The 144,179-nt window shown below is 42.8% G+C and overlaps 2 protein-coding genes across 3 annotated transcripts in view; one reads left to right on the forward strand and one right to left on the reverse strand.

The window, feature by feature from the left end:
• The first annotated feature begins 12,686 nt into the window (after positions 1–12,686).
• On the forward strand, positions 12,687–73,511 carry LOC143775650 (synaptotagmin-4-like). Its single transcript, XM_077264026.1, has 5 exons — positions 12,687–13,141; positions 47,162–48,024; positions 66,671–66,833; positions 66,934–67,100; positions 70,752–73,511. The coding sequence occupies exons 1-5, from the start codon at positions 12,973–12,975 to the stop codon at positions 70,899–70,901; spliced, it is 1,512 nt and encodes a 503-aa protein (XP_077120141.1). The 5' UTR covers positions 12,687–12,972; the 3' UTR covers positions 70,902–73,511.
• A 6,851-nt stretch (positions 73,512–80,362) lies between these two features.
• The window catches only part of LOC143773576 (uncharacterized), a 182,900-nt gene continuing 119,083 nt past the window's right edge, over positions 80,363–144,179 (reverse strand). Inside the window, exons 14-30 of one of the 2 annotated variants that reach the window (XM_077260980.1) lie at positions 143,054–143,138; positions 142,011–142,075; positions 137,410–137,473; positions 135,324–135,458; positions 134,738–134,787; positions 127,548–127,635; positions 126,974–127,015; positions 126,076–126,207; positions 124,240–124,313; positions 123,446–123,530; positions 110,503–110,671; positions 104,131–104,213; positions 101,459–101,557; positions 100,046–100,153; positions 88,596–88,739; positions 85,546–85,606; positions 80,363–81,499 (exon numbers count right to left, since the gene is read on the reverse strand). In XM_077260980.1, the coding sequence (XP_077117095.1) occupies positions 81,069–81,499; positions 85,546–85,606; positions 88,596–88,739; positions 100,046–100,153; positions 101,459–101,557; positions 104,131–104,213; positions 110,503–110,671; positions 123,446–123,530; positions 124,240–124,313; positions 126,076–126,207; positions 126,974–127,015; positions 127,548–127,635; positions 134,738–134,787; positions 135,324–135,458; positions 137,410–137,473; positions 142,011–142,075; positions 143,054–143,138 (1,915 nt within the window). In that variant the 3' untranslated portion in view covers positions 80,363–81,068. The remainder of the gene's footprint in view (positions 81,500–85,545; positions 85,607–88,595; positions 88,740–100,045; positions 100,154–101,458; positions 101,558–104,130; positions 104,214–110,502; positions 110,672–123,445; positions 123,531–124,239; positions 124,314–126,075; positions 126,208–126,973; positions 127,016–127,547; positions 127,636–134,737; positions 134,788–135,323; positions 135,459–137,409; positions 137,474–142,010; positions 142,076–143,053; positions 143,139–144,179) is intronic. The other variant, XM_077260981.1, reaches the window with a different exon arrangement.

Below are 144,179 nucleotides of genomic sequence, written 5' to 3' on the forward strand. Positions count from 1 at the left end.
GAAATGTGCGTCCAAGGCCTCTTCGGGACGGGCAAGGGCAAAAGCAACCCGCTAGCACGAGAATAACAAGGCTTAGCTCGAGCACAAGTCCCACAGGACTGCACAAATGACCGCACATCCCGTGACAAGGAAGGCCACCAAAAGGACCTAGCCACCAAATCTCGGGTACCAAAAATTCCCGGATGCCCTGCCAACACCGAGGAATGAACCTCGGAAATGACTTTGCTGGTCCATTTATCAGGAACAAACAGTCTGTCGGGTGGACACGAGTCAGGTCTACCAGCCTGAAATCTCTGGAACACACGTCGCAAATCCGGAGATATGGCCGACACGATCACTCCCTCTTTAAGAATACCAGCTGGCTCCGAGACTCCAGGAGAGTCAGGCACAAAGCTCCTAGAGAGAGCATCAGCCTTAACATTCTTCGAACCAGGCAGGTATGAGACCACAAAGTCAAAACGAGAGAAAAACAATGACCAACGAGCCTGTCTAGGATTCAGGCGCTTAGCAGACTCGAGATGCATCAGATTTTTGTGATCAGTCAAGACCACCACACGATGCTTAGCACCCTCAAGCCAATGACGCCACTCCTCAAATGCCCACTTCATGGCCAACAACTCCCGATTACCAACATCATAGTTCCACTCAGCAGGCGAAAACTTCCTAGAGAAAAAGGCACATGGTCTCATCACAGAACAACCAGAGCCTCTCTGCGACAAAACAGCCCCAGCACCGATCTCAGAAGCATCCACTTCAACCTGAAAGGGAAGTGAGACATCAGGCTGGCACAAAACAGGCGCCGAAGTAAACCGGTGCTTCAGCTCCTGGGAGGCCTCCACGGCTGCAGGAGCCCAATTAGCCACATCAGAACCTTTCTTGGTCATATCCGTCAAAGGTTTAACAACGCTAGAAAAATTAGCGATAAAGCGACGGTAGAAATTAGCGAACCCCAAGAACTTCTGAAGACTCTTAACAGACGTGGGCTGAGTCCAATCATGAATAGCTCGGACCTTGACTGGGTCCATCTCCACGGCAGAAGGGGAGAAAATAAAACCCAAAAAGGAAACCTTCTGCACTCCAAAGAGACACTTTGAGCCCTTCACAAACAAAGCGTTATCACGCAAAACCTGAAACACCATCCTGACCTGCTTCACATGAGAATCCCAATCATCCGAGAAAACCAGAATATCATCAAGATACACAATCAAAAATTTATCCAGATACTTCCGGAAGATATCATGCATAAAGGACTGAAACACTGAAGGGGCATTAGAGAGCCCAAAGGGCATCACCAAGTATTCAAAATGACCTTCGGGCGTATTGAATGCAGTTTTCCATTCATCCCCCTGCCTAATGCGCACAAGGTTGTACGCACCACGAAGATCTATCTTGGTGAACCACTTGGCGCCCTTAATCCGAGCAAACAAGTCTGACAATAGTGGCAACGGATACTGAAACTTAACAGTGATTTTATTCAGAAGCCGATAGTCTATACAAGGTCTCAAAGATCCGTCTTTCTTGGCCACAAAAAAGAATCCCGCACCGAGAGGGGAAGAGGATGGACGAATATGCCCCTTCTCCAAAGACTCCTTGACATAAGAACGCATCGCGGCATGCTCGGGTACAGACAAATTAAATAATCGTCCCTTAGGAAATTTACTGCCAGGAATCAAATCTATAGCGCAGTCACAGTCCCTATGAGGAGGAAGAGCACTGGACCTGGACTCACTGAATACATCCTGATAGTCACACAAATACTCAGGAACTTCTGAAGGAGTAGAAGTAGCAATAGACACCGGCGGAGAATCGCAATGAATTCCCTGACAACCCCAACTTGAGACAGACATAGCCTTCCAATCCAAAACAGGATTATGGGTCTGTAACCATGGCAGACCTAAAACGACCAAATCATTCATTTTATGCAGAACAAGAAAACGAATCACCTCCCGATGTTCAGGAGTCATGCACATGGTCACTTGTGTCCAATACTGCGGTTTATTTTCCGTCAGTGGCGTAGCATCAATTCCTCTGAGAGGAATCGGAACCTTTAAAGGCTCCAGGACAAAACCGCAGCGCTTGGCAAACGACAAGTCCATAAGACTCAGGGCAGCACCTGAATCCACAAATGCCATAACAGGGTAGGAAGACAATGAACAAATTAAAGTCACAGACAAAATAAATTTAGGCTGCAAATTACCAATGGTGACAGGACTGACAACCTTGGTTAGGCGTTTAGAGCATGCTGATATAACATGTGTAGAATCACCACAGTGAAAACACAGCCCATTCTGACGTCTATGATTTTGTCGTTCGGTTCTAGTCAGGATTCTATTGCATTGCATTGAGACAGGTGTCTGTTCAGACAACACCGCCAGAGGTTTAGCGGATTTGTGCTCCCGCAAACGCCGATCAATCTGAATAGCCAGCGCCATAGAATCATTCAGACTTGTAGGAATTGTAAAACCCACCATAACATTCTTAATGGCTTCAGAAAGGCCATTTCTGAAATTTGCGGCCAGAGCACATTCATTCCATCGAGTAAGCACGGACCATTTCCGAAATTTTTTGCAGTACACCTTAGCTTCATCCTGGCCCTGAGAGATGGCCAGTAGAGCTTTTTCTGCCTGAATTTCAAGATTAGGCTCCTCATAAAGCAATCCGAGCGCCAGAAAAAACGCATCAACATCCGCCAATGCAGGATCTCCTGGCGCTAACGAGAAAGCCCAATCCTGAGGGTCGCCACGCAAGAAGGAGATAATAATTTTAACTTGCTGAGCTGAATCTCCAGACGAACGAGGTTTCAAAGATAGAAACAATTTACAATTATTCCTAAAATTCCTAAATTTAAATCGATCTCCAGAGAACAGCTCAGGAATAGGTATCTTAGGCTCTGACATAGGACTGCTAACAACAAAATCCTGAATGCCCTGCACACGTGCAGCAAGCTGATCCACACTAGTAATCAAGGTCTGAACATTCATGTCTGCAGCAAAGCTTCAAGCCACTCAGAGATAAAGGGGAGGAAGAAAAAAAAAAAAAACTCAGAACTTCTTTTCTTTTAATCCCACTTCAGCAATGCATTAACTATTTTAGGCCTGGCATACTGTTATGATCCCAATGGCAGGGGACCTCAAAGATTGCAGCAAAGTCTACAAAACATAAATACCAGCTCATAGGGAAGTGGTAACTAGGCTGACCATATACCTGATCCTAGCGCAAACACTAACAGCAGCCGGGGAACGTGCCTACGTTGATCCTAGACGTCACGCGCCAGCCGGAGAACTAACTACCCCTATCAGGGAAAATAAGACCTCTCTTGCCTCCAGAGAAAATACCCCAAAGTAATACAAGCCCCCAACAAATAATAACGGTGAGGTAAGAAGAAAAGACAAACGTAAGAATGAACTAGATTTAGCAAAGAGAGGCCCACTGACTAATAGCAGAATATAGTAAGAAGACATATGGTCAGCAAAAAACCCTGCAAAATATCCACGCTGAATATCCAAGAACCCCCAAACCGACTGACGGTGTGGGGGGAGAATATCAGCCCCCCTAGAGCTTCCAGCAATAACAGGAATCACATATTGTACAAGCTGGACAAAAATATGAACAATGCAAATGATCAAGAGTACGAAAGCAGGACTTAGCTTATCTTGCAAAGAACCAGGACCTGAAGACAGGAGCAAACAGAAGTGAACTGATTACAATGATGCCAGGCACTGGACTGAGAATCCAGGAAGTTTAAATAGCAACACCCCAGGCCTAACGAAGCAGGTGAGCACCAACCTGGTAAAAGACAATCCAAGTGCCAAATCACTAGTGACCACAAGAGGGAGCCAAAAAGTATAGTTCACAACAGCTGTCGCCATCTTGGTGGAGACAATTTTTTTTTCCTAGCAAAATGGCGCCGTGTCATTAGCATCTATCGCGTTCCAAATTATGCGACTGTGCAGGCCCAGCTGGCGCCATTTTGAGGAAGAAATTGTTTTTTCTTAAGAAATTTATATGACTGAATAAAATGAAAGTATGGATATTATAGATCCAATCATTTTACAACGCAAGCGCCGCTGGCATGATAACATTTACAGCATGTAAAATAAAGGGCAGGTCACTAAGGGATTAGTGACCTGTCAGAAGCCATACAGATGAATATGTAAGCAAAGCACCATCCCCCCACAGGCCAACCCGGAGCACAAACATATCATTAACTGAAAATAAAGATTAAACAACAACTACAAGACAGATTTCATCAACCAAGGCATCATTGTAATCCGTATAATGGCGCCAACCTGACACTGTCTGTAGGTTACTGTGCACAATCCTGATGACAGGTTCCCTTTAAGGCAAATCGGCTTCAAGAAACGTCTTCAAAAAGACTTAATGAGCACATACCCTTACTATACACCAAAAGAATAATTGGCGTTTCCAAATAATCTGCTCAGAAGCAAATATTACACATTAGCCCTTTTTTTTTTTTTTTTTTTCACTTCACTATAAAGCTGCTGTGCACGTTTTAATCATTTCTGCTTCTTATCTCTGAAGGTTCTCATTAATGCTTCTCTGCCTCCCTATTCCATTGCTTTTACTCATTATCTTGTGTCTGCAGGATGCAGGTTTTGGCCATCTCAGAACTTTTCTCAGAATCCTTCATATTTGTAGAAAATCCCTATTATCACTTAAACATGCAACAACTGTGAACAGCATTTCTTCAGTCTACATTTAACCCCCTGAAGTTTATGACTGCAACACAGAGCTGCAGGGCTAAAACTACTGGATATGCAAAAGGTTATAGAATTTTCTCTTAAAGGGAACCTGTCACCCCCAAAATCGAAGGTGAGCTAAGCCCACCAGCATCAGGGGCTTATCTACAGCATTCTGTAATGCTGTAGATAAGCCCCCGATGTAACCTGAAAGATGAGAAAAAGAGGTTAGATTATACTCACCCAGGGGCGGTCCCGCTGCGGTCCGGTCCGAAGGGTGTCGCGGTCCGGTCTGGGGCCTCCTATCTTCTTACGATGACGTCCTCTTCTTGTCTTCACGCTGCGGCTCCAGCGCAGGTGTACTTTGTCTGCCTTGTTGAGGGCAGAGCAAAGTACTGCAGTGCGCAGGCGCCGGGAAAGGTCAGAGAGGCCCAGCACCCTGCACACTGCAGTACTTTGCTTTGCCCTCAACAGGGCAGACAAAGTACGCCGGAGCCGCAGCGTGAAGACAAGAAGAGGACGTCATCGTAAGAAGATGGGAGGCCCCGAACCGCGACGCCCATCGGACCCGGACCGCCCCCCCAAGTGAGTATAATCTAACCTCTTTTTCTCCTCTTTCAGGATACATCGGGGCTTATCTACAGCATTACAGAATGCTGTAGATAATCCCCTGATGCTGGTGGGCTTAGCTCACCTTCGATTTTGGGGGTGACGGGCTCCTTTTAAACGCCATATCCAAGTCCTGGTTTTATTTGTATATTTTCCCCGTACAATTGCATTGGTTGTGGAAAATACATAGGTAAAAAACACATGTGCGTTTTCCTAAACTGAATATACTCTACATGTTTGTGTCAATAAAGATTTGTCAAAGCCAAATACTAGGAAGTATTAAAAATGAAGCTTTATTTAAAACACTACATAGCAAAAAGAGCCAAAAATCAAAGTGTAAAAACGTGATGAAAAAGATGCAAGTAATCTAATTTAGCTAATAGGTGCAGAAATGCTTCAGAAAATCTGCAAGGTCAAAAATTCCACAAATACTCATTGTGAGAATGTAGCCAATGTTATTTTCCACAAGTAATGTATTTGAAAGTTGCCAAGTTAGGTAGGCTACAAACAGTCTGATATGTCGAGTTACATCCAGTTTTTAGGAACTATCACTTTATGTAGCTACCTCATGAACTAATAATTCACCAAAAAGTTAAAGCCTTTCTCGCATATATAATTCAAAAATTGTAATTTACTTAATAAAAAATATAGTGACAACAGTTGTGGCCAAGTAACAATTTCAGCTGTAGAGCAATTTAAGCTGTCTAAGGCTACTTTCACACTAGCGTTAACTGCAAACCGTCTCAAAACGTCTTTTTTGCCGAAAAAACGGATGCGTCAAAAAAGTGAAAAACGTGTGCAACGCATACAGCATTTCGACGGATCCGTCGCAAATCCGCTAAACGTTTCCGTCGAAAATACTGGATGCGTTGCATACGTTGCATACGTTTTTACCATCCGTTGCATCCGTTTTTCCGACGGATCCGTTTTTAAAATGGGAGGCTCCCAAATTTGATTGGCTACTGGAAAATATGGAAAACTATATAGTTACTGTTTTTACAGCCCATCTTTGTGGGTTTTAGTTTTGTGGCAGCGATGGAAGGTGTTCTTGTGAGGATTGCGAGTTTGGTATGACGTAATATTTGAGACGAATCGCCTGGATATCATAGTGATAGGATAGGATATGATAGGATAGGATAGGATCCTAGGATAGGATAGGATAGGATCCTATAGCATAGGATATCATAGCCCAGGCCAGGTTTATATAGATTTGGGGGTGTCTGGCCAATTGGCAACAAAATCCAGCTTCTGAGCATGCTCAGTGTAAAAAAACGTATTGCAGCGCTGCATTGCGTTGTACGACATGTCCCGACGCATCCGTCGCTCATAGGCTTCCATTGTAGCCAACGACGTATGCCGCAGGATGCGTCGCGACACGTTTTTTAGGCGGAGACAAAAAACGTTACAATCAACGTTTTTTGCCGACGACGTGTCGCCAAATTTCGATGCATCCGTCGTACGACGTACACGACGTATGCCAATCCGTCGCAATACGTCGCCAATACAAGTCTATGAGGAAAAAACGCATCCTGCAAACACTTTTGCAGGATGCGTTTTTTCTGAAAAAAGACGTTTTGAGACGGTTTGCAGTTAACGCTAGTGTGAAAGTAGCCTAAGGCTGAATTCAGGGGTTTGTGGAAAACTGTAAGGTTATGTGCACACGGCTGGTTTCTTTTTCAAGCAGATTTGCTCTGAAAACATACCTGATAAAGTGCTTAAAAATACTTAAAGACTGGTGTTGTTTATGCCAGTCTTGAGAGGGCATAATGGAGTCTGAGACCAATGAACTTTGGAGTGAGCCTCAACACCGTTCTTACTCCAGTCAGGGAATAAAGTAAGAATTCTGGGTTAAGGTACACTACAGCTAGTTATAAATTGGAAAGGTTATTGCATCATGCCACCCCAGCTCCACCCATTTTGGCACAGTTGGGTGAAACTTGCATGAAAAGGCAAAAAGTTGCAACATTTTTTGGGAACTACATGTTGCCCAAAAATTTTGTGACTTTTCATAGCAATTTACCAAAGAATTCTAGGGTAATCTATTTTATGTATTGGGCCATAATGTTAAAGGGAACCTGCAATGTCAAAAACTGCCATTAACCTGCATATATAGTTTTAATCTGCAGGTTAATAGCATTCTAAAGCTGTGCGGCTGCTGATACAGGGAGGAAATTAGCATTATTCCTCCTGGCAGCCTACGACTTTGTCATAAAATTGCGTCTGGCACAGTTTCAGTCACTACTCAGTACATAGTATGCGTCTGCTGTAACCACGTCCAGGCACTGACTGACAAACAGCTCTATAATCCATCAGTACAGAGCTGGCGATCAGTCAGTGCAACTCACAGCCGCTGCTCACTATGTACTGAGCAGTGACTGAAGCTGTGCCGGCCCACCCATATGACTGAAAGCCGGAGGCTGCTGGGATGAATAATGTTAATTTTATCCCAGTAGCTGGGCTCTCGGCAGGAAAAACTAAAAGATGTTGTGGACTCATATCCTTAGGGAACGGACTGCTATGTCTGTACCAGCCGCAGGTCTTCTGAACCCAACTGACCTGCCTCAAGAGGCTTTTGAGTTTGGTTTCAGTTTGAGCTATATTATACACATAGTATACTGCATCTGGGTGACCACCTCCACTAGGCGAACACGCCCGATAATTATGCGCAGCAGAGCACATGTTCCCTGTGATGGAACCATTTGTCCTGTCGGCGCACACACCCGAATCCCATTTTATGGGGGGTTTGAACGCAAGCCGCGATGAAGCCACTCATACTGTTATGATTACAGACATATTCTTATTTGTTAGACATATATGCATATGTGTATATGCAGTGGGGGAAATAAGTATTTGATCCCATGCTGATTTTGTAAGTTTGTTCACTGACAAAGTCATGAACAGTCTATAATTTTAAGAGTAGGTTAATTTTAATAGTGAGAGAGAGAATATAAAAAAAATCCAGAAAATCATTGTGTAAATTATATAAATGTTGCATTTTGCAGTGAGAAATAAGTATTTGATCCCTCTGGCAAACGAGACATAATACTTGGGGACAAAACCCTTGTTGGCAAGCACAGCAGTCAGAAGTTATTTATAGTTGATGATGAGATTTGCGCACATGTCGGGAGGAATTTTGGTCCACTCCTCTGTGCAGATCAGCTCTAAATCATTAAGATTTTGAGGCTGTTGCTTGGCAACTTGGAGCTTCAACTCCCTCCATAAGTTTTCTATGGGATTAAGGTCTGGAGACTGGCTAGGCCACTCCATGACCTTAATGTGCTTATTTTTGAGCCACTCCTTTGTTGCCTTGGCTGTATGTTTTGGGTCATTGTCTTGTTGGAAGACCCAGCCACCACCCATTTTTAATGTCCTGGCGGAGAGAAGGAGGTTGTCACTCAGGATTTTACGGTACTTGGCTTCATCCATTCTCCCACTGATGTGGTGAAGTAGTCCTGTGCCCTTAGCAGGGAAACACCCCAAAACATAATGTTTCCACCTCCATGCTTTACAGTGGGGGCGGTGTTCTTTGGGTTATAGGCAGCATATCTTTTCCTCCAAATATGGCGAGTTGAGTTAATGCCTAAGACTTAAATTTTTGTCTCATCTGACCACAGTACCTTCTCCCAATCACTCACAGAATTATCCAGGTGTTCAGACGGACCTGCACATGTGCCTTCTTGAGCAGGGGGACCTTGTGGGCACTGCAGGATTTTAAACCTTTACGGCGTAATGTGTTACCATTACCAATGGTTTTCTTGGTGACTGTGGTCCCAGCTGCCTTGAGATCATTAAGGCCTCTTTCACACTTCCGTTTTTTTGTCATCCGTCGTTTTGGTAAAAAATGAATCCTGCAAATGTGCCCACAGGATGCATTTTTTTGCCATAGACTTTTATTGACGGATTGCGACGGATGGCCACACGTCGCATCCGTCGTCCAACGGATGCGTAGTGTTTTTGCGGACCGTCGTGATGAAAAAAACATTCAAGGGAACCTTTTTTTCGTCAGTCAGATCCGCCATTTCTGACCGCACATGCGCAGCCGGAACTCCGCCCCCTCCTCCCCGGACTTCAGAATGGGCAGCGGATGCATCGGAAAACTGCATCCAATGCCCACATTGTGCACAATTTTGCACAACGTCCATCGGTACGTCAGGCCTACGGTTTGCGACGGCCCCGTACCGATGGAAATGTGAAAGAGGCCTAACAAGTTCCCCCATGTAGTTTTAGGCTGATCTCTCACCTTCCTCATGATCAAGGATACCCCAATAGGTGAGATTTAGCATGGTGTCCCAGATCGATGTCGATTGACAGTCATTTTATATTTCTTCCATTTTCTTACTATTGCACCAACAGTTGTCCTATTCTCACCCAGCGTCTTACGTATGGTTTTGTAGCCGATTCCAGCTTTGTGCAGGTCTATGATCTTGTCCCTGACATCCTTATAAAGCTCTCTGGTCATGCCCATGTTGTAGAGGTTAGAGTCTGACTGATTAGTTGAGTCTGTGGACAGAAGTCTCTTATAAAGGTGACTTATGTAAGACAGCTGTCTTTAATGCAGGTAACGAGATGATTAGGGTCGTCTAACTGGTCTGTAGGAGCCAGAACTCTTAATAGTTGGTAGGGGATCAAATACTTATTTCTCACTGCAAAATGCAAATAAATTTATATAATTTATACAATGTGATTTTCTGGATTTTTGATATTCTATCTCTCAATGTTAAAATTAACCTACCCTTAAAATTATAGACTGTTCATGTCTTAGTCAGTGGGCAAACTTACAAAACAAGCAAGGAATCAAATATATTGACATTCAATATACATTATATATATCTACTATATAATTGTCAAAGGGTCACTCAGTCCGTCTGTCTGTCTGTAAGGGATATTCATTGGTCGCGGCCTCTGTCTGTCATGGAATCCAAGTCGCTGATTGGTCTCACCAGCTGCCTGCCATGGCTGCCGCGACCAATCAGCGACGGCCACAGTCCGATTAGTCCCTCCCTACTCCCCTGCAGTCAGTGTCCGGCGTCCGCTCCATACTACCTGCAGTCACCGCTCACACAGGGTTAATGCCAGCGGTAACGGACCGCGTTATGCCGCGGGTAATTCACTCCGTTACCGCCGCTATTAACCCTGCGTGACCAAGTTTTTACTATTGATGCTGCTTATGCAGCATCAATAGTAAAAACATCTAATGTTAAAAATAATAAAAAAAATAAAAAATCATTATATACTCACCTTCCGCCGCCTTTCCCGCTCCTCGTGACGCTCTGGTAACCGGTCCATGCAAGCGGCAGGTTCCGGTGGCAAGGATGGTTTGCGAGAAGGACCTGCCATGACATCACGGTCATGTGACCGCGACCTCATCGCAGGTCCTGCGTGCCTGCGCGAGAAGGACCTGCCGTGACGTCACGGTCATGTGACCGTGACACGGTCACGTGACCGCAACGTCATCACAGATCCTGCGCGCCTGCGCGAGAGGAGGCGACAGGGCTACAAGGGGCCCTCAGAAGGTGAGTATATGTTTATTTTTTAACCTGTGACATACGTGGCTGGGCAATATACTACGTAGCTGGGCAATATACTATGTGACTGGCCAATATACTACGTGGCTGGGAAATATACTACGTGGCTCTGTGCTGTATACTACATCACTGTGCAATATACTACGTGGCTCTGTGCTGTATACTACGTCACTGGGCAATATACTACATGGCTGGGCAATATACTACATGGCTGGGCAATATACTACGTAACTGGGCAGTATACTACGTCGCTGGGCAATATACTACGTCACTGGGCAATATACTACGTGGGCTGGGCAATATACTACGTGGACATGCATATTCTAGAATACACGATACGTTAGAATCAGGCCACCATCTAGTGTGTGTGTATATGTATATATATATATATATATATATATATATATATATATATATATATATATATATATATATATATATATATATACACACACGCACACACACCCACAGCAGAACAGGAGTCCTCGGGTAGGCCCCTGTGAAGAAGTGCTAATGAGTAGTGTAGAAAAAACATATCACTCCGTCCTTCAGCATGTGGTGGATTTTAACCCATTACTTGCCAAATTAGCAATTTTCATTTTTTATTTTTTTTTAAATGACAGATTTTTAATGATTTGGGTCCTAATGAATCAGAAACACAATTTGCAAATTTTTTTCAAGTACGGATTTTTCAAAAAAGGGCGGCCCAATATTCAATTGAAAATGACAATGACATGATTTCCTATTTTGTAAACATTCATTTTACAAACCCAACACAACAGATTGGACCTAATTATAAAAATTATAAAATCTTAGTTGCTAGAAGATAAAGATTAGGCATCCCAAAAATAGGACATTGATAGATAATGGGTTAAGGGTCCTACCTACCCAGAAAATCAGACTTGGAAGAGGGGCATTCACATCTACCCAGGAATTCAGACTTCAGTCTTAGAGATGTATTCACACTAAACATGTTAGGACCCAGCAGTTTTGAGACCACATTGTTGTTGGGCATGCACGAATTAGCCAAATTATGTGCTAGGCGTCTCATTTTTTCATAGCATTCAGAAGCAGTATTGCTATTCATATTTCATATATTTCATATTGACACGCTTTAGCACTACAGAGTGCAACTTTTTTTGTTTAATGTTTAAAACAGTTCCCCAAATTATCCAAACCTACATACTGGTTATTTAAAAAAAAAAATTGGACTTAATTGTAAGCAAAAGAAGAAAACCAAAGTTATTCAGCTGAGATATAAATTGCCTTAAATGATAATAAAAGCAAGGTATAAAATATTAGCTATAACAGTAAAGTATATGAAAATGGGTTCTGTAACCTAGAAATCCTCTAAAGCTAAAACATGATGATTTGTCATGTTTTTGTTATTAGTAGACTTGAAGGATAAATGTACAAGGTTTTTTTTACAATTACATTAATAAAACCCCAGAATTTCATATTATTTATGTCCGTAAATGTACTTATTGGTGTAGAGTCTTGCAGGCTTGCATTATTTAGACTGGTGGCAGAAGATTTACTGTGTAGTGCCATCTGGTTGTAGATGGGTTAAAAGCAGCTGGATGTGCATGACTGCTTCCAAAAAAAAGAAATCATTTTGACAATGCTGAGAAGGGATAAAAGAAGGGAAATAACTGTTGTGATTAATGTTAGAGCTTTTTTTCTTTTACCGAAAATGAAAACCTGCAACACAGTGACCCTTTTCCACTCCATGTATGACCATAACTAAACACATTATCCGTCTTCTGAAAGGATTTTTTAATCATTCAGAACACTAGCAAAGGCGGACACTTATTCTGTTCCCTCCCTTCAATGCAGCTGGCACAACAGACAGTATCCTGCATCCCGAAAAAAGGGAGGAACTTAGCTCAGACCTTTACAGAAAGGCCTTGTGGTCAACTACAGTCAGCAAAGTGACACCTTATCTTCTCACCTGGAAGAAATGCTCTTCATGAGATGAGGTCACTTACTGCCAGGAATTCATCACACTTCAACTTGCCACAAGTCCCAGGATAGGGATGAAGGTCGGAATCCTTGGTTACTGAAGATGACCTTAGTCAATTGACTAAAAATGATTGTATTGGGCTCCCCTCAGAAGACCACATCAGATGAAGTGAGGAATGATGGATACTGAGCCCTGGATAGCAGATTTGGCTGATGAACAGACCTCTCCAGGGGCGGTGTGTCATTCGGTTATCTTCTTCTGCTCCAAAGGAATGATTGAGGGTGTGGTCGTGTTCCTCTTTCTTTGGCTACTGATTCAGGTCCTCCTCAATAAACATCAAGAAGGTGCAGATATTATTTTACCTTTTATATTCCCTTTTGTTTCTCAAACCTTCAATTACTATTCCTTATGTGTTTATTATGTATTGTTTGCAGAGTCTCTCATTTCTCCATAAAAAAAAACTACTGTAACCAGCTCATATTATACTAACACAAAATCTGCATATCACTACAGTTACAGGTTAATTGAAGTGTAAGAGTTTTTACACTTGCGCTCTAACTTTAAAGAAATATTCACTTGAAGATTATATATATATATATATATATATATATATATATATATATATATACACACTTTTTTCTATTAGTGATGTATTTTCCATGTATTAATGCTTTTATAGTATTTTTTTTTTGCTTCTTAGTCTTATTGGGATAGGACTATGATACATTCACACAGTGGGGTAAAATGTGTCAGAATTTACAGAGCATATATTGTCTTCGAAATACTGAATTACACGGTCAGTGGTTGTTTTACTGCCTATTTAAGTTAATTTTCTGGAAGTGAAGTTATACGGTATGTCTACTTCAAAGTATAACCTGTAGACTTTTTCAAAGAGAACGTTATCAACCACATTCATTCAGTATCACTCAATGGTGGTCGACAGTCCAGTTAGCTGTTTATTTGCGTGTAGAGAAAGCTGTTATGAACTTCAAGAGTACAGAGGTGTATACCCTAATGAATACACTCAAGAGGCATTATCCCCCTGAAAATGCAGGCTTTTGTCTTTTTTTTTTTTTTTTTTGGCCATCTGACAAACCCTCCTTAACTTCTCCAATGGAAAAGTGACTTTCCAAAGTGAGGTGTTTTCCAAATGAAGGAGGTTGATGGACAGATTGGGTCACATACTCCTCCATTAGCAGCCATTTTGAGAATCGTAGAGCTGTTTAGACTGTTTGGAAATCTGAAAGATGGATGCTACTTCGCATGCGCTGCCATTTTGCTGTAGTTACATTTTTTTCTCCAATGACCACAATATGAACTGCGCAAGCGCAATATTTAACAGAAGGTTCACTGACCTGTAATTTAAGCCCATAAGTATGAATGAGAACAGAGCACCACATAAAGCTGTCCCCACAGGCCGCCCCGGAGCACGAGAATCTCATTAACTAAAAACTGCAAATAAAGATTAAACAACCACAAGATGGATTTCATAAACCAAGGTATCATTTTAATCAGTATAATGGTGCCGACCTGACACTGTCTGTAGATTACTGAGCACAATCCTGATCATAGGCTCGCTTTAAGGAGAAAAAAGAACCATAATAAAAGAATTGCCATCTTTAGATCATATCCTCTTAAAAAATGCAATCAAAAGAGATCAAAATGTCTTAATATATACCCTAAATTTGTATCATCATGTTATTAGGATATTTTTGTCACAAAAGTGAGCACTGTAAAAATAAACAAAAAAAAAGCAATAGTGGAATTGCATCAATTTCACCATTTCCCTGCACTTGGATTTTTTTTTTTTTTTTACAATATATTATATAGTAAAATTGAAAACTATAACTTCACTAGCAATAAAACAAGGTCTCATAAAGATATGTTGAAGGAAAAATTATGTCTCTTAGAAGGGTAGAAAAAAAAACAGGAGCGTAAAAATGGAAAATGGCCTTGGGAGAGAGTTTTTTTTTTTTTTTTAAATTGCCATTGCAGTATTGTATTTTCCAGTGTCAACTTTGTATAGATTTTTTCATACAGACTGCTTAAAAATGGTTTAACAAAAAGGGTCAGTGTTGGACTTAACTACCAATAAAATTCCAGTGCTCCTTTTTCTAAGACCCCTTGGGAAATTGAATCAGTAATCTGATTTTACATAACTCCTCCATTATTATTTTACACTTGTAAATCTCTTGTATTTTGTCTTAAAAAAAAAAACAAAAAACGGAGCACGTATATTCCACATCAGATCAGGAACACAACTTATGTCTGTTCACAGTCTGCATTGGTAATGACGTTTATTATGGGCCGCATGTAATTTTAAATAATATATTGCATACATTGTTAAAATTGCTGATCGATTTGTAAAGTAGAAAAACTAATTACTGTTATGTCTGTTACAAACCCCACAGTAACTTTTGGTCAGGCTGTAAATGGCATTGGAGCAGTGTGCCTGTAGGCCTGAGACATGCAGGTTAAAGTGATTATGAAATGTAATTATTAATTTTTAATCTGAATAATAAATACAGTAATTGACAAAGGAAGAGATAGAATCAGTAAATAGGACACAATGGGGAATGAAAGCATTTTCAATGATGTTAGATTGAAGCATAAAGCCACCGGTAGCCCGTTATGGCTGTTGGGCTAATGTTGGTTCAGCCAATTGTTCGGCTGGTGTGTTGGTCATCTCTTCCATACAAAAGAGCGCTCTGACTGCTGGCCACTCCAGTATTCTCTATGAGAGAATCGGTGGCTTATGTCAGGGAGAAAAAATGGATCAGCATTCCGAAATCAGACATGATGGATCCTTATCCCCTTCACCACCCAGCCTGTTTTCACCTTCATGACCAGGCCAATGTTTTCAATTCTGATCAGTGTCACTTTGAGGCAATAACTCTAAAACGCTTCAACATATCCTAGAAATTGTGAGTTTGTCAACATATCCCAGTGATTCTGTTTGTTTTTTGTGACATGGTGAAATTTATATTTGTGGTAAATTTAGGTCCATATGATTTGAGTTTATTTATGGAAACATCAAAAATCTGACACATTTTTGCAATTTACAAATTTTACATTTTTATGCCCTTAAACCAGATAGGTATACCTCAAAAAATAGATAATAAATAACATTTCCCACATGTCTACTTCAATTCAGCATCATTTTTGAACCTTTATTTTTTTTCTTCTGAAGTTAGAAGAGTTAAGTTAATCAGAACTTTCTAATTTTACCAACAAAATTCACAAAACCAATTTTGTTTTAGGGACCACATTCCTTTTGAAATGACTTTGCGGGCCCTATGTGACAGAAAATACTAAAAAATGACACGATTTTAAAAACAACACCCCTCGAAGTGCTCAAAGCCACATTCATGAAGTTTATTAACTCTATAGGGCCTTCACCAGAATTAAAGCAATGTGGAAGGAAAAAATTAAAATTTTACTTTTTCTCACCAAAATATTGATTTAGCCCCAAATTTTGCATTTTTGCAAGGAAAAATACACATATGATTTGTTGTGCACATATGATTTGCTCCGCCGGTAAGCCCACCTCACAGCCGTGACATATCAGCTGTTTTCAACAGTTGACTTGTGCCCGCAATAGGCGTGGGTGGAATCGTGATCCGCCCACGCCTATTACCCAGTTAAATGCTGCTTTCAAACTCTGACAGTGGCATTTAATGCACGCTTCCCGCCATCGGGCCGGAAATACACACACCACTGACCCCTGTCATGTGGTCGGGGGTCAGCGGTGGGTCGGCATGACAACCAGAGGTCTCCATGAGACTTCTATGGTTGTTGATGCCAGATTGCTATGAGCGCCACCCTGTGGACGGCGCTCATGGCAATGCTGTAATTCTACTAATTGGGGTCTGTTACAAACCCCCAAATATAACAGAAATCATGGAAAGTCTACTTCTAAAGCAGATAGATGAAGCTGCAACCCATAATGAGGTCCTGGTTATGGGGGACTTTAACTACCCGGATATTAACTGGGAAACAGAAACCTGTGAAACCCATAAAGGCAACAGGTTTCTGCTAATAACCAAGAAAAATTATCTTTCACAATTGGTGCAGAATCCAACCAGAGGAGCAGCACTTTTAGACCTAATACTATCTAATAGACCTGACAGAATAACAAATCTGCAGGTGGTCGGGCATCTAGGAAATAGCGACCACAATATTGTACAGTTTCACCTGTCTTTCACTAGGGGGACTTGTCAGGGAGTTGCAAAAACACTGAACTTTAGGAAGGCAAAGTTTGACCAGCTTAGAGATGCCCTTAATCTGGTAGACTGGGACAATATCCTCAGAAATAAGAATACAGATAATAAATGGAAAATGTTTAAGAACATCCTAAATAGGCACTGTAAGCGGTTTATACCTTGTGGGAATAAAAGGACTAGAAAGGAAAAACCCAATGTGGCTAAACAAAGAAGTAAGACAGGCAATTAACAGTAAAAAGAAAGCATTTGCACTACTAAAGCAGGATGGCACCATTGAAGCTCTAAAAAACTATAGGGAGAAAAATACTTTATCTAAAAAACTAATTAAAACTGCCAAAAAGCAAACAGAGAAGCACATTGCTAAGGAGAGTAAAACTAATCCCAAACTGTTCTTCAACTATATCAATAGTAAAAGAATAAAAACTGAAAATGTAGGCCCCTTAAAAAATAGTGAGGAAAGAATGGTTGTAGATGACGAGGAAAAGGCTAACATATTAAACACCTGCTTCTCCACGGTATTCATGGTGGAAAATGAAATGCTAGGTGAAATCCCAAGAAACAATGAAAACCCTATATTAAGGGTCACCAATCTAACCCAAGAAGAGGTGCGAAACCGGCTAAATAAGATTAAAATAGATAAATCTCCGGGTCCGGATGGCATACACCCACGAGTACTAAGAGAACTAAGTAATGTAATAGATAAACCATTATTTCTTATTTTTAGGGACTCTATAGCGACGGGGTCTGTTCCGCAGGACTGGCGCATAGCAAATGTGGTGCCAATATTCAAAAAGGGCTCTAAAAGTGAACCTGGAAATTATAGGCCAGTAAGTCTAACCTCTACTGTTGGTAAAATATTTGAAGGGTTTCTGAAGGATGTTATTCTGGATTATCTCAATGAGAATAACTGTTTAACTCCATATCAGCATGGGTTTATGAGAAATCGCTCATGTCAAACCAATCTAATCAGTTTTTATGAAGAGGTAAGCTATAGGCTAGACCACGGTGAGTCATTGGACGTGGTATATCTCGATTTTTCCAAAGCGTTTGATACCGTGCCGCACAAGAGGTTGGTACACAAAATGAGAATGCTTGGTCTGGGGGAAAATGTGTGTAAATGGGTTAGTAACTGGCTTAGTGATAGAAAGCAGAGGGTGGTTATAAATGGTATAGTCTCTAACTGGGTCACTGTGACCAGTGGGGTACCGCAGGGGTCGGTATTGGGACCTGTTCTCTTCAACATATTCATTAATGATCTGGTAGAAGGTTTACACAGTAAAATATTGATATTTGCAGATGATACAAAACTATGTAAAGCAGTTAATACAAGAGAAGATAGTATTCTGCTACAGATGGATCTGGATAAGTTGGAAACTTGGGCTGAAAGGTGGCAGATGAGGTTTAACAATGATAAATGTAAGGTTATACACATGGGAAGAAGGAATCAATATCACCATTACACACTGAACGGGAAACCACTGGGTAAATCTGACAGGGAGAAGGACTTGGGGATCCTAGTTAATGATAAACTTACCTGGAGCAGCCAGTGCCAGGCAGCAGCTGCCAAGGCAAACAGGATCATGGGGTGCATTAAAAGAGGTCTGGATACACATGATGAGAGCATTATACTGCCTCTGTACAAATCCCTAGTTAGACCGCACATGGAGTACTGTGTCCAGTTTTGGGCACCGGTGCTCAGGAAGGATATAATGGAACTAGAGAGAGTACAAAGGAGGGCAACAAAGTTAATAAAGGGGATGGGAGAACTACAATACCCAGATAGATTAGCGAAATTAGGATTATTTAGTCTAGAAAAAAGACGACTGAGGGGCGATCTAATAACCATGTATAAGTATATAAGGGGACAATACAAATATCTCGCTGAGGATCTGTTTATACCAAGGAAGGTGACGGGCACAAGGGGGCATTCTTTGCGTCTGGAGGAGAGAAGGTTTTTCCACCAACATAGAAGAGGATTCTTTACTGTTAGGGCAGTGAGAATCTGGAATTCCTTGCCTGAGGAGGTGGTGATGGCGAACTCAGTCGAGGGGTTCAAGAGAGGCCTGGATGTCTTCCTGGAGCAGAACAATATTGTATCATACAATTATTAGGTTCTGTAGAAGGATGTAGATCTGGGGATTTATTATGATGGAATATAGGAATATAGGCTGAACTGGATGGACAAATGTCTTTTTTCGGCCTTACTAACTATGTTACTATGTTACTATGTTACTACATAGGGGAGATCTGAGCATCGCCTCTATGTAGCAGAAGCAATCGAATTGTGCCAGCTTCTAGCCTCCCATGGAGGCTATTGAAGCATGGCAAAAGTAAAAAAAAAATAAAATAAATAAATGTTTCAAAAATATGAAAAAAATAAAAAAAAACTTAAGTTCAAATCACCCCTTTTCTACCCATTCAAAATAAAACAATAAAAATAAAATGAAACCTACACATATTTGGTACTGCCGGGTTCAGAATCGCCCAATCTATCAATAAAAAAAGGATTAAGCTGATCGCTAAACAGCGTAGCGAGAAAAAAATCGAAACACCAGAATTAGTTTTTTTGGGTCGTCACGACATTGCATTAAAATGCAATAACGGGCGATCAAAACAACGTATCTGCACAAAAGTGGTATCATTAAAAACATCAGCCCAGTGCGCAAAAAATAAGCTCTCACCCAACTGCAGATCACGAAAAATGGTGATGCTACGGGTATTGGAAAATGGCGCAGGTTTTTTGTTAGCAAACTTTGGAATTGTTTTCACCACTTAGATAAAAAAAAACCTAGACATGTTTGGTGTCTATGAACTCGAAATGACTTGGAGAATAATAATGGCAGGTCAGTTTTAGCATTTATGATATAGAAAATGTTCAGCACAGCCTAAAAGAGGTGCATAGATATAGGTTCCCAAACCTTAATGCGTGGAATAGTTACAACTAGCACACTCCAATGTGATGCAAAAAAGGGGGTATTTAATATACACACAGTAACCACAAACGTTTCGGTCTGCAATGGACCTTCATCAGTGTGCTAAATGTAGCATGAATGGTATATATAGTGGAACCCCGATAGGAATTAACTGATTCGCATCAAAATGTAAGTTTTACTGGAAAAATTGCACTGAAAACAGTTTTGGATGGTAGGTCAGTCCGGCTAGCGGGAGAGGAAGAGACACGAGAGTCACTTGCGGTGGATGCACCTGTGCATTTGCTATTTTGTTTGGGTCTGCTGCACCCTGCTTGTGCATTTGTATTGAGGCCCATTCAGACAGGTAAGCATTTCTGCCTGTTTTTGGTGTATTTTCCCTTTTTTGGTGTTTTTCATGTTCGAGTAGGACTGGCAAAACGTAAGGACCCTTGGCGCGGGTTGCCGGCTTGCATATTATGGCCAGAATATAAACTAATACCTTACATATATTTATATGTTTTGTTTTGCACGTATATTTTTTGCAGGGTGCAGTTGGGCCCAAATGGTTCTGTACACTGTGGCCTCTGTTCACACAGGATGCATTTTAGCACTGGGCAGCCCGCCATAGGGCATCATTAATAGGCTGGAGCCAGATGCTTTGCATTCCTTGTGTGAACATGCCTCATACAGAGTATGTATCTCAGTGCATTGGTGTACCACACGGCCAAACCCTGATTGAAGGCTGGCTGTTTCATTAGGCACCTGTGCATTTGCTATTTTGTTTGGGTCCGCTGCACCCTGCTTGTGCATTTGTATTGAGGCCCATTCAGACAGGTAAGCATCTCTGCCTGTTTTTGGTGTATTTTCTTGAATTTTTCCTTTTTTGGTGTTTTCCACTATATATACCATTTATGCTACATTTAGCACACTGATGAAGGTCCATTGCAGACCGAAACGTTTGTGGTTACTGTATGTATATTAAATACCCCCTTTTTTGTATCACATTGGAGTGTGCTAGTTGTAACTATTCCAGTTTTAGCATTTAGTGAACCTAGCAAAACTAGCAAAAAAGCCAAACCAAAAACAAGTGTTGGATTGCACTTTTTTTTGCAATTTCACTGCACTTGGAATTTGTTTCTGTTTTTTGAGTACATGACATGCTAAAACCAATGATGTTGTTCAAAAGTACAACTCTTCCCGCAAAAAATAAGCCCTCATATAACCATATTGACGGAAAAATGAAAAAGTTATGGCTCTGGAAAGAAGGGGAGCGAAAAATGAAAACGCTAAACCGAAAAAAGCTAAGGTCATGAAGGGGTTAACCATCAGACAATTCACAGAATTGTATAAGATTGGACTAAGTCGATGGAAAATTACCATTTTCTCCACTGAAGTGATGCTATAACCCAAAGTTTTTAATTTTCAAAAGGGATAATATGAATAAATGAACCATACAATTTGTTACACAATTTCTCCTGAGTATGCCAATACCCCATATGTGGTCGAAAACTACTTTTGAGGCACAGTGAAAAGCTCAGAAGGGAAGGAGCACCATATTGGTGTTAAGATTTTGCTGGAATGGTTTGAGGGTGCCATGTCACATTGGCAGAGCCCCTGAGGTGCCAGAACAACAGAACCCCCTCATAAGTGACCCCATTTTACAAGCTGCACCTCTCAATGAATACATCCAGGGGTTCAGTGAGCATATTGACTAAAATGTTGTTTTAGCACCAAGTTTTTCTTCTTATAAGGGCAAATAGGAAAAAATTAACTTTACAGTTTGTTGTGAACTTTATCCTAAGTTCACCAATTCCCTACATGTAATCAGGAACAACTTTTGAGACACAGTGGAAAGCTCAGAATCGAAGGAGCGCCATATAGTGGTGCAGATTTGGCTGTAATGACTTGAGGGTGTGGTGACCCAGTAGAAGAGCCCCTGATGTGTCAAAACAGCAGAATCTCCATTTACAGTGGGTACGGAAAGTATTCAGACCCCTTTAAATTTTTCACTCTTTGTTTCATTGCAGCCATTTGGTAAATTCAAAAAAGTTTATTTTTCACATTAATGTACACTCTGCACCCCATCTTGACTGAAAAAAAGACAGAAATGTAGAAATTTTTGCAAATTTATTCAAAAAGAAAAACTGAAATACCACATGGTCATAAGTATTCAGACCCTTTGCTCAGTATTGAGTAGAAGCACCTTTTTAGCTAGTACAGCCATGAGTCTTGGGAATGATGCAACAAGTTTTTCTCACCTGGATTTAGGGATCCTCTGCCATTCTTCCTTGCAGAATGTCAGTTTTACCATGTTCGCAATATGGTAAAACTGACCTGACAACATGATTTTCAAGGTCATTACGAGTACACAGATACCAAACTTACAACTCTGGCAAAAATTAAGAGACCACTGCAAAATGTTCAGTTTGTCTGATTTTTCTCTTTATAGGTATATTTTTGAGTAAAATGTAAATTGTTCATTTATTCTATAAACTTCTGACAACATGTCTCCGAGTTTACAAGCAATAAATTTTGTATTTTTTTCTGAAAAGGAGAAATGGTAAAAAGTAAAAAACCCCAGTGCTTTCAGACCTCAAATAATGCAAAGAAAACAAGTTCATAATCATTTAGAAACAACAATACTAATGTTTTAACTCCGGAAGACTTCAGAAATCAATATTTTGTGGAATAACCATGATTTTTAATCACAGCTTCCATGCATGTTGGCATGCTTTCCACCAGTCTTTCACACTGCTTCTGGAGCAAAAATTTAAGCAGTTCTTATTTGTTTGATGGCTCATGACTATCAATCATCCTCTTGATTACATTCCAGAGGTTTTTAATGGGGTTCAGGTCTGGAGATTTGGGCTGCCCAGGACAGGGTTTTGATGTGGTGGTCTCTTGATTTTTGCCAGAGCTGTATATAGGTTCTTTTTATAAGCCGACCCGAGTATAAGCCGATAAACCTAATTTTGCACGGAAAACTGGTAAGCTTATTGACTCGAGTATAAGCCGGGTAAGCATTGTCCCCTCATCCCTGTCCTGCTCTGTGTGGCTCCCCCGTCCCCTCATTGCATGCGTGGCTACCCTGTTCCCCTCGTATGTGTGGCTCCCCCATCCTCCCCATCGTATGGGTGGCTCCCCTGTCCTCCCCCCATCATATGTGTGGCTCCCCATCATATGCGTGGCTCCCCCGTCGTATGCGTGGGTCTCCCGGTCCCCTCGTTGTATGCGTGGCTCCCCCATCATATGTGTGGCTCCCCCGTTATACTCACCCTCCTCGCTCCATTGCTGAACGTCCCTGCATCTCCGTTGTCCCGGCACAACAGCTCATTACCTTAATGAGTGGTACCACGTGACTGCTGAGCACATTTCGGAAGAGCTGCCGGTGCCGAGACAACGAAGATGCAGGGACGTTCAATGACGGAGTGAGGAGGGTGAGTATGATGTCACAGCTGCCGGCTCCTGACGCTGCTCCTTCGCTCCCCTCTCCCTCCCCTGCTGACTTTCGGAGACAATGACTTATCTAGAAGCCGAGGGGGGCATTTTCAGCACAAAAAAATGTGCTGAAAATCTCGGCTTATACACGAGTATATACGGTAAGTGGTGAAATAAAATTCTTAAATTTGCATGAAAAAAAACGTTTTCTTGCATGTTGCAATATTCCAAAACCTGTAGTGTTTCCATTTTTCGGGATCTGCGGCTGTTTCAGGGCTTATTTTTTGCATCTTGATCTGACATTTTTATTGTTACCATTTTGGGGTACATACGATATTTTGAACCACTCTTATTGCATTTTATTTCAATGTTGTAGCAATCCAAAAAATTCTAGCATTTTTGTTTTTTTTTCTCCTTACCCCATTTACCGATCAGATTAAATTATTTTAGATTTTGATTGGGCATTTCTGAACACAGCAATACCAAATATGTGTATTTTTTATTTTTAATTGGACAAAAGGGGTGATTTTATTATTTTTTTTTTTTTAATACTTAAAACTTTTTTTTTTTTACTTTTTACTCTGTTCAATAGTCCCTTTAGGAGACTTGAATCTGTGATCTTCCGATTTCACTGCTTGTCCTTCTCAGCCCTTGTCCACATGTACAGTATGTCTCTTGACAAATAAGGTTTTAATACTAGAGGTTAGGACCGTCCCGAATAGGGTCACCATGATGTGGTGGGATAGCTTTCTTTTACATTTTTTTTTAATCAAAATTGTTAACTTAGCACCCAATATAATTTTCATGCACTATTGCTGTTTATTTACTACAGGGCTTTTGCCTGCTATGTTTTTATTTTGGGTTTAGTAGCTAGTGTGAACGTGCGCCTACAAGCTATATGCACACCACCGATGGATGGGACTTGTGACCCGCTTCCGACCAGCGACTGTTAAATCTCACAGTCAGTGATTGACAGTGGCATTTAACTGATTAAAAGCTGCAGGTGGATCTCCAATCCACCCATCGCTGTTAGAGACACTTGATAGCTGATTAGTAGTGATGAGCAAATATACTCGTTACTCGAGATCTCTCGAGTATGCTCTGGGGACCTCCAAGTATTTTTTAGTGCTCGGAGATTTAGTTTTTCTTGCCGCAGCTGAATGTTTTACATCTGTTAGCCAGCATAAGTACATGTAGTGGTTGCCTGGTTGCTAGGGAATCCCCACATGTACTTATGCTGGCTAACAGATGTAAATCATTCAGCTGCAGCAAGAAAAACTAAATCTCTGAGCACTAAGAATACTCGGAGGACACCAGAGCATGCTTAGGAAATCTCGAGTAACGAGTATATTCGCTCATCACTAGTGATTAGATTAGCCATTAAGTACGTGAAAAGATGTGGCTCAGCGCCAAGGCTTGATTTCAGCCATGCTTCCAGTATACCGAGCTGCACTGTAATCACACCCCGGCACTGTCCAGGTGACTCGGAGAGAGTCATTACAACATAATTCAAACATTTTCTCTGTGTAGCTGAATTTCAAATACCGTAATCTGGTAACAAGGGGGTTTTAGAGCTATTCGCCTACAGATTAACTCTATATCTGCAGGTAAATGGCATTTGTGGCGATGTCAGATTCCTTTTAAGCTCCTTATTCCCCAAGAACTTGTATTGTATTGTAAGCGAATACTGATGCAAATACTGATGTAATTATAGTTTGCCATTTGACCCTCTAGTTAGATTTCATTAAGAAGCATTTCATTAAGAAACTAACATAAAATAAAAAAACAAGTTATGCATTGTTATTTATTTTTAAAACTTTTCACTTTATTAGATTTATTTTTTAACCCCCTTCTGACCTCGGACGGGATAGTACGACCGAGGTCAGATCCCCCTCTTTGATGCAGGGCTCCGGTGGTGAGCCCGCATCAAAGCCGGGACATGTCAGCTGTTTTGAACAGCTGACATGTGCCGGCAATAGCGGTGGGTGAAATCGCGATTCACCCGCCGCTATTAACTAGTTAAATGTCGCTGTCAAACACAGATAGCGGCATTTAACCGGCGCTTCCGGCTGGGCGGCCGGAAATGAGCGCATCGCCGACCCCCGTCACATGATCGGGGGTCGGCAATGCTTCTCTATAGTAACCATAGAGGTCCTTGAGACCTCTATGGTTACTGATCGCCGGTAGCTGTGAGCGCCACCCTGTGGTCGGCGCTCACAGCACACCTGCATTTCTGCTGCATAGCAGCGATCTGATGATCGCTGCTATGTAGCAGTGCCGATCGCGTTGTGCCAGCTTCTAGCCTCCCATGGAGGCTATTGAAGCATGGCAAAAGTTAAAAAAAAAAATGTGAAAAAATAAAAATAAAAATAAAAGTTTAAATCACCCCCCTTTCGCCCCATTCAAAATAAATCAACAAACAAAAAAATCAAACATACACATATTTGGTATAGCCGCGTTCAGAATCGCCCGATCTATCAATAAAAAAAAGGATTAACCTGTTCGCTAAACGGCATAGCGAGAAAAAAAAATTGAAACTCCAGAATTACGTTTTTTTGGTCGCTGCGACAATGCATTAAAATGCAATAACGGGCGATCAAAATAACGTATCTGCACCGAAATGGTATAATTAAAAACGACAGCTCGGCGCGCAAAAAATAAGCCCTCACCCGACCCTGGATCATGAAAAATGGAGATGCTACGGGTATCGGAAAATGGCGCAATTTTTTATCTTTTTTTTTAGCAAAGTTTGGAATTTTTTTTCACCACTTAGATAAAAAATAACCTAGACATGTTAGGTGTCTATGAACTCGTACTGACCTGGAAAATCATAATGGCAGGTCAGTTTTAGCATTTAGTGTACCTAGCAAAAAAGCCAAGCAAAAAACAAGTGTGGGACTGCACTTTTTTTGCAATTTCACCGCACTTGGAATTTTTTTTCCCATTTTCTAGTACACGACATGCTAAACCAATGATGTCGTTCAAAAGTACAACTTGTTTTGCAAAAAATAAGCCCTCATATGGCCATATTGACGAAAAAATAAAAAAGTTATGGCTCTGGGAAGGAGGGGAGCGAAAAACGAACACTTTAAAACGGAAAATCCCAAGGTCATGAAGGGGTTAATCTAATTTATCTATTTTATTACCCTATAACCTAACCCTAAAGTCCTAAACCTAACCCTAATCCCTAGCACTATTCTTAGTTCCAGTCCTAGCCCTAACTCTATTCCTAACCTAGCCCAGGTTAGGGTTAGAAAATGTTTATAAAAACTTAAATTCTTTTATAGGTCAGTGTTTTTGTTTAACAGGGGTTACATTTTTCAATCCAGAACAGCCTCCCAGAAAAGTGAGAGGAGAGGAGGGAAGCTAGGGTAGAGCATAGTGCAATCTTTCTCATCGCAGTCACTGCCTATGAAGAGCAGAGCAGTCAAGACAAGATTGTCATTGGCTGCTGCACTCTGCATAGGCAGCTACCAAGATGGCATAGCTCTCAATATGATGTAGTAAGCTTTGTTATCAAGGCCACTACTTATGGCAAACTCATTTCATCTGCTGCAAAGTATGTCCTATGTGGAACGGTTAAAGGATCTGGGAATATTTAGCTTGCAAAAAAGATTAGATATTAGAAAAAACTTTTTGACAGTGAGGGGTGATCAATGAGTGGAACAGGCAGCCACGAGAGGTGGTGAGTTCTCCTTCAGTGGAAGTCTTCAAACAGAGGCTGGACAGACATCTGTCTGAGATGGTTTAGTGAATCCTGCATTGATCAGGGGGTTGGACACAATGACCCTTTAGGTCTCTTCCAATTCTAAAATCCTATGATTCTATGAGACAGCCAAAAAAAATTTGTATGTTTTTATGCGAGTATGAAAAAGATGAACACTGGCAGGACGGACCCCAGACAGTGTCCAAAGTGACTGTCAGAATCCTGTTTTTCGGGGGCAGTTACCGGCGCAGGTCCTACCGGATTGCACTGTGTGGGCCTAGCCTTAATTGTGTGAACGTTTGTAATCCATGTTTTGCAGTAGTATGGCAGAACCATGATGTCTATGATTCTCGGGCAGAGCTTCTATTGGAGCTTTGCATTTGTTAATTCTAATTTCATACAGGTAGAATATTAGCTGGTGCAGGGTTAGGCAGTGTATTACAGAATCATGCCACAGGAATCTGTAAAAAGTGCATCAGGCCAAAGAGTAACAGAATTGTTAGACATATTTACCAGCTCCACCTGTCTTTATAGCTTACCATACAAACTTGACAATAATCTCAGAATTTACTAGGGCATCACTAATCCCCAGAAAATGCTATGGAGCTTTTTTTTGATACTCCCTTCTAGCAAACATGCTAATAGTCCAAATCTTTTCTTCATCAAAGACGTACAGATGTGGCATTCACATTCATGATGCAGAATTTTAAAATTACTTCTGTAAGCTAGTCATATTTTGAGAATTTATAAACTCAGTCTATGGTATAATTTTCCTAAATTTAATTTAACTACTCCACAAGTTAAAGTTGTTATTCCTAAGATGGTATAAGAAAAAGAAAAGCCTATACTGACCCGTGGTACCAATGCTGTTCCTCAGTACTCTATTGGCAGGATCTTCTGAACATCAAGGAGGGGGTTTCAACTGACTACTGCTGCTGAAAAGAGGCCTCTCTTCGGCTGCAGCCCTCACATTTCATCCCAATAGGAATCATTTCTCCTTGCAGAGATCGACATGCTAAGCATGCAGAGATGAGGAGACTTAAAGCCACAATGCTCCTCTGGGTAATATGCTAATTATGCATATTGTCTCTTCAGGGAGGAGGAGAGCTAGAACTCTAGTGCCACCTATTGGAAGGAAGCAATCCTACAAGTCAATGTTGACCCTTTAATGAGCCTTGTCACATGACTTAGGATAATAGCCAAAACAGAATCTCAATTTGCAGACACTGTGTTTCGGGGTACTGCCCCTCGTCAGTGCAAAGCGGAGATCTGGTTTGGCTGTGTGAGAGGTGTCAGACCATTATCCAAGAAGTATAATTTCTCCTTGCAGAGATCGACATGCTAAGCATGCCGAAATGAGGAGACTTAAAGCCACAATGCTCCTCTGGGTAATATGCTAATTATGCAAATTGTCTCTTCAGAGTGGAAGAGAGCTAGAACTCTAGTGCCACCTATTGAAAGATAACGGTCTAACGCCTCTCACACAGCCAAACCAGATCTCTGCTTTGAACTGACGAGGGGCAGTACCCCGAAACAGTGTCTGCAAATTGAGATTCTGGTTTGGCTATTATCCTAAGTCATGTGACAAGGCTCATTAAAGGGTCAACATTGACTTATAGGATTGCTACCTTCCAATAGGTGGCACTAGAGTTCTAGCTCTCTTCCTCTCTGAAGAGACAATTTGCATCCCAATAGGAAGAAATGTAAAAGCTGCAGCCACTCAGTGGTTAATTGACTGCGTTGGTCATGTGACCCCGACTGTGCCAGATGTTAATGCCAGGAGACCAGCATGGGAGACATTCATCCCAATAGGAAGAAATATAAAAGCTGCAGCCACTCAGTGGTTAATTGACTGCGTTGGTCACATGACCACGACTGTGCCAGATGTTAATGCAAGGAGACCAGCATGGGAGACATTACAGAGTGTTGAGGAGCAGCACCAGTCAGAAGGATTAAAAATTGTCGCAACTCACATAATATATCAATACCAGAGAGGAGTAGGAAAAAAAGAAACCTACAGAGTGTATGCACCCAATAAAAAATAAACTTTATTAACGAAGACAAAGTATGAAAATATATAAATCAAAGGCTGCTAAGCTCACATGCAGAGGAACACTAGTATATGCAGGTGGTAGTTAGGAATACATGTTAGGTATAAGATAAATGTAGCACGATCCCCTAGATATACTGTAATAAAGTTGGAAATAACGTTCCAAAACATATACCAAACAGAAGAGGAGCTAAAGTAAAAGAATATCACTTACATGTTAATCACACCAGTTGCCTGCAGAGTTCCCACCACCTCAACGTACGTTTCGTTATGTCTTCATCCTCCTGAAGCTGCAATCTTCTGATCACTTGTGCTACACACAGCTGTGTAGAAAAAACACCACAGAAAAACAGGCAAAGGTGCTTAAGCACACAGCTGTGTAGCAGAAATGCTCATCTGCTATGAATGCCGGCCACTGGGTGGCGCTCATAGAGTAGGAATGACGGCCACATGGGTCTCCTACAGACCGTGGGTTTTCATGCCAACCCATCAGTGCCCCACCAATCATGTGACAGAGGCACCGATGGCGATTCCACCTGCAGTTGTTAGAGGCACATGACAGCTGATTTCATCACCTGTCATGTGCCGGAAAACATGCAGGTTCAAAGCCGGAGCTCGCATCAAACTGGGGGAGGCGACCTATGACATACTTATATGTCATAGGTCGTAAAGGGGTTAATATTGGTACCAGTGACATCAGTGTTTGGTCTGTCTGTCTGTTTTTACCATCAGTGTGTCTTCAGTGATAAATTACAAAGCTCCTATCCTTTGCAATGTTAAATATGGATGGTACATGTATTGTACACGGCAGGGCTGCCACTAGGAATTTCGGGGGGCCCATACTGGCAAAATTTTCGGGGCCTCCCTGAGACTCCACCCAGGCTCCACCCCAGCCCCTCCTCCACCCCTTGAACTGTCCACAGCCCCACTGCTCTCTCTTGGAAAAACTCCACTTCTCTGCAATCACACATTAACAGTTCCCATCACCAGATCACACATATAGCCAGCAGCTTTTGTTTTGGCCAAAATATTTTTAAGCCACCATGACAAGTAGACTCTTTTGGCCGAGTTCTACTCTACTCTATCCTATTAATCATTTGCTAAAATATTACCACCACACTGTGGCCAAATAATAGCACATACAAGGAACAAATACCACCACACCATGACCAGACCACATATTACCACCACATAGTGACCAAATAACAGCACATACAAGGAACAAATACCGCCACACCATGGCTGGACAACATATTACCACCACATAGTGACTGAATACTACAATACTGATCATTAATAATAAAAAAACAATACTATTCTAAATGTTTAGTTGTCTAAGGGTCTGTTTGTCTGTAACCGAAATCCCGCGTCGCTGATTGGTCGCGCCTAGCCGGCCTCGACCAGTCAGCGTTCATAAATAAACTACATACATATACTAGAATGAGAATTAACATGAAGGACAGTCTGTGAGGGAGAGAATAACATGGAGAACAGTCTGTGAGGGAGAGAATAACACGAAGGACAGTGTGTGAGGGAGAGAATAACATGGAGGACAGTCTGTGAGGGAGAGAATAACATGGAGGACAGTCTGTGAGGGAGAGAATAACATGAAGGACAGTGTGTGAGGGAGATAATAACATGGAGGACAGTCTGAGGGAGAGAATAACATGGAGGACAGTCTGTGAGGGAGAGAATAACATGGAGGACAGTCTGTGGGGGAGAGAATAACATGGAGGACAGTCTGTGAGGGAGAGAATAACATGGAGAACAGTCTGTGAGGGAGAGAATAACATGGAGGACAGTGTGTGAGGGAGAAGATAACATGGAGAACAGTCTGTGAGGGAGAGAACTGTTGTGAATTCTGCTCTTGGGCTCCCTCCGGTAGTTGTAAGTGGTAGCGCTGCTGTCTCTGAATCACAGCATTTATCAGGTGTTTTCACTTTTTGCAATTTGGACAGGGCTATTTAGTCTTGCTTCACCCTTTAGTCAGTGCCAGTTGTCCATTGTTCCTGGAGGATTCACATCCTTTCCTGGTCTCTCCTGCTTGCTGTTCCTTTCATCAAAGATAAGTTCTGGCTTTGCTTTTGCAGTCCACATGCTGTGGGCTTAATAGTTCAGTTCATTTCTACATTTTGTTTTGTCCAGCTTGGTCTGTGCAAGGATTTGTTCAGCCATGCTGGTATCTCTGGAGATGCAGATATACCCTCCATATCCTTAGTTGGATGTGGAGATTTTGTACTTTCTGTGGTGGATATTTTCTAGTGTTTTTAATACTGACCGCATAGCACTCTGTTCTATCCTTTCTATCTAGCTAGTACGGCCTCCTTTGCTAAATCCTGATTTCAGTCTGCGTGTGTTATTTCCCTCTCCTCTCACAGTCAATATTTGTGGGGGCTGTCTATCCTTTGGGGATTTTCTCTGAGGCAAGATAGTTTTCCCTTTTCTGTCTCTAGGGGTATTTAGACCTCCGGCTGTGATGAGGTGTCTAGGGAGTGTTAGGAACATCCCACAGCTGCTTCTAGTTGCGGTGTTAAGTTCAGGGTTTGCGGTCAGTACAGGTACCACCTTCTCCAGAGTGTTCCTCATGCTGCTCCTAGGCCACCAGTTCATAACAGAGAACAACATGGAGGACAGTGTGTAAGGGAGAGAATACAAATTTTCCCCGTTTTTAAGTTTATCATATGGTAAAATAAATGGTGTCTTTGAAAACTATAAGTCATCCTGTAGAAAACAAGCTGTCATACAGCGATAGATGACTAAGGCTACTTTCACACTAGCGTCGTACGACGCATGTCGCAATGCGACGTACCGACGCATACTGTGAAAAAAAAACACAGCGGGCGCAGCGGATGCAGTTTTACAACGCATCCGCTGCCCCATTGTGATGTTCGGGGAGGCGCGGGGCGGAGTTTCGGCCGCGCAAAAAAGTTACATGTAACGTTTTTTGTGCCGATGGTCTGCCACAACACGACGCTTCCACCGCACGACTGATGCAACGTGTGGCAATCCATCGCAATGCGTCGCTAATGCAAGTGTATGCCGAAAAAACGCATCCTACAGGCAATTTTGCAGGATGTGTTTTTTCTCCAAAAGGATGCATTGCGACGTGCGTCGTACGACGCTAGTGTGAAAGCACCCTAATAAAGTTTTGACTTAAAATAAAGACAGGAGAAAAACAATGGCAGTGTGTCCAATGGGTTAAAACATAAATGTAAGCACCAATGTTTATATGAATACTAGATGGTGGCCAGATTCTAACACATCGGGTATCTACTATATAATCGTCTAATTCTGTCTGTAACGGAAATCCCGCGTCGCTGATTGGTCTTGCCAGCTGCCCACGACCAATCAGCGACAGGCGCAGTCGGGCCACGAATTGGCACGGGATTTGAACCACGCTTCGCTGATTGGTCGCGGCTGTTCCGGCGCGACCAATCAGTGACAGGTGCAGTCCGTCCACGAATTGGCATGGGATTTGAACCACGCTTCACTGAATGGTCGCGCCCGGCCGGCCGTGACAAATCAGCGATATTGGCGCAGTCCGGCCGCGAATTGGCCCGGGATTTGAACCATGCTTCGCTGATTGGTTGCGGCCGGCCGGGCACGACCAATCAGCGACAGGCGCAGTCCATCCACGAATTGGCATGGGATTTGAACCACGCTTCACTGATTGGTTGCGCCTGGCCGACCACGAACAATCAGCGATATTGGCGCAGTCCGGCCGCGAATTGGCACGGGATTTGAACCACGCTTCGCTGATTGGTCGCGGCTAGCCACGAACAATCAGCGATATTGGCGCGGGATTTAAACACCGCTTTGCTGATTGGTCGCTCCCGGCTGGCCGCGACCAATCAGCAATATTGGCTCGGGATTTAAACCCCGCTGCGCTGATTGGTCGCACTCGGCTGGACGTGACCAATCAGCGATATTGGTGCGAGATTTAAACCCCGCTGCGCTGATTGGTCGCACTCGGCCGGACGCGACCAATCAGCGATATTGGCTCGGGATTTAAACATCATTTCGCTGATTGGTCGCGCCCGGCCGGCCACGACCAATCAGTGATATTGGTGCGGGATTTAAACAATGGCAGTGTGTCCAATGGGTTAAAACATAAATGTAAGCACCAATGTTTATATGAATACTAGATGGTGGCCCGATTCTAACGCATTGGGTATCTACTATATAATCATCTAATCATCTAATTCTGTCTCTTTGTCTGTAACGATAATCCCGCGTCGCTGATTGGTCTCGCCAGGTGCCCGTGACCAATTGGCGACAGGCACAGTCCAGCCGCGAATTGGCACGGGATTTGAACCATGCTTTGCTGATTGGTCGCGCCCAGCCGGCCGCGACCAATCAGTGATATTGGTGCGGGATTTAAACACTTCACTAATAATGTATATATTTTACCCGGAAAATCCTGTATATTCATTGCATTATTCTTAAATCTTCATAAATAAACTACATACATATTCTAGAATACCCGATACGTTAGAATCGGGCAACCATCTAGTATCACCATAAGTGCCAATATACACAGGAGATCTGTACTTAGCATGCAGTGTCTGTGTACAGGTAATACAGTAATTACCGGTGACATTACATACAGGAGCTCTGTATATAGTGTACAGGTAATACCATGATCAACAGTGACATTATACAAACGAGCGCTGTATATATTTGTACAGGTTATACAGTGATCAATGACATTATGCACAGGAGCTCTGTATATAGTGTCAGTGTAAAGTTAATACAGTGATCACTAGTGACATTGCACACAGGACCGCTATATATAGTATACAGTGTCATTTTACAGGTAACACACTGACTCATCAGTGACATTTCTAGGTGAAGTCCTTAATAATAGTTATCTAGAGCACCGCTTGCAGAACATATTACTTAATATTTCTCAACTTCTACACTACACCAGATGAAGAAAAAAAAGGCGACATAGTGTCGCTCTGAACAGTAACAGGACCGCCCCCCCCCCCATTAAAAACAATATCCTCAAAAAATCAAATAAATACGTGACTGCTGTAAAAATATCCCTCAATTAGCTCCTATGGTAATAATATCCCCAATCCTGGCCCCGTGTTTCTCATTCCTGGCTCAAGCCATATGTTCTCCAATCCTGGACCCATATATTCTCTCATCCTGCCCTCATCAGTATTCATTCTGCCCCATGTGATGTCCCGTGATCCTGCCCCATCTGCCCCGTGATCCTTTTCCATCTTTCCCATGATCCTGCCCCATCTGTCTCCATCCTGCCCCATGATACTGCCCCATCTGTCTCCATCCTGCCCCATGATCCTGCCCCATCTGTCTCCATCCTGCCCCATGATCCTGCCCCATCTGTCTCCATCTTGCCCCATGATCCTGCCCCAACTGTCTCCATCCTGCCTCATGATCCTGCCCCATCTGTCTCCATCCTGCCTCATGATCCTACTCCATCTGTCTCCATCCTGCCAAGTGATCCTGCCCAGTGATCCTGCCCATCTGTCTCCATCCTGCCCCATGATCCTGCCCCCTGTCTCCATCCTGCCCCCTGTGTCTCCATCCTGCCCCCTGTGTCTCCATCCTGCCTGTCTCCATTCTTGACCTCCTTTGTCTCCACTCTTGCCCCCTGTGTCTCCACTCTTGCCCCCTGTGTCTCCACTCTTGCCCCCTGTGTCTCCATTCTTGCCCCCTGTGTCTCCATTCTTGCCCCGTCTTTCCATTCTTGCCCCCTGTCTCTATTCTTCCTCCTGTGTCTCCCATTCTCCCCGTGTCTCCATTCTTGCCCCCTGTGTCTCTATTCTTCCCCCTGTGTATCCCATCCTGCCCCCTGTGTCTCCCATTCTTCCCCATGTGTCTCCCATTCTTCCCCCTGCGTCTCCATTCTTCCCCGTGTCTCCCATCCTGCCCCTTGTGTCTCCATTCCTGTCCCCTTTGTCTCCATTCTTCCCAGTGTGTCTCCATTCTTCCTCCTGTGTCTCCATTCTTCCCCATGTCTCCCATCATGCCCCGTGTCTCCATTCTTTCCCCTTGTCTCCATTCTTGCCCCGTGTCTCCATTCTTGCCCCCTGTGTCTCCATTCTTGCCCCGTGTCTCCATTCTTGCCCCGTGTCTCCATTCTTTCCTGTGTCTCCATTCTTCCCTGTGTCTCCATTCTTCCCTGTGTCTCCATTCTTGCCCCCTGTGTCTCCCATTCTTCCCCATGTGTCTCCCATTCTTCCCCCTGCGTCTCCTTTCTTCCCCATGTCTCCCATCCTGCCCCCTGTGTCTCCATTCTTTCCCCCTTTGTCTCCATTCTTTCCCCCTGTGTCTCCATTCTTGCCCCCTGTGTCTCCATTCTTGCCCCGTGTCTCCATTCTTCCCCTTGTGTCTCCATTCTTCCCCCTGTGTCTCCCATCCTGCCATCGTGTCTCCCATCCTGCCATCGTGTCTCCCATCCTGCCCCCATGTCTCTCATCCTGCCCCCCTGCCACTTAAAAAAAAAAAAAAAAAAAAAACTTTCTCCTTACCTGGCCGCGCTCCTGCAGCGAAGTTCCGTCCATGCAGTTCCAGCACGCATTCGCCGGCGAATGACAATGACGTCATACGCTGGCGACATGCGCGCTGACGTCAGCTGCCAGCCTCCGATTGGCATGGGCCCGCACGACAATAGTTTAACTGAACCTGCATCTCAGATGCAGGTTCAGTTTCTGCATCGGCAGAATCCTGCCGCTGGGGCCCGATGACCAGAAGAGACGGGCCCGAGGCGGGCCCCCTCTGGTCATCAGGCCACATACGCCAGTCAGGGCAGTAATCTGCCATCTGTGTACTGTACATGTTTTTCATGGACCATAGACTTGTATTGTCACTTTTTATTTGTGATATCTAAGAAAAATGAACATGTCTCCGTGAGTTTTGCAGATTTATGGCTCCCTCCATCTGTCTGAACATGGCTCTTGTATGAGCACTGCAGTACAGTGACCTACTGCCAGACACAGAAGGGGACATAAACAATGGTCTCCCTATAGCAGGTCAGTGGGGAGAAAGTCTGTCCTCTTTCCTACTTCTAGTGAGGCTGGTAATGTTAACCTCTGTTGATTTATGTGATTATTGTTATTCTGTAATGTCTTTTATTGTCTGCTCTAAAATGCAAAGTGCTGCTGAATATGTTGGTGCGATAGAAATGAAATTATTATTTATTATTACTGCACTGCTGGCAAGACCGTGATCTTGACGTCTCCCACATTCTCCTCCCATGTGAGCAGTGAGAGGTATGAGAGAGGCATGTCTTTATGGATTTCAACCTCCAATCTTCTTTAGAAATTCACTTTGGCACCTCTTTAAGGAATCAAGTTTTCCACTAAGTCTTCACAATGAAAACGCGCTCCTCCAAACTGTATCTGTACATTGTTAACAAACAAAGAAGGAATTCGGCAGGAGTGAGATGCAAGCACCACATATAAATGACTGATGCGTGTAGCAAGTCTATCCAGTAGTGGAGATGACCGGGGGGAGGGGGGGTCAGCAAGTTGGCGAGACCACTCAGATCGAGGATATTTCTTGTTACAGCAATTTTTAATGGTAAAGTAACAAGTGAATCACCCTGTACCATGATCATTGCCTTTCTATGTTAATTTTCTTCCACTCTGTATTTGCTTTTTAGATTCTGTTTTCTTATCAACAAACCTGGAGATTAAAGTGTTATTTTTTCCATGACCAAACTTTGCTGTTACTATTGATTCATAAACTTTGTACAGAGGCCATTGCAGCATGTACATTATTATATACTGTAAATAACATACCATAGCTTATTGTGGTAGTGTTCCAGGATGTCCTACAGGGTAATGTTTGTATATTGGGGAAATGTACTGTTTGTGCCTATCTTTATAAAGTAAATTCTGCAAGGTCATCGTACCATAGACTGGATTTTCCATATTATTTTTCCTAAGAAAGTCATTGTTCACATTTTTTAATTCTATTTACCGTATACAGTGGAGCTTGAAAGCTTGTAAACCCTTCAGAGTTTCCCACATTCCTGTATAAATTTGACTTAAGGCTTCTATCACATTCTTATATTATTCATATACTACAAAAAAAAAAAAAAAAAACATTACCTTCCAACACAATAAAGCAAGTGAGAGCAGGTGTTTTGCAGTATACTATTGAAGGTTTTGACTGCCTCATTTTCTGACTGCGCCAAAATTTTGGTGGGATCTTGTTTAAATTGACATTTATAAATTGCTGTTTTTGCTCATTTTCTGACTGCGCATTCCTCCCATTAACCTAAGGCTGTTTTAATTAGTGTTGGATCCTACCTGCTCTTTAAATTTGTAAGCTTGTAGCCTGGGAGAGGTATGACATTAGGTTAGGTCCCATCAAAGAAAGATACGCCTTTTGCGGCTGCTGAGCTCTCATTAATTGGTCAATTTATTGCTAAGTACCTTCATTTTTAGAAATATATTCTATATGGCAGTAATGCAGTTCAAATTTGATATACTGTATATACTCGAGTATAAGCCGACCCGAGTGTGAAGAGCGGAACAAAAATGGTTACCTCAATGAACCAAAAAGAATTTGTGATCAATATTGACCTGTCCATTCAAGGACATTTTAGCTATAGTGTGAAATCCTATTTTTTGTTTGTGAAACTGCCACTTAGGCAAAACTGTACTGTTTTGTTTGTTGTGAAACTATCACATAGCCGAAACTGTTTTTTTTTTTTTGTCTTCTCTTTTCTCTCTTTGTTTAAACAAGCAAAACTTGTATAACCACTGAAACTACCTGTACAACTATATAAAGAGGGGATAGCACCTTGAAGGCAGGCGTGCCTCAGAGGCTTCCCAGTGATATACTATACGAGACGTGTCTTGTGTATTATTTCTGGTGATTCCCCACTTCCAAAGGCTGCTCCGACTGAGTGTGGTCCCGACATTTCCTGGCGCCTGAACAGGGACCCGAGGTCTGTGTACTCCTTCAAGAACACCGGCAGAATACGAACGAAAAGAGAATCTGGGATAATGGACGGCAGATGAATAAAAACCTGGCCAGGTAAGAGACACTGTTAGATCTCTTATATCTGCCCTGCACTGTCCGTAAGATTTTCTGTGTCGTGTCCTTTAGCGGGTAGTTCTAGTAGAGGAGGATACCTATAGCTCGGGTTCTTGAACTACTTAGGAATTGACCACCTCACGGAGTACGGCATTGAATGAGAGTGAATGTGAATAGAAGGTGTGTGGAAGTTGGGAATAGCCCTATAAGCCGCCCAGGATGTTGAAACAGAAGAAGTGACTGTCCCACTGGGCAACGTGGTTGCGTCCTTTCGGGGAGACCTCTGCGCCTATGTTCAATCTCTGATCCTGTCTTTGACGAAAACCTGGTGACGGATAAGTGTATGATAGTATGAGCCCAGGACAGATAAATTAGCCTGGGACAAGATATGTTGTATTTTGATCCTCTGTCTGGTTGCATTTGTGTTGTTTGCTATAGGTGTAGGAATCAGGATTTTCTTACATCAACACGGTACGCAGAAGCCGTTAAACATCCTAGCTACTTAGGAAGAAGGTAACGAGGTATTCTCATACCCAAACGCCACCTAGGGCAAGAAAAGAAAAAAGCTCAGGATAAGAAAATGGGGAATAAGCAAACAAAGTCGGAACCAGAAGAATTAGATATCTATACTATCATAAAGGAGAGAAGTGGTGAAGATGCCACTAAGGGGCTGAGAAAGATTTTTAGTAAGTTTGGAGTTACTAAGGCAGAAGCCTTTAGTAGAAAAAAATGGGAAGGAATTCAGGAAAAAAAAAAAGGCATAATCAGAGACAAGAAATGGATAGATCAGATCCAAGCGTTGATTGATGTCTCTAGGGTAGCAGAAAAAGAGGGATGGACATATAATCAACAGAATAAAAAGTGGTGTATTAGACCCGCAGGCTATGGAGAAAAACAAAATGTGGAATATAAGAACACCCCACCCCCATACCTTAACCCACATGCCCCATCTTTTCTCCAAACACCACCTCAAAGTTTAGCCGGACCAGGAGGATGGGTATGTCCGCACTGTGGACAACAAAATCCAGACTGGAGAAATGATTGCCTAGCCTGTGGTACACCTAGACATGGCGCTGTACTTGCCCCTGTTAGGGTAGTACCAAGACCCTTTAGGGAACCTGGTGCTGACGGAGTAATGGGAACTAGATATCACCAAACTCGACAATATTTCCCTTGGTCCCCCGCTGAAGGCATGTCTCTCTTGCATAACGCACCAGATCCCACCCAGTGTCCAGTTAGATTTGCACAATATATACAGCAAATTATGCAGACTCACGCTGGAGTTTGGGCAGATGGAGAAGAATTATGTAGAATGAAAATGACTCCTGGACTCTTCCAGGAGCTATTAGCAAATCTACAGGTACATAGGCCCCAGGCAGGAGATGGTGCCTTACAAACGATAGAATCAGGTACGCAATTTGTAGATCACTTAATGGTTTTCATGAGGGAAAAACAGAGGCAGAGAGGAACAACGGGAGTGGTGGCTCAGAAATCTGGACAATCAGTAGACGAATATTATCTAAGTGTAGAAAATAATTTCAGAGATGAAGGCATGGATCTAACCGCTCCAGGAATGATGAGGTTAGTTACAAAAACCTTTATAGATGGATTGTCTCCAAAAGTGAAGGAAAAGCTTAAGGCCGCAACCCCTGATTGGAGAACCTTGAAAGACCCACACCTGGCTAGACAGAAAGCTGTAGGGATAGAAATGGACTTAAGAGAAAATTCTAAGCCAGTAAGAATTGCACAGGCTAATACTGGCTCTGCTAATCAAAAGTTTACTTGTCATTACTGTAAGAAGCCAGGACATTTCCAAAGGGAATGTAGGAAGAGAAAAGCAGATATAGATTCAGGAACCTTTGTACCCAAAAATAGGATAAATAACCCAGCGCCTGATCAAACAGACAGCTCTGAATGACTGAAGGTTATGCAGGTCTCTCTTCCTTCTAGAAGACCAATAATACAAGTTGAGGTTGAGGGTAAAAATGTACCTTTTCTGATAGATACGGGAGCAACATCCTCCATTTTAAATCAAGACTTTTTACCATATCCTGACAATATATCCTCAAAGGTAACATATGCAGAAGGGTATGATGGTAAAATTCAGGCGTTGCCCTTTACAAAACCTTTAAATGTGAGCTTTGGCCCTAAAACCTTTGTATCCAAATTTTTATTTGCTAAAGGTGCACCTACCTGCTTGCTGGGTACTGATGTCTTAAGTAAAATGCACGCAAACATCCATTTTAGAGAAAATGGCACAGTTATGCTGACCATCCCTGAAGATGCAGAAACTCTGGAACAATATGTTAGAATACAGGCAATGGAGGATTTTCCCGAAATTTACACTCAACAAGCAAAAATTGACTTGTCTCGGGTTCCTGACAGCCTATGGGCAAAAGGAGACACTGATGTAGGATTCTTATCAGTAGCTCCTATACTGTTAGAAACTGCCCCGGGAACCATTTTACCTCAGCTTAGGCAATACCCCATCAGCGCCCAGCAAGAACTGGCGATTTCTCAACAATTTCAGGATTATGTGTTACAAGGTGTTTTGGTAGAAATCAGGTCACCCGCCAATACACCCTTATATCCTGTTAAAAAGAAAGTTTCCTCCAAAGAAACTATGGTGAAATATCGCATGGTGCACGACCTACGGGAAATCAATAAGGTTTTGGCACCGGTCACCCCTGTGGTACCGAATCCTCATACCTTACTGTCTCAAATTCCCAGCACTGCTGCATATTTTACGGTAATTGACTTATCAAACGCATTTTTTTCTGTGCCACTACATAAGAACTGTTGGCATTTGTTTGCCTTTACATTCAAGGGTAAACAATTAGCATGGACAAGATTGCCACAAGGTATGGTACACTCACCAACTTTGTACTCTGAAGCAATGCAGACCGTGCTGAAAAATTTCACCCCAGAACCAGGAGTAGTCATTCTACAGTATGTAGATGACTTACTTATTTGTTGCCCTGATGAGCAGACGGCAGTTACCTCAACTGTTAATTTCTTAATTTTCCTAGCGCAAGAAGGCTGTAAAGTAAATAGACAGAAACTCCAGGCTTGTCAACAAACAGTCGTGTTCTTAGGTCACTGCATATCACAGGGCATCAGACACCTCACACCTCAACGTACGGAAGCCATACGTAACATGCTTGAACCCAGGAATCACAAACAGCTGCGTGCTTTCCTGGGTATTGTTTCACACTGTAGACAGTGGATCATACATGCAAGTCAACTCATGCAGTCTTTATATGACTGTATTGCCAACACGCCATATTCACTCAGTGAAGAGGCTAAACAGTCATTTTCCTCTTTGAAAACAGCACTGGTATCAGCTCCGGCTTTGGGACTCCCAGACTACACTAAACCTTTTCAATTGATGGCAGCTGAGATATCCTCACATGCTACAGGGGTGCTCACACAAAAACATGGAAACAAACAGAGACCTGTGGCATACATATCAGCTCATCTGGACCCTGTAGCTAGAGCCGCACCTTCTTGTGTAAGAGTAGTAGCCGCAATTTCACTGTTATTAGATAAAGCTTCTGAGATTGTTCTTGATCACCCACTTCTAGTTCAGACCACTCATGATGTACATGGCATTCTTAACCAGGTCCAACCTAAACATATTTCAATGGCCAGACACCTCCGTCTCCAATGTTCCCTACTACTGCCGCCCAACATTTCCTTTGCCAGGGTTCAGACTCTTAATCTCGCGTCTTTGCTCCCTTTAGAGTCTGAGGGGGGTACCATACCTGAGGAAACTGCACTCTCCAACTCCTTTGACCCATCAGTCAATGCATGATTGTGTACAATTAATGGAACAAGAGACTCAGGGCTTACGTAATGTACGTGGCAAGCCACTCTGTAATGCTACATTTGAACTTTTCATAGATGGCAGTAGATATGCAGATATGAATGGACAATTTCATACAGGTTATGCGGTAGTAACTCAGCATGAAGTGCTGAAAGCAGAACCTCTCCCTGCTAATCAGTCTGCACAAGAAGCAGAACTTACGGCATTAGTTGAAGCTCTAAAAATAGCCAAAGATCAGACAGCAAACATATACACTGATTCTAGATATGCACATGGCATTATTTTCGATTTTGGCGTAATATGGAGAGCCAGAGGTTATATGACTGCTTCAGGCCAACCTGTTAAACATGCCTCCCTCATTAGACAGATTCTGGAGGCAGCACAAGAAACTAAAGAAATAGCGGTGATAAAGGTAGCTGCACATGTGAGACTCGACACCGAGGAAGCCAGGGGTAACGATAAAGCCGACAAAGCAGCAAAACAGGCAGCACGTAAACCCTTACATCATGCCCACACACTAGATAGCTCTGAAGATGATGAGGAGAGATTGAAGGAAGCTCAGAAACAGGTAGACGACAAAGAACGAGGGCAGTGGCAGAAAAAAGGGGCAGAAGATCAGCAAGGATTATGGAAAAAAGGAACTTTGTTATGTTTACCCAGAGCCTGGTACCCCGCAGTGGCGAGTGACCTCCACCTACCTACGCATGTATTGGCAAACGGTATGACGCTCAAGGTAAAAGAAAGGTGGTTGGCTCCAGGCTTTGGTAATTTCGCTCGGAACATGTGTGCTGCATGCGCTATATGCCTGGCACACAATCCAGGTCAGACCATTAAAACCCCGGCTACTTTCATAATTTCGAACAAACAAGTGAATATGCAAGCCGTGCCCAAGCACACACTGTATAAAAGAGCTGCAGATAACTCACCACGTCCCTCGGGGAGGCCACATATAGTACAAATGGGAATTCCCAACAAAATTGCTAGTACCATTTTTATTTATCCTATGTTAACACAGATGTGGGATAAATTAGTTAGAGCCACGGATTATCTAGATGACCAGATTTGGGATATATTGGACATATTAAATACTAGTATAGCTGTACAGAATCAGCTTATAATAGTCACTAACCAACATACCCTGGTATTGGATTACCTAACTGCCTCACAAGGGGGTATGTGTCAAATCATCGGACCCACCTGCTGTCATTATATAGACCCGAATAGTACTATGAGTATGAGATTTAAATTAGAAGACGTACAACGACTCAGGGATCAGTATGACAAAGACAATGACCAAAATAAGGATAGCTGGTGGTCAGATACCTTTTCTTTTCTTAACCCGGCCAATTGGTTCAGGGGGATCGGTGGGTGGGTTACCGGGATTATGCAAAGCCTAATACATACAGTTATAGTTATTGTAATTATATATGTATTATTCAAGGTTGTACTCAAGGGTATCTCGGTATGCACAAATAAATTTTGTGTAATGGATGCGAGAATATAAAGTTTTTTTTTGTAATATCACAAAAAGAATGACTAAAATAATCGTCTATATGACAAGGTTTTGAATGGAATATGTCAAAGGGGGGATTGTGAAGAGCGGAACAAAAATGGTTACCTCAATGAACCAAAAAGAATTTGTGATCAATATTGACCTGTCCATTCAAGGACATTTTAGCTATAGTGTGAAATCCTATTTTTTGTTTGTGAAACTGCCACTTAGGCGAAACTGTACTGTTTTGTTTGTTGTGAAACTATCACATAGCCGAAACTGTTTTTTTTTTTTGTCTTATCTTTTCTCTCTTTGTTTAAACAAGCAAAACTTGTATAACCACTGAAACTACCTGTACAACTATATAAAGAGGGGATAGCACCTTGAAGGCAGGCGTGCCTCAGAGGCTTCCCAGTGATATACTATACGAGACGTGTCTTGTGTATTATTTCTGGTGATTCCCCACTTCCAAAGGCTGCTCCGACTGAGTGTGGTCCCGACACGAGTATAAGCCAAGACCCCTAATTTTGCCACAAAAAAACTGGGAAAACTTATTGACTCGAGTATAAGCCTAGGGTGGGAAATGCAGCAGCTACTGGTAAATTTCAAAAATAAAAATAGATACCAATAAAAGTCAAATTGATTGAGACATCAGTAGGTTGTGTTTTTGAATATCCATATTGAATCAGGAGCCCCATATAATGACCATACAGTTCATGATGGGCCCCATAAGATGCTCCATACAAAATACACCCCATATAATGCTCCATTAAGTTCATGATGGGCCCCATAAGATGCTCCATATTAAAATATGCCCCATATAATGCTACACAAAAGGTTAATAATGGCCCCTTAAGATGCTCCATAGAATATTATGCCCCATATAATGCTGCACAAAGGTTGATGGCCCCATAAGATGCTCCATAGATTATGCCCCATATGCTGCTGCACAAAGGTTGATGGCCCCATAAGATGCTCCATAGATTATGCCCCATATGCTGCTGCTGCGATGAAAAAATAAAGAAGACATACTCGCCTCTCATCGCTCAGGCCCCCGGCACTTGCGATATTCACCTGTCCTCGTTCCACCACCATGCGCCGCTCCGTCTTCCGGCTCTCTGACTGTTCAGGCAGAGGGCGCACACTAAACACGTCATCGCACCTTCTGACCTGAACGTCACAGCCAGTGCACGCGGAAGACAGAGCCTGGCGGTGGAACAGGGACAGGTGAATATCGAAATGCTCACCCTCCCCCATTATACTCACCCTCCTGGCGCGTTCCCGGCTTCTCCGTCGCTCCACCCCTATGGGAGTGGAGTCACGTCCATATTCATTACTTTAATGAGCGGTACCACGTGAATGCTGAACATAGGAAGAGCTGTCGGTGCCCGGAGACCATCACATCGGAGAAGCAGGGACCGCGCCGGGAGCAGGTGAGTATGATGTGACAGCCGCTGCTCCCCTGCTGATCCCTTCTGAATGACTCGAGTATAAGCCGAGAGGGGCACTTTCAGCCTAAAAAAATGGGCTGAAAATCTCGGCTTATACTTGAGTATATACAGTATTCAACATTTGCATACAACTTAGCACTTAGTGTGCTGCTATAGTCTTTTGTTTGTATATTATGAAGTCATAACAGCTTGCACCTGTTCAGACTTACATTATTCTGTTTGGAGGTGCTGGTAAGTTTTTAAAACAGCTGAAGTTATAGCATTTTAGGCTTCTACCGTGATGAACCACAGAAGGTCAGGGTGTTGTGTCTGCAATATGGTCATCAAAATATTACCCGTATTTTGCCAATCTAAAAGTGCCCTAAGATTGATTGGACAGAACTCACAATCCCACATAATTATTGGTATGATTGGTCCAGGAATTTGTCCATGATCATTGCAGGAACCAAGCTGTTCTTGAAAGCTGTAGTGTAAAATTAAGGCAATATACAGTGGGTACGGAAAGTATTCAGACCCCTTTACATTTATCACTCTTTGTTTAATTGCAGCCGTTTGGTAAATTGAAAAAAAAGTTCATTTTTTTCTCATTAATGTACACTCTGCACCCCATCTTGACTGAAAAAAAAAACAGAAATGTAGACATTTTTGCAAATTTATTAAAAAAGAAAAACTGAAATATCACATGGTCATAAGTATTCAGACCCTTTGCTCAGTATTGAGTAGAAGCACCCTTTTGAGCTAGTACAGCCATGAGTCTTATTGGGAATGATTCAACAAGTTTTTCACACCTGGATTTGGGGATCCTTTGTCATTCTTCCTTACAGATCCTCTCCAGTTCTGTCAGGTTGGATGGTGAACGTTGGTGGACAGCCATTTTCTGGTCTCTTCAGAGATGCTCAATTGGGTTTAGGTCAGGGTTCTGGCTGGGCTAGTCAAGAATAGTCAGAGTTGTTCTGAAGCCACTCCTTTGTTATTTTAGCTGTGTGATTAGGGTGATTGTCTTGTTGGAAGTTGAACGTTCGTCCAAGTCTGAGGTCCAGAGCACTCTGGAAGAGGTTTTCATCCAGGATATCTCGGTACTTGGCCGCATTCATATTTCCTTCAGTGACAATCAGTCATCCTGTCCCTGAAGCTGAAAAACACCCCATATCATGATGCTGCCACCACCATGTTTCACTGTTGGGATTGCATTGGGCGGGTGATGAGTAGTGCCTGGTTTTCCCCACACATACCGCTTAGAATTATCACCAAAAAGGTCTATCTTTGTCTCATCAGACCAGAGAATCTTATTTTTCATAGTCTGGGAGTCCTTCATGTGTTTTTTTTTTTTTTAGCAAACTCTATGCTGGCTTTCATATGTCTTGCACTGAGTAGAGGCTTCCATCAGAGGCTCTGCCATAAATGCTCGACTGGTGGAGGGCTGCAGTGATAGCTGACTTTGTGGAACTTTCTCCCATCTCCCTACTACATCTCTGGAGCTCAGCCACAGTGATCTTGGGGTTGTTCTTTACCTCACTCACCAAGGCTCTTCTCCCATGATTGCTCAGTTTGGCTGGACAGCCAGGTCTAGGAAGACTTCTGGTGGTCCCAAACTTCTTACTTTTAAGGATTATGGAGGCCATTGTGCTCTTAGAAACCTTGAGTACTGCAAAAATTATTTTGTAACTCTGGCCAGATCTGTGCCTTGCCACAATTCTGTCTCTGAGCTCTTTGGCCTGTTCCTTTGACCTCATGACTCTCATTTGGTCTGACATGTGCTGTGAGTTTTTATATAGACAGGTGGGTGCCTTTCCAAATCAAGTCATATCAGTTTAATTAAACACAGCTGGACTCCAATGAAGGCGTAGAACCATCTCAAGGAGGATCACAAGGAAATGGACAGTATGTGACTTAAATATGAGTGTCTGAGCAAAGGGTCTGACTACTTATGACCATGTGATATTTCAGTTTTTCTTTTTTAATACATTTGCAAAAATGTCTACATTTCTGTTTTTTTCAGTCAAGATGGGTTGCAGAGTACACATTAATGAGAAAAAAATGAACTTTTTTGAATTTACCAAATGGCTGCAATGAAACAAAGAGTGAAAAATGTAAAGGGGTCTGAATACTTTCCGTACCCACTGTACTAGGAGTATACAAATCTGTATATGTGTATAAGTGCATAACATATAGGAAAGGTAAGAAAAATCATAAGAAAAAACTGTTGCTGTATTTTATTATACAACCCTTTAATTCTTCTGCTCAGTCCACTTACAGGTGCTGCTCGGAGCTGGTCTGGCACTTCTATGCTTCTGCCTGCTGCTTGGCTGCGCAATATGTTGGCACAAGAGCCGAAAGCAACCACCTTCAACCAACATTGATAGTGGAGACAAAGGCTGTACACAGCAGTGTACCAGGGACTTGGAGTTATCGGACAGTCTTTCAGAGCCTATTAATGCTGCCATGCATCCACAGTATCAAGCTTTGGATACCAGTCCTAAAGGTGGAGGCAGAGGAATATCACCGTCTCAACAGGGTCTGAACTTTATGTCTGAGAGGAACCGTCATGTTAGAGCATCTCTGCCCAGCCTCTACCACCTATCATCAAAGACTAAGCGTGCTTTGACACGTAGGAGCACAGTTATGGGTTTCGGTTCATTGGATGGTGATCATGCCCGACTGGTAAGAGTGCCACAGTCTTCCACTGAACCCAATGGATTGTCTTCCATCAGCGAAAAGTCTCAACCCCTTGTGCATTTTACTTTATGTTACTCATTGGCAGATGAAGCATTAACTGTTTCAGTGACTGGTTTTTCCAATCTGCCAAAACGGTTGTATCAAAAAAGAGACTCATTTGTCAAGGCCTATCTGCTACCTGGATTTATGGAACCACACTCTGGGCAGAAAGAGGATTCAGATGGCATACAGAAATTCACTTTTCTTGGATATAAACCAGAGGATCTGAGTGACAAAACGCTGAGGCTGGCAGTGTATGCCCGTGACAGAAGTTCAATGAGGGAAGGCTTCATTGCAGAAGTGCTTTTTTCCTGTGCCAGCTTGGACTGTTACTCTGAGGCCACACCAGCCTTTACAAAAGAATTGTCGATTAACAAAGCAAAGCTGAAGAAGGTCAGTGTACCTGTTATTGTACACATTTTGTAACACTGTGTGCATTAAAAAGGCGGTTATCATCTCTAACAAGTATGTCGTACATAAATTATATTGGCAGCAAGTGAATGTGTTTAGTTTCTACATGCAGAGGCGTATCTGGGAGGGTAGCCGGGGCATGTGCCCCGGGTGCAGCCAGCAGGGGGCACAGTCGGCGGTCCGCAGTGTCTCCCCAGGTGGCAGCATTCTGCCGCCCCCGGACAGAGAGTCGGCTGTTCTCTGTGCCAACTGTCAAGCTGACAGCCGGCACAGATTAGCTACAGCGCGCCGGCTCTGTCCATCTTCCTGCCCGCGCTTCCTCTCACACAGACAGCAGCGCCGCAGGATGACATCATCATTCAGTGGCGGCTGTGCCAGAGAGAGTAAGTCGATGGAGGTGCTGTGGCAGAGCAGTGAGTGAGTGTGTGTAGCGCTGCGGGGGAATGTGCAAAGAGGTGAATGGTGCTGTGTGTGCAGGGGGAGCAGAGGGCAATGATGGGGCTGATGGGGAGAAGGCAATGATGGGGGGGATGGAAAGGACAATGACGGGGATGGTGGGGGAGGAGGAATGATGGATGTGGTGGAAAGGACAATAATGGGGTGGTGGGGAGGAGGAAATGATGGAGGTGGTGGAATGGGCAATGATGGGGTGGAGGGAGAAGGCAAAGGTGGAGGTGGTGGAATGGGCAATGATGGTGGTGGGGGAGAATGCAAAGATGGTGGTGGGGGAGGAGGAAATGATGAAGGTGGCGGAAAGGGCAAGGAAGGTGGTGGAAGGGACGATGATGGTGGAGGGGGGAGAAAATGATGGAGTTGGTGGAATGGGCAAGGATGGTGGAGCTGAAGACACCGAAGATTAAGTACACTGGGGAAGGGGGACAATTTAGGTGGGGATAGGGGGATTTATTATGTGTGGGGAGAATTTGAGTGGGGATGGGGTGATTTATTATGTGTGGGGAGAATTTGAGTGGAGATAGGGGGATTTATTATGTGTGGGGACAATTTGAGTGGGGATAGGGGGATTTATTATGTGTGGGAAGAATTTGAGTGGAGATAGGGGGATTTATTATGTGTGTGGAGAATTTGAGTGGGGATGGGGGGATTTATTGTGTGGGGGGAGAATTGGAGTGGGGATGGGGGATTTAATGTGTGTGGGGAAATTTGTAGTGGGGATGGGGGATTTAATGTGGGGGAGATTTGAGGACACAAAATGAAGAGCAAAGGGGGAGATGGGGCATATATGAGGAAACCGTACAGGGGAATGGGGGCATGTATGAGGAAACAGTACGGGGGAATGGGGGGCATGTATGAGGAAACAGTATGGGGGAATGAGGGGCATGTACGAGGAAACAGTATGGGGGAATGAGGGCATGTATGAGGAAACAGTACTGGGGAATGGGGGCATGTACGAGGAAACAGTATGGGGTAATGAGGTCATGTATGGGGGATGGGTGCAGACAGTATGGGGAGCGAACAGGGGAATGTATGTGGACACAGTATGAGTAGTGATGTAAAAAATGTATGTGTACAGAGTACGGGGAGTGAGGGTGATGGGATGTGTGCAGACACAGTATGGGGAGTCAGGTGAGCAGGCAGTATAGAAAGTGAGGGGGTAAATATATGAGGAGACAGAATGGTGAACAGGAGGGATGTGAGAGCTGACAGTATGAGGAGGGAGGGGAATAGTATGAGGAGACAGTATAGAGGGAGAAAAGTGAGTGGGCACAGATTAGAATCTGAGTAGTGGGGGCATAGCATGGAGGGACAGTGTAAGGGCACAGCCAGGAGGGGGAGTGTGATGAGAGTATAGTATAAATACTGGGCCCTATAGGGAGGACACCGTATGAGAGGACAGTGTGAAGAGGAGGCCAGTATGGAAAGGAGAGGTCAGTGTAAAGAGCATGTACCATAAGATTGACAGTGTGGGGGTCATATTTTGTGAAGACAATATAGTGAGGGGCAATTTTTTATTCAGGACCATTATAATTAGATTTTCTGCAAAAGAGCAGAGAAGATGGAAGTCTGCAGAGACGAGCTGTGGATGACAAAACTCATCATGGGGTCTGGACAAGATGAAGAAAAGGAGAAAGACTCCAGAGACGACGTCATCTATAAGGTACATGGATGTAAATGTTATTTGTGATACTAACTAATTCTCATGTTATATATGTCATTATTTGTTAGGAGCATTAAAGGGGATGTCCAGGTTTGTAATGAGTCTGCAGTCATTCTTTGTGACTGCAGACTTCTGAGTTCTCGCAGTGCACACTGCACGCTGTCAGGATTCTCTCGTGCTGGCGATTTACATACATGCGGTCATGTGCTGCCTAGACATCTGTGGCCTCACTCAATGAAAATGAACTGAGCGAGGCCGGGCACGTCTAGTCGGAATGTGGTCAGAAGTATACAAATCACATGCTTATGCTGACATGACTGTCCACCAGCAAGGGAGAATCCTAAAAGTGTGCAGTGCATTAGTTGTGAGAATTCAGAAGCCTGCGATGTCAGGATTCAGCTCTGCAGGTTCCAGTAGTCATCACATGGACACTTCACTCATATTTTTGATATTTTCACACTTATGGCCCTGTGACAACGAGCTTCTCTTCCGGCTTCTCTCAGTTTTTCACTGAACATTGAAAGCATTAGGGAGAGCGGCTCGTGGGTACATGACTTAGGGTACTGTCTCACAGTGCAATTTTGATCGCTACGACGGCACGATTCGTGACGTCGCAGCGTCGTATGATTATCGCTCCAGCGTCGTAGACTGCGGTCACACTGTGCAATCACGGCGCTGGAGCGATGCCGAAGGAAGTCCCCGGGTAACCAGGGTAAACATCGGGTTACTAAGCGCAGGGCCGCGCTTAGTAACCCGATGTTTACCCTGGTTACCAGCGTAAACGTAAAAAAAACAAACACTACATACTTACATTCCGGTGTCTGTCCTCCGGCGTTCTGCTTCTCTCCACTGTGTAAGCGCCATAGCCGGAAAGCACAGCGGTGACGTCACCGCGTCACCGCTGTGCTCGCTTTCCGGCTGGCAGGCGCTCACAGTGCAGAGAAGCTGAGACGCTGGAGGACAGACACCGGAATGTAAGTATGTACTGTTTGGTTTTTTTTACGTTTACGCTGGTAACCAGGGTAAACATCGGGTTACTAAGCGCGGCCCTGTGCTTAGTTACCCGATGTTTACCCTGGTTATAAGCGAACACATCGCTGGATCGCTGTCACACACAACGATCCAGCGATGTCAGCGGGTGATCAAGCGACGAAAGAAAGTTCCATACGATCTGCTACGACGTACGATTCTCAGCAGGGTCCCTGATCGCTGCTGCGTGTCAGACACTGCGATATCGTAACGATATCGCTAGAACGTCACGAATCGTACCGTCGTAGCGATCAAAATTGCACTGTGAGACAGTACCCTTAGTGTGCAAATTGCATATGTCCTTGGGAAGGGGGGGGAGCAAACTGAATTCTTACCCCGGCTGCCAGAAAACCTAGATACACCTCTGTCTACATGGGAGAGAGATTGGACCCACATCTTTAAGACATTATGGCATCTGTGCATGTTTGAGATGGAAATATCACTATAAATGCAGTTTTTGGACAAATGATTACCCACTAATAATCCAAATGTTCTTTAATCCTAATTGTGTTATTTGGTCAATAGAAGTTGTGAGATGTATAAGTGTAGCGCCCCCACTGCCGCAGGGCCGAGGGGTACCCGGTACCGGGCCTCTGAGTCTCTGCTCTGGGGTTGTCACGGTGGCTAGACCCGGTCCGTGACCCTGCTGAGGGGCGCCCAATGAAAGGTGTGGGTGGTGATGATGTTATGATGTGGTGCAGGCCACAGTAAATAACGAGGACATCAAGTTGCAGTCTCTTTACCTCTTTACTGAAGGCTTCAGGACCCTCAGTCCGGAATACAGTTAACCGGGCTGCACAAGTCCGGCCGGTCCGATGGCACCTCCAGAGTTCCCTTTGCAGGTGGAAATCTGTGCCTACCTTCTAGCGCTTGTGTGTTGTGGTCCTCCCCTGCTGTGCTTACGGGATAGTCCCCACAACTGTTGTGTCTGTTTCTGAAGTTCCCTCACAACTCGAATATGATGTATTGCTTCGTCCCCAAGATCATATGGATAGGACGCACCCGTATGACGGGTAGGCTCGGAGCTCTTCTGGGACCCTAGTGTCGCCCCTCTCCAGTTGTTGCCCCCCTATGTCTTCTTAGGTGAATTGAGTGAGACAGCCCACCTATAACTGACTGTCCTGCCGTAGGTTTGAAGTTAGGCCTGGAGCTCTATACTTCCTCGGCGTTCTGGCCACCGGCTGCGCGCCTCAGTAGGATGTTGCCTCGTCTTACAGCACGACTCCTACTGGTGTTTCTCCTTGTTGCGTTTCTCACTCAGCACAATAAACCTCGCTTCTTGTCCTTTCTTAGGGCACCGCCGCTATCTCGTGCAGGCGCGGTCCCGTAACGTTCTCTCTGTTCGCTAGGCCTCTGTCAGGATCCCACCCCTGACAGTGACCCCTCTGAGTCTCTCCCCGCAACACCCTCTGCCACAGGATGTTGCCTGTTCGATTCCCAGTCAGCTTCTCTCTAACTTCCTGTCTAACCCCCAGTTTTACCAGACTGTGAGGAGTGGCCTAATACATAGCACCCTTAGCTCCCCCTGGAGGCCAGACTGTGAAGTGTATTGGTGTCTGTGATACCTGGTCAGGTGAACCCCTTCAGTGCCATCAGACGTACCATAGCCCCCCTTAGCGGCGGAGCATCAGTACTGCAACGACCAGGACTCTGGGGTGCTGCATAAGCATTGTATCATACTTTCTTGTGCTGCCCAACTCGAGATTGCCAGTCAGAGTAAATTTCTCCACTGGAAAGACAATTAATCCATTTGCCAGAAACAGGGCCACTTTTGACTTGAACAATAATGAGCAGACTTTTTTTATGATCTCTTACAATTCCATAAAGGGGTTATCTGGCATTAGGCTATACTGAGCTCTGTGAGGATTCTTTGGGGTCAACGTTGGGATGCAGGCAGTCGTGTGACTGCAAGTGTGCGATTTGCATACTCTCAGCCACATCTAATTGGCACGTCGCAAATCATACACTTGCGGCAAGTGCTCGCTGCTCCCGTCACCGGAGAATCCTCATAATGTGCAGTGCACACAATGTGAGGATTCACAAGTCTGCAGTCACAATAGAGTGTTGCCACTCACCCATTCAAGTCTATAGGTGCGTGGAAAACATCAGAAAGCACTCGGATGATATCCTAGTGCAATCTGATTTCCGCAGACTTACTGAATGGAGAAGATGGAGAAATTTTGTACTCCATTTTCTCCTCATAGTGTTCTCCGATTCTCTCCTCCCTGAGAATCAGATCACACTAAGTTGACACTCGGATCAGACTCTGATTAGAGTTTGATCAGTGTCATTTGCATAACTGGACAACAAAATTTTTTGAAAGTTTTGCTTCCTTGTAAATTTGTGGTGATTATGATAAAACCCATTTGAGCTAAGCAGAAATATAATTTCGGATAGTCTGTATCACATAGAAATTTTGAGTTACATGAGATTAAGTTTTACTGATTATGAACCATTTAAATGTTACCTGCGGCATTAGTTCAACTGAATTAAGTGTTTTGCTTCTCATTTTCTTTTGTACTCAACGTCCGGTGCATCCCATACCAGTGTACAGAAATAGTCAGCTAGCATTGATTGATTTCAATGGCCTTGATAAAGCTTTTTCTATGGTGGCAATATCTTGGTGAAACCGTTCGCCATGTTCTTCACTGACTGCACCAAGATTTTCAGGGAAGAATTCCAAATGTGAATGCACAAAATGAATTTTCAATGGTATTTTGTACTCCATCGCTTTGTAAGCTTCAAGAAGGTTGTCAACCAATTTGATGTAGTTTGGTTCTTGATAGTTTCCAAGGAAATTGTAGGAACATCCTTGAATGATTTCCAAGCAATTTTCTCAGGCCCCACCAGTAACTTTTTGAAGTAGTTTTCATTCATGATGATAAGTCAGATTTGTGGACTAACAAAAATGCCTCCCTTAATCTTGACATTGGTTATTCTTGGGAACATTTTCCTCAAATAACGAAAAATTTCTGCTTCCTTGTTCACTGCTTTCACAAAAATTTTCATCTGCCCGAGTTTTATGTGAAGTAAAAGCAGAAATATTATTGCTGGGTCCACAAGTGCTTTACGTGCGACATTTTGCTGCCTAGGTGTCATCTGGTTATAGATTGGCCACTGCCTTCTACTGTAATGTGACTGCTTAGCACAGCTGTCCCATTCACAAATGAAACAGCAGAATTTGGTATATCTGAGTTGCAATCCTAGCAGCAATTCCACTACTTTTAAATCTTCACTGATGTTCAAGTTGTAGTCGCTATACTTCATGTGTTTCAACAACAGTTCCATGTTCTCATATGTTTCTTTCATGTGTGCCGCATAGCCAACAGGTATAGAAGGATCAACATTACCACTGTTTAAAAAGCCAGCATTGAGGCTTAACACTGATGAGTAGTGATGGGCGAACCCCTAATGATCGGGATCGACAGGTTCGCCCGAGTTTTTTTTGTAAAGTTCGAGCTCGGAGCCGGGGTTGATGCGAACTTGCGCCTGAACCCCGAGCTTGAACTTACAGATATGGGATGGGGTAGGGGGGGGGCTGTAAAACAAAGAATAAAATTAATAAACATTATAGTCATACTTACCTGTCCGGCTGTCTCCCGGAAGCATCTACTTCCAGGGCTGTTCATTAACTTCCGGGTTATTCACGAACACTGCTCGGCGCTCCGCAATTTTCGTCTGGCGTCGGCAGTGAATACCGCCGGAAGTTAATGAGCGTCTCCGGAAGCAGATGCGGCCGGGAGGACGTGTTGCTGGACAGGTAAGTATAATTATAATGTTTATTATTAATTTTATTGTTTTATAGGCCCTGGACCTGAACTGGACCCGAACTGTAACACGGGTTTCCCATGGAAACCCATGTTCAGGACCTTGTAACTGAACACTGTGTTCGGTACGGGTCCAGAACTTTACAGTTCGGGCTTGCCGATCCCTACTGATGAGTCAATAAATAGACCCCACTGTTACAGTTCAAGCTCACATCCCATCAACGTCGGTGCAGAAGCACAGGTTGTCAACTTGATCAAAAACTGTGTTAAGACATCTTGGCCGCTTCGAAAGACAGAAACTTTTGTAGCAGGTGACAGCAAATACCATCCTTGAAGTCTTGAAGCCAGTAACTCTGCATTCGCTTTTGACAAACGTAAGTCCCAGACCAAGTAATTCAGTTCTGGCTGTGTTATAAGATGAGGCTCACCAAACATACATGGCTCAAAGTCTGAATCAGCATCGTTCCCCATCTCTGACCCATGGACTGCAGCATCTTTATCGGCTGCCTCCTCTAGGCTCCATTTCTCTGGTAGCTTTGGTACAGGAAGAGTGTCATCATGTGGCACTGATCGCATAACTAAAGGCAGATTGGGATATTCAATGGATATCTTATTCTTAGAGAGAAACCAGAGATATTGGTTAGAGAGAAGTAGTAGTCGGTCACATGATCCTTCTGTTCCTGCCAGATCATTGGGGCAGCAAATGGCATTGACTTGCCAGAACCTCTCAGCCAACCTCTAACATCAACAGCACATATTGCACAACAGATGTGAGGAGCCCAGGATTTGTCTTGATCACCAATCTTGCAAAGTACATCTCATAGGCTTTCATGATGAGAGCTGTCATGATGCGTCTTTGATGCTTAAAGGGCCACTGTCACCCCCCTCCAGCCGTTATAAACTAAAAGAGCCACCTTGTGCAGCAGTAATGCTGCATTCTAACAAGGTGGCTCTTTTAGTTTTAGGTTCAAGTATACCCCAAAAAACGCGATTTGATACTTAGCCATAATTGGTGTCTCTAGCCACGTAGGCTGCTCCTCCCTCCCCAGCTCGAAACGCTCCTCTGCCGTCACTCACATCTTCTTGGTCTTTCTGCGCCGCCCCCTCAGCGCTGTTTACGTTTTCAAACCGGCTCCTGCGCTGTGTAGTACTGTTCTGTGCAGACGCAGTAAGCTCTGGCCGTCTGCCGTCCAAGCCAGGCTTTCACACTGCGCCTGCGTGGGCAGTGCGGCCCCCACCTTTGGAATCCCCGCCCCGCACTGTGTTATGCATTATGCACAGTGCGGGGCTGGTATTCCTGGGCATGCGCACAGCATGTTGCATCCTGTCAGCCCGGTCCCCCGCCTTACTGCTTCTGGATACAATATACAGATCGTGCCTCCTCCTCCTCTAGCAATCGCCGGGCAAGAAGCAACTTTGGAAACTTGCCTGCTAGGTGGTGTGTGTTGTGTCTAGGTGTGTTATTTATGGGTCTTGATCTGATAATAAATTGGGGGTGATCTTTACCCACCTAGCAGGCAAGTTTCCAAAGTTGCTTCTTGCCCGGCGATTGCTAGAGGAGGAGGAGGCACGATCTGTATATTGTATCCAGAAGCAGTAAGGCGGGGGACCGGGCTGACAGGATGCAACACGCTGTGTGCATGCCCAGGAATACCAGCCCCGCACTGTGCATAATGCATAACACAGTGCGGGGCGGGGATTCCAAAGGTGGGGGCCGCACTGCCCACGCAGGCGCAGTGTGAAAGCCTGGCTTGGACGGCAGACGGCCAGAGCTTACTGCGTCTGCACAGAACAGTACTACACAGCGCAGGAGCCAGTTTGAAAACGTAAACAGCGCTGAGGGGGCGGCGCAGAAAGACCAAGAAGATGTGAGTGACGGCAGAGGAGCTGGCCAAGCTGGGGAGTGAGGACCCGCCTACCTGGCTAGAGACAGGAATTGTGGCTAAGTATAAAACGCTTTATTTGGGGTATACTTGAACCTAAAACTAAAAGAGCCACCTTGTTAGAATGCAGCATTACTGCTGCACAAGGTGGCTCTTTTAGTTTATAACGGCTGGAGGGGGGTGACAGTGGCCCTTTAAGCATGAACTTTCCACAAACGTAACAGAAGGTATTGTGACTGTTCTGACACTGATGAAATATTTAGCTATATCACATAGTACTGAAATAGTTTATAGCTGCTTAGATTTGAAATAATTTGTGTGCCTAGTCTGTAACAATTCCACTGAAGGTTTGCAACGTCAATGAAATGCAGGGAATTCATGCCTTTGCTTGCCTATAAATTACATAACAGCACATATATTGTGGACAATGCTGAAAATATGAAAAAGAAAATCGCTCAAACAGAAGATTTCAGAAAAACAGGAAAATTTAAAGGTGATTTTTTGTGATCAGTAGCTCAAATTACATAAGATACACCCAAAAGTGTACAGGAAGCACAATTTTCATTGTCCAGTAAATCGGTCAGATTCTTTTGGATGAAAGCATCTACAGCCATCTGACCATAGCTTGCAGGTAATCATACAAAGATTGTTACTGATTAGGACTGCCCATCGGACTCCAAAACCAGAATGGGCAGAGGTTTAACCCCTTAGTGATGAAGACAATTCTGACCATAATGATTGAGAAAATATCTGCAATTTGATGACTATGTAGAAAAATTAGCAATTTTTAAACTTTGCTTATATCCTGAACCTTTTTTCAAGTATATTTATAAATCCTATTTTTATATGTCCCTATTCAATTTTGAAGTGACTCTGAGTGACCTATATATATATATATATATAGGAAAGCTTACAGAAGTGATACCAGTTTAAAAACTGCACCTCTTAAGTTATTTTAAATTGTCAGGAAATGTGTTAACTTTTCAAGTGCTACATAGACATTAAGGCAAAATGGAACAAAAAAATATAAAAAATTAGATTTTTTCCCCTCTAAAATATTGATTTAACCCCAATTTTTTCATTTTTACAAGAGGTAATTTGAGGAAATAGCATGCAAAATTTATTATGCTATTTCTCCCGAATGTGTATCATATCAGATATATAGATAAACACTACTATTTGGCACATGGCAGGGCTCAGAGGGGAAGGGGCGCTACTTGATATTTGAAGCACAAGTTTGGCTGGAATAGATTTTGGCTGTATATCGGAATTGACTGAGAGCGCTAGCCACAGGAAATTTTGATAGAGAAATTTTGAAAATAGTCAGTCGCAGAATAGTCTCTTTTCAGAAAAGAATTTGCCTTACGTTCCATGGAATCTTTCAACAAAGACACTTCATCTGATGGGAAGATGGACTTCTCTCATAAACGAGCTTCAGCAAGTCAATTATAGGCAGAGATTCCCATTCTGCTACCTCTTACGGGTCTAGTTTTTAGAATTCTTTAAACCTTGCCCTGTCTTAAACTAATGTTCTGTCCCGATAAAATAATAAAGCCTATACTCCCCTCCGGTGGCTGTGCAGTTCCAGCGGTGTTGGCACTCGCTCTCCCCGGTGCTTTGCTGCGGTGTTGTGACACGTGACACTGGCGTCCAATCAGCGCTGGCATCACTGTCACTGCCTTTGGACAAACTGAACATGAAGAGGAAGCCCGGGACCAGCTGCAGCCCAGGCTTCCTCTTCATGTTCAGGTTATCCAAAGGTGGAGACAGTGACGCCAGTGCTGATCGGGCACCGGGCATCACATGTCTTTCCACTGCATCACTGACATGGGACCGCGAGTGCTACCACTGCTGGAACAGAGCCGGCATGGGTGGTGAGTATAGGCTTTATTATTTTATCAGGGCTGAACATTTGGTTTAAGAAGGGGTTATCCGAGTAGTGGACAACCCCTTCAAGCCATTCTTTCTGCAGGCATTCTTTCAGAACTGGGTGGCCTAGAAAAGCTTTTTCTCTGTTTAAATGAAAGTAAAAGAGACGTTGCTTCTTGCTTTTGTTAGTAGCTTTTACAGATTGAACTATACGTTTGACTTCTTTTAAGAGACTTGGTGTGCTATCACTGTGGAACAGATACAGACCATCTGTCACAGTATCTGAACTGGATGAAGATTCATCTTCAGAAGAAACAGCAGAGGTAGAACTTAATTCCACCTATGCTTGAGTATGTCCATGAGACCTTTTATGCTTCCAAGCGGTTCCCTTAAATTCTTGAAATGTTTCTGAGAGTTGATGTTTAAACCACTGGCAGAAACTGGCTGTTTATGAGTGCAACAATTGTGGTGTATCTGAGGTTAGGAAACTGGCAGATTCATCTACTATATAATTGTCTAAGGGGTACTTCCGTCATTCTGTCTGTCTGTCACGGATATTCATTGGTCGCGGCCTCTGTCTGTCATGGAATCCAAGTCGCTGATTGGTCATGGCAAAACGCCCACGACCATTGCCACGACCAATCAGCGACGCGCACAGTCCTGAAGAAAATGGCCGCTCCTTACTCCCCGCACTCAGTGCCTGGCGCCCGCATACACCCCTCCGGTCACCGCTCACACAGGGTTAATGCCAGCGGTAACGGACCGCGTTATGCCGCGGGTAACGCACTCTGTTACCACCGCTATTAACCCTGTGTGACCAAGTTTTTACTATTGATGCAGCCTATGCAGCGTCAATAGTAAAAACATCTAATGTTAAAAATAATACAAAAAAAATAACAAATCATTATATACTCACCTTCCGCCGCCTTTCCCGCTCCTCGCAATGCTCCGGCCGGTCCATGCAAGCAGCACGTTCCGGTGGCAAGGATGGTTTGGGAGAAGGTACTACCATAACGTCACGGTCACGTGACCGCGACGTCATCACACCCTGGGACCGGAAGCTGCCGTCTGCACCCCACACAGGCGACAGAACTACAACGCGCCTGCGGAAGGTGAGTATATGTTTATTTTTTATTTTTTTAACCTGTGACATACGTGGCTGGGAAATTTACTACGTAGCTGGGCAATATACTAAGTGGCTCTGTGCTGTATACTACGTCACTTGGCAATATACTATGTCACTGGGCAATATACTATGTCACTGGGCAATATACTATGTCACTGGGCAATATACTACATGGCTGGGCAATATACTACGTCACTTGGCAATATACTACGTCACTGTGCAATATACTACGTCACTGGGCAATATACTACATGGCTCTGTGCTGTATACTACTGTTGTGAATTCTAGTTTTGGGCTCCCTCTAGTGGTCACAAGCGGTACTGTGTAGTGTTGTCTTTCTGCAGGTTGGCTGCATCAGCTGGTTCGTTATCCTTGGTTGGTTTCCTATTTAGCTCACCTGGAGACTCAGTTCCTTGCCTGCTATCAATGTATTCAGTGCTCTTCAGATTCCTTGTGTCTACCTTGCTCCCAGTCTCTCCAAGACAAGCTAAGTTTTTGTTTGATCATTTTTTGATTATCAGTGTTCATTATGTTTTTAGTCCAGCTTGCTAAAATGTGATTTTCTCGCTTGCTGGTTGCTCTAGGGGACTGAGTTTCTCCTCCCACACCGTTAGTTGGTGTGGGGGTTCTTGAAATCTCAGAGTGGATATTTTGTAAGGGTTTTTTACTGACCGCATAGATTCCCTTTTCTATTTTCTGCTATCTAGTATTAGTGGGCCTCATTTGCTGAATCTGCTTTCACCCCTGTGTATGTGCCTTCCTCTTACCTCACCGTTATTATCTGTTGGGGGCTTCTATATCTTTGGGGATTATTTCTCTGGAGGCAAGAGAGGTCTTTTCTTTCTCTCTAGGGGTAGTTAGTTCCTCAGGCTGGCTCGTGACGTCTAGGATTTTTAGGCACGTTCACCGGCTACTTCTAGTGTGTTTGGATAGGTTCAGATTTGCGGTCAGTCCAGTTTGCCACCTCCCTAGAGCTTGTCCTATGTTTGTTACTTAGCTGGAGTAATTTGTGATCCTCAACCACTAAGGATCATAACATACTACGTCGCTGGGCAATATACTACTTCGCTGGGCAATATACTCCGTGGCTGGGCAATATATTACGTTGCTGGGCAATATACTACGTGGCTGTGCAATATACTACGTGGCTGGGCAATATACTACGTGGACATACATATTCTAGAATACCCGATGCGTTAGAATCAGGCCACCATCTAGTCCTATATATGATCCTTATCTAAAGTCTGCTGTCAATATGAGCATTATCAATTTCTGGATTTTCTTGTTCTGTTCCTAAAACTGGACATCTAATACTTAAAGGGAAGGTGCCATCAAACATTTTTTTTACAGCAATTGTAAAAATGTAAAGAATTAATGTTTAAATCTTCTTAAAAAATATTATCATTTGTTTATAATTTAGTAAAATATGAAAAATAATTTGAAAAGTTTTGGAATTTCCACTTTTAAACACTAGGGGGAGCAGCTGCTGAAATTTCAGAAAAACCTAGTGTACAAATAGCTCACATTACAGCACTGCAGTAATTATGGGCGGAGTCTGCTGAGTGTGTGATGTCTCCTCTCCTCCCCTTCTGGGTGTTTGCTAAGGGATAAGAGAGGATGAGATTCAGGAACCCAGTGAGCAGCCATTTTGTTGGTGACTGCAGAGTAAGGCTGCGGTCACACTATCAGTATTTGGTCAGTATTTTACCTCAGTATTTGTAAGCCAAAACCAGGAGTGGAACAATTAGAGGAAAAGTATAATAGAAATATATGCACCACTTCTGTATTTATCACCCACTCCTGGTTTTGGCTTACAAATACTGAGGTAAAATACTGACCAAATACTGATAGTGTGACCGCAGCCTTATACTGACAAGTAGACAGTCACCGAGGATGGCATCTCTCAGAATCCTTGCTGCCTATGTGGTGGAGGGAGCAGGGTGACAGCAGCACAGAGTATTTCAGGAGAGCAGTGTGCTGGTGTATGGAGGGCACCATGTTCAGTGTGCGGAGCAGCCAGGGATTGTACATAGAGCGCTGTCTTTTATACACATGGATGGACCGTCTGCTCCACAGAAATCCAGGAAACATTTCTGCGGATTGATGACCTGTTCTGATCCAGACATTGCATGCAAAGACCCCATTCCCCTCCTCAGATCCTGTCCTGGCGACGTGTGAAAGTGAGACAACAGGCGCAGTCTGGGGTGACGCTGGAAAGGAAATGTAGCCATATAGTAACAATAAAAATGAGACCCCTCTCTTCAGCTGCCTCACCAGCCCTGACTGCACCTAACTGGAGGTCATGCTGCCCCCTCAATTACCCCAGACCCACGTGCAGGTGCTCAGCCAGAACCACCATAGAATGGGTCCGCTTTCTGAAGATAATACTGCCATAGTGTTCTCACATAATACCGCCATATAGATCACACAGAATACTATCAAATAGATCACACAATACTGTCATACAGTTCTCACATAATACCACCATATAGATCACACATAATACAGCCATATAATTCTCACCTAGTACTGCCACATAGATCACACATAATCCCACAATATAGTTCTCATATACCACCGTCATATAGTTTTTACATCATTCCACAACACTGATCAAACATAATACCACCATATAGATCACATATAATACCGTCACATAGATCACACAATACTTGGCGAGATAATGTGATATATATATATATATATATATATATATATATATATATATATATAATATCTCGGCATAATGTGTGGTCTTTATGGGAGTATTATGTGATAAATATATATAGCGGCATTATACGTGATCCATATGGTATTGTGCTGCTCTAGGGAGGTCAGAGACGTATGGTGGAAGGAGCAGGGTGACAGGAGCACAGAGTATTTCAGGAGAGCAGTGTACTGATCTATGGGAGGGAGGGTGTGCTCACACTCACACGCTCCCAACTGTATACTTAGCCTTTACTGGCTATTAAAATGGGGGACCCCCCCAAAAAAAAAGACGTGGGGCCCCCTATAATTAATAACCATCAAATACTATGCAGACAGCTGCGGGCTGACATTAATAGCCTAGGAAGGGGCCATGGATATTGTCCCCCCCAGGCTAAAAACATCAGCTCTCAGCCGCCTTTTACATGCACCTTTTCTGGCCCTTTGCCTTGCAATTTCCACTTGCCCTGTAGCGGTAGCAAGTGGGGTTCATATTTGTGGGGTTAATGTCACCTTCATATTGTCCGGTGACATCAAGCCCACGGCTTACTAATGGAGAGGCGTCTATAAGACACGTATCCATTACTAATCCTATAGTTGTATTCTAAATAAAGACTCGGCCAGAATAAAGTCCTTTATTAATCTTTTTTAAACCATACCGAATGCATAATCCTCGACTCCCTCATCTTCCACAACAAAAATAATAAACCACAATGGGGAAAGACACGCAGTGGGGAGAGGAGTGCATAGGAGAGGATTAGATACTGACTGCTGAGCCATGTATCTAATCCTGTCCTGTGTGATACCGACTGCTGAGCCGTGTATCTAATCCTATCCTGTGTGATACCGACTGCTGAGCCGTGTATCTAATCCTATCCGTTGTGATACCGACTGCTGAGCCGTGTATCTAATCCTATCCTGTGTGATACCGACTGCTGAGCCGTGTATCTAATCCTGTCCTGTGTGATACCAACTGCTGAGCCGTGTATCTAATCCTGTCCTGTGTGATACTGACTGCTGAGGACACAGTACACAGGACAGGATTAGCTACACAGGACTAGATTAGCTACACAGGACTAGATTAGCTACACAGGACTAGATTAGCTACACAGGACAGAGGTAGCAGTGGTAGGTGTATATAGAGGCAGGTAGCAGTGGTATATAGAGGCAGATAGTGGTATATAGAGGCAGGTAGCAGTGGTAGGTGGTATATAGCGGCAGGTAGCAGTGGTATACAGAGGCAGGTAACAGTGGTATAGAGGCAGGTGGCAGTGGTATACAGATGAAGGTAGCAGTGGTATACAGAGGCAGGTAGCCGTGGTATACAGAGGCAGGCAGCAGTGGTATACAGAGGCAGGCAGCAGTGGTATACAGAGGCAGGCAGCAGTGGTATACAGAGGCAGGCAGCAGTGGTATACAGAGGCAGGCAGCAGTGGTATATAGAGGCAGGTAGCAGTGGTATATAGAGGCAGGTAGCAGTGGTATATAGAGGCAGGTAGCAGTGGTATATAGAGGCAGGTAGCAGTGGTATATAGAGGCAGGTAGCAGGGGTATATAGAGGCAGGTAGCAGTGGGATATAGAGGCAGCTAGCAGTGGTATATAGAGGCAGCTAGCAGTGGTATATAGAGGCAGCTAGCAGTGGTATATAGAGGCAGGTAGCAGTAGTATATAGAGGCAGGTAGCAGTGGTAGGTGGTATATAGAGGCAGGTAGCAGTGGTATATAGAGGCAGGTAGCAGTGGTAGGTGGTATATAGAGGCAGGTAGCAGTGGTATACCTCGGCCCCTGCTTCCCAGCAGCAGCTTCTCCCTGGCAGCTCCTGCCATCGCACGCACTCGCACTGAGCTGTGTGTACGATGACAGAGGAAAATAAACAAAATGGCCGCGATCTCCTCTCACAGCTGTGACGTAGCAGCTCAGTGGGCGTGCCCAAGTCACAGCTGAGAAGCAGGAGGAGCGGCCTCAATGAAAGAGATGTGGTCGGAGTCCGACCGTTGGCTCCTATGCCCATGGCTGCCGTAAGTGAGGTGTGCAAGTGTCGTGCCCAGACACTTACACCCACACTAATGAAAATGGCGGCCTCCAGTGGTAAAAGTAAAAGTGAATAAATAAAAAAGTATGAAAGTAGTACATTTACTTTTGTATTACAAATAATTGATTATATAATCAATAATTATTAATACAAAAACTAAAATCACGGCACCCTCCCTTTAAAGAAAACTATAACTAATAGGTCCCTTTGAAAGGGGGAAACCCCAGATCACAAAAACTACTTTAAAGGGGTTGTCCACTACTAGGACAATCCCTTCTTGTTCCAAATGTTTGGCCCCGATAAAATTAAAAAACTGGATAGTGAGGAGACGGGGTTAGAACTTGTCAGCCCCCACTACAACAAAAGACAACACAGGAAGACAAATGAGGGAATTAGCTTGAGATGACATAAGAGAGCTCACAAGAGAGTAGGGAGCAGTGCTTGACATCATACTGAGTGGGTAGCTGTGGGGCCATATTACTGTGAGGGGTCTTGGGCCATCATACTGAGTGGGGGGCTGAGGACTATCATACTGAGCGATGGGCTGGCATTGGGGATAATCATACTGAGTGGGGGATGGCAGTGGGGCTATTATACTGTGTGGATATGGACTGTGGGGACATCATACCGAGTAAGGTGCTTTGTGGGCATCATACTGAGGGGCCATCATTTTATGTAAGGGGCAGGGGGACCGTGATACTGTGTTGCGTGGGGAGCTGTGATTTTTCATACTGAGGAAGGTGATCATACTGAGTGGGGGCTGAGGGAGCATCATACTGAGGGGTTGTGGGAGCAGCATATTGAGGGGCCATCATACTTATATGGTGGGGTGTGGGGGCAATACTAATGTTGGGGTAGCATACTGAGAGACAGCTCTGGGGGGCATCATACTGACTGCGGTAATAGCAATAAACTTGGCACTCAGATTTTTGTAAGCATGAAATAGATTTACTGGCAATCCATGTAACAAAATGTTTCAGTCATCTCAGACCTTCATCAGAATTGATTGTCGTCTGGAGAAAAGCTTGAAGCCTGCAATATCAGCACTGTGTTAGTATGAGATCTATGTCACTGTGGTATGGTGCCTGCAGAGACAAACATTATATTATATAGATTTCTAATAAATCTATTTCATGCTTACAAAAATCTGAGTGCCATATTTATTGCTATTACTGAATTACGGGTTGGAACCCTACGGTCAGCATGGTGGCTCAGTGGTTAGCACTGCAGCCTTGCAGCGCTGGAGTCTTGGGTCCCACCAAGGAGAACATCTGTAAAGAGTTTGCATGCTCTCCCCGTGTTTGCGTGGGTTTCCTCTGGGTTCTCCGGTTTCTTCCCACATTCCAAAGACATACTGAGAGGGAATTTAGATTGTGAGCCCCATTGGGGACAGCGATGATAATGTGTGCACACTGTAAAGTGCTGCAGAATATGTTAGCGCTATATAAAAATAAAGAAATTATTATTATTATTACTTGGGCACCTTATTTGCTCACCAGGAGTGCCATATACAGTATCTCTCCTATACATACTGACTGCGGGCCATCATACTGACTATTTTAACAGCATGTTTTTAAAGGCATTGAAATAAAATTAAGGGTTTTTTTACGGCCACTCAATAACCTGATTTTGGATGCCTGTTGCTGGAACTTTTCTGTTTGACAGGTATGATACTGTGTGTGTGAGTGGGATCAGTTTTGAGAGCATCCACACTCTAATGACTATGAATGGGGTTTCTTGGGTAAGAACACTAAGGGCTTGCAATATGGGGCATACTTACTGTGTATGTGCCGCAATACATGACCACCTTCCTTTTTTATAAAAGTTGGCAGATATGATCCCACCTATTACGCCAAATATATATATTTTTTTTTTTTGGGGGGGGGGAGTGAGTAGCAATTCAATCTATTGCTGTGGGGCCAAATGAATTTTATGTACATCTCTGCAGTGATTTACAAATGCTATGAATAGTACATGATGTGATGTACCTTATGTATGGGAAGACCATAACAATTTCTTGAAAATTTTACAACTATTAACACTGATTTGAATGCAATGTGCTGTAAGTAGTAACTGTTTGTAACCTATTCATGTTGATAGAGTTTGAGCACTTTGGATGGGTTTACACCCCTTGCATCCAATTTCAAGTTACCTGGAGAAATATTGATACTCCTGCAACATCAAGTGTTAGCCAATCGTATCAAAGTGATGGTGCAAAAGGCAAAGAACCTGGGCAAACTAACTCGCATTCCTGGAGCCCCTGGTAAGATTCCACTTCTCGGTTATTTCACCAAATTGAAAATGAAGAATAAAAAAGGATATTATTGTGTATTTGTATATTTTTAACAAATCTCCACTTCTAGACCACTTTGTCAGCATTCGGTTGATTCAGAAAAGCCAAGTGATGGACATCAAAGAGACCCGGACAGCTTCAGGCTCCAGTCCAGTGTGGAATGCCCCTTTCCTATTTGATGCGCCTCTCGAATTTGTGCAGAGTCCACACCTTCAACTAGAATTTTTAGTCATGCAGGTGAGTTATTAGGATCCGGAACAGAAAATGTTGTGCTTTATTTATTCATTTTTATATTTCTACAAAAATATAACTTCTCCATACTTTACTTTCCATTGTGTTTAGGAATGGATAGATAGCATATTATTATCATCATTACTATTTTTTTAATGGTCAATTTCATTTGAATAACTTATCTTCCTTTGATGGAGCTAGTATAATAAATAGAAAAATTGTAAATCACTTTATATACAGATAATTTATTCTTATTTGTGTGCCTTAATGTGCAAGGCACTAAGTCTCCCTCCAGTGTAACTTTCTGGCCACTGCCTGTTGTTAGGTCTAATCCATCAGAATTGGCAAAATGAGAGATGCCAAAACATGAAAAAAAGCACTCATATGCAGCCAGTCCCCATCCACTTTTTCTGCTCTGACACTGTACATGGCTTACTGGTACAAATCCAATAATTTGGGGAGCTAATATTAGCTAAGGTTTTGGTCAGAAGCATTAAAAGGGTTTTCCACAAAATTTTTAACCAGAAGGATGTTATAGAATAAAAATAACCTATACCCACCTTTCAGAGGAGCACCACTCCTTTGTCACAGCTGTGTCCACCACCGAAGTGCCGTCATCAACGTCAAAGTGGAGGGTGAAGAGAGGCAACACATGACAGCTGTAGCCTTCTCATTTTGTCTGAGTCAAAATTCTTGATTCGGATGGAGTAAGAAAGCTCTGCAGCTTCTCAGCGCCAATTCTTGACTTGGACGTAATGAGAAGACTGAAACTGTGCCCACTGATTTACCACAGCCTGAACATGACACCCCATGCTGGATATCAATACTGACAGTCCAGCTGCAAGAATGGAAGACTGGCGCATTTCATGAAAGACAATACAGTTTTCTTTATTTTATTTACACCCTCTGGGCCAAATCATTTTTTGTGAGAATGTCATTAAATACCTCTTTTAACCTGTGACATACACACCATATTTGTTTTACTTGTATTAACAAAACAAATATATTATTGATGGATATTTAACAGCCTAAATGCACAATTTGCAGCAAAAAGCTGTTTATCACTGGCACCATATTTGTTATGAATTTTAGACACTTTTCTGATATTATGTACATCTAAGTGATATTAATGTCCAGGGACCAGAGTATTGGCTTGTCAAGCAGATCTTTAGCAATAAGTAATTTACTGCTTTACTGTGTTTTGTAGGATTAGTTACACATTTTCTGTGCCTTTCAGACAAGAAGGTGTGGTAATATTGACAGCCCCTTGTTGTCTGCCTTCCTAGACAAGTGGGTGTGGTAATATTGACAGCCCCTTGTGGTCATGTGATTGCTGATGTGCTGAGACTAATAGGCAAATGGGTGGCAAAGGCAAGGGGCTATCTTCAAGAAGGGGGCTAGTTTAGCTATGTAAACACAGAAAAGTGCCAGCCCTCTGTGATCTTGTGTCTGTGAGGCACTTAGGAGATGTACAGTATATGTGGGGAGACATCAGCAGCACAGGAAAACAGAAAGGTGCTGGGTCATAAAATGTAAAGTGATGCTGGTATGTTGGCGCTCTATAAATAAAATTATTCTTTTTGTAGCTTTTCTGTGAGTGATGTAAGTATAAGCAGGGTGTGGAGCTGTAAGTATTCAAAGTGATACTATTGCAATTTGTAATAGCTATGGGGCACCTGGGAAAACATTAGAATGGATATTGGAGAGTTTTTTTTCCTTGGATAAGTCTATTAAAGGGAACCCGTCAGCAGGATTGTGCACAGTAACCTACAGACAGTGTCAGGTCGGCGCTGTTATACTGATTACTATGATACCTTGGTTGATGAAATCCATCTTGTGGTTGTGTTTTAACATTTTTTTTTGGTTTTGAGTTGATGATATGCCCGTGCCCCTGGGCGGCCTGATTAGGTATTCATAATGCAGACTGCTGACAGGTCACTGATCCCTCACTGACCTGCCCCCTAGTTTACATAATGAATACCTGTACATACTGAAGAAACACAAACCCTTCTGCAGGTAGGTGCTGGCCATGGCACATGCGCTGCAGCATAATCTCATGTTTGCTGTCCTAATAATAACTGTGCTTTACGTTATTCAGATAGTACAAAAAAAAAAATCAATTTTAAAATGGCGCCTGCCACGCCTGCATAGTAGCAGCTATTGGTGTCTATAGAGGTGATCCGATAGCTGTTATTGCTATTTCCTCCTCCAAGGTGCCTGCGCAGTAGCAGCTCGGCTATCTCTGAGAGCTGCTACTGCGCAGGTGCGGGCGGTGCCATCTTGGAGGAGGAAATTTTATTTTTCTTCTCCAGCAAGTATGTACAGATATTCATTATGCAAAAAAGGGGGCGGGTCAGTGAGGGATCAGTGACCTGTCAGCAGTCTGTATTATGAGTAGCTAGTCCGAGCACCACATAAAGACCCCCCTTCCAGGCCGCCCTGAAGCACAGGCATATCATTAACTTAAAACTGAAAATAAGTCATCGGAAAGAATAAATGTAGGGTAGAGGCGCTTATGAGATGGATAGGGATAGCTGCGGGTATTGCTTATCGCCACACAAAGGAGAAAAAAGGGGGACTAAAAAAAGTAATATTTTAACAATATTTATATCTGCGCTAACCTTAAAGTACACTAGTCAATGTTCCCAATAGAAATTTACCTGTTTGATGTGAAATTTGTTAGAAGTTCTGCTTGTGGACGTATATAGCAGGTCATAGATTGATCATGGAAAGGGACTGGGAAGGGAAACAGTGAGAATTAGAAAATAAGGTCACAAATACTTAATAGCTCGTGTGTTTACCATATAAAAAGATTCGTGCGCTATAGAGGAAAACTACTGATCCATACGTCCTGGATCACTCATGTGAAAGTTAAAAGTTGACACCCTGCAAGTGTGTTGCTTAGAATGAAAGAGTGCGTGCTTTTCCACTTAGTAAACTAAGCTGCGGAGTCCTGTACCTGTGATGCAAACGCTAGTAAGAGAGAAGGAAAAACAATGTCCATTTATCCTTGGCGATAGTAATAAAAGCGGTTTTACTTAGCTGGATGGGTGCTTTCCTTTCTGTTTCTCAGGCGGCTTGTGCAGGCGCCGTCCCAGCCGGTGACGAGCGCCTACGCGGCCTGGATTCTGTGAATCTCGTGTAGTGCTTCGCAGGACCTGCAGTGATGTTCGGGTCACGTGGTCTCTGATCACGTGGTGCCCTCGACGGTAGTAAGGAGCGCTGTGGGAGCCAAAAACCAACGCGTTTCGGAAATGCTACGGTTTCCTTCCTCAGGGTTCAGCATTTCCGAAACGCGTTGGTTTTTGGCCCTTTCCATGATCAATCTATGACCTGCTATATACGTCCACAAGCAGAACTTCTAACAAATTTCACATCAAACAGGTAAATTTCTATTGGGAGCATTGACTAGTGTACTTTAAGGTTAGCGCAGGTATAAATATTGTTAAAATATTACTTTTTTTGAAAATAAGTCATATTTCATCAACCAAGGTATCATTTTAATGAGTGTAACAGGGCCAAACTGACAGAGTCTGTAGGTTACTGTGCACAATCCTGCTGACAGGTTCCCAGGTTCTACTATTTTAGCCTAGAGATATTGGCCTCTATAGATATCTTTACCTATAATAAATAGTGATTTCTGTGCTTACTTTCCAGGGCAGAATTTGCAATCGTGCTCGTATTCTTGGGCGTGTGGTAATTGGTGCTGGTACCTCAGAAGATGGCATCTCTCACTGGCAGGAGATGTGTAACAAAGCACCAGTGGAGTGTTCCCATTGGCACACACTACAGACAGATGTGTTTTAACATGTATTATGGCCACACTATGACATCTGGAATCAACTAACAGATCGATTTATGTGCAACGTTGTGAAGAAAGTGAAGTCGGTGAATTATATAGAAGTTTCAGTATATAAAACAACCACAAAAATCATGCTTTTATATATCTGGGCATGTTCCACCAAGAGGTTTTTTTAACCCCTTCAACAGAAGGTTGTGAGCTTTTGTCCACCACACCTTTCTGAAAATTGCAATTACAAGCGATCAAAATGTTGTATCTACCCAAAAAGTATAGATTAAAAACATCAGCTCTGCACAGAAAAAAAGCCCTGAGTTTATAAGAATAAAAAAAGGTAAAATTCCATAATGTTCATCTTAAAGCACCACTCCAGTGTTTCTTTGTTTTTTATGACAATCCTGGAGTGGTGCTACTCAACTAAGTTCCCTGCCCCGGTCTTATAGTAAGCAGCAATCATCTTCATCTGTTCTCAATACCGCTCCTGTCGGTATTCAGCCGTTTGTGCCCTGTGATTGCTCCAATGTTTTCTGGGTGAGCTGGAAGTCAATTCTCAATGTAAGTCTGAGTGCCAGTACAAGGTTCTCATAGATTAACACTGAGAGCTTGTGACCATTACCTTTGACTTCCGGGCAGTCGGAATTTGCAGTGACAAGATGGCGCCGCGGGACTGGAGTGGCACTGGGAAGAGCTAAAGATGGCAGCTGGAAAGTAGAATACTAGGCTCAGGGAACTTACATTACTAGCACCACTCCAGAGTTTCAATTAAAAAACAATGCTGGAGTGGTGCTTTAAAGGGAGTCTGTCTCCCCCAAATGGATTTTAAATGAGATATACCGTAATAGAGGGGACTTAGCCTTTATAAAAATCATACTAGTACTGCAGTTGTTACAGTGCCTGAGAAAATGAATTTTTTAATTTATATGCATATAATGTGGTTTCTGTGCACCCTTGGTGTGGCCAAGACTTCAGTACACCTTTACTCATTCTCATTTTGCACATTGGGGGCTTCCACCACTTCTGGTCGACAGCACTTGCTTACTAGAGCTAGTGCTGCCTAAAGCCAGATGGCATCTGTGTGGGTGAGCACTGACACTGCCAGTCCCCTACCATGTGCACACAGTGTTTGTTGACGTACACACAATAGCTGAGAACATTTTCCTTTCTGGCTCTTTTCTGCTGACGCCACTTGAGACACTTTTAGCTACATCAGTGTGCACCATCAACAAAGAGGAGAATACGCTTGGCGTCTTTGTGCGACCATGGCCTAGCACAAACTGTCTCAGAGCGCACAATCACACACAACTTAAGGCAATGTTTGCTTAAGAAAGCAATCACTGTCAATGACAAGCAGAGGCATCGCCCAACATGTAAAATGAGGGGACAGAACAGTGCACCGAAGTTCCCTCATTTGAATACAAATGAAAAGTTATTTTTTTCAGGTACTATACTAGTAATAGGTACAGTGCTAGTATGGTTCCTATAATGGCTAAGTCCACTATGTCATAGTATAGCTCCTTTAAAATGCATCTTGGGGATAACAGACTCCGTTTAATATACTTTTTTCTGATACCTAAAGAAAAACTGAGGATTTTGCTATGTTCATGTGGCTCAGATACATAATGAATTTCCAGGTTACATTTTACCAGCACTTTGGGTGAGATTTTACAAAATCTTCAGAGTAAACTGAGTGGTGCTGCAGATTACTGCCCAAGCCAATAAATTTATGTTGTGTTACTCCAGAAAAATCGACATTAGTGCAGATTTTACCACTATCAATTTTGTCATCTGGATTCTGCAGATTTTATACTGCCGCACATTTGCTTTGGAAATGTCACATGTGGACATAACTTGACACAGTCATAAAGTTAAATACATAATTCCAGCTGTCTGCAGGCTGAGCTCACTGAAAACATAGCTATTCTGCTCCTAAAGTCAATAGTATAAATCTAAGTACATAGTGCATCATATGCAGAAGACTGCTCTGCCCCTATTTTTAGGAAGCTTGAACAATCCAGGAGAGTAGTCAAGTGTACTCTAAGGGGTGCTGGACCTACATATCCTATAAATTACTTTACAGTACATATTGGGCACATATGTGTGATATCTATGAAAATATTGTAATTTAAATGTAATAATGTACTTATTTATTCAGATTGTATACAGAGTTGTCTGCATAAGATCGTGTAATTAACATTCATGAACTTGGCGATTCCAATATCTGCTTATTAGTTATTGTATGTCTTGTCATATAACCTTTGGAATGATAAAGTCAGAAGAATCATTAACAGTTCTATGAATAAATGTAACTAGAAAAATGCATGTAAAAAGCATTCACATATGGATTTTATGTCCATTTCACTGTGACCTGTCCATCACTCCCAATGCAAGGTGCTTCACAGACAATCTATTAAATGTGATATTTTACATTAAGCTTTTGTTTCCCTCTTTTTTGCTACACAACATAAACAATAAAGCAGTTAATTAATTTGGCTTCTAATTAATTAATACATCTTTATTTCCTATTTTTGTCATGAGTAATATATTTGCAGCCAATTGCTCATTTAATGCAAGATTGTTCAGAGTCCACCACCACAGGTTTTACGGATACTTTAGACCACGTTCACACCATGTACAATGTTCACATGACTATTAGTTGCCCAGGGATTCTCTATATGGTGTATATGGGTAGAGCGGTGCTATACAGTCGTGTGAAACAGTGTTTGCCCCTTTCTGATTTCCTATTCTTTTGCATGTTTGTCACACTTAAATGTTTCAGATCACCAAACAAATTTACTCGAGTATAAACCGACCCAAATATAAGCTGGGGCACTTACTTTTGCCACGGAAATCTGGGTAAGCTTATTCACTCGAGTATAAGCCAGGAATGCATTGTCCCCTCATCTCTGTCCTGCTATGCGTGGCTCCCCTGTCCCTGTCCTTATATGTAGGCCTCCCCATCCCTGTCCTGCTATGCATGGCTCCCCCTTCCCTGCCCTGGTATGAATGGCTCATATTCCCTGTCCCTGTCTGCATGCCTCTCCCGTTCCGTCCCTGTATGCATGCCTCTCCCGTTCCGTCCCTGAATGCATGCCTCCCCCGTTCCATCCCTGTATGCATGCCTCCCCGTTCCGTCCCTGAATGCATGCCTCCCCCGTTCCATCCCAGAATGCATGCCACCCCCGTTCCGTCCCTGAATGCATGCCTCCGTTCCGTCGCTAAATGCATGCCTCCCCATTCTGTCCTGTATGCATGCCTCCCCCATTCCGTCCCTGTATGCATGCCTCCCCCGTTCCATCCCTCTATGCATGCCTCCCCATTCCATCCCTGTATGCATGCCTCCCCGTTCCATCCCTATATGCATGCCCCTTTATCCCCTATCCCAGTGTGCATCTTTCCTATTGAAAAAAAAAAAAACATTCTACTCCCCTACCTGCACGCCCTCGGTCTCGTTCCGGCCGCCGACAACTGCCTGCAGCTCTTCCTGCCGAGCGATCACATGGTACCGCTCATTAAGGTAATGAATATGCGTTTCACGCCTATGGGAGTGGAGACGCGTCCATATTCATAGAATCATAGAATGATAGAGTTGGAAGGGTCCTCCTGGGTCATCTGGTCCAACCCCCTGATTCACTAAATCATCCCAGACAGATGTCTGTCCAGCATCTGTTTGAAAACTTCCATGGAAGGAGAAATCACCACCTCTCGTGGCAGCCTGTTCCACTCATTGATCACCCTAACTGTCAAAAAGTTTTGTTCTAATATCTAATCTGTGTCTCCTCCCATTCAGTTTCATCCCATTACTTCTAGTCTTTCCTTGTGCAAATGAGAATAAAGATGATCCTTCTACAATGTGACAGCCCTTGAGATATTTGTAGACAGCTATTAAGTCTCCTCTGTCTTCTTTTTTGCAAGCTAAACATTCACAAATCCTGCAACCGTTCCTCATAGGACATGGTTTGCAGACCGGTCACCATTCTGGTTGCTCTTCTCTGAACTTGCTCCAGTTTGTTGATGTCTTTTTTTTAAATGTGGTGCCCAAAACTGGACACAGTATTCCAGGTGAGGTCTGACCAAAGTGGAGTAGAGGGCAATAATGACTTTGAGTGATCTAGACTGTATGCTTCTGTTAATACATCACAGAATTACATTTGCCTTTTTTGCTGCTGCATCACACTGTTGACTCATGTTCAGTTTGTGATCTATTAGTATACCCAAGTCTTTTTCACATGTGCTGATGCTTAGCCCTATGCCTCCCATTCTGTAAATGCTTTTCTCATTTTTATTGCCCAGATGTAGTACTTTGCATTTTGCCTTGTTAAAAACCATTCCGTTAGTTGCTGCCCACTGCTCCAGTTTATTTATATCTTTTTGAATCCTTTCTCTCTCGTCTCTGGAATTAGCTATCCCTCCTAGCTTTGTGTCATCAGCAAATTTAATTAGTGTACCCTCAATTTCTTCATCTAAATCATTGATAAAGATGTTGAACAATACAGGGCCCAGGACAGAACCATGTGGTACCCCACTTGAGACATTCTTCCAACCGGATGTGCAGCCATTTACGACCACTCTGTTAGGATTTTGAGAAGAAGCCGAGAGTGGACCCTCTGGGTCGTGGCTCTAGAGCCCCCGAGGATGAGCGGACCAGATGGAACCACCCCCTATACAGGGAGCGTTAGGTGCAGGCCCAAGGGGGATGGAGACACAACAGCTAGAGCCAAAGGGGTGACTACTGGAACACAAGAAGGAGACAGACCGGAGGGAAATGGAACGGTAGGATATATGACGGAGCCTCAGGAGAAGGACACGGACAAACACGAAGCTACAAAAAGTAATAAAGCCAGGAAAAGAGTAGACTAGGAGTAAGGACTAGAATAATAGGGCTACGAGCAGGGGAGGTGGAGAAACGGAGTACTGGCGCAGGACTGGTAAGGCGGAGACACAGGATAGGTATGACGTAGATATGGAGCTGGTATGGCGGAGACACGAGGAAGGCACGGCGGAGAGACAGAGCAGACAAGACTGGGATACAGGGCAGGCACAAGGCAGGTAAGGCAGGAACACGGGGCAGACACGGCGGAAAGATGGGGCTGGCAAGGCTGGTAAACAGGGCAGGCAAGGCAGGTACACGGGGCGGACACGGCAGAGAGGTGGGGCAGTCAAGGCTGGTACACAGGGCAGGCACAGCGGAGACACAGGAGAACAAGCGCAGAATAGGTACTGATACCGAGGAGCCTAGGAAATAGGTACGCTGACCAAGAAGTGCAGAGAAAACCTAAGAAGCAAAGGCGTCTTACCTGGGAAGACGCCAAGAAGAAATACCCGATGGGCGCCGCCATGTTGGGGCAGAGCCATCGGGTCGTGACCTCCGAGGAGGCCCTGTGGCGCAGGAGACGCGACGCTGCATGCGTGAGAGAACAAGGCACCGCGATCCAGCGAAGGGAGAGACAGAGCGGTGTGGGACAGAGTCGGGAGCGCGCCGAGGGATGGAAGAAGGCAGGTAAGTATGTGCGGTCGTGACACACTCTTTGGGTATGATCACTAAGCCAGTTTTGAATCCACCTAACAGTTGCCTTGTCCATTCCATAATTAGTCATTTTTTCAATAAGGATGGTGTGAGATACTTTGTCAAATGCTTTGCTGAAGTCAAGATATACTATATCTACAGCATTTCCCTGATCCACCCAGTCAGTGATTCTGTCATAAAAGGAAATTAAGTTAGTCTGCCATGACTTATTAGTTATGAACCCATGCTGTCTCAGGTTAATCACTTCATTTTTATACAGGTACTTACATACATGTTGTTTAATAATTTGTTCAAAGATCTTTCCTGGTATGGAAGTCAGACTCACCGGCCTATAGTTCCCTGGGTCCACCTTCTTCCCCTTTTTGAAGATAGGAATGACATTTGCTCTTCTCCAGTTTTCTGGGACTTCTCCTGTTCTCCAAGAATTTTCAAAGATTATGGAGAGTGGTTCAAAAATTTATTCTGCTATCTCCTTCAGTACTCTGGGGTGTAATTCATCTGGACCTGGAGACTTTAATTCATTTATATTAGCTAAGTTTTTCCTCACTATCTATCTGTTTATACACTCACCGGCCACTTTATTAGGTACACCTGTCCAACTTCTTGTTAACACTTAATTTCTAATCAGCCAATCACATGGCGGCAACTCAGTGCATTTAGGCATGTAGACATGGTCAAGACAATCTCCTGCAGTTCAAACCGAGCATTAGTATGGGGAAGAAAGGTGATTTGAGTGCCTTTGAACGTGGCATGGTTGTTGGTGCCAGAAGGGCTGGTCTGAGTATTTCAGAAACTGCTGATCTACTGGGATTTTCACGCACAACCATCTCTAGGGTTTACAGAGAATGGTCCGAAAAAGAAAAAAAATCCAGTGAGCGGCAGTTCTGTGGGCGGAAATGCCTTGTTGATGCCAGAGGTCAGAGGAGAATGGGCAGACTGGTTCGAGCTGATAGAAAGGCAACAGTGACTCAAATCGCCACCCGTTACAACCAAGGTAGGCCTAAGAGCATCTCTGAACGCACAGTGCGTCGAACTTTGAGACAGATGGGCTACAGCAGCAGAAGACCACACCGGGTACCACTCCTTTCAGCTAAGAACAGGAAACTGAGGCTACAATTTGTACAAGCTCATCGAAATTGGACAGTAGAAGATTGGAAAAACGTTGCTTGGTCTGATGAGTCTTGATTTCTGCTGCGACATTCGGATGGTAGGGTCAGAATTTGGCGTAAACAACATGAAAGCATGGATCCATCCTGCCTTGTATGGAGCATCTTTGGGATGTGCAGCCGACAAATCTGCGGCAACTGTGTGATGCCATCATGTCAATATGGACCAAAATCTCTGAGGAATGCTTCCAGCACCTTGTTGAATCTATGCCATGAAGAATTGAGGCAGTTCTGAAGGCAAAAGGGGGTCCAACCCGTTACTAGCATGGTGTACCTAATAAAGTGGCCGGTGAGTGTAGATATCCTGGATTCTTCTACTCCTTTAATAGGACAGTGAAGATCAGTTGATGTTACATTTCCTTTCTGAGAGAAAACAGATGCAAAATAGGAATTTAAAAGTTTGGCCTTCTCAACATCCTTTCTTACCATTTCATCATTTTGATCCCGTACATATCCTATAGCATCTTTGACTTTTCTTTTACATTTTACATATCCCCAAAATCTTTTTTGCTGCTTTTGACGTCTCTTGCAAGCCTTAATTCATTGTCAGCTTTAGAAAATCTGATTCATGCCCTGCAGGTTCTGCAGACCGCATATAGTCTTCTTTAGATATGCCTCCTTTTTTCCATTTGATAAACATTTCTTTCTTCCTTTTTAGCATGTGTTTAAGTCCTGTGTTCATGCATCCTGGTTTCCTTAAATGCTTCCTATTCTTCCCTCTTTTTGGAATTGTTAACGATTGTGCTTTGAGAATCTAATTTTTCAAGATTTCCCAACCTTCCTGGACATTTTTGTCCTTAAGAATATCCAACCATTGGATCCCTCTGATTCTTTTGAGTCCCTTAAAATCTGCCTTTCTGAAATCTAACCTTGAAGTCATTACCTTAATGAGCGGTACCACGTGATCGCTCGGCAGGAAGAGCTGCAGGCAGGCGCCGGCAGCCGGGACGAGATACAGTGCCAGCACCGAGGGCATGCAGGTAGCTGAGTATGATGTGTGCTGGAAGCCGCCGGCTCCTGTCACCCGCTGCTCCGCCACCCCCCACCGGCTTTCTGGACCATGAGTCATGTATAAACCGGGGTGGGGGGGTGTTTTCAGCACAAAAATGCTGAAAAACTCAGCTTATATACGAGTATATATGGTAAATATTAGACAAAGATAACACAAGTAAACACAACGTGCAGTTTTTAAATTAAGGTCTTTATTATTAAGGCAAAAAGAAATCCAAACCTACAGGGCCCTGTGTGAAAAAGTAATTGCCCCCTAAATCTAATAACTAGTTGGGCCACCCTTAGCAGCAACAACTGTAATAAAGCATTTGCAATAACTGGCAATAAGTCTTTTTACAATGCTCTGGAGGAATTTTGACTAGGCCACTCCAAAGTCTTAAGTCTTCATTTTGATTTTCTTAAGCCATTCAGAGGTGGACTTGCTGGTCTGTTTTGGATCATTGTCCTGCTCCGTAACCCAAGTGTGCCTCAGCTTGAGGTCACAAACAGATGGTGGGACATTTTCATTCAGGATTTTTTTGTAGACCGCAAAATTCATGGTTCCATTTACCACAGCAAGTCTTCCAAGTCCTGAAGCAGCAAAACACCCCAAGACTATAATACTACCACCACCATATTTTGCTGTTGGTATGCTGTTCCTTTTCTGAAATTCTGTGTTACTTCTACGCTATATGTAATGGGACATACACTTTCCAAAAAGCTTCAACTTTTGTTTGATCAGTCAACAAAATATTTTCCCAAAAGTCTTGGGGATCAAGATATTTTCTGGCAAAACTGAGATGAGCCTTTATGTTCTTATTGCTCAACAGTGCCTTGGATTTCTGCCATGCAGGCCATTTTTGCCCAGTCTCTTTCTTATGGTGACATTATAAATACTGACTTTAGCTGAAGCAAGTGAGGCCTGCAGCTCTCTGGATGTTGTTGTGGGGTCTTTTGTGTCCTCTTGGACGAGTCGTCACTGCGCGTTTGGAGTAATTTTGGTCGCCATCTACTCCTGGGAAGGTTCACCACTTTTCCATGTTTTGTCATTTCTGGATAATGTCTCTCATTGTAGTTCGCTGGAGTCCCAAAGCTTGAGAAATGGCTTTAGAACCTTTTTTGCAGACTGATAGATCTCAATTTCTTTGTTTCTCCCTTGTACCATGTTTGAGAATCTTTTGGTCTATTTCACTTTGTCAGGCAGGTCCTATTTAACTGATTTCTTGATTGAGAACTGGTGTTGCAGTAATCAGGTCTGGGGGTTACTAGGAAATTTGAACTCTGTTTCCTAAATATGTGATAAATCACAGTTAATTTGTTTTAATAGGGGGTGCAATCACTTTTTCACACAGGGCCCTGTAGGTTTGGATTTCTTTTCCCCTTAATAATAAAGACCTATATTTAAAAAGTGCATTTCGTGTTTACTTGTGTTATCTTTGCTAATATTTAAATTTGTTTGGTGATCTGAAACATTTGTGTGACCAACATGCAAAAGAATAGGAAATCAGGAAGGGGCAAACAGTTTTTCACACAACTGTATATAGCTTGAACCATGGTCACAATGTTTACCTATCTATTAAATGAACAGTAAGGTTTAGGAAAAATGTATTACAAATATATTTTTAGATGCTGTATCTTATGGTTGAAAAAGTTCCCATTTTATATAAAACCTCAAAGTTTATTAAGTAATTTGACCAACTGACTGTATAGGATAGTTAACATTATTGCTATAATTGCCCTTGGATGGCTTCTAGCACTGTGCAATGAAAAAAAGAGACAATATAGCATTTAGAATAAGACAAAAAAGTTAATCAAACATTTAATGTTCATAAACATTTTCATTAGAAACATGTAATAGAGGGGTATACTTAACATAACTGATTGTCTGACATTTTCTATAATTAATCTAAATATATATGTACTTATTTTGCATAAATATAAAATCTCAAGAATCCAGTAGTGAGACAGCTTGGTCAACTGAACGAGACTATAGTCAAACAAATGGGTCAATAAAAGAACACGATAGGGCAGAGAATCCTTTAATCTCTCCTGATTGTCTGCTTTATTCATGAAATCAAGCTGAAGATTTATACTATATACAACTATATAGCCAAAACCTGTGATTTCACACCCCAGTATAATAATCTTGTGTATCAAAAATAATAAATATACAGAATAAGTTAATTTGTAATGTATATACTATATTTATCCATCACAAATTGGCCTTGGCAATTATAAATAACATACATAACATCATGATTCAGGGCTTCTTCTGCAACAACACTCCTTTAGGATGCTATTCGTGAAAATCATTAAATAACACAATTATTAAGGTGATACTTCAGTAAGCAGATGTCTAAAAGATTATATGCATGTGAAAAATACATGCTACTTAACAAATACATGAGTAAAACCAAAATCATTCAATATTTGTCATGGTATAATACATTAATGACTTATTCTGAATCTGCAATCTCGTCTCCAAGTCTTTCTGTCTACATCGATTTTCGAGGCTGATAGGGCCTAGGGGACAAAAGTGCTGAAGCCCTAGGTGAGAATGGACCCAGGGCCTCACCTGATCCCTCCATCTCACCCTGACTTCGTGGACTTAGCGGAGATCCCTCTGCGTGACTCCTCCAGCTCTTGCTCATCGCTCCAGGAATATTAAGTCTCGCTGGAGAATGCGTAGCACTTGTGTTTATAGGTGTTGGCGATCTTGAGCTTTGAACAGAGTCTGACCAGAATGCTTCTGGAGTTTGGTTTCCAGTTACTGATGTTAATGATCCTTGGCTGCCTGACTCAGCTTCCTGAAGATTTCTGGAGCCTCCAGATAAACGGGGCACAGTAGGGTCTGTAGGTTCTTTTTTGTGACCAGTTTGTGAAATACTTCTTATCTGTTGGACCTGCTGCTGGAAACGTAGCTTAGCTACATAATAGAGAGAAATATAAAACTTTTGTAAAAAACATGTCACGAATATGTCACTCCAACCTGGGAATTCTGGGGGTTAGAACATCACTGTGTATTGTAAATCGCAGATCTTCCATTTAGCCTGTGTCTTTGGATCCCATATTAAATGAATTTGGTTTCTTTTGGTGCTGAAGAGGTTAAGGACCCTTTCTATGTTGGTCAGAAACATGCAGTCTCTTCCTATAAAACCTGGCCAGACCCTCTCTGTCTTGTCCGTGAAAGCTCTGCTTCCTTGCTCTTAGGAGATGCTGTGCTGAATAGGAGTTTGTGGTTGCTATTTGAGATTCGTCTTCCTGTTCTGTGTGCTAAAGCTAAGTGTTTTGGAGACAAGTTGTAGAAGTGTTCTGTTGTATGTGTGTGTGTGTTTATCTCCTGGTCCCTGTTGCCATTTAGTTTAGTCCTCCCTGTCTATATCATACTTCATATTGTTGGTTGGTGCTTTTGTATGGTACAGAGTTTCTGTTATCCCTGTTTTGTCTTGCGTCTTGTTCGCATTGCATTTGTCCCACTCTCCATGGGGTAGGGGAAGGGACCAACCAGGGATTAACAGGAGCATAGTAAGGTCGAAGACTGGCCTCACTACAATCAACAGGACCCCCAGGAAATGGATAGTTAGGGTCCCAGTTCCAGGGACAGTTTGAGGTCCCCTCCTCTACCTAAGACCGTCACAGCATGGTAAAACAGAAGGAAAGTAGGGTCAGTGTAATAACTTATGTTAAAAACCATCCTACTGCAAATAACAGCTAAAGGCACAAAAATGCATTTGGTTATTGTCCAATAATAACTGGAGGGCCAAGTCACATTCATAAGTAGGCCATCAGCATACAAATAAATTAGTCAACATAATAACTGGCATTCATTCTGACAGAATCAGCAAGTAAAATCCAGTATTTTAAAACAATTAATATACATATATCACTATATGGCAGGCCAAAAGTGCATCCACTTACCCTCCTAAGTGCTCAAGCGCACAGCCATGCAATATCCATAGTCAAACATTATTGACAATATGGCTCTTACTGTAGAGCTCTGTAACTTGACATATGGCTATGTCTGCAGATGCCACAGGTCAGTTTGAGGAATATCTGATATAGAATTGACAATTGTCAACTCAAAATGCTATAATTGACAAGTAGATTATGTTAGATGACATAGAAATATAAAGAGGTTTTGCTTCCCGCTTTGTTGGAGGTGTATGCTGCTGGTCTGGCGGGGGGGAGTTGCCGCGGTCAATGCATGAGGCAATAATTGTAGTGCTGCCAAAACAGGGTAAGGATCCGACAGATAGATAGATATCAAACTCTTGGCCAAAATGTTGGCTAATCGTCTTAACAAGGTGATAACGACACTAATACACCAAGACCAGTCCGGTTTTATGCCCAATAGCTTTACAGCATGTTATCTTAGACGATTGTTCCTCAATATGCAGTTAAAGTCAAATAATATGGGTCAGAGGGTTGTGGTGTCTTTGGACGCTGCTAAGGCGTTTGATAGTGTGGAATGGCGGTATTTGTGGGCGGTTATGAAGGCTATGGGTTTTGGCGAGAAATTTATAATTTGGGTGCAATTGTTATATGCGTCTCCAAGAGCCAGGATACGGGTAAATGGGCTCTTGTCGGGGGAATTCCCTTTATATAGGGGAACGCGGCAGGGGTGCCCCTTGTCTCCTCTCTTGTTTGCAATTGCTGTTGAGCCCTTGGTGGTGGCGATATGAAGGGATAGAGAGATAAAGGGATTTAGATACGGAAACTATGAAGAAAAGATTGCCCTGTACGCGGACGACGTGCTATTGTTCTTGGAAGATGCGCAGGAGTCTCTGGGGGCCGCTATGAACAGCATTACAAAATTTATATATAGGGGCCTGTGGTGGACAACATACTGTGTGTACCATACTGTATGGGAGGCTCTGGTGACAATCTTACTGTGTGGGGTGCTGTGAGGCATCATACTTTGTGTAAACTGTGTGGGGCAATCATACTGTGTGCAGTCATCGTGCTTTCTGGGAGCATAATAGTCTATGAGGGTCATGAAAGGGGTATCATAGTAAGCGAGACCACTTATGGGTTTCAGTAGGTGCAAACTAACTGTCTATGTGCTGCAATACATTTTCTTAAAATGTTGGGAGATATGCTCTTTGACTGACGTGACAGAACTTTTTCTATGGGACGCCTGTTATTTCTATGTATGCCCCTGCTCAGGAACATTATTACAATAAAGAGGCACTTCAAGTAATTATTATAAGCAGGCACTATGGCTGAATTGTTATCATTTTTAGGGGAAGAAAGGTGTCATAATTATGAATATAAGAAAGCACAGAGGACATTTTTATTATTATAAGGAGATACAGGGTCAGTATTATAAGAGATCAAGGGGGAGCATTATTAAAAGAGGCACAGGGGAATTATTATAAGGCATCACAAGTTGTGGTTTGTGTAGAGGTGGTAGAATATGAGGCGGGTCCTGGAAAATCAATGAAGTGAAGATGTCTGTGTGTGACATTTTGCAGGGACGAGTTATGGATGGAATAAGAGGTCATGGTGGGGTGGTCTGCACTGAATGCAAAGGAAAAGGGAAAATGAATGACAACAATCAGTGAGAACGTCACTGGTGACAACCTGCACAATATACTCATATATGGTCTGCAGAGCACTTGTGTAGAAATTATATTACCACTATATGGTCACTGTATGTTTGATTAGAGATGAGCGAGTTTGCTCGAATTTGCTCGGGTCCCTGCTTATTCGCCAAGCTATAGCACTTACCGAATAAGCTGCAGAGGGAACTCGGATACATGGAGTGCTCCGGCTGATCAGCTGTCCGCTCCGGAGCTGCATGTGTCGCGGCTGTGTGGCAGTCACAACACATGCATGGAGAGCACAATACACAGGCTGTCCATGCATGTGTTGTGACTGTCACACAGCCCCAACACATGGAGCTGCAGCACTGAACAGCTGATCAGCTGGAGCGCTCCATGTATCCGGGTTCCCTCTGCAGCATATTCGGTAAGTGCTATAGCTCGCTGAATAAGCAGGGACCTGATCAAATTAGCTCATCTCTAATGGTGATAATACCAGTCTTAGTACAGTGGTTTTGGTTAAAGTAGTTGTCCAAGGTTGAGGTTAAAGTCTGCAGTGACTCTGTGACCACGGACTTCCGAATCCTCACAGAGCTTGCACGCTGTCACGATTCTCCAGTGTCGGCACTGGGAGATGGTGATCATGTGCAGTGGCATAAGTTGAACAGCATGGGCCACAAAGCAAAATCTCTAACGCAAAATTAGCAAAGTTGAGTACAATTAGTAGGAAAGTGGCTAGAGGTGTGAAAATCTCATACTTGCAGTCACATGACAGCCTGCTCCCAATGCCAACACCGGAGAATCCTTACAGTGTGCGGTAGAAGTCTGAAGTTACATAGACTTTAACCTCAACCCCTTTAGCGATCAGTATAGTGGTATTATTAACACTGCATATGCTGGTAATATTTGGTTATGGTTTGTTGGTATTTGTCTGTAATATTGCAATATTATTATTTTTATATTATAATTATTTAATCTTATATAGCAATATAATTGATATTATTAGAAATATTGGTCTTGTAGTAGATTTCCTCCATCCAGGATAATATTAGTAATATATCTCCATCTGGTGCTTGGGGACAGGAACAGCATGGGCCTGTGTGATTTCAAATGCCAGGGCTGAATTTCAGTCCTAGTCCGTCCCTGACGCATGGTATACTGTACAGTTAGGTTAGGTGGTATAGGCCTGTTTTTCAGGATTTGGACTCAGACCCTTATTTCCAGTAAAGGGAAATATTAATGCTGTACCATACACAGACATGTTAGAGGACATTTTAGAGGAAGGCCCTTTCATGTTACATCATGGTCATGTCCAAAGAGAGGTCCATAAAATTGACAGTTTTGGTGAGTAGGAATTAAGCTGCACAGAGCTGAACACAACCCCACTGAGCAACTTACCAATGAATGACAACAAATTAGTTGTACCAACCTTTCATTAGAGATTCATTTTTCTCTTTTAACATTTTGATTTCGGAGGCCAATGTGGATATCTGAAGAAAATAAAGTCAATATATAACCTGAAAGTCATTTTTAATTTTCTCAGTATTAAATATTCATCTTCATCCTTGTTCAAGCTTTAATTTTTGGGCATTCACTAACCAGTTCACAGTTTGGATTTTTCGTAGTTTTCTTCATGAATTATATTTGAGACAAAACTGAGAATGGATTTCAAAGTGGAGATGCATCAGTGCATATTATTGCCTGCATTGTACCCAAGCTGTATCGTATGGGGGCACTTGAAGTTTTTCACATAAATCAGTGAGATAAACAATTTAAGAAAATCAGCTATGTTATGCTTCATTGCAAACTGTATTGCCTTGAGATGCTAAAATATTGCTTTCAGGCTAGAAATATATGGAAGCACATGCTGACGGAAATCTTTTACAAGTGCACGAACCCTTATCGCTTGCAATTATAAGTCTACTCCTACTAAGTTCACTCATCAAATAAGTGTTTTTTCCTTGGCTCTCTTAGAGTTTCTCCTAGCCACATGTTTGGAGAGCTTTCCCTATGCAAAACCAATTCATATTCATATTTTTAATGTGGTTTTTAATGTCATTTGCTGCTCCCTATTCATTTTAAAGGTGGACACCTGTATCATATCAATGTGGCAATATGATCTGAATCAATTTTTATAAAACATACATCATAATCTGAAGACTGCATTTTTTTCACATTGTGAGAACAACAATGCGAACATTTAGCTGCCCCAATAAATTACTGGAGCAAGAAGTCGCAAACAGTGTTTTTGGGTATAATACCACATGATTAAACTGCATAAAAATGCAAAGTGTGAACTAAATATGTATAACTGCAATATTATTTAGAATGTTCACAGTCCTAATAGTTCATCTGTCGGTAATGAGTACAGACAAACCGGGTAACTCATTGTGCTCCAATTCTGTTTAATTGCAATATCATGAAATGGGGAGGAAAAAATTCCAGCATCCAGGTCTTCATAAAAAAAACCCACTTTATTGTACCGTATTTTCCGGCGTACAAGACGACTTTTTAACCCCTGAAAATCTTCTTAAAAGTCGGGGGTCGTCTTGTACGCCGGGAATCGCCTTGTACGCCGGGTGTATATGGTGGGTGGGGGGGGGGAGTGATCCTGATGACGACGAGGGGGCGTCTCACAGAAAAGTGAGTATCCCCCATTACCTTATCATAGCGCTGCAGCGTGGGGTCTCTGTGCTGGGAGCGGCGGCGGCTGCTGTGCTGTGGCGGCTCCTCTTCTGCAGTGTGGGGCCTCTGGTGCTGTGGGGCGGTGGCGGCGGCGGCGTATCTTCATGCAGTCGGGGCTCCTCCGGCATCTCAGCCTGGAAGCCCCGCCGGCAACTCCATCGGTACAATGCGCTGGCCTCCGGGAAAATGGCCGCTGCTTAGATTCAGATCTCGTTGAGATCTGAATCTGAGCATGCGCAGCCCCCAGCGGCCGGGCCACCGCATCGCACCTATTGAGCTGCCTCCGGGAAAATGGCCACTGCTCAGATTCAGATCTCGTCTCCCGAGATCTCGGGACGAGATCTGAATCTGAGCAGCGGCCATTTTCCCGGAGGCCACCTGACCGCATTGTACCCATGGAGTTGCCGGCGGGGCTTCCAGTCTTTGAGATGCCGGAGGAGCCCCGACTGTATGAAGATACGCCGCCGCCACCGCCCCACAGCACCAGAGGCCCCACACTGCAGAAGAGGAGCCGCCACAGCACAGCACAGCACAGCAGCCGCCGCTCCCAGCACAGAGACCCCACGCTGCAGCGCTATGATAAGGTAATGGGGGATACTCACTTTCCTGTGAGACGCCCCCTCGTCCTCATCAGGATCACTCCCCCCCCCCCAAAAGGCACGTATTCACCGGCCCTATAAGACGACATAGGGTGTATAAGAAGACCCCCGACTTTTAAGAAGATTTTATTTTTTAACTGGTAAAGTTGGGGGGTCGTCTTATACGCCCAGTCGTCTTATACGCCGGAAAATACGGTAAGTAAAATTAAAAAAGTAAAAAGTCCAAAATCCACTGGAGGCTTTTTGCCAAGAAGAGTGGGCAGCTTTACCATCTGAGAAAATAAAGAACCTCATCCACAACTACCACAAAAGACTTCAAGTTGTTATTGATGTTAGAGGGGGCAATACAGGGTATTAAGAAATGGGGTATGTCATCTTTTGATCAGGGTCATTTGGATGTTTTGAGTTGTCATTATGATTTCAAATGAGAAAACACAGTAGTTTGACAATAAATGGCTTCACCCAACCACTAACCATGAGTGGAGAAAAAGTTTTGGTGTTATCATTCATATTCTCTGAAAAAAGGACAAGAAAGCAAAACAAAAATTCTGCCGGGGTATGTAAACTTTTGAGCACAACTGTATGTAGATGGCCGGATATGGACACATAGTGGCAGTATGTAACTGTAACACACACTTTGTGTGTGTCATCCACATTTGTAAATACCGGCTGCACAAACGAGAGTTCATAGGTGTAAAGCTGTTGCAATCATCCAAGGAACGAGCAAAATGTTGCTCATTCATCGTGTGATTGGATTGTTTATGGAAGTACAAAAATCATTGTTCTCGGCAGCACTTCACCCGATGTAATATTCAGATGTGCTGCTGATAACATGATACTGTATCAGGACAGATTGATCTATTAGTGATCGTTCTGTGCCCAGCATTCATCCTCAGCCGGTGTAAAGAGGCCAGGAAACAAGCATCCAACGACTTCAATATTGTTGATCATTGAACAGCCTGAACTCAGTGCCTGTAAATGCAACTGAAATGTTTGACTGTGATGGTGCAATATGATAGCATTTAGGGCCTCAGTTTAAACTTTTGCCCTGGGTCCCACTTTATCTATAACCGGCCCTGCATGTCCTACTACATTTCAGTGCAGAGGAAGTGCTGACTCCAGCTTCACCCAATTGTGTCTAACCAGCTCAAGAATGTAAAAATTACAGAAGTAATGAAAACTAGTAATACTGTACTTTTTCAGATTTTTCCTCAAGCTGCCTTTGCAATTTGCGGATATCTTTCTCAGCCATCTCTCTTGGTGGATTCTGAAGATCATCTTGAGGGTCTATTTTGTCCTTTGATAGTTCCTTGTTGACCTTTACGGATCTCAAAACATTCTAGAAGAGAGGACACATTAAGAAGGTGTACACCATTAGCATCTCAAATTAATTGCTAAGTATTACATTATGGCAAAGTTTATGATGAGAAAAACACATGTGTAAAGCTGTGTGCACACTGGGTGCCAATTTACCGTATTTTTTGCAACATTTTGCGAAGCGTGCAATGTTTCCAACTCAAAAGTTGCAAACTCAATTAAAGATAGAAAAAAAAAAAATCAATTTTGGACTTTGGGGCAAAATTCATTAATCACATGCCCATTTTGATGAATTTGTACGCTTTGTAATATGATGTGCATAGACTGCCCGTATTTGGAGGTTTATTCATACAAAAAATTTGAAATATTTGAAATTCTACCCTTCATTTGTAAAAGTGAGTGGAAGAGAGACCCCCATTATACATTGTTGGTTATTGGTTGCATTGTTGGTCTTGATTCACTACATTATACCACTAGTATAATCTCTGGTCCAGAAACATTGCTGAAATTGTGTTTTATCAGATTAACAGTGGTCTAAAGGTACCTTCACACTGAGCGACTTAACAACGATAACGACAGCGATCCGTGACGTTGCAGCGTCCTGGATAGCGATCTCGTTGTGTTTGACACGCAGCAGCGATCTGGATCCTGCTGTGATATCGCTGGTCGTTGCTGAAAGTCCAGAACTTTATTTGGTCGTCAGATCGGCGTGTATCGTCGTGTTTGACAGCAAAAGCAACGATGCCAGCAATGTTTTACAATGGTAACCAGGGTAAATATCGGGTTACTAAGCGCAGGGCCGCGCTTAGTAACCCGATATTTACCCTGGTTACCATTGTAAAAGTAAAAAAAAAACACTACATACTCACCTTCTGATGTCTGTCACGTCCCCCGGCGTCCGCGCTGGTGCTCAGAGCTTCCTGCACTGAATGTGTCAGTGCCGGCCGTAAAGCAAAGCACAGCGGTGACGTCACCGCTGTGCTTTAGGGCCGGCGCTTACACAGTGCAGGGAAGCTGAAGGCGAGGGACGCGACAGACACGGCAATGTAAGTATGTAGTCGATACTTTATTTTTCCATTAAAATCTTGATACAAACATATCCTTGCATAATTGCGAATGCTGCAGTGAGAGCGACGCGTTTCGATCTTATCAGATCTTAATCCATGCTTGGTTTAATGTGAGTTCTGACAAATACTATATAGTATCAGTGGACCAATCTAATTGTAGCTGTCAGTCACATGACTGCTTTCACAGGTCCTAGTTCAGTAAAAGTTCTAACAAATACTACATGGTGTCAGTGGACCAATCGTATTAACGCTATCAGTCACCTGACTGCTTTCCCCGGTTCCTATACATACATTTATTTCATTAAACACTAAAATAAACCAAAACATCAAATCAGCTATAAACAAAAAATAAAAACTAAAAAGAAATAGAGAACTTTTAAGCAATGAATAAATTTCTTAAGCATAATGATACATAATTTCGTTTTTTCTATTAAGGCCAAAGGGGTAGGTTATAAATCCAGAAAGCCTCTCTGGTGAGAAGCTGTCTTTTTATGTTCCCTCCCCTTTGGGAAAGTTTTGTTCATTCGATCCCCTGTATTGTCATCATTGAGAAATCTCCAGAATGGCAAGTAGCAAAAGGCTTAGCAACAGCTGAGATGTTGCGATTCGTTGTATAGTTACCAGTTAGATCCCTGATTCTAATTTTTAGTTTCCTCGTTGTACACCCTATATAAGAGACATTGCATAAAGCACAATCTATTTTGTAAACAACGTTATTTGTATGGCAGTTTATAAATTCCTTTATTTGATATGTTTTCGTTCCTTCTGTATTCTGGAAGGTATTGTTAGTTTTTGCATTACTGCAAGTACTGCAAGCAGTAGTACCGCATTTATAAAAACCCCTACACTGCAACCATGTTTTGGATACAGATGGATGAATAAAGCAGTTCGGGGAAATGGAACTACCAATAGATGGTGCTTTCCTGGCTACTACATTTAAGCCGTCTTTTAGGATATCTGCAAGGCTATCATCTTCCAATAAGATAGGTAATCTTTTTAAGACTATGCTTTTAATTTCATTAAATTGACTACTATGTTGGAAACAAACATATGGTTTGTTCTTTCTATTTATTTTTGCCTTCTTACTGTCTACATTGTGTGTGAGCAAACTATCTCTGGATTTGTTGTTCACTATTTGTTGTGCCCTGTCCAAAGTCCATCTGGGATATTTTCGTTTTTGTAGTTTATTTCTTAAATTATCAAATTCATTTTTTCTTTCCATTTCATCGCTGCAATTTCTTTTCAATCTTGTATATTCACCTACCGGGATAGATTTGATGGTGTGTTTGGGGTGACTACTTCTGGCATGTAATATAGTGTTTCCACTTAAAGGTTGATTAATAGTTCCCACTAAATCTAAATCTAGAAAAGAAATTTGATTATTGTCCCATTTATGGGTAAATTTGATACCATATTCATTTTTTGTTGATGTATTCAATAAAGTCTGGTACGGCAGACACATCGCCCCCCCAAATACTACAAAGACTATGTATATATACAAAGACTATATTGGATGTTAATAAATTTGTACGTAACCTAACAGTGAAAAAACATTTTGCCATAAATAATGAAGAGACTACTACAAACAATAAAGACTGCATAATAAATGAATACGAATATATGGACTTTAAAGAACAACTTGCGCTTACCTGCTTACAAAGTTTATCTACGTCTGACATTGAAAATAACATCAAAGATAATCAATCTGTAGCATTTAATACCAAGAATCCCTACTTCTACCCTATACAATCTAGGGTGGAATGTATGGACAAATTCCAGGAAATGATCGAGAAAGATCGAAAATCATTAAAAGATGGTAAAAATAAAATAATAAAAAATAAAAAATATAATAATCTTTCATCCAATCATAAAAAAGCCCTTATACTATTGAAAGAAATGAAAAACATTGTCATTAAAAGAAGTGACAAGGGGGGCACAATAGTAGTAATTAATAAGGAAGATTATTAAGACAAAATATTAGAATTATTAACCCCTTCATGACCCAGCCTATTTTGGCCTTAATGACCTTGCCGTTTTTTGCAATTCTGACCAGTGTCCCTTTATGAGGTAATAACTCAGGAACGCTTCAACGGATCCTAGCGATTCTGAGATTGTTTTTTCTTGACATATTGGGCTTCATGTTAGTGGTAAATTTAGGTCGATAATTTCTGAGTTTATTTGTGAAAAAAACGGAAATTTGGCAAAAATTTTGAAAATTTCGCAATTTTCACATTTTGAATTTTTATTCTGTTAAACCAGAGAGTTATGTGACACAAAATAGTTAATAAATAAAATTTCCCACATGTCTACTTTACATCAGCACAATTTTGGAAACAATTTTTTTTTTTGCTAGGAAGTTATAAGGGTTAAAATTTGACCAGTGATTTCTCATTTTTACAACAAAATTTACAAAACCATTTTTTTTAGGGACCACCTCACATTTGAAGTCAGTTTGAGGGTTCTATATGGCTGAAAATACCCAAAAGTGACACCATTCTAAAAACTGCACCCCTCAAGGTGCTCAAAACCACATTCAAGAAGTTTATTAACCCTTCAGGTGTTTCACAGCAGCAGAAGCAACATGGAAGTGAAAAATGAACATTTAACTTTTTAGTCACAAAAATGATCTTTTAGCAACAATTTTTTATTTTCCCAAGGGTAAAAGGAGAAACTGGACCACGGACGTTGTTGTCCAATTTGTCCTGAGTACGCTGATACCTCATATGTGGGGGTAAACCACTGTTTGGGCGCACGGCAGGGCTCGGAAGGGAAGGAGCGCCATTTGACTTTTTCAATGAAAAATTGGCTCCACTCTTTAGCGGACACCATGTCGCGTTTGGAGAGCCCCCGTGTGCCTAAACATTGGAGCTGCCCGACAAGTGACCCCATTTTGGAAACTAGACCCCCCAAGGAACTTATCTAGAAGCATAGTGAGCACTTTAAACCCCCAGGTGCTTCACAAATTGATCCATAAAAATGAAAAAGTACTTTTTTTTTCACAAAAAAATTATTTTAGCCTCAATTTTTTCATTTTCACATGGGCAACAGGATAAAATGGATCCTAAATTTTGTTGGGCAATTTCTCCTGAGTACACCGATACCTCACATGTGGGGGTAAACCACTGTTTGGGCACATGGTAAGGCTCGGAAGGGAAGGAGCGCCATTTGACTTTTTGAATGAAAAATTATCTCCATCGTTAGCGGACACCATGTCGCGTTTGGAAAGCCCCTGTGTGCCTAAACATTGGAGAGCCTCCACAAATGACCCCATTTTGGAAACTAGACCCCCCAAGGAACTTATCTAGAGGCATAGTGAGCACTTTAAACCCTCAGGTGCTTCACAAATTGATCCGCAAAAATGAAAAAGTACTTTTTTTTCACACAAAATTTCTTTTAGCCTCAATTCTTTCATTTTCACATGGGCAACAGGATAAAATGGATCCTAAAATTTGTTGGGCAATTTCTCCTGAGTACGCCGATACCTCATATGTGGGGGTAAACCACTGTTTGGGTGCACGGCAAGGCTCGGAAGGGGAGGCGTGCCATTTGACTTTTTGAATGGAAAATTAGCTCCAATCGTTAGCGGACACCATGCCGCGTTTGGAGAGCTCCTGTGTGCCTAAACATTAGAGCTCCCCTACAAGTGACCCCATTTTGGAAACTAGACCCCCCAAGGAACTTATCTAGATGCATAGTGAGCACTTATAACCCCCAGGTGCTTCACAGAAGTTTATAACGCAGAGCCGTCAAAATAAAAAATAATTTTTCTTTCCTCAAAAATGATTTTTAGCCCAGAATTTTTTATTTTCCCAAGGGTAATAGTAGAAATTGGACCCCAAATGTTGTTGTCCAGTTTGTCCTGCGTACGATGATACCCCATATGTGGGGTAAACCACTGTTTGGGCGCACCACAGGGCTCGGAAGGGAAGGCACGCCATTTGGCTTTTTGAATGGAAAATTAGCTCCAATCATTAGCGGACACCATGTCGCGTTTGGAGAGCCCCTGTGTGCCTAAACATTGGAGCTCCCGCACAAGTGACCCCATTTTGGAAACTAGACCTCCCAAGGAACTAATCTAGATGTGTGGTGAGCACTTTGAACCCCCAAGTGCTTCACAGAAGTTTATAACGCAGAGCCATGAAAATAAAAAATAATTTTTCTTTTCTCAAAAATGATTTTTTAGCCCACAATTTTTTATTTTCCCAAGGGTAACAGGAGAAATTGGACCCCAAAAGTTGTTGTCCAGTTTCTCCTGAGTACGCTGATACCCCATATGTGGGGGTAAACCACTGTTTTGGCACACGTCGGGGTTTGGAAGGGAAGTAGTGACGTTTTGAAATGCAGACTTTGATGGAATGCTCTGCGGGCGTCAGGTTGCGTTTGCAGAGCCCCTGATGTGCCTAAACAGTAGGAACTCCCCACAAGTGACTCCATTTTGGAAACTAGACCCCCAAGGGAACTTATCTAGATGTGTGGTGAGCACTTTGAACCCCCAACTGCTTCACAGAAGTTTATAACGCAGAGCCGTGAAAATAATAAATGTGTTTCCTTTCCTCAAAAATATTTTTTTAGCCCAGAATTTTTTATTTTTGCAAGGGTAACAGGATAAATTTGACCCCAAAAGTTGTTGTCCAGTTTCTCCTGAGTACGCTGATACCCCATATGTGGGGGTAAACCACTGTTTGGGCACATGCCGGGGCTTGGAAGGGAAGTAGTGACGTTTTGGAATGCAGACTTTGATGGAATGGTCTGCGGGCATCATGCTACGTTTGCAGAGCCCCTGATATGCCTAAACAGTAGAAACCCCCCAAAAGTGACCCCATTTTGGAAACTAGACCCCCAAGGAACTTATGTATCTAGATGTGTGGTGAGCACGTTCAACCCCCAAGAGCTTCACAGAAGTTTACAACGCAGAGCCGTGAAAATAAAAAATCATTTTTCTTTCCTCAAAAAAGATGTTTTAGCAAGCAATTTTTTATTTTCACAAGGGTAACAGGAGAAATTGGGCCCCAATATTTGTTGCCCAGTTTGTTGTGAGTACGCTGATACCCCATATGTGGGGGTAAACCACTGTTTGGGCGCACGTCAGGGCTCGGAAGGGAAGTAGTGACATTTGAAATGCAGACTTTGATGGAATCATCTGCGGGCATCACATTGCATTTGCAGAGCCCCTGATGTGCCTAAATAGTAGAAACACCCCACAAGTGACCCCATTTTGGAAACTAGACCCCCGAAGGAACTTATCTAGATGTGTGGTGAGCACTTTCAACCCCCAAGTGCTTCACAGAAGTTAATAACGCAGAGCCGTGAAAATAAAAAATAATTGTTCTTTCCTCAAAAATTATGTTTTAGCAAGTAATTTTTTATTTTTGCAAGGGTAACAGGAGAAATTGGACCCCAACAGTTGTTGCCCAGTTTGTCCTGAGTACGCTGGTACCTCAAATGTGGGGGTACACCACTGTTTGGGTGCACGTCGGGGCTTAGAAGGGAGGGAGCACCATTTGACTTTTTGAACGCAAGATTGGCTGGAATCAATGGTGGCGCCATGTTGCGTTTGGAGACCCCTGATGTGCCTAAACAGTGGAAACCCCTCAATTCTAACTTCAACACTAACCCCAACACACCCCTAATCCTAATCCCAACTGTAGCCATAACCCTAATCACAACCCTAACCCCAACACACCCCTAACCACAACCCTAACCGCAACACACCCGTAACCCTAATTCCAACCCTAACCCTAATCCTAACCCTAATCCCAACCCTAACCACAACTGTAACCCCAACACACCCCTAACCCTATCCATAACCCTAACCACAAGCCTAATCTTAACCCTATTTCCAACCCTAGCCCTAATTCCAACCCTAACTCTAATTCCAACCCTAACCCTAAGGCTATGTGCCCACGTTGCGGATTCGTGTGAGATTTTTCCGCACGATTTTTGAAAAATCTGCAGGTAAAAGGCACTGCGTTTTACCTGCGGATTTACAGCGGATTTCCAGTGTTTTTTTGTGCGGATTTCACCTGCGGATACCTATTGAGGAACAGGTGTAAAACGCTGCGGAATCCGCACAAAGAATTGACATGCTGCGGAAAATACAACGCAGCGTTTCTGCACGGAGTTTTCCGCACCATGGGCACAGCGGATTTGGTTTTCCATAGGTGTACATGGTACTGTAAACCTGATGGAAAACTGCTACGAATTCGCAGCGGCCAATCCGCTGCGGATCCGCGGCCGATCCGCGGCCAATCCGCTGCGGATCCGCGGCCAATCCGCTGCGGATCCGCGGCCAATCCGCTGCGGATCCGCGGCCAAATCCGCACTGTGTGCACATGCCATAACCCTAACCCTACCCCTAACCCTAACCCTACCCCTAGTTCTAGTTCTAACCCTAGTTCTAACCCTAACCCTAGTGGAAAAAAAATATATATATATTTTCTTTATTTTATTATTGTCCCTACCTATGGGGGTGATAAAGGGGGGGGTTTATTTATTATTTTTTTATTTTGATCGCTGTGATAGAACCTACCACAGCGATCAAAATGTACTTTGCCGGCCGGCAGATTCGGCGGGCGCACTGCGCATGCGCCCGCCATTTTGGAAGATGGCGGCGCCCAGGGAGAAGACGGACCGACTTCGGGAGGCTCGGTAAGTATGAGGGGGTGGTGGGGGGGGTGGATCGGAGCACAGGGGGGGGGATCGGAGGACCGGGGGAGCGGACAGGAGCACGGGGGAGCGGACAGGAGCACGGGGGAGCGGACAGGGGGACGGAGGGGGGTACCGGACAGAACGGAGCACTGGGGAGGAGATCGGGGGCGGTGGGGGGGGGGCAGAACATGATTTCCAGCCATGGCAGATGCTATTGCAGCATCGGCCATGGCTGGATTGCAATATTTCACCATTTTCATAGGTGAAATATTGCAAATTGCTCTGATTGGCTGTTGCACTTTCAACAGCCAATCAGAGCGATCGTAGCCACGTGGGGGCAAAGCCACCCCCCCCCCCTGGGCTGAAGTACAACTCCCCCTCTCCCTGCAGATCGGGTAAAATAGGAGTTAACCCTTTCACCCGATCTGCAGGGATGCGATCATTCCATGACGCCACATAGGCGTCATGGGTCAGATTGGCACCGACTTTCATGACGCCTACGTGGCGTCAAAGGTCGGGAAGGGGTTAAATGATAATGAAACATATGAAAAATTAAAGGGAAATCCTTCCAAAGAATATAATGAAGAAATCAATGTCATTGTGAATGAAGGTCTAGAACTTGGTGTCCTCAATAAAAAACAAGCAGACTATATATATGTGCCACATCCAAAAATGCCTATATTATATGGTCTGCCGAAAGTACACAAAAGTGAGGGCATACCAGCAATGAGACCCATTGTATCAGGTATAGGCTCAATGAGTGAATATTTATGTGAGTGGGTAGACTCCATTTTGCAGCCATTAGTGGTTAAACTGCCAGGTTATATTAAGGATTCGAGAGAGGTGTTAAAAACCTTCTCAAATAAAATATGGCAAGATAACTACTCATGGCTTAGTTGTGATGTTATATCACTATATACATGTATACCACACACATTAGCAATGGAGGCGCTTCAATTCCATCTGGAACAACATAGTTCTTGTACCCAAGACCTTATAAATTTTGTCTTACAAGTCACTTTTTTTCTTTTAAAGCATAACATCTTTTCTTTTGACAATGTAATCTATAGACAAAAGACTGGAGTTCCAATGGGGGCTAAATATTCCCCCTCTTTGGCTAACCTTACAATGGCATACTGGGAGTGCAAATATATCTATAATGTAAACAATCCTTTTGTCGAGTCCCTCGTCTGGTACGGTAGATACATAGACGACACCCTAATTATTTGGGGGGGGCGATGTGTCTGCCGTACCAGACTTTATTGAATACATCAACAAAAGTGAATATGGTATCAAATTTACCCATAAATGGGACAATAATCAAATTTATTTTCTAGATTTAGATTTAGTGGGAACTATTAATCAAGTCATAGGCAGTAAAACACACTTGAAACCTTTAAGTGGAAACACTATATTACATGCCAGAAGTAGTCACCCCAAACACACCATCAAATCTATCCCGGTAGGTGAATATACAAGATTGAAAAGAAATTGCAGCGATGAAATGGAAAGAAAAAATGAATTTGATAATTTAAGAAATAAACTACAAAAACGAAAATATCCCAGATGGACTTTGGACAGGGCACAACAAATAGTGAACAACAAATCCAGAGATAGTTTGCTCACACATAATGTAGACAGTAAGAAGGCAAAAATAAATAGAAAGAACAAACCATATGTTTGTTTCCAACATAGTAGTCAATTTAATGAAATTAAAAGCATAGTCTTAAAAAGATTACCTATCTTATTGGAAGATGATAGCCTTGCAGATATCCTAAAAGACGGCTTAAATGTAGTAGCCAGGAAAGCACCATCTATTGGTAGTTCCATTTCCCCGAACTGCTTTATTCATCAATCTGTATCCAAAACATGGTTGCAGTGTAGGGGTTTTTATAAATGCGGTACTACTGCTTGCAGTACTTGCCGTAATGCAAAAACTAACAATACCTTCCAGAATACAGAAGGAACGAAAACATATCAAATAAAGGAATTTATAAACTGCCATACAAATAACGTTGTTTACAAAATAGATTGTGCTTTATGCAATGTCTCTTATATAGGGTGTACAACGAGGAAACTAAAAATTAGAATATCGGAACATCTCAGGGATCTAACTGGTAACTATACAACGAATCGTAACATCTCAGCTGTTGCTAAGAATTTTGCTACTTGCCATTCTGGAGATTTCTCAATGATGACAATACAGGGGATCGAAGGAACAAAACTTTCCCAAAGGGGAGGGGACATAAAAAGACAGCTTCTCACCAGAGAGGCTTTCTGGATTTATAACCTACAAACGAGATACCCCTTTGGCCTTAATAGAAAAAACTAAATTATGTATCATTATGCTTAAGAAATTTATTCATTGCTTAAAAGTTCTCTATTTCTTTTTAGTTTTTATTTTTTGTTTATAGCTGATTTGATGTTTTGGTTTATTTTAGTGTTTAATGAAATAAATGTATGTATAGGACCTGTGAAAGCAGTCAGGTGACTGATAGCGTTAATACGATTGGTCCACTGACACCATGTAGTATTTGTTAGAACTTTTACTGAACTAGGACCTGTGAAAGCAGTCATGTGACTGACAGCTACAATTAGATTGGTCCACTGATACTATATAGTATTTGTCAGAACTCACATTAAACCAAGCATGGATTAAGATCTGATAAGATCGAAACGCGTCGCTCTCACTGCAGCATTCGCAATTATGCAAGGATATGTTTGTATCAAGATTTTAATGGAAAAATAAAGTATCGACATTTTAAGGAGCCGGAACACCCTTTTTTTTTCTTCAGTTGCAATTATCACTCATCTTGGTCCCAGATGAAGTTCCGAGCACCTGCATGGATCGGTGAGCTGGCTGCGGTCTAATTTATTAGCCGCAATAATCTCTTTTTACTAAGTATGTAGTGTTTGTTTTTTTTTACATTTACACTGGTAACCAGGGTAAACATCGGGTTACTAAGCGCGGCCCTGCGCTTAGTAACCCGATGTTTACCCTGGTTACCAGGGGACTTCGGCATTGTTGGTCGCTGGAGAGCTGTCTGTGTGACAGCTCTCCAGCGACCACACAACGATGAAACAGCGACGCTGCAGCGATCGGCATCGTTGTCGATATCGCTGCAGCGTCGCTTAATGTGACGGTACCTTTAGAGGGAATGTTTCTTCTTACAGAGAGTGCTGAGTCGGTGTAAGGAGATTATATAGGCCATGTAATGCATCCTTGGGAATTTAAATATGCAAATAGCCTCTTCAGAAGGAAGATGACTTGATCTTTGGTGCCACCTATTGGATTTAGTAATCTGAAAATCTGAAAAGGTGTATATAGTATTTTAGGATCGCTACATCCAATAGGTGGTGCCAGATATCAAGTCCTCTTCCTTCTGAAAAGGCTATTTGCATACTATGATGTTAACAGGACACTTTCCAGGGAGCTTTGTGCTTGTGCTGACACAAGTTTATATGAAGTACTGTATTGCGTGCTCTTATTTGGGTAAATCACCAAAGCTTTTTTTTTTACTGGCATTGGGCATTCTACGTCACACGCACTGGGAGTGTAGGTCTCCACTATGGCAGGTTACATGAGGTGAATGTCAGCTTGCATACAAATTACCTTAACTAATCTAGATTTCTCTGTCCAGTCATCTGCTGGCTTCTCCTCTTGGGAAATTTTCTTGTAGGCATTTCCCAGGCTTTGTTTCTCTTTAAACAACACCTTGAGCTGCACGAAAGACATAGCATAAACCACAGAGAAAAGTGATATTTTTCTGACGGCAATTTTTCCACAACTGCCATCATAACAAGTCAAACCAAATATCGTATAATACATAGAATTAAACGACGATGTAAACGGTACATCAAAACGGTTCATACCATGCAGTCATCTGTACTGTATAAGCTGTCACCACAATCAAGGAGGAAAAGAAGAACTGTCACTCTCTGGTGAGAACATCTGAAAAGTCTTGTAATGACCTGATCCCCCACTACAGTCGCTAAAGGGGTTGTACACAATTTGGACAAGCCACTTTGAAATGAAGTAGACAGTCAAAGATAGTCAGCTTCCACACTGGTGCTGTTCCAACAATGTCAGTGTCCATGATTGGAATGCTGTGCTCTCATTGTTGGTCCAACCATCATAAGCAGGAAGTGAGAGCGCAGCAGCCAATAGTGGCCACTGATTGGCTGCAGAGCTCATGTGGCATAACAGTGTCATGCTAGCACCAAGAGACCAGGCGAAGACATTTCTGGAATGGCGCCAGTGGAGGAAGTGAGTTTATGGTTTCTAGGGAAACTACTTATTATATTAAAGGGGTATTCACTGCCACTTTTTAAGTTGTTAAAAAAAAAAATTATCATAAGGTTATAAAATGTAGTGTTAATATTCTATGTTCCATTATACAAGCATCTAAATAACACCTCCATCAGTATTGGCTAAAGCTATAATAAGCAAACCAACTACCCCAATCTATGGTCCAGCCCTGTGTATGGGTATTTCCCTCCTTGGTGGTCAGGAAACCAAATTATACAGATCTCTGTGATTCTATCCAATCATTCCATCGCGGCTTGAGGTCAGACCATGTAAGGATGGGCAGGCAGTGTTAAAGTCCTGATGAACCCTTTGCGGCTGGGACCACACAAAAACTTTATCCGAGACACAAAGATTGCAATATCCCACTGCCATATCGCACCATAATGTCAGTGTGATGGTATTCGATCATCCAGTTACCATCACAGTGACACACAAGGTGAAAGGAATCTAAATTATTTGAATTTTTGCCACTTGTGTGTTATATTCATGTAAACTTCCTGGATGCCATGTGATCACATCTACTATATTTAATGGTGATACTGCGATATTTGACTGCAAAATGTGTGTTGGCTCAAAGTCACCGTGAAGTCAAAGCCTCTAGCCCTCGCTATAAAATGTATCGTTTGGGGCAGAAAATAGATTGAAAGGTTTATTATACAGGATCTTTAGCAGTTTTATTTTAATAAACAAAAGTAACTAGAAGTAGATTTTTTTTACTTGTTCTGTGACCAGCTTGTGTTGGTTTTTCAGGGTCTCGTTGTCTACCTGCAGTGCTTGTGCCACTTGTTCATTTACCTTAGTCTGCTTCGAAAGGTTCTGTGGAGGCAAAAAAACATATTCTGAAGACATTAAAGGAATAAATACCTATAAACTGTAACATTAAATCCAAAAGGTAAATATTGTGTAGGTCTCCCTCATTTTCAAAACATACTGATAGGGAATTTAGATTGTGAGCCCCAGTGGAGACAGCAATGATGATGCTTGTAAAGTGCTGAGGGATTAATGGCGCTATATAAGATAAGGGAGTAAAATAAATAGAATAACTAAATTATAGCAAAACAGTCCCAACTTGTCAAGGCATGGACCCTACCTACAAAATCTCTAAAGGTGTCCTGTATTATCTGATACCAAGACAATGGCAACAGCTTCTTTAGGCCTCTTTCACACTTCCGTTTTTTACAATCAGTCACAATCCGTCAAAATGTTGAAAAGACGGATCCTGTGCCGATTGTAAAAAACGGGTGCACTGGATCCGTTTTTTGACGGACCCGTCGAGGCAGTTGTTGCCAGAATTGACTATGTGCACACGTTGTGTATGCGTCTTCGCCATGTTTTTCCGCTGCAAAAACGCATACACAACAAAACCCATGTTAAAAATAATTTAAAAAATACAAAATCGTGATATTCTTACCTTCCCAGTAATGCCTTGCGAGACAATGACCTGTGATGACGTAGCGGTCTTGCGAGACCACTACGTCATCGGGTCATTTCGCAAGGCATCACTGGGAACGGGAGCTGCAGGGAGAGGAAACGGAAGGCCATCCATCACAATCCTTCGCTAATACAAGTCTATGAGAAAAAAACGGATCCGGCAGAAACATTTGCTGGATCCGTTTTTTTCACAAAACGATGCATTGTGACTGAAAAAGAAAGACGGAAGTGTGAAAGAGGCGTTGCAAGTCCTGGCCTCAATGGATTGGACTTGTTTTCCAGAATATCCCACAGTTGTTTGATTAGATTGAGATCTGGGGAATTTGGAGGCCAAATCAACACCTCCATCTTTGTCATGTTCTTCAAACTATTCCTGATCGATTTGTGGGGAGTGACGACACATTATTTTGCTGAAAGAGACCACTGTTGTTAGGGAACACTGCTGCTACGAAGGGATGTATTTTGTGTAGATCAATCCATGTGAATGCCAGTAACCAAAGCATGCCAGAGTGTAACACCGACTGCATCGGCTTGCCTTCTTACCATAGAGCATTCTGGTGACATCACCTCCCCAGGTAAGTAATTTACATGTGTCCTGCTATTTACATGATGCACAAAAAGGTGATTCAAATGTGGGAACATCCTTTTAAATCTTGGTGAAAGAGTTTGGTCTGATGAAAGTCATCCCCTACTTGAAGGATGGGGGATAAGTAGCCCTATTTAACTGGAGGAAGTAATGGTCAACCACCGCTTCATTGATTGTCTATGATACTGCCAGAGAACGTTGAGTACAACATACAGCTACTTACTATGGTCCCAGACACAATTTATGGATTGGAGGCCGAGCATGTTCCCGCCGGCTTCATTATGACAACATTCAGCAAAACCCTGTTCCCAGTATCATTGGAGACTCCAAATGCTCTAATTTTTTAAGACTTAGGCCAGCAATGTATTACATGGATCACAAATTCTTATGAAGAGCTGCCATGTGTTACTACATTTTAGAAGGAAATGTATGGTTGGTCAAGTCGTGGGAATTAGATCCATTTATCTCATATTAAAGGGCGCTGTCTGTAGTGAGACAATTAATTTAAGAGTTCTATTTGGGTCTGGATACAACACAAATATTCAGTATAATTTTTTCTCTTACAGCACTAGAAAGTAGAAGGTGCCCATACATTTAGGTAGCTGATGGCCGAATGATTATGCAAATTAAAACTATTTCTTCCCACTTCTGCATACAAAAAGGAGTAGACTCCTATGATAGCAAGATCTTTCTCTCAAAGTGTTAGGAGGCCCCTATATATATTAGCCACAGCCAATATTGGCAGGTTTGGCTGGCTGAGTTTTGTCTAATATGTATGAGGCCCTTACATAGCAATGCCATCACAATTGTAATTTCTCTAGTCTTCCTTATATCCAAGATGTACACAAACTAACTAGGATTACTGTAAAGGCAGGAGGACACAGATGCCTTCTATGCAAGATATCACCACGTTTTAGGTCATATGCCTATGATTTTTATTACTGTATGCTGCTTGTCTGACACCCTTAAAATCCTAACTTCTACAAAGTTATTTATTACTTTTTTTTATTTACATCTAAGTGTTTGCTTAATACAGCAATATATGGATCAATCGAAAGATTGTGTTCTCAATCGAACCAAAATTTTATATACTTACATGATACCTGCAAGATCTTATTCATGTAAGAACTGTTGGAAGATAACCTTATGCGATAAGATAACTATGATATAATTGTGAGTGTCTTGTGACATATTTCAAAATTGATACTCTGTACCTTGCTGTTTTTTTTAGCACTGGAAAAATATGTTCTTCACAGCTGAAGTAAATCTTTTGCATGTTAAATCTAATTTCCTTCTGTAATATTTACATCATATGGTAAATGGCAGGATATCCTTCCTTGTGCTCATTGACAGAGGAGCTAGAAATAGTTACCTTTAGAATATCTTGCAGTTGGTACAGAGACCCCAGTGTTTGGTCCTTTTGCTCCTGTAATTCAACATTACGTTCCTGGCACCCTGGTTAAAATACAGATCTGGTTATTTTTATAATATGGAACAATAAAAATGATTACAATGTGCGCTATGGAAAGGGCTGTCCGGTCACAACACTTGTCCATCTGATGTTAGGACTAGTGATTAGTGAACGAGGTCACACAAGGTGCTATCCGAGCATGCTAATGTGCTAACCGAGTGACTTTGGCGTACTCGTTGCTGCATGTCTTGCGGTTGTTCAACAGCCGCAACACTTGTAGGAATTTGTCACCTTTAAGGTAATGACATATTATTGGCATAAGCTATCATTTCTAATCTCTATTGCAGAGATTTTGACTTGAAAAGCTCTGCAGAGGTGTTTTTAATGACCCACTGCTCTGCTCTACTCCCCTCCCCCGCTTTGTAATCACAGTAAAAGGCGACAATAAGATCAATGAGGAGAGCAGGGCTGTGTTTTATTACGTCTCACACAAAGTAAGATTGCACAAGGCTTCTCTGTGGGCCAGGTTATTTTTCCCCTCTGTATGATGCCTCCTACTTATGATTAGTCAATGTTATGCAGTATAAAAAGTACTCCCCTCCAGAGATGTATCTCTGATAACACCCCCTTTGTTTGAAGAGTAAACAATTTAAACTTTAAACTAATATATCGACAACATATGTAAATTATGTAAAAAAATATGTTTCATTCAGCTCTGCAGCCACTATTACATGATGTGGCCTGTTTAACCCCTTAACACCCAAGGGTGGTTTGCACGTTAATGACTGGGCCAATTTTTACAATTCTGACCACTGTCCCTTTATGAGGTTATAAGTCTGGAACGCTTCAACGGATCCTGATGATTCTGACACTATTTTCTTGTGACATATTGTACTTCATGATAGTGGTAAAATTTCTTTGATATTACCTGCGTTTATTTGTGAAAAAAATGGAAATTTGGTGAGCATTTTGAAAATTTCGCAATTTTCCAACTTTGAATTTTTATGCCCTTAAATCACAGATATATCACACAAAAATACTTAATAAGTAACATTTCCCACATGTCTACTTTACATCAGTATAATTTTGGAACCCCAATTTTTTTTTGTTAGGGAGTTATAAGGGTTAAAAGTTGACCAGCAATTTCTCATTTTTACAACACCATTTTTTTTTAGGGACCACATCACATTTGACGTCACTTTGAGGGGTCTATATGATAGAAAATACACAAGTGTGACACCATTCTAAAAACTGCACCCCTCAAGGTGCTCAAAACCACATTCAAGAAGTTTATTAACCCTTCAGGTGTTTCACAGGAATTTTTGGAATGTTTAACAAAAAATGAACATTTAACTTTTCTTCACAAAAAATTTACTTCAGCTCCAATTTGTTTTATTTTACCAAGGGTAACAGGAAAAATTGGACCCCAAAAGTTGTTGTACAATTTGTCCTGAGTAAGCTGATACTCCATATGTGGGGGTAAACCACTGTTTGGGCGCATGACAGTGCTCGGAAGGGAAGGAGCGCCGTTTGACTTTTCAATGCAAAATTGACTGGAATTGAGATGGGACGCCATGTTGCGTTTGGAGAGCCCCTGATGTGCCTAAACATTTAAACCCCCACAAGTGACACCATTTTGGAAAGTAGACCCCCTAGGGAACTTATCTAGATGTGTGGTGAGCACTTTGACCCACCAAGTGCTTCACAGAAGTTTATAATGTAGAGCCGTAAAAATAAAAAATCATATTTTTTCACAAAAATGAAATTTTCGCCCCAATGTTCTATTTTCCAAGAGTACCAGAAGAAATTGGACCCCAAAAGTTGTTGTGCAATTTGTCCTGAGTACGTCGATACCCCACATGTGGGGGTAAACCACTGTTTGGGCGCATGGCAGAGCTCGGAAAGGAAGGAGCGCCGTTTGACTTTTCAATACAAAATTAACTGGAATTGAGATGGGACGCCATGTCGTGTTTGGAGAGCCCCTGATGTGCTTAAACATTGAAACCACCCACAAGTGACACCATTTAGGAAAGTAAACCCCCAAAGGAACGTATTTAGATGTGTTGTGAGAGCTTTGAACCTCCAAGTGTTTCACTACAGTTTATTACGCAGAGCCGTGAAAATAAAAATTCTTTTTTTTTTCCACAAAAATTATTTTTTAGCCTCCAGTTTTGTATTTTCCCAAGGGTAACAGGAGAAATTGGACCCCAAAAGTTGTTGCCCAATATGTCCTTAGTACGCTGATATCAAATATGTAGGGGGAAACCACCGTTTGGGTGCATGGCAGAGCTCGGAAGGGAAGGAGCGGCGTTTGGAATGCAGACTTAGATAGATTGGTCTGCAGGCGTCACGTTGCATTTGCAGAGCCCCTGATGTACCTAACAGTAGAAACCTCCCACAAGTGACCCCATATTGGAAACTAGACCCCCCAAGGAACTTATATAGATGTGTTGTGAGAACTTTGAACCCAACAAGTGTTTCACTACAGTTTATAACGCAGAGCCGTGAAAATAAAAAATCTATTTTTTTCCCCAAAAATTATTTTTTAGCCCCCGGTTTTGTATTTTCCCAAGGGTAATAGGAGAAACTGGACCCCAAACGTTGCTGTGCAATTTGTTCTGAGTTCCCTGATACCTCATATGTGGGGAATAACCACCGTTTGGGCGCATGGCAGAGCTCGGAAGGGAAGGAGCGCCATTTGGAATGCAGACTTAGATGGATTGGTCTGCAGGCGTCACTTTGCATTTGCAGAGCCCCTGATGTACCTAAACAGTAGAAACCCTCCAAAAGTGACCCTATATTGGAAACTAGACCCCCCAAGGAACTTATCTAGATGTGTTGTGAGAACTTTGAACCCCCAAGTGTTTCACTACAGTTTATAACGCAGAGCTGTGAAAATAAAAAATATTTTTTTCCCACAAAAATGTTTTTTTTAGCCCCCCAAATTTTTATTTTCCCAAGGGTAACAAGAGAAATTAGACCCCAAAAGTTGTTGTCCAATTTGTCCTGAATACGCTGATACCCCAAATGTTGGGGTAAACCCCTGTTTGGGCGCGTGGGAGAGCTCGGAAAGGAGCATTGTTTTACTTTTTCAACGCAGAATTGGCTGGAATTGAGATTGGACGCAATGTCACGTTTGGAGAGCCCCTGATGTGCCTAAACAGTGGAAACCCCCTATTCTAACTGAAACCCTAACCCAAACACTCCCCTAACCCTAATCCCAACCCTAACCATAACCCTAGCCACACCCCTAAGCCGAACATGCCCCTAACCCTAATCCCAACCACACCATTAATCCAAACCACACCCCTAACCCCAACACACCCCTAACCCAACACACCCCTAACCCTAATCCCAACCCTAACCACACCCCTAACTCCAACACACCCCTAACCCTAATCCAAACCATAACCCTAACCACACCCCTAACCCTGACACACCCCTAATCCCAACCGTAAATGTAATCCAAACCCTAACCCTAACTTTAGCCCCAACCCTAACTTTAGCCCCAACCCTAACCCTAACTGTAGCCCCAACCCTAACTGTAGCCCCAACCCTAACTGTAGCCCTAACTGTTGTGAATTCCGTTCTCGGACTCCCTCCTGTGGTCATGAATGGTACTTTGGTTAGTTCTGCTCTTGGACTCCCTCTGGTGGCTTCGAGCGGAACTGCTGGTCACTGAGGTTGGCTTTATCAGCTGCTCTCATTTATTTCTATGCTGGCTTCCTATTTAACTCCACTCAGATCGTTACTTCATGCCAGCTGTTAATGTTTCAGTATTGGTTCAGATCTCTCTTGGACTTCTCTGAGGACCTGTCTACTCCAGCAGAAGCTAAGTCTTTGCTAGTTCATTTGTTGTTACTGCTTCCTGAATATATTTCTTAGTACTGCTATTTCTAGTCCGGCTTGCTATCATGATATTCCTTTGCTAGCTGGAAGCTCTGGGGGTGCAGAGTGGCACCTCCACACCGTGAGTCGGTGTGGGGAGTCTTTTTGCTCACTCTGCGTGGTTTTTTGTAGTCTTTTGTGCTGACCGCATAGTTCCCTTTTCTATCCTCTGACTATTTAGTGAAATCTGGCCTCCTTTGCTAAAACCTGTTTCATTCCTGTGTTTGTGACTTTCCTCTTAACTCACAGTCAATATATGTGGGGGTCTGCCTTTACCTTTGGGGAATTTCTCTGAGGCAAGGTAAGGCTTCTATTTCTATCTTTAGGTGTAGTTAGCCCTTAGGCTGTGAAGAGGCGTCTAGGGAGAGTTAGGTACGCTCCACGGCTATTTCTAGTGTGTGTGATAGGAGTAGGGTTTGCGGTCAGCAGAGTTCCCACTTCCCCAGAGCTAGTCCCTATTTTGAGTTTACTCATCAGGTCATTCCGGGTGCTCCTAACCACCAGGTCCATAACACCTAACCCTAACTTTAGCCCCAACCCTAACCCTAACTTTAGCCCCAACCCTAACCCTAACTTTAGCCCCAACCTTAGCCTTAATTTTAGCCCAAACCCTAACTGTAGCCCTAACCCTAACTTTAGTCCCAACCCTAACCCTAACCCTAATGGGAAAATGGAAATAAATAATTTTTTTTTATTTTATTATTTTGCCCTAACTAAGGGGGTGATTGAATTACTATTTATAGCAGGTTTTTTAGCGGATTTTTATGATTGGCAGCTGTCACACACTAAAAGATGCTTTTTATTGCAAAAAATAGTTTTTGCGTCTCCACATTTTGAGAGCTATAAGTTTTCCATATTTTGGTCCACAGAGTCATGTGGGGTCTTGTTTTTTGCGGGACGAGTTGATGCTTTTATTGGTATCATTTTCGGGCACGTGCCATTTTTTAATCGCTTTTTATTCCGATTTTTGTGAGGCAGAATGACCAAAAACCAGCTTTTCATGAATTTCTTTTGAGGGGGGGGCGTTTATACCGTTCCATGTTTGGTAAAATTGATCAAGCAGTTTTATTCTTCAGGTCAGTACGATTACAGTGATACCTCATTTATATAATTTTTTATGTTTTGGCGCTTTTGTACAATAAAAACTATTTTATAAAAAAATTATTATTTTTGCATCGCTTTATTCTGAGGACTATAACTTTTTTATTTTTTCACTGATGATGCTGTATGGCAGCTCGTTTTTTGCAGGACAAGATGATGTTTTCAGAGGTACCATGGTTATTTATATCTGTCTTTTTGATCGCGTGGTATTCCACTTTTTGTTCGGCGGTATTATAATAAAGCGTTGTTTTTTGCCTCGTTTTTTTTTGTTTTATGGTGTTCACTGAAGGGGTTAACTAGTGGGACAGTTTTATAGGTCAGTTCGTTACGGACGCAGCAATAATACTAAATATGTGTACTTTTATTGTTTTTTTTTATTATTTAGATAAAGAAATATATTTGAGCAGGCGCTTTCAAGCCACCTCCCTGCAGGACCCAGAAGGAGCCCTACGGCCATTTTGGATCCGGGGCCTGAAGGGAGGCCCCCTCCCTGCACAATGCTTCCCTGTGCCACCAGAACGCTGCGATCATGTTCGTGACCGCTCCTGGGGCATAGTGCCGGATGTCAGCTGTAATAATCACCTGACACCCAGCGGCGATCGGCCGCGCTCCCCCCATGAGCGTGGCTGATCGCCCATGACGTGCTATCCCGTCACTGGGAAATAAGTCCCAGGTCACCTCGACGGGATAGTACGTCAAATGGGATTAAGGGGTTAAAGAAGCACTCATCAAAATTTTTATCCTCTTAATATATTGCAGTCATCATATTATATAGCCCTGTGTATTTACAATTGCTCATTTTGCCTTTCTATACAATTAATTCTTCTCTTTCCATTAGGTCTAAGACAACACATAATCAAAAACAGACTTGCTAAATCCTAAGCTTTATGTAGAAACAAGGTCAATTTTCCCTGTATGAGTAATGTCACTGTAAAAGTCTCTGTGAGGTGAGGAGGAGGAAGGAGCAGCTGGCTAAGGAGTTGAAGAGGGGAATGATTTCTGCAGGGACAAGAGACTTCCTGTTTCTACATAGAGCAGAGAAAAGAGAAGAATTAGCTGGGTAGAAAGGCAAAATGAGCAATTGTAAGTACACAGTGCTATATATAACATGATGACTGAATTGTATTAAGAGGATAAACCCTGTCATGGGAGTGCTTCTTTAACATGCTAATTGATGAAAAGTCCTCCTTAAGACATCACACTGCAATTCCCTGCACAAAGGTATAGGAATAATGCAGTTCATCAGTTCTACATCGTCTTCTTTCTCAGGAGCAGCAATATGTTATTACTTTGAAGGAAACAAAGCCCGTTTTTCACTTCAAAAGTAGATTAAAAATGACCCACCTTTAATTGCCTTGTCTAGTTGTTGCAGGAAGACTTCACAGCGTGGACAATTATTTTGGCTCTCTTCATTTTGCGACCCTATGTGACTGCTACTTTTTTGTTCAGTGTGGTAAGCGTTGCCAACATTGAATGAGGACACTCTCCCACTTGGCTCTTGCATCTCCACCAGCTAGGAATCCAGGAGGATAAAAGCAAGACACAAGTCAATATAATAATTACTACGCACCAACATAAGAAAGTAAAATGATTACAGACTTTAATTTCTGGATCATTGCTTATTGTGACGAAAAATAAATCTATGAAGTCTTAGATTGCTGTGTGATGCCTAAATGCCCAGTCAGCCACTCATCAGTTAAAATATAATATCAACAGTAATACTGCAGCCACATTACTAGAACAGTCATGACTTAAGGCCGGCATCCGATGTGAGAGCATCGGATGCGATATGCTAATGACCCTCGACTCCTGCTCTGCTGCGAGCGGGAGCCGAGTGTCATGTGTCTGTGCTCCGAGCTTCTCACACAGAAAGGATCAGAGCACAGCTGCAGAGAAATAAATTTCTCCATCTTCTCCATTGCCGGGGTCAGCGTATAACGCACATCACTGAGTTATGTGCATTGTCTCACTCGCACCCATAGGTTTATATGGGTGCGAGTGAGCCGAGACTTGGCCGAGTGTCGGTGACAATCGCAGCATGCTACGATTTCACTTGCACACTGAAAACGGCCAAGAAAAAAATACGGTGATGTGAGCTGCTCCATAGATGAATACTGGTCCAAGTGCTATGTGATTTTTTATCGCATAGCACTCGTCCGTTGTTCAACGGTAGTGTGACTCTGGCCTAAATTTGAGACTCAGGAGGGACGTAGTGCTATTTGCCTCCTGGAGTGCAGATATTCCTAGAATAGTTTGCGGACTCCATATAAAGAGCCCCTAAGTGCTAGAAGAGCAGAATCCCCTCTCAAGTGAACCCATTTTGGAAATTATACCCCTTTGGGAATTTATCTACAGGTGTAGTAATGATTTTGACTCCATGGGTGTTTTCCAGAAACAAGTAATGAATGTTGCAGAGTGAAAATTGCAAACTGCCATTGTAGTGACCAGTACGCTATGCCCAGCTCACGATTCTGGAGACATGCACCTGTAAATTAGGCTGGCTGTTATCGCTTCAAAAATGCCAAACATGTGGATGCTATATGTGGTTCAGGCACAGTGTGGGGCTCAGAAGGGAGGGGGTATTTGGATTTGGGAGTGCAGAATTTGCTGAATTTCTTTTTGAGGGGTGAGGAGCCATTATGCTTTTCCAGAGCCTTTCTACTACCAGTAACATAAAGTTTTTGTTAAGAACATTTTACATAACTTTTGGGATAACATTTAGCTGGCTCTCTACGCTGACCACTTACATCAAGGTTTTGATCTAAATCTTTGAGTAACGTGAATCAGATGAAACCCCCGAGGGATCTGGAGCGCCCCCACTGTCGCAGGGCCGAGGGGTACCCGGTACCGGGCCTCTCTGTCTCGGTTCTGGGAGTGTCACGGTGGCTAGACCCGGTCCGTGACCCTGCTGAGGGGCGTCCAGTGAAAGTTGAGAGTGATGATGTGTGGTGCAGGGTGCAATGAATAACGAGGACACAAGGTTGCAGTCTCTTTACCTCTTTACTGAAGGCTTCAGGATCCTCAATCCGGAGTACGGTTAACAGGGCTGTCTGAGACCGGCCGGTCCGATGGCACCTCCAGAGTTCCCTTTGCAGGTGGAAATCTATGCCTTCCTTCTAGCGTTTGTGTGTTGTAGTCCTTCCCTGCTGAGCACCACGGGATAGTCCACACAACTGTTGTGTCTGTTTCTGAAGTTCCCTCACAACTGATTCTGATGTTCTTCTCTGTCCCCAAAGATTATTTGGCTAGGACGCACCCGTATGACGGGTAGGCCTGGAGTTCTTCCGGGACCTTAGTGTCGCCCCTCTCCAACTGTTGCCCCCTATGTCTGCTTAGGTGATTTAGGTGAGACAGCCCGCCTATAACTGACTGTCCTGCCGTAGGTTTGAAGTAAGGCCTGAAGCTCAATACTTCCTCGGCGTTTCCGGCCACCGGCTACGCGCCTCAGTAGGATGTCGCCTCGATCTTACAGCACGACTCCTACTGGTGTTATCTCCTTGTTGCATTGATCTCGTTTCTCACTCTTCACAATAAACCCCGCTTCTTGTCCTTTCTTGGGGTACCGCCGCAATGAAGTGCAGGTGCAGTCCCGTAACGTTCTTTCTGTTCGCTAGGCCTCTGTCAGGATCCCACCCCTGACAGGGACCCCCCTGAATCTTCCCCTGCAACACTCTCTGCCACAGGATGTTGCCTGGTTCCAACCCAGTCAGCTTTCTGTCTAACTTCCTATCTAACCCCCAGTTTTACCAGATTGTGAGGAGTGGCCTAATACATAGCACCCTTAGCTCCCCCTGGAGGCCAGACTGTGAAGTGTATTGGTGTCTGTGATACCTGGTCAGGTGAACTCCTTCAGTGCCATCAGACGTACCAACACTCCCCTTAGCTGTGGAGCATCAGTAATGCAACGACCAGGACTCTGGGGCACTGCACTCCCCCCCGGTTAAATCCAGTACTCCTGGACTGGGAAGAAAACAACAATACATGTCAGCAAAAAGACATACAATTTTTAGAAATGCAGAAACAAGTAAATTTTAACAGAGCTTCCCTTTATGGGAGGTGAGAACATTTGAACGTTACAAACATGGTTAAATACTTTAAATAACATACCATAAATAACTTCTATTACCCAACCGGGTATTCTACTTAGTGCAATCACTGAACAATAATTTAACTTGGCCTCTAAGGACGTATAAGCTGAATCCACTAAAGGCCTACTCATAAAACACTACAATGTTAATCAACTTTTCTTCATTTTCCAACTTTACATTCGCAGGACCGCCTGTCTATCTGCCCCAGGTCTACTGCCTCTCGCTCTCTTGCAGGACCGCCCCGTTCCTCTTCTGGGCCTACTGCCTTTCTCTTTCTATACACAGTATAGGACTTATCAACCTTCTCTCGGCACAAGATCACTGAGCCATCTCTGTATGGCTCCTAGGAGGACTCACCAATTAGCCCCGTACGGGTTCACTTCCTGTCCTCATTCTTTAACACATTATTAAACATTTCCTACAAGCAACTAACTAACTACATATAACTTTTACATATAAATATTATCATTACTTCTTTTAAGGCAACATTATGCTTTAAGTGCTATTGGTGAACGTTCCCTTTAAGAGGGGACCAAGTCTCTTGGAGGTAGTGCAACTTCTCAAGCTGCAAGTTCGTGTAAGGCAGGGACTCCTGTACTGTTTCCAGGAACAGTTTTCTTCGCAAAGAGTCCTTTTTCTTGTAAAACCAGTAGGGGGCACCTTTAAGAAGGTGCAAACTATTTACAATAAGTTTGTAATCATGCAGTGTTTATGATCCAGCAGTTCTTTCAACAGTGATAAACAGGAAACAAAACAAAAAGGGCAAAAATAGGGATCCCGGGTAAACTAAGGGATCCCTTTAAGAGTTAACCCTAGTCGGGTTGTAGCAGCAGAAAAACACATGGAAAGACAAACAGTTAACTATATACATTTTGCAGATAACAGAGATTTCACTCGGATTCTGGCGGCCTTTCCGCAGGCAGTAGTGGGCGGGGCCACCCGCCCGGGTACCTGCGGCCTCCCGGCGTTGTGCCAGATGCCCCTTCACTCTAGGCAGGGGTCTGGGTACCCACGGTCTTAGATCCCAATCCGACCCGGGTACTGGTCATCACTGTGGCCGGACTTCCAGCTACCACAGTGGTAAGAACGGTGCAAGTTGGTGTAGCTGCCGTGGTCTTGGTGTTAACAGTGGGCCGATCACAGGAGGGTGTCTCCGCCGCAGGGAGCTGCTTGACTGGCACCTTGGTTGGGGGTATCACGGGGTCGCACCGCTTGCGGACATTCAATGCGAACCATCCCTTCTCCCCAAAGTGCCGGGTGTAGGTAACTTGGTCCCCTGGGTAGAGGTCCCGATCCGGATGACCCTCCCTCAGATGGGACTCGACATCTCTCCGGTTGACGAATACCTCGGTGTAGAAGCCCGGCTCTTTGATGAAGCCCCAGCCTCCACGGAGCTTAAAGGCAATAACGATGCCCTGCCTGCGCGGGGCCTGGTGAGCGGTGGGGTCCTTACGGGCCTGGTCCTTTACCTCCCGGTCCCGCTGATGGTAGGCTCTCCACCCGGCCTGGGTCTTCCGCTCCTGTTCCTCCCACTGCTGGTCTAGCTGGACTCGATACTCCTCCCAGCTGAGGGCCTCCACCATCTCCCCGTCCTGGGTCGCCACCCCGGGGAACCCCATAAAGTTGGACCCAGGGTTCACCCAGCGGCACACCGTATGTTCAGCGTAGACTGCGCCCGGCAGAGTGACTGGCGCGATCGGGGCCTTCAGAAGGTGCTCCATGCTGGTGGCCTGGTTCCAGGGGAGGAGGCGCTGGAGCCGGTGGGTCCCAGGGGGAGGTGGCGCTGGAACTGGGCCCACTAGTAGATCCACCGCTAACGGGGCAGGGTCGGCGGGCTTACCGGCCGGTGCAGTGTCTTCTCTCGCGACTGGTCCCACCGACAGCGACATCAATGGCGGCGTCGGCAGCAACTCCAACCGCGATGCAGGGACCGGGGCCAGGAACCCCTCTGCTGGAACCTCCTGGGGTGCGGTCTTGGCTCCTACCCGCAGCTGAAGGAGCTGTCCGACCAGATCGTCGATCCTGAGCTGCAGGAGGTCCACATCGGCCGTGGAGGTTTGGCCTCCATACTCCTCCGGGTAGCTGGGGGAGCTTCCGACTTCAACCCCACACTCTGGATCGGAGCGGTCAGCCATTGCATCCTCCACGTGGGTCACCTCCGGGCCCTTTTCCCGCTCTCTCCTTCGTGGGTGGTTTCTTTTTCGCTGTCTTCGCCCTCCATTGAGGATTAGGAGGCGTATCTTGGCCGCTGACGGACACGTCCTCATGGTACAAAAATATTTAGACTGGGCGGCCATTGTCTTTCGCGCTCTCCAGCGTGTCTACGCCCACTCCACGCCCATCTTCTTCTCCCGCGCTCTCCCTAGCGCTGTAATGGCGGCGATTTTGGTGGGAGCTTCTTGCGGCAAGTGGCAATACACAGTCTTTGCAATAAGTCACAGTCCAAACACAATAAATCACAGTTCCAAGGCACACATGACCTGATTCTTCAGGCTTAAGTAGATCCTGTTCGTGACGCCAAGTTGGAGCGCCCCCACTGTCGCAGGGCCGAGGCGTACCCGGTACCGGGCCTCTCTGTCTCGGTTCTGGGAGTGTCAGGGTGGCTAGACCCGGTCCGTGACCCTGCTGAGGGGCGTCCAGTGAAAGTTGAGAGTGATGATGTGTGGTGCAGGGTGCGATGAATAACAAGGACACAAGGTTGCAGTCTCTTTACCTCTTTACTGAAGGCTTCAGGATCCTCAATCCGGAGTACGGTTAACAGGGCTGTCTGAGACCGGCCGGTCCGATGGCACCTCCAGAGTTCCCTTTGCAGGTGGAAATCTGTGCCTTACTTCTAGCGCTTGTGTGTTGTAGTCCTTCCCTGCTGAGCACCATGGGATAGTCCTCACAACTGTTGTGTCTGTTTCTGAAGTTCCCTCACAACTGATTCTGATGTTCTTCTCTGTCCCCCCAGATTATTTGGCTAGGACGCACCCGTATGACGGGCAGGCCTGGAGTTCTTCCGGGACCTTAGTGTCGCCCCTCTCCAACTGTTGCCCCCTATGTCTGCTTAGGTGATTTAGGTGAGACAGCCTGCCTAAAACTGACTGTCCTGCCGTAGGTTTGAAGTAAGGCCTGGAGCTCAATACTTCCTCGGCGTTTCCGGCCACCGGCTACGCGCCTCAGTAGGATGTTGCCTCGATCTTACAGCAGGACTCCTACTGGTGTTATCTCCTTGTTGCGTTGATCTCGTTTCTCACTCTTCACAATAAACCTCGCTTCTTGTCCTTTCTTGGGGTACCGCCGCAATGAAGTGCAGGCGCGGTCCCGTAACGTTCTTTCTGTTCGCTAGGCCTCTGTCAGGATCCCACCCCTGACAGGGACCCCCTGAATCTTCCCCTGAAACACCCTCTGCCACAGGATGTTGCCTGGTTCCAACCCAGTTAGCTTTCTGTCTAACTTCCTATCTAACCCCCAGTTTTACCAGATTGTGAGGAGTGGCCTAATACATAGCACCCTTAGCTCCCCCTGGAGGCCAGACTGTGAAGTGTATTGGTGTCTGTGATACCTGGTCAGGTGAACTCCTTCAGTGCCATCAGACGTACCAACACTCCCCTTAGCGGCGGAGCATGAGTACTGCAACGACCAGGACTCTGGGGCGCTGCAGATCCATTCACTATAATGAGGCAGCAGAGTTACTCTGGAGTCAGTCTGGCCTCTGGTCAGCGGTGTCCTTCTTTTCAGAAGTGCACAAAACTGTGGCCGATGGCACTTTTATGCACCCCTAAAGAGACGGACACCGCCAGATCACAGGTCCTATGGCGTCGACAGCTTCTCTATCTGCCTCATTATAGGGAATCTTCCGACGGGAGTTCACACGGATGTACACGGAAACCCTGATGTAAGCACTCAGTGCAGGGCACAGGATAAATGTGCGCTGAGCCTTACTGTGATATTTTGGAGCCAGAATTAACAAATCAACAGCAGGTGAAGAATTGATTTTATTTTTTACACCGTTACTCGTGCAGTATAAGGGATTAGGTGACTATTCTTTGGGTTGGTGCGATTACAGCAATACTAGATTTATATCAGGTTTTTATGTTTGGCTGCTGTCACACATTAAAAGACGCTTTTTATTGCAAAAACTGCATCATCATATTTTGAAAGCTATAATTTTTCCATGCCAACAGAGTCATGTGACGGCTTTTTTTTGCTGGACGAGTTGACTTTTTATTGGTACCATTTTCCAACACATCACATTTTTTTATCACTTTCTTATCCGATTTTTGGGAGGCAGAATGAACAAAAACCAGCAATTCAGGAATTGTTGTTTTTTTCTGTCGTTCCGCGTGTGCTAAAATTGATAAGGCAGTTTTAATCTTCGGGTCAGTATAATTACAGCGATACCACATTTATATTTTTTTTGATGTTTTGGCGCTTTTACACAATAACAACTATTTTAAAGAATAAATAATTATTTTTGCATCGCTTTATGCTACTGTAGTAGCAGGTAACCATAAGAGATCCATAGACATAGGAGAAGCTGACCAACTAGTTTCAGCTTAATGCCTTAATCATGATAAGCTGATCATACCATGATTAAGACGTTAAGCTGAAACTAGTTAGCCTGCTTCTCCTATGTCTATGGATCTCTTTTGGTGACCTGCTACTACAGTTTTTGATGTGATTAATAAACTATATATTTTTTATATTTTTGGCTACCGCTGGAGGATATTCTTTTTTTTTCTGCTATTTATCTCAACGTCCGAGAATGGGATGGCTAAGGGTATGTGCACACGTTGCAGATTCTGCTGCGGATTTTTCAGCAGCGGATTTGGAAAATCCGCAGTGCAAAACCACTGTGGTTTTCACTGCGGATTTTCTCGCGGTTTCTTCTGTGGATTCCTCTGTGGTTTTTCAACTGCACTTTCCTATTCGTGCAGGTTGAAAACTGCTGCGGAATCCGTTTCCGCGTGGATTTTTCCGCAGCATGAGCACAGCGTTTTTTTTTTCCCATAGGTTTACATGGTACTGTAAACTTTGGGAAAACTGCTGCGGATCCGCAGCGTCAAATCCGCTGCAGATCCGCAGCAAAATCTGCAGCGTGTGCACATACCCTAAGACTGCTAATCAAAGTTTGGAGCTGACTATTCTTGTGCCCCATATTTCCCTCTGTTTTCTAAGCATTAGGCCGGCGTCACACATGCGTGTTTTACGGACGTAAGAGCGCAAAAACTACGTCCGTAAAACTCGCATTACATACGGCACAATGATTCTCAATGGGTCTAGTCCTATCAGCCGTATATTACGGATCCGTAATATACGGCGTTCTACGGCCGTACAAAATCGCAGCATGCTGTGTTTGTCAGCGTATTGCGCAAATAATACGCTAATGAAAGTCTATGGGGGCGAGAAAAATACGGATTCCACACGGACCAGCAGTGTGACTTGCGAGAAATACGCAGCGGTGTTAGTGAAAAGTCGGTAATTCAATTGCCGGCTTTTCATTTTTCCTGCCTAAACCCGACAGGATATGAGACATGGTTTACATACAGTAAACCATCTCATATCCCCTTTTTTTTTTTTGCATATTCCACACTACTAATGTTAGTAGTGTGTGTATGCAAAATTTGGGCGCTGTAGCTGCTAAAATAAAGGGTTAAATGGCGGAAAAAATTGGCGTGGGCTCCCGCGCAATTTTCTCCGCCAGAGTGGTAAAGCCAGTGACTGAGGGCAGATATTAATAGCCAGGAGAGGGTCCATGGTTATTGGCCCCCCCGTGGCTAAAAACATCTGCCCCCAGCCACCCCAGAAAAGGCACATCTGGAAGATGCGCCTATTCTGGCACTTGGCCACTCTCTTCCCACTCCCTGTAGCAGTGGGATATGGGGTAATGAAGGGTTAATGCCACCTTGCTGTTGTAAGGTGACATTAAGCCAGATTAATAATGGAGAGGCGTCAATTATGACACCTATCCATTATTAATCCATTTGTCTGAAAGGGTTAAAAAACACACACACACGATTAAAAAGTATTTTAATGAAAGAAACAAACAGGTTGTTTTAATAATTTATTGCTCTCTCAATCCATCAGCAACACCCTCGCTTGGCAAAATAATAAACACACAATATACATACCTTCTGATGTCCTATCACGTCCCACGAGGTAATCCATCTGAAGGGGTTAACTAATATTACAGGCATGAGCTGTGCTAAACCACTCGCTCGTGCCTGTAATCCCCGGGTGCTGAAAGGAAAGCAGAGTGATCTATACTTACATTCAGTCGCGGTGATGCGCCCCTGCTGGATGTTCTCATGAACTGCAGCCTGGGAACTTTTTCCCACGCTCCAGGTCATATGAGGACATCTACCAGGGGGCGCATCACCGCGACTGAAGGAAATGTAGGTCAATGACCTACATTTCCTTCATTCGCCGGGGAATTACAAGCTCGAGCACAGCTGCATTTGCAGGGCTCCTGCTTGTAAATTATTTTAACCCCTTCAGATGGATTACCTCGTGGGACGTGACGGTTCAACAGAGGGTATGTATCTTGTGCATTTATTGTTTTGCCAAGCGAGGGTCTGCAAATGGATTGAGAGAGCAATAAAATATTAAAACAACCGCTGTGTTTATTTCATTAAAATACTTTTAAATCATGTGTGTGTGTGTGTTTTTTAACCCTTTCAAACAATTGGATTAATAATGGATAGGTGTCATAATTGACGCCTCTCCATTATTAATCTGGCTTAATGTCACCTTACAATAGCAAGGTGGCATTAACCCTTCATTACCCCATATCCCACCGCTACAGGGAGTGGGAAGAGAGTGGCCAAGTGCCAGAATAGGCGCATCTTCCAGATGTGCCTTTTCTGGGGTGGCTGGGGGCAGATGTTTGTAGCCACGGGGGGGGGGGCAATAACCATGGACCCTCTCCTGGCTATTAATATCTGCCCTCAGTCACTGGCTTTACCACTCTGGCGGAGAAAATTGCGCGGGAGCCCACGCCAATTTTTTCCGCCATTTAACCCTTTATTTTAGCAGCTACAGCGCCCAAATTTTGCATACACACACTACTAACATTAGTAGTGTGGAATATGCAAAAAAAATGGGGATATGAGATGGTTTACTGTATGTAAACCATGTCTCATATCCTGTCGGGTTTGGGAAGGAGAAATTAAAAGCCGGCAATTGAATTACCGGCTTTTCACAGATATCGCGCTGAAGTAAATATAAATACAGAATATATATATATGTGTCTCAATGACATATATATATATACTGTATACAGTGGGGCAAAAAAGTATTTAGTCATTCAGCAATAGTGCAAGTTCCACCACTTAAAAAGATGAGAGGCGTCTGTAATTTACATCATAGGTAGACCTCAACCATGGGAGACAAACTGAGAAAAAAAAATCCAGAAAATCACATTGTCTGTTTTGTTATCATTTTATTTGCATATTATGGTGGAAAATAAGTATTTGGTCAGAAACAAAATTTCATCTCAATACTTTGTAATATATCCTTTGTTGGCAATGACGAGGTCAAACGTTTTCTGTAAGTCTTCACAAGGTTGCCACACACTGTTGTTGGTATGTTGGCCCATTCCTCCATGCAGATCTCCTCTAGAGCAGTGATGTTTTTGGCTTTTCGCTTGGCAACACGGACTTTCAACTCCCTCCAAAGGTTTTCTATAGGGTTGAGATCTGGAGACTGGCTAGGCCACTCCAGGACCTTGAAATGCTTCTTACGAAGCCACTCCTTCGTTGCCCTGGCGGTGTGCTTTGGATCATTGTCATGTTGAAAGACCCAGCCACGTTTCATCTTCAATGCCCTTGCTGATGGAAGGAGGTTTGCACTCAAAATCTCACGATACATGGCCCCATTCATTCTTTCATGTACCCGGATCAGTCGTCCTGGCCCCTTTGCAGAGAAACAGCCCCAAAGCATGATGTTTCCACCACCATGCTTTACAGTAGGTATGGTGTTTGATGGATGCAACTCAGTATTCTTTTTCCTCCAAACACGACAAGTTGTGTTTCTACCAAACAGTTCCAGTTTGGTTTCATCAGACCATAGGACATTCTCCCAAAACTCCTCTGGATCATCCAAATGCTCTCTAGCAAACTTCAGACAGGCCCGGACATGTACTGGCTTAAGCAGTAGGACACGTCTGGCACTGCAGGATCTGAGTCCATGGTGGCGTAGTGTGTTACTTATGGTAGGCCTTGTTACATTGGTCCCAGCTCTCTGCAGTTCATTCACTAGGTCCCCCCGCGTGGTTCTGGGATTTTTGCTCACCGTTGCTGTGATCATTCTGACCCCACGGGGTGGGATTTTGCGTGGAGCCCCAGATCGAGGGAGATTATCAGTGGTCTTGAATGTCTTCCATTTTCTAATTATTGCTCCCACTGTTGATTTCTTCACTCCAAGCTGGTTGGCTATTGCAGATTCAGTCTTCCCAGCCTGGTGCAGGGCTACAATTTTGTTTCTGGTGTCCTTGGACAGCTCTTTGGTCTTCACCATAGTGGAGTTTGGAGTCAGACTGTTTGAGGGTGTGCACAGGTGTCTTTTTATACTGATAACAAGTTTAAACAGGTGCCATTACTACAGGTAATGAGTGGAGGAGAGAGGAGACTCTTAAAGAAGAAGTTACAGGTCTGTGAGAGCCAGAAATCTTGATTGCTTGTTTCTGACCAAATACTTATTTTCCACCATAATATGCAAATAAAATGATAAAAAAACAGACAATGTGATTTTCTGGATTTTTATTTCTCAGTTTGTCTCCCATAGTTGAGGTCTACCTATGATGTAAATTACAGACGCCTCTCATCTTTTTAAGTGGTGGAACTTGCACTATTGCTGACTGACTAAATACTTTTTTGCCCCACTGTATATGTTTTCCCGAACATTTGAGCACATAAATCCATTAGATGTCGGTTTTGCAAGCCTGCGAGAAAATATCGCAGTACGGATGCCATACGGATTACATACGGAGGATGCCATGCGCAAAATACGTTGACACACCCTGACTACGGATCAATATTTTGGGAACATTTCTCCGTATTACGGCCGTAGTACGGACGTATAATACGTTCCATATTGTCTTACGCCAAGTGTGACGCCGGCCTTATACTGTATGGAAAACTATATGGGGCTCATTATACTGCAAGGAGCATTATATGGGGCCTAATATACTTTATGGAGTACTATGTGGGGGAATAGAACTTATACTATGGGGCCCATGATTTCTATGTACGCCTCGGCCCAGGGCCCCAATCTGTCTAAAATCGGCCCTGCCAACATGTCACCACCGCAGTGTTCAGAGCTCAGCAGTGTAATTAATCTGCATACTTCTTACTATATTCTGAAAATGTGTTCTTACCGCTGCTGCCCAGGTGCCCAGACCTCCTGATACCGCTGTAAGCAGCGGTGACCGAGGGAATTTGTAGCTGAGCACACAGTGCCAGGCTACAATAAGCCCAGGGGAAGTGCACAGTTCACAGCTGAGGCAGACGCAGAATAGGAGATGCGGTCAGATAGCAATTGCAGTCTCCTAATTGCTTCTATGATTGCTGTGTGTAAGGCCCCCTTCATACATCGTTTTTTGTATCCGTATGAGGTCCATTTGTAAGGGCCGCAAATGTGGACACACACACCCACTGTATTCAATGGTGGTGCGCACATGTCAGATTTTTACATGGCAGGCATTCCCTCTGCTGGTTATGAAGATTACGTGAAAGTCCACGACATTTTTTTAAATGTAATTCTTTATTTTACACAGAATGTATACTGAGGGTGCTGAATGCAACTTCCATCATTGTCACCTGGTGCTTTCAGCACCTGGGATCATTGCGAACTGTACCACTTTTCCCAGGCGCTGGTACGTGTCACTCGGATGACAAATGGATATACGAATGTCACGTGGATGTCACATGCGTACATACAGATGGCACATGGACTCGGACCATGGATTTCACCAGTACAGGTTTTTCCTGTACAGGAATCACCAGGACGTGTGAAAGAGGCCTAGGTGTAGTGTTCTGAGACTTACACAACAACAAATGATAATAGCAGCCTCCAGTGACAGAAAGAAATAATAATGTTAATGCAGTACATTTTATTTTGCTTTAAAAATAAATATTTATAACATGAATAATTATTAATTAAATACAAATATTGTGATACACTCCCTTTTAAATGTCTTAAAAGTCACGTTGTACCTTCAACTCCAGTGATGACTTTTCTATGCTCATCTCAGTCTTCTCAACCTCCCTAATGTGCTGCAGATGTTTCAATGCCCGTTCCCTATGCAAGTTGTGAAAAATAAAGAAATAAAAAAATATCACTGTGATGTGGTCATTAAAATAAATCGAAAATATTGTAGTTAAAGGGCATTTTAGATAAAGTACTAATTTCTTGGCGGCAGGCAACCTTGCCTCTGAGTGATGGCGTTGTCTCCTGGTTGGATACTAGTGTAGATAGGAGGGCTTGTGAACGGGCCAGAACCTTGATTACAGAACATGAAAGGATTGCCTCTTGGGCCATTGCACTATGGAAATTCTTTGGTGTGGAAGAACTTGACTGGTCCACACCGAGCCCTGACTACAACCTATCTCACACCATTGGGTCAAACTAGAAGATGGCGAGCCAGATCCTCCTGCCCAACATGTGTCAGACCTCACAAATGCTCTTCTGGATGAATGGGCAAATAATAATACAAAGTTTTATTTATACACCGCCAACCTATTCAGTAGCACTTTACAATCCGGAAGTTATGTATAAAAACTATGTCAGAAAACATCAAAAATTCCCACAGATACACTGCAAAATCTTGCAGCAAGCCTTCCTAGAGGAGTGGAAGCTGTTCTAGCTGCAAAGGGATCGTTTCCATATTCATGCCTATAGATTTAGATTGGGTCATAAAAGCTCCTGTGGTTGTAATTAGTAGGTTTCCCAATACTTTTGTCCATACAGTTTATATATTTCATGACTGTGAAATGCAGGAATAACTTACTTCTCTTCCACCTGTTTCTGTAGAGAGTTGACCAGTTGTTCCAGTCTGACTTTTTCGGTACTGCATTCTGTATACTATTTAAAGTATAATAAATAGATACATGTAAAATAAATTCTGTTGTCAATAGGTGTCCAAGAAGTTAATAAAATATCAAACAGCAGAGAATGTGATAAAATAAAAATATTTATTACTTACCTTTTAAAAGGATTGTCTCAATTAAAATATTATTATTATACTATATGCTTGCAGACTTCTAAAAACTCAGTTTTCACTCCCCCTCCCTGGGTCCAGTGCTGCCTCTCCAGTCTTTGTTGATAAGCTGCAGTGGTGATGTCAAGTTGACAGTGCTCCAGTCAATCACTGGGCTCAGAGGCTTGAGCGATCAACATTGATGGATCTCCTGAGCCCAACGATTGACTATAGAGTTATTGATTTTGACATCACAGCTGCAGCCTATGAACAAAAGGGTAATATCAGAGAGGCAATGCTGTACCTGGGGAGGGTGAGTAAAAGATCAGTTATTTTAAAAGTTTGCATTGGCCACCAGCGTGTACGCAATGCCATCACTACAGTAAACAAAAACTAGTAATCCTAGACAACCCCTTTAACATTACTTGACTTATTAGTTGTATTGCTGTTTTAACATGTATTAGTACATGTATGTATTAAAGCATATGGACCCCTTTGGGGGCAATTTTTGAAATACTTAAAGGCATATATTTTTGCCCAAAAAAACTGCACCGTTTGCCTTCTATAGCCTCTATATTTCACTGTCAATTGCTGGAAGAGGAAATGAGTTAACTGAGAATCTTTCAGTGAGCTTGTTCAGATGGGAGAGTTTTTAACTCGTATTATTTTTTCTGAGCTCCATTCAATTGATTTATGACTATATGAAATTTGAGCTGAACTTTGTGGTCATAAATCAACGGAGAGGGGCTCAGATGAAGGAAGATAAGAGCTATAAACTCTCCCATCAGACTGTAAGCCAACAAAGAAGACATAACACAGACATGTATATTAGCCCACATTTATTAAACTAAACTTCATAAAGTTGCAGCTTGCACACAAATGTGTATAACGTTGCGAAACTGACAACTTTCAGACACATTTATTTAGCTATAGGTCAGAATTTTTGTTTTGCAATTCTGCACCTGCTCGTAGACGTAGGTTTCATTTTCTGAGACCGTTTTTATTAAGAGTTGTGTATTACATGTCAATCTAAAAAAAATATTGGAGAATACTGCACCAAATATATGAAAAGGCAGAAAACACTTAATAAATTTAGCACAATTTTAGACTATCCTAAATTCAGAAAATAAAATCTAAGTTTCCTATAGGCAGAAGTAGATTTCAATACATATTTAAGACATTTTCTGATGTGACGCTAAATAAACCTTGGTTTGGCCATCCCTCTCATGGTACCACAAGCCCATATTGTCAACTTTTGTTGCGCAAGGTGCACTAAATAAACTTTTTGCACAATTTGTGACTTTTTGTATAAGGGCTATTGCTTTATATCAGAGCTTCTGAAACATTGTCAACAGAGGTCTCTGTAGTGGACCTTTGTGCCAAAATGAACACTGCCTCTTTACTTTTTGTCCTTTAAGTACAAGTATAACATTAAAACAAGTACAAAATGGGTCAATTATGCAGCTAAACTAGAGATTATGTCATCATAAATGAATTGTTCAGAATATACTTATGTGTATGAAAAGTGCCTCAAGATTTGAGTCTCCCCAACAACTAGGGGGCGCCTCCCTGGTTCATCAGTGCATCAGGGCACATCTAGAACGTTGTGGTCAGAGAATGAATATAACATGCGTGCTCAGTACAAACCTGGTCTCGCGCAGATTCCAGTTCATGGTACTGCTCTTCTAGTTCTGTGTCTTTTGTTTTTAACATGTCCCAGACCTTCTGAAGTTCTTCCCGGACCAGCATTAATTCAGAGTCCACTTCCTCTAAGGAAACCTGATTAAGAAACATCCACATCACATACCACTGAAGGACCAAACAGTAACATTCATAGGGATTTTCCAGGCTTTCTATATTGACGCTCTATCCATCAATATCAGATTCAGGGGTCCGACATCCAATATCCCCACCAATCAACTGATATCAGCCAGATGTAAACAGTGCATGGAACCAGGACAGCACAGCTCCATTTACTGTGTAATGGCTGTTCTTAGGTGCTGCAGCTCAGACTGAAGTGAATAGGAGCTTAGCTGCAGTACCCAAGAATGGCCACTATGCAAGTTAATGGCGCTGTGCTTTATGGCTCTGTTCCCTGTTAACTTCCAACCACCAGCAGAGCTGATAACAGCTGAATGAAGGGGGTACCCAGGTATTAGACCCCCAGAATCTGATACTGATGATTTATCCCAGGGATAAATAATCAATTTAGGAGAAATTACAATTAAGACTGTTTAAGTTGAAACAAGTCAACACCAGAACACTGTCTTGTTTGGGACCTGATTTTAATGAAAGTGTAATAAGGCTGCCAAGTTTTTACTGGAGATGCCAGCTTTTTGTCTTTATAATGGATTTACTTGCCCGAACCTCTAAAACAATGGTAAATACCAACAATGCTGAGCTCATCTAGTTTTCTGTTTTTTTATAAATAATCAATGTTGGAGAAATCCTGGAGAGTCCCTTCGAAATTGTGCTGCCGGAAAGTGCCTTTTGTTATTCCATTTTCACGACAGGACGCAACATAAATATATTATTTGATGCTCACCTTGAATTCTCCAGATTTCTTACGCTTTAGCTCATCTAGTTCCTATTTTAGAGATGGAACAAAGTTCAATATAATTAGACAGTGTTATGTGCAACAAAAAAGGAGATGAAGGCATTATGTAATTCAAAACATCCCTTTGCAACATGGAGGCTTTATCAAGATGCTATACAACTTCACAAATGGGCATCATATTTCTAGGAAGTGAGGTAGGGAATTGTGTACTACAAGCAAAATCTATCCGATTATTGCCCTCTAAAGAATAAAAGAGATTGTCCTGTACTGACATAATGATGACCCATCCGAATGGGTCATTAATATCTGATTGGTGGGGATCCAACACCGGCACACATACCAATCATCTGAATTTCTCCACTCAGAGGATGCATATGAGTGACGTACACAGCTCTGTATATAGCTTTGTGGACACTGGCGAGTACTGCACTTTATCTCCCATTCACTTGATTAACAGCAATATGTAGGTACTGGACACCCCCTTTAAGAAATACTGTAAATACTGGTATGGTCCAAGCACACAAATGGTTTTAAACCCATTGCCAGATTTATAATTTCTCACCTCTTTTAGATTAAATAAAAGTTCATCTTTCTGCTTCTTCGCTTCTTTTTCCTTTTCCAGCTGCTGCTGTAAATTGTATAGTTCAGATCTGAAATCATACAAAATGATATTGAAGATTACGACATAGGAAGAAAAAAAAATCCATCCATGTTGGAACCCGATTGTTATTTAGTTACAATGATTTTTTCTGATTTCAAATACTCTAAAAATAGCAATATTCTGGTTACAAATTACAAATTTTTTTTGTTTGTTTGTTTTATGAAAATGTATGCAATTTCCCAGCAGTTCCTCACAGTTTTTTTTTAGATCTCTGCTTGCTGTCAAATCTTAAAATTGTACTGGAAATGTACTGTACATAGCCCTATCGAGTGACTACAAGCGCAGAGAGCTTGAAAATCTTAAAGAGGTTGTCCACTACTTTATCATTGATGACCTATCCATGGGATAGGTCATCAATGTCTGATCGGTCATGGTTCAACATCTGCTGATCAGATGCTCTCGGTGGCGGCCTGAACTGCTCATTTGTGGAGTTGCTCCTTCTTCTGATAGTGGCCACGGCTGGATACTGCACATCTGCCCCCTATAGATTTGAATAGGAGGCAGATGTGCACTACCCTGCTGCAGCCACTATCAGAAGATGGAGCAACTGTAAATTTTTTTTTTAAATTCGTTTATTAACCAGAAAGTGAAAATACACAACATACATACTTGTGTTCATTAGCATTACAATCAATAAAAAAACGTGTACATTGTATATATGATTAAAGATCTCAATTTGTACTCAACATAACTTTTACTCCATTTAAACCATATAATCCTGATATGGAGTCACAGAAGATTAACAGTCATTGAATCAAACTACAACTGAATCCTACTAACTACTTTCTTGCCGTTTAACAATGAGTTCATATCTTCCCCTGCCTGACATCTTGAGAAATTTGATACTTTGCATTAACGCGGTTAACCATAAGTCTACAAGGTGAGGTGAGAGGAGTTTCACCCGCTCCAAATTTTCTCAAATTTATTTGGACATCCTCTGTTCTGGTATAGCGTACGTTCATATGGAATGACCGAATTTACCAGTTCAACCCAGGCTCTGAGGGAGGGGCATGAACCCCCCATCCATCGCATTGCCACCATCTTCCTTGCCAAAAAGAGTGTCTCCCGCAAAAGAATCCCAACATGATGATCCCAGGTCTCCTCGTCCCATACCCCAAATAGACAAAACTAACGGTTCAAGAGGAATAGGAGATAGGACTACGGAGGAAAGTAGTGATACCACCTCCCTCCAATATTGAAGGATAATAGGACAGCTCCACATCATGTGGATAAAGTCTGCGTCTGGTGAATGACAACGCATGCATTCCGAAGATTGAAGTCGACCCATCTTAAAAAGCCACGTGGGAGTCAAATACGATTGATATATTATGTATAATTGTGTCATTCTATTATTGACCGACGGGGATACCTTAAGTGGAGACTCTAAAATTTCCTCCCACTCTTCGTTTTGTGTATCAGGGATGAGTCTCTCCCACCTCCCCCTGATAAGTCCCATAATTGATCCCGTCCCCGCTGGCAACATGTAGGTATATAAAGAAGAAATAAGGCCCTGGGGTCCCTGGGATTTGAGGATTCCTATCAGAGGTAAAGACGAGATTGTGCGGCCCATGTCCACCCCTCTCATATATGACTGAAAAGCAGATCTTAATTGTAAGTAACGAAAAAATTGGGATCTTGGAATATCATGCTTAGACTGCAATTGTTCAAAGGATACAAACGTTCCGTGGTCATACAGATCCTCCACCGAGGTAACACCATACATCACCCAAAAATCAGTGGACGGGTGGTTTAGCAGCGTTGGAAAACAGTTATTCTTCCACAAGGGCATTTCAGCAATAATATCTATAAATCCCACAACCTTCTTAATTTGTCTCCATACTAATCGTGCTGATCGGAGCATGGGCAGTGGGTGAGAAGCATTCATTTTCTCTGATTCTAAAAAACCCAATGGACACTCCACCTGAGCAGAATGAAGCAGATGATGTTCAGAGTTAGGAAGACAGCCACCAGGCATCCACGTGTCCAATGCCCTAGCCTGCCCAGCCAGATAATATAGGAAAAAATCCGGTAACGCCGCTCCACCCTCCCGTTTAGGCCTCTGCAAAACAGACAGTCTAAGTTTGGGTCTAGATTTCCCCCATATAAAAGAAGTTTTTTGGGAATTTAAATTTGTAAAGAAGGACTGGCACTGCACTATGCTGAAGGCAATAGCTAAGTTTCGGGAGTAAAATCATTTTTATTAAGTTAATACGGCCTGCAACAGATAGAGGGAGTTTGCTCCAAGATGCAAATTTGGATTTAACCAAGTCTAATAATGGGTAGACATTGAGACGCAGATCAGAGTTACTATTTTGAGACATATAAATACCCAAATATTTGAAACTGGATACGACGGGTAATAAGGATAGAATTTCAAGATTTGGCATTGGGGCACAGGATAGAGGCAGTAGAGCAGATTTGTCCCAGTTTATGTATAAGCCGGAGTATTTACTAAAAACATCTATGGTAGCAATCACTTTAGGTAGTGTTTCCTCAGCCCTATCCATAAATATTATCATATCATCGGCATATAGACCGATAGTGTCCACCCGACCCGCTATATCTATGCCCTTAATATCAGGGGAGCATCTCATACGTATTGCCAGTGCCTCTATTGCAAGAGCAAAAAGAGCCGGCGAGAGGGGGCACCCCTGGCGAGTTCCTCTAGATAGTGAGAGGGACCCTGAGATGGAACCATTTATGATTAAGCGCGCCTTAGGTTTCATATATAATACAGTATATTGATCCATTTTAGAAACTTATCTCCAAAGCCATACTTCTGTAAACATGCTGACAAAAAGGGCCATTCAAGAGAATCAAAGGCCTTAGCCGCATCCAGGGATGCTAATGCCCAATTATTATCGGACATCAAGGAGCTATATTGAATTATTGACTGAACTCGCCAGATGTTAATAGAGGTGTTTTTCCCCGGCATAAAGCCAGTCTGATCTGGATGAATAAGATCTAGAATAATGGAGTTTAGTCTAATGGCCAGGATTTTAGTGAAGATTTTATAGTCCACATTAACTAATGATATGGGACGATAGGAGCCACATTCTAGAGGATCTTTCCCCTCCTTTTTAAGTATGACGATATGCGCTTCATAGAAAGACTCAGGCATACATCCTCCCTCCCATATACCCTGGAATACTTTCAATAGGAGTGGTGCCAGTATATCCCGATATCTTTTGTATAACTCAACGGGAAACCCGTCCGGTCCGGGAGCTTTCCCCGAGGACATATCCATTATTGCAAATTCTATCTCCTCCAATGTGAATTTAGCATCCATAAAATCTCGCTGAGTGGGATTCAATGTGGGAAATGTTACATCTGATAGATAATCTAAACATTGTGAAACACCGAGGCCACTTTTAGAGTTATACAATGACTCATAGTAATTATAAAAACAGTGAAGTATTCTTTCTGTTGTGGACATCAATATACCGTCTGGTGCACGAATCTGTAGTACTGTATTGGACGTATTATGTTGACGCACCAGATAGGCTAGAAATTTACCAGTTTGATTTCCCAACTCGAAATATGACTGACGTGCGAAGAATAACTTACGCTTAGATTTGGTGTCCGTGTGTTGAGTATATAATCTCTGTGAGGTCAACCACTCGATTCTATTACCACTAGTTTGGCTAGATATATATGCGGCCTCTGCATCTTTCAGTCTCTGTTCCACCTCATCATCCTCTCTTGATGTCACTCTCTTTATATATGAAATTGTGGAAGACAAACATCCTCTCAAGTATGCCTTGAGAGTATCCCAGAGTAAATTGACATTTTGGGGTTCCGGGTGGGACGAGATGAAACATTTCAATTGATCCACAGTTCTGTCATTATGATCTATTAGTTTCAACCAAAAGGGGTTCAGCTTCCAGACCACACCACTCCTTGATTGCCCAAATTTGAGTTTAAGTATGATCGGGCTATGGTCTGATATCCCCCTATTACCATGCTCCACACTATCCACCCACGCCGACAACCCACTGGAACTAAATATGTAGTCTATGCGAGACAGAGACCGTTTAGTGGATGAGTGGCAGGTATACCCTTTCACTCCAGGGTGACGCATGCGCCATAGGTCCAACCACCCACTGCCCTCCATAAATGATGCCAGCTGAGTCGGGACCACAGGGGGGGGGCTCCCCAGATCCCCCATCATCTAATCTCAATCTATCAAGGCTATTATCCATAACTAAATTAAAGTCTCCCATACAAATGACTTGTGCGTCTGGATAGTTTAAAGCAAAGCTCATCGCCATCTGGAGGATGGTCATATTAGCCGGGGGAGGGTTGTAGACACATAAAATTACATATTCGTTAGAATTAATTAGCGCATGCACAAAGACAAACCGGCCTTCAGAATCCCTTCGGGCCTCTCTAGCCTCCCATCTAACATCTCTATGTATTAGTAATGATACTCCTCTCGAGTAGCTAGTGTGGAAAGCGTGTATATACCATTGTACCCATGGTTTCTGCACACATCGGGCTGTATCTCTGGTCAGGTGTGTCTCTACCAAGGCTATTATATGTGGGTGGTGGCGTCTGATCTGTGAAAAGACCTTGATTTTCTTTCAGGGGGACTTAATACCACGTACATTCCATGTCATACATACTATTTCAGATCCCATGTTTACTTATCCAAACATGATATGCATTGTTACTCAGGCAGAGGTCAAAGGTAGCACACAGATAAAAAGAGCATCGTCCACGGCAGTTTCTACTTAAATAACAAAGATAACCAATAGAAAAGGAAAAGTTAAACAAGAACCAAACAGTGTAGGAGCAACGTCCTGTGCTCCTGTTATCAAAAAAGTAAGGGGATACCCTCGGATTCAGCGTCCGGTATTGTTGGTAATCTGGACATTTCCTGAGAGAGCTTTACATTTAGTAATCAGAAGAATTTTACTTGACTAAATGCATTTAGGATTCCTTTGCACAAGACGCCCCATGGGATCGTAGCCATTCAGCTGCCTCCGCTGGATCCGTGAAGAACACAGAAGAACCTTTATAAACAACTCGGAGTCGGGCCGGGTAGATCATAGAGTAGATGATGTTTCTGTCTCTGAGATGTTTCTTGATCTCCATAAATCTGGCCCTTTGCTTCTGAAGTTCCATGGAAAAATCCGGAAAAATTGAGATCACAGCATTGTTAAATTTGATGGGGCTTTTTTGCCGCGCCAACCGCAAAATCGTATCTCTGTCCTTGCAATTAAGGATCCGTGCCAGAAAAGGTCTAGGTGGGGCCCCGGGTGGGAGAGGTTTTGTGGGCACTCGATGGGCTCTTTCCACTGCAAACGTTGAAGAAAATTCATCACCCAGAGAAGATTTGAGCCATCCTTCCAGAAATACCTCAGGCTGTTGACCCTCTGTACGTTCTGGCAGACCAATAATATGAATATTATTCCGACGCAGTCTATTTTCTAGATCATCTGCCTTTTGTTTCCAGGCATTTACAGAGCCGGCTACTTTTGTCAGCTTGGCTACCATGGGTGTAATGGTATCTTCTACATGGGATACCCTCGTCTCCACTTCCGTAATACGTCCCTTCATAGTTTGCATATCTTGGCGGAGGCGTCCCACCTCAATATGTACATCTTCGATTTTTTCGGTGAGGGACGTTCTGGTTAGGGAAATAGCTTGCATTAATTGGTCAGACGCTTGTTTAAGCATTAATTCCTCCTGTTCGCCTCCCTCGGCGCCATCAGAGGGACGATTTTTACGTTGCACCTGGGAGGGGTTATTTCTAAGGGTTCGTGTATTATCAGAGGGGTCAACTCTGGCAAATTCTTTTAACTTATCAGCTGCTCCCGAGCCCTTGGAACGTTGCATGATGGAGCAACTGTAAATTTGAACAGTTCCCGATGGTTTTATTTCAAATAAAGGACTTTATACTTGCTGTGTCTTTATTTACAAAGCCGTGGGCTTGATGTCACCCGACAATACAAAGTTGACATCAGCCCCACTTGCCACTGCTACAGGGCGTGTGTGAGAGCCAGGCAAAGTGCCAGAATTGGCACATCTAATAGATGCAACTTTTCTGGGTGGCTGCGGGCTGCTATTTTTAGGCTGGGGGGCCAATATCCATGGCCCCTTAACCAGCCTGAGAATACCAGCCCTCAACTGTCTGCTTTAGCTTGGCTGGTTGTCAAAAATTGGGGGGACCCCATGCTATTTTTTTAAATGATTTATTTAAATAATTGAAAAAAATCGGAGTGGGGACCCATCTATTTTTGATAACCAGCCTTGCTGAAGCTGACAGCTGAGGGCTGCAGCCCCGAGCTGTGAGTTTTGCCTTGCTAGTTATCAAAAATAAAGGGGAACCCATGGCGGGTTTTTTTCTTTAATTATTTATTAATACTCTCATCAGCAGCTCCTGCTCTGGCTCCCATCACCCAACACCAGTGACTGAAGGTAACTTTATACCTCCGATCACACTCTCACGACTCACACTGTCATTTGACAGCATGGGAACCACGGCTGTCTGATCGGCGGTGATGATTTTACCGCTGCCAGAAGCAGTGTTTGCAGCGTTGTCATGCACATGACAACGAGACAAACACCTGGTATTCGGGGGGCCGAACCCGAGCAGTACACGGACTTCCTGGTGAAGTCTGTGTTTGGTGTCCGTGTCCGAACAGTAGGTTTTCAGTACGGAAGCCGAACTTTACTGTTCAGGTTCACCCATCTATACTGTACTATTCTCTATACAATGTGATGGTCCACAAGAAGGTAAATTATGATTAATGGGATAAGAGGTCTTTATTTTTTAGTTTCCTATGGCTATTTTTTTAAAAGGAGTGGAAAACCTCTTTAAATATTTAATTATCCACTGTGCTCTTAAGTATATAGTGTAACTTATGTATGTATTGGATAATATGCAAAGATTCTTATTCTTGCCCATGCACTTGTAACTCTATTAATTATTAAGCTGACAGTCCTGGAGTAATACTGCTCACGGTCATCCTCTCTTTTATCACCAGCTCAGAGAACTTTCATTTTTGGTCACCTGAATTAGCAGTCAGGATCAACAGATTCAAACATTTTCCAATTTTAGAAATGGACTGTACCAGGAAACCAACCTTTGTGATAGGGTCACAGAGCTCGGGATTTCCACATTACCAAGACAGTCCTGAAAAACATACAACAAACATACAGTATATCATAAATGCATTAGCTGCCTTATTTAAATCAGCATCAGATAATTGCATTATATTGGGTTTTGAATATGGCAAAACATTTTAGGTAATTTATTCTGTGGCTGCTCTTCTGTGAGATTGGAGAAGAAAGTCTAGCCTTCAATCTCCATGTGCATCAATAAGTCTTGAGTGGCAATGATTCTGTTGCCAGTTCATCAGTTGTCCTTCTTTGGCCCACTTTTGGGAGATCGACCCAACAATTAGAGCTATTTACTGGTGCTCTGACCCAGTCGTATAACCTCACAATTTGGCTCAATAGCAGATCTATCCCTATGATATGCTTTTTTTTCCTACTTCCAACATATCTATTTCTAAAATCTTACTATTCTCTTTTTGCCAAATGTATCCCTCCCATTGACAAGTGCCTTTGTAACAACCAATTATTCTCTTCACTTGACATTTCTTTCAGTGAGATCATGTCCTGCATACAAGGACTATGTTGTGAATGTTTGTACACAATGACACTGACCTGGCTCTTCTCTGCTGCAAGTTTACTTTCCAGTTCTCCCACCCTGCACTGTAGCACCTCTCGGCGACTTCGTTCCAATTCTAGTTGCTGCCGGGAAGCATCCAGCTCAATGCGAAGAACAGATCCACTTTCACTCTGTGTAACATATTACTGTTACATTTGTAATTGTTTATTGATGTGATACAGCCCTTACCCATAAAAAGGTCATCAGCTTATCACACTTTAATATACACATATCAAACCTATATAACCTTACCAATCCATCAATCTACAAAGGGTGTGATGTGCAACATACCTTATCTACTGACTGTCTTAATTGGGTTGTTCGGTCTTCTGATACAAGTCTGAAGTCACTCTATGTGACTGCAGACTTCTGAATCCTGACAGGGTTTGGTGCGCATGCTTTCAGGATTGACCAGTATTGCGAGTGAGAGCGGGGGCGGTTATTATTATTATTATTTATTTATACAGCACCATTGATTCCATGGTGCTGTACATGAGAAGGGGTTACATACAAATTACAGATATCGCTTACAGTAAGCAAACTAACAATGACAGACTGATACAGAGGGGCGAGGACCCTTCCCTTGTGGGCTTACATTCCACAGGATGGTGGGGAAGGAGACAATAGGTTGAGGGTTGCAGGAGCTCCGGTGTTGGTGAGGCGGTAGCTTCAGTAGTGGTGAGGAGGCAGCAGGGTCAGTGCAGGCTGTAGGCTTTCCTGAAGAGGTGGGTTTTCAGGTTCCGTCTGAAGGATCCAAATGTGGTTGATAGTGGGACGGCAGAATGGTTATTGCAGGCTGAAGGATCTGAGGTTGGTGGATAATCGGACTTGTTGAGGCATAGAGTTCCAGAGGATGGGGATATTCGGGAGAAATCTTGGAGGCGGTTGGGTGAGGAACAAATAAGTGTGGAGGAGAGTAGGAGGTCTTGGGAGGACCAGAGATTACGTGAGGGAAGATATCGGGAGATTAGTTCAGAGATATATGGAGGAGACAGGTTATGGATGGCTTTGTAGGTCAGTACTAGTAATTTGAACTGGATAAGCAGAGGGAATGGGAGCCAGTGAAGAGATTTGCAGAGGAGGGAAGCGGAGGAGTAGCGAGGAGACAGATGAATTAGTTGGGCAGCAGAGTTAAGGATGGACTGGAGAGGTGCAAGGGAGTTAGCAGGGAGGCCACAGAAAAGGATGTTGCAGTAGTCATGCGATTAGCATACTGCTGGACACATTCTAACTAGTCATGCATGGCTTTTCTCAAGGGAATTGAGAGAAGCAGAACACATCTAGTCGGCATGTGACTGCATGTATGCAAATTGCTTACTTGGGGTCACATCTCTGCTCACTCTCACCCTAAATAACGGTATTGCATATTGTCAGGATTAAGAAGTCACTTAGAGAGACTGCAGACTTTTGTCAGAAGACTGGAGAACCCCTTTAATTTTGCCATACACGAGATAGCTATTGGATAACCATTTGTTTGGCCAACAGCTATCTCTCCTGACTCCCCTGTACGTACACACGAGCGCTCAGTTGAGCTGAGTGTTCATATGTTTTTCTCCTCTGAAAACAAAAGCATCAGCTCCTTCAACTACCCGATCCCTCTCAATCGAGAGACCCCCATACAAATCAGTTTGTCAGAAATAATAATTTGGCCTATTTTCCTTTAAAATGTATTGGGGCTTATACACTATTCCCAAAGAAAGGATATAATATTTAATAAAAAAAATAAAGAACAGCATAATTTTATCATGGTGTGCAAAATAACATTTTAATTTCACATTTCCACATTTTTTTAAATGGCAATTGACAAAAATCGAATTATTCCTGTCAAAAGAAGCTTGTAGTAGCAGAAGAAAACAGGAAATAAAAGAGAATTTCAGTGTAATTCTAATAATAAATTATAATCATCAGTGCTGTGGTATAAAAACAACATTGTTTGTCAGGATATGAAAACTTTGATGGGTGTGGTGGGCGACAAATAATATGTACAGCATGAAATCTTTGTAGTAATAACTATGCACTAAGCTAATAAAATCATGTCGGATGATAAGTGTATAAAAAACAAATTATAGACAGTCATCTCACCTTCAGCTTTCTCATCTCCAATTCCTTGTCTGATCGTACAGATTCCAGCTCCTTTATCTTCTCACTGTAGAGATAAGTCATACCCAGTCACCCTCAACCCAAATAACCTACACAAATATATTCTACATTCCATCAGACAATTGGCCCTTAAGGGAGTGCCAGCACAATACCATGTACTCAGGCATTATTAACTCATTGTGCCAGCTCCTGTAAATCAGAAGAGCCCGGCCATACTTATGAAAGGCAGACAAGTAACGACATACGAATACAAAAATCAAGCAAAGCCCACAAACGTTCAGCGAAACTACGGTACTATGCTGAACGCATCAGAATGTTTCCATAGCATTAACCGTATAATAATGTGGACGCATTTCTATTGTCTAACTGAAAATTATTTGCCATTTTTTTTCAAAATTATTATTCTGCTTTCAATAAGCGTGCAAAAAAAATTTGAATATCACAATAGTCAGGTGAAGAGCTATACAGTAAATACAAAAACCTACGATAAATTTTGCACCCTAATTGTCTCTGCGTACAAAAGTGCCATCCACTCCATGGACCAAAATAGATATACAGAGATTGCCTATTGTGAAGGATGTGGTAGAATATACAACAGAGGCTGATTATTTACCAACTTTATAAGATGTATGTATAATATTGGACTGGCTAGTGGAAAAGGCTGTTGGTCCCAGAGAATGACACGTCCAGAGTTTATCAGGTAATAGACGTCTGAAAGAGAGACTGGAATAGACATGATCATAGCCTCGGATTGCTCTAAAGTGTCACTAAGGGTACCGTTACACTAAACGATTTACCAACGTTTACGACCAGCGATACGACCTGGCCGTGATCGTTGGTAAGTCGTTGTGTGGTCGCTGGAGAGCTGTCACACAGACAGCTCTCCAGCGACCAAAGATGCTGAAGTCCCCGGGTAACCAGGGTAAACATCGGGTTACTAAGCGCAGGGCCGCGCTTAGTAACCCGATGTTTACCCTGGTTACCATTGTAAATGTAAAAAAAAAAAAAAACACTACATACTCACATTCCGGTGTCTGTCACGTCCCTCGCCGTCAGCTTCCCGCACTGACTGTGTCAGTGCCGGCCGTAAAGCAGAACACAGCGGTGACGTCACCGCTGTGCTCTGCTTTTACTTTATAGTCAGTGCGGGAAGCTGACAGCGAGGGACGTGACAGACACCGGAATGTGAGTATGTAGTGTTTTGGTTTTTTTTACATTTACAATGGTAACCAGGGTAAACATCGGGTTACTAAGCGCAGGGCCGCGCTTAGTAACCCGATGTTTACCCTGGTTACAAGCGAACACATCGCTGGATCGGCATCACACACGCCGATCCAGCGATGACAGCGGGTGATCCAGCGACGAAAGAAAGTTTCAAACGATCTGCTACGACGTACGATTCTCAGCGGGGTCCCTGATTGCAGTAGCGTGTCAGACACAGCGAGATCGTAAGGATATCGCTGGAACGTCACTGATCGTGCCATCGTAGCGACCAAAGTGCCACTGTGAGACGGTACCCTAAAACACTAGGCCTCCTAAACTTTTGTTCTGATCACAATGACCATTGCATATAATTAGATTAAAGGGAACCTAACAGGTCCCCCATGCCCTCCAACCCACCAGCATTTGTATATTTGTTGTTAAATACCTTGTCTAACCAGCCCTTTATAGGGTTTATCACCTAAATACATGTTTAACCCCAGTAGTAACCAGGACAAATTTTTCAAGTCTGACTTGTCACTTTATGTGACAATAACTTTGTAAGGTTTCAACATATCCCAGTGATTTTGAGAATGTTTTTCTGTGACACAGTTTACTTTATGATAATTGTGAATTTAGGTTGATATGCTTTAAGTTTATTTTTAAACATCTCAGAAATGTGTCAAAAATGTCTAAAAATTAGCAATTTTCAAACTTCAAATGATTATCCATGTAATCCAGATAGTCATACCACACAAAATAGTTACTAAATAACATTTTTCCTCATGTCTGCTTTACATCAGCACTATCTATAAAATGTTATTTTATTTTGTTAGGATGGTAGAAGTTTTAAAAATGTAGCAGTAATTTTTCATTTTTCAAGTAAATTTACAAAACTTTTTTTAGGGACCTATTCAGTTTTAAAGTGACTTTGGGGGTCCTATATATTGGAAAAACTCCAAAAGTTATACCATTTTTAAACAGTACCCCTCAACATATTCAAAACTGCTTTCAGGTAGTTTATTCACCCTTTAGGTGATTTTCAGGAATTAATACAAAGGGCTCCTTCTCACTTGCGTGAAATACGGCCGAGTCTCGCAGGTTAAAACCCGGCTCTGCCGCCGGCACTTGGGAGTGGAGCGTGCAGCTCCATGTATTGCTGTGCGGCCACACACTCCGCTCCCAAGTGAGAAGGAGCCCAAAGTGGCATAACAGGAAGGAAAAAAGTTATTTTTACCATCTAAATGTTGCTCAATTCTATAGCTAGCAGACTCCGAGGCTATTTGGCTGTGAATTGCCATAACAACCATGGGCGGACATATCATTGGTGCAACCTGGGCAACTGCACAGGGGCCCATGAGGTAAGGGGGCCCATTTCTACCTCCAAAACATGTAATTTTGCATTTTTAGGAGCTTTTGGTCTGGAAAGGGCGCGTATATTGTTCTTGCACAGGGGCCCTTTTCTGTTTGTGTCCGCCAGTGATAACAACCATCCGAACCACACAATGATGATGTCGGGGTGCTGATGGGGTTAAAGAGGGAGGCCCCCCACTCTGTTAACCATCTTAATAACTGTTAAACTGTAAAGCGCTGCGGAATATGTTGGTGCTATATAATTATTACTATTATCTAGATGCAGTAGTCACTATTGACAGCAGTATCTAAGGGGTTAATCGGCCATGGTCGGTACAACACTGATCGTGACTGATGCAGCAGAGTGTCAGCTATAGTGTAAAGCAGCAGCATTTTCACCTGTCGGGGGATGCTATTCATTTATACCTCAGGTCAGTTTTAAGTTATATGGGTCGTCACTAAGTGGTTAAAACATTTTTTAATAAACTTTGCTATGCTAATTAGATCTTTGACTAGTCAATGAGGCGTTGTTTTGCCCACACTAGTCGGCCCTCACAGCATGTTATCACGCCCCTGTGGGCATGATGACATGATTGGCAAGAGCTGGTATCATCGCCAGCTCTTTGCAAATCTCACACATGAGCATTGCTATGCGAGAAAACATCGCATGGCACTCGTACCAGTGTTAATCTATGGGGCAGCTCACATCACCGTATTTTTTCTTCAGGCGTATTCTACGAGCGAGGAAAATCGCAGCATGATGCGATTGTACGCGTATATCGTCCGAGACTCGCCAATGCAAGCCTATGGGTGCGAGAAAAACTACATGGTTTATACACATTCACAGCCAGTGCTTTGAATTTAATGGCACACGTTTTCGTGTTTATCATGTACCCACATTAATAATTGCTTGGGTCTTTTTTGCACAAGCACTTTATTTTTATTTAATTATATATTTTGTTCATTTATACTGTGTTGAATTGCTTCTTATTCTTTTTACCAATATTTGGTTGTGCATATTACCCTGCCATTTTTCTTACCCTGTTTCATTGTTTTTTTACTTTCCTGGGTGTGCGTCCTTGTTTGTATGTAATTTTACATCATTATTATCATTGATGTTTGTTCTGTTATTGTACCTGTTTTATATAATAAAATATATATCTTTTCATCATAATACATGGGACTGTATGTTCGGTTCATTTCTGCGGTTCTAGCTTTTTAGTTCTTTTTAATTTCCAACTGTCCACATATCACTACTTTGGTCCAGCTTCTTGGTTGTAGGGCTTACTTTTACTTATTCATTTATTTCAATTATATACTTGATTATACAGATAACCCTGCCAACTTTTAGCATTTCCTTTGTTATTATTCATTTTATACATCTTATAAAGTTAGGCGGTGCCTTGAAGCGCTGGGAACCCTTTGTGGTCTCATCTCTCTTTACATGCTTTATAGAGTTTGTTTTTGTTTGCCTTTTTTACATATAGTTACATACTATATTTGTATTCAGAATCTCACAGCTGTCATATTTTTAGCTTGAAGGGGTTGTCCTCTTTCAGAAAACTGTCTTTCATAGGCTGCGGTGTATATAAAGAAAGAAACCAAGTATTACTTATCGTCCCCGATTCCAGCACCGCTCTCTGCCGCTAGTCCTGTCTCTGTTGTATGTTGGTAGCATTGATGTCATGTTGACAACATTGCAGCTAATCAGTGACATCAGCGGCTCTGCTCTTGTAGACGTCACGAGCTACTGAGCTCAATGGTTGACAGCAGCTATGTCGACGTGATGTGAGAGCTGCAAACAAATAACAGGGATCAGGGCAATGGTGGAGAACCTGCGCAGGACCTGGGGAGGGTAAGTAATACTCTGTATTTTTAGCTACCGCAGCCTTTGTAAGGAAGTTTTACAAAAGGAGACAACCCTTTTAAGGTTATTTGAAGGTAGCAAAAAGTAGTAGAATTGCTTTCCAGTATGTGTTTCTGACATTTTACTATGGTAGAGTGTCAAATCGGGTTAATGCACAACTTACTGAGCTTTATGTAGCTCTTTATATAATTCCTTCATTTGATCAGTCTCTTCTTCTGTATTTTCTTTCTGTTGACAAATGATTATAAAAAAATTAGAACTAAATGTACCTACATTGACAACCATCAACTACCATTTAAAGTGATAGCTCACAACATGGGAAACCAGCGCACATGCAATGCAATGCAGATTTAGGCTGACTGGAGGCTGTTTATAGATGGGTCTGGTCCCAAGCCGCCTCGTGAAAAGCTATTTTAAGGACCAGAGTGCTGTACAGTCCATGGAGTAAACTGTACTTCGGGGTACAGTGATTTACAGGAGAGGACACTGGGTCTGAGCTGCTGATAACAGTCAGGAAAACAAGGATAATTATCAACTATATACTTAGTATATCACACAGGATCACACCATAGAAACCAATAACTTGTCTATTCTTTCTCATTGGTGATTTGACAGCTGTAAAGCATACCTTCAAATGCTATTAACAGCATCTCGGACAATATGGATGACCACATAATAACGTACAGAAAACAATAAAACAGATTAAAAAAAGGAATTTTTCTCATATCTGATTTTAATTAGTAAACAAATATAGGTGGTTGATTGATCCTATTCTCAGTGAAAGACATTAAAGAGTAACCATTGGTTTAATTACTATTTCATAAATCAATAGTACACATGAAAATCAACATCTATGTAGATAGGAGGATGAGGAGCTCTGTCTCTAGTTCCTCCCTCTTATCTAAATAGAATCTGATCAGTAGCAGCCGCCATCTCCTATCTCAGTAATGGAAAAGTCGGTCTTCACTGAATACAGATTTTTATCTCGGAATTGAGAAGTTTGATAATGACTGATCAGTCCTGGAGGAGAAAGAAGCAGATTTCTCTAATAAGATATATTATAAAGTTCCTGATTTTCATGTATACTTTTGATTTATAAAATAAAAATTAAAATGACGGTTACTTGTCATCTCACACCTCTGACAATCATATATAAGGACAGCATTAATGTAATATATTTCTCTGTATATTTATATTAGGTTTTACCTGCGATCTGTGGAGATGTTCAAGACGATTGCTTTGCTCCAGTTCTTTTACTTTCTTTGTTAATTGGTTATTCTCACCTTCTAATCTGAGAAAAACATAGGTATGGCATTTCAATAGTAGATACCAAGGGTGGATTTCTAATAGAAAAAGTACTGTGAAAATGTGATTGACTGTGATTTTGGGTAAGAGGGACATTGTAATTATCTTGTTGGCCATCATTATCCCTATAGCTCACAGGTGAATTTAAAGGATCTGTCTTCTAATAGTGTAACCGCAAAACACCACTCCAGCGTTTAGTTTTTTTCAGTGCTGGAGTGGTGCCACTAATCTGAGTTCCCTGACCCTAGTATTATACTCACCAGCCGCTGCCACCTTCAGCTGTTCCCAGCGCCGCTCCGGTCCTGTGTTGGTAACTGTCAGAAGCTCTCAATTTACGGTAAGTCTATGAGGACCTTATTCTGGCTGTTATAGATTTACATTGAGTGGTGACTTCTGGCTCGCCCATCCAGCACTGAAGCGATCCAGCAGCTCACCAACTGCAGAAGACCGAACTGGAGAGGCGCTGATAACAAATGAAGAAGGGGCTGGTAAGTATAAGACTAGGGGCAGTGGACTTAGATTAGTGACACCACTCCAGTGGTAAAATTAAAATAAAACAGCTGGAGTGGTGATTTAAAGGGTTATTCCCATCTTTAGATATTATCACCAATTCATGGGATAACTGGATCCCGTCCAATCCAGAGAACACTCTGTATGAATGAAACGGTGGCAGGACATGTACACAACAACTTGTTTAATTCATTTTGGGACTGTGGAGAGAATCGAGTGCAGCACTCAATATTTACAGCACCCCCATAGAGAATAACCATTTACAGACTAAAAAAATACTTATTGAGTCACTGTACATTGGAGCACAATTCATAACAATTGCTGTTTGCCGAGAGTTTTTTAGGTAAAAAGATGGCACAATTTATATATGACTTGAGTAAATTCACAAAGTGTTGCATAGTAAATTCACAAAGTGTTGCATGGATATATATTTCAATTTGGCGGAAGAGTAACCTGCCTTACGGTAGACTGGCCATAATTACTGACATCAGAAAATGTTACACACTTTCTATGAGGC

Source organism: Ranitomeya variabilis, chromosome 5, assembly GCF_051348905.1.
Source record: "Ranitomeya variabilis isolate aRanVar5 chromosome 5, aRanVar5.hap1, whole genome shotgun sequence".
Lineage (NCBI taxonomy): Eukaryota > Metazoa > Chordata > Amphibia > Anura > Dendrobatidae > Ranitomeya > Ranitomeya variabilis.

Bases quoted from the DNA above. Each gene is read 5' to 3' on its own strand.
- LOC143775650 (XM_077264026.1), top strand. From the start codon at position 12,973: ATGATGGATACTGAGCCCTGGATAGCAGATTTGGCTGATGAACAGACC. The intron at 48,025-66,670 runs GTCAGTGTACCT...TCATGTTGATAG, and splicing joins ACAAAGCAAAGCTGAAGAAG to AGTTTGAGCACTTTGGATGG. The intron at 67,101-70,751 runs GTGAGTTATTAG...CTTACTTTCCAG, and splicing joins TAGAATTTTTAGTCATGCAG to GGCAGAATTTGCAATCGTGC.